Here is a 134,155-nt window from a genome sequence, read left to right on the forward strand (position 1 = left end):
TGTTAACTCGATTTCCCCTATCAGTAGTAATGATATTATTAGTATTAATATTTTTAAATTATAAAATGATAATCTACTATTTTCTTTTAAATTATTATAATACTAAAGATACAGTTAACATCTCCTTCGACCACCACAGCTGCCCAGTACTCTTCATTCCCTGTCTTTAAGGTAGAGACCATTATCAGTTTAGTATCTATTCTTATGGACTCTTTTTTATTTTTTTTTTATTTATTACTATTCTGGACTCGTTTATATGCATTTAAATGTGTAGAATGTGTACCCTTGTAAGACTTAAAGAACATCATTCACCTTATATGCTACATAATATTTTGCAAATCTGTTTATACAGTTTATATGATGAAAGACATTGAAATTATTTTCACTTTTTCCACTATTACAAAAAAGCTGCAATAAACGTCTCATTCATGCCCGTGTGAGCATTCTCCATGGGAGGCACAGAAAAAATGCAATTGCTAGGTCATGTGGTAAGCATATTTAAACTTTTAATAGCTACTGCTAATTAATTCCTCAAAGCAACTGCACTAGTTTCCACTCCCACAAACAGTTTATGAGAGTAGCAGATTCACCACATTTTCTTGAAAAAATTTAGACAACCTGGCAGGGCGCAGTGGCTCACACCTCTAATCCCAGCACTTTGGGAGGCCGAGGTGGGCAGATCATCTGAGGTCAGGAGTTCAAGACCAGCCTGGCCAACATGGTGAAACCCCATCTCTACTAAAAAAAAAATTAGCCAGATATGGTGGTGCATGACTGTAATTCCAGCTACTTGGGAAGCTGAGACATGAGAATCACTTGTACCTGGAAGGCGGAGATTGCAGTGAGCCGATACCATGCCACTGCACTCCTGTCTGGGCAATAGAGTGAAGCTCTATCTCAAAACAAAACAAAACAAAATTTTGACAACCTTAAGGGATAAAAATAGATCTGGTTGTAGTTTTGACTTCCCTAGTTACTAAGATGGTTGGGTATCTTTACATATTTTCACTGTCAATGTGAACTTTTATTTTAGTGACTTACCTGTTCATTATGACATTTTTTTCTATTTTATATATATATATTTTGCAATATGTGTTGTTGGGGTTTCCTCTCTCTGATTTCTAATCCTTTGGTTTTGTTCACACAGTGAAATATTATTTATCTCACATATCACTGTCCGGGATATTCAGCTGTGTGGGCACTTTTATTGTCTCCAAGGAGGTAAAATCTTACCATAGCCCTAATTGCAGTACCACATAAAGGGTCTGAACACACACATGTATGGATTCTAATGTTAAGACTCTTGCTATTCTTCAAACCCTTAGATCCCTGTGTTGGGTTGGCTGTTATTAACTTGGCATCACCAACAACCCCTTCTAACAACTTGTCTGTATTGAAGAAGAAAAGCAAGCATCTACCCTTTTCCCAGGATCTCCTTCCCAAGATGGTTTTACATTACAGGCAGCAATGGAGGAGACTGTTATATAACATTTAGCATGTGGAAGACAATGAGAAGAAAAGACCCAACTTAAAATGGGCAAAGAATTTCAATAGGTAGTCCTCCAAAGAAGTGTCCAGTACACACAAATGGCTAATGTAGAGTCCTCCAGTCACCCTCTTTTTCTGTGTCCTGATCAAAAATCACAGAGTGCTTTGACCACTCTGTGACCCAACCAGCTGCACATTTTTCCAGCAGGCTTGAACCCAAACCGGGGCCTTAAACATTTCCAGACATTGACAAAGACTTTATCTCTCCTTCATATTTGAAGGATAACTTTGCTAGATACAGTATTCTTGGACGATAGTTTTGTTTTGTTTTGTTTTTTCCAGCACTTTGAAAATGTCTCTCCACTTCCTCCTGGCCTGTATGGCTTCTGTTAAGAAGTCTTTTGCCAGATGAATTGGAGCTCCTTTATATATGATTTGCTTGTTTTTTTCTTGCTGCTTTTAGAATTCTTTCTCCTTGACCTATGAGAGTTTATTATATGCCTTGGGGTAGTCTTAGTTGGGTCAAATCTGTTTGCTGTTCTATTACTTCCCTGTACCTGCATATTCATCTCTTTCTTAAATTTTGGAAAGTTTTCTGTTATTTTGTTGAATACACTTTCTATTCCTTGCTCTTGCTCAACTCCCTCCTGAACATCGATAATTCTTAGTTTTGGTCATTTGAGGTATTTTCTGTATCTTTCAGGCAATGTTTGCTCTTTTTCCTTCTTTGTTCTCTTCTGTGTATTTACAAATAGCCTGTATTTGAGCTCACTGATTCTTTCTTCTGCTTGATACATTCTGCTATTGAGAGCCTCTAATGCATGTTTCAGTTCAGCAAACATATTTCTCAGTTCCAAGACTTCTGATTTTAAAAAATTATTTTATTCTCTGTTCAGGTTCTCTGATATACTTCTGAATTGCTTCTCTGTGCTATCTTGGAGATTACTGAGTTTCCTTAAAACAGCTCTTCTGTAGTCTTGGTCAGAGTTCACATATTGTCTTCCTGTTAGGATCCGTCACTGGTTCCTTGCTTTGTCCATTTGTGGGACACCATGGCTCCCTGTTTGCTGTTGTTGCTTGTGAATGTGTGTCTGTCTTTGCATCGAATGATTACATATTCCAGTTTTCTCTGTCTGGCTGGTTTTGTTTTTTATTGGATATGGCTCCCTAGAGATTCTTTTTATTTTACCTGTTGATTTTCTTCTTTCCTGCTAGGTTACTGACTTCTTTTTGGTACTAGATGGCACATTAACTCCAGGCTTGCCCCCGTTCTAGTAAATAATCATAGTGCCACCCATCCCAAAAGGGGTAGGTCCCACAGAGGATATCCTAGTTGTAAGAAAGCTGGCTAGTGGTTCATGATTGGGGACCTACAGTGTAGTGATGCTGAACAGCCACTCTGATTTTTGTCTCCTTTGGCTGAGTTGCAGAATAGAGTTTCCATGACGGGGGCAGTATTCCCACCTCCCTCCTTTGTCTCTGGCTGTCCTCAGGGATATTTCTCTCTTCAGTTACTCCTGATGCTCTCTGTAGGTTGAGTCAGGGACGTCTCCTGCCAGGGAACCCAAGATGGTGAGGAGGCTGGTTGTCCACCTTAACATTTTCCAGCGTAGAAACTGTGAGACGGGGAAAATTTTCCACAGTCTTGGTGCCAGGCAGATTAGGGGGAAGCGCATGTGGATAGGAAAGTCCAATTCTCTTACCATCTGCTCAGTTTTTTTCACTTATTTGTATCCTCAGGAACTGTCTCCTTCTATTTGAGTTCTGGGATATTGCTGGTGATAATCTTGGTGCTGTATATTTGTCTTTAGTTTTCTATTGAAAGGAGTGAAGCCAGCTTGCTTCTACATTGCTATTTTTGGAACCAGAATTTAATCTCTACTGCTGACTTATGAGTTGTACTTTAAAAAATTCTTAAATGGTTACTCTAGGGCTTAAAATATATTCCTATATTTTTTCACAGTCTATCTTCAAATCATATTATGCCAATTAATGTATGGAGTACCAACATATACCTCTAATTTCTGCTGGTATATTTCTAATTTCTGTCTTCCCTGTTTTGCAGTGTTCTTACAAAACATCTTACTTTTATATATCCTCTAAATTAATAAAACCTCATTCCTAATTTTGCTTTACTGAATTATATTTTGGAGTAATAAATTATTTTACACTTAAAATGATTGAAATAACTATTTTCATAGTTATGTCTTTTGGTAGATCCAAGTCTATTTCTGGTATGCTAAATATCTCTTACAGTGCAGGTCTGCTAACAGTGAATTCTATCAGCTTCCATTCATCTGAAAATGTCTTTATTTCGCATACCTTCTGAAAGATTTTTTTCCACCAGGCTTAGATTTTTGATTGATCATATTTTTTGTTGTTGTTTCTAAATGTTAAAGATATAACTCCATTGTCTTTTGCTTGCATGGTTTGTGATAAGTCTGATGTTTTTCTCATTCTGCTTCTTACATGTAATGTGTCCCTTTCCTCTGTCTGCCATTAATATTTTCTTTGCACTGTCTATCCATTTTTAGCTACTTGACAATAATCTAGTTTTGTTCTTTTTTAAAAAAAATACTGCTTTGGTATTCTGAGGTTCTTGAATCTGGGTGAAGTCTTATTATTTTTGGAAAATTCTCAGTCATTATCTCTTTAAATATCTTTTCTTCCCATTCTCTCCCCCTGCCCCTGGGTTTCCAAGTATGCAAATATTAGATTTCTATTGTTTTCTTCACACTTTTTCTTTTTGTGTTTTACTTTCTGTGATTTCTATTGACCTATATTCAAGTTCTGACACTTTTCTTAACTATGTTGAGCCTACTCATAAGTCCTTCAAAAGCGTTCTGATAAAAGTAAAAGCAGTAGCATAAATTTTCTTTTCCTAGCATTTCCCATTTGACTATTAAATTTTACTGAAATCCCTATCAACTCATGCATATTATCTGCCCTTTTCACTGGAGTCTTTAGTACATCAATCAGTTATGTAAAATTCCCCAATATTTCCAAAATATGGTTATCTATAAGTGTGGTTTTATTAATTGGTCTGCTATCTATTGGCAGAAGATTGTTCTCAACTTTTGATCTTGTATTTTTAAAACAAAATGCCAGAAAACATATACAGAACAGTAGAGACTGAAGAAAACATTATTTTTTGCCTAAAACTGGGCACACATGTTCTGCTAGGATGTCAGAGTGGAGTGCTGAATTAATCTTTTCAGGAATTAAGCTGGAATTGGGTTTTATTGTTGCAATATATATCTTAGTTGTACCATTGGCTTCAAATTTCTCTAGTGCTATCTTGTGCTTAGGGTGAGAACTGGAGTGCTAAAGTTTTCTCAGTGTTCCTGTTGCCCCATCCTCAGCTTTTGGTCATCCCTTTGCACTGGGGCCACAGAAGGATTCTCCAGGTTCTTGCCTTTCCTCATGGTAGCCTGCTGTTGCCTCTCACTAGGAGTAGGCTGGGGACCAGCAGTGTCCTTTGTTGTCTTGGTTAGTCTCAGTTGTTAGTGGGAATCGGAGTGTGACAGATTCTATGCATTTTGCATTTTAGGGAGCCAGAACCACACAGGACTAAAATGGTACAGAATATCTCTTCCTTCGGCTGTGAAATAAGAAAGCAGGTGAGGCTGCTATACTGTGAATAATGTGAAGACAAGAATTCACAAGAAAAGAGAGGTGAGAGAATTAAAGGAAAGCAATATAAAATCCCCCTACCTTACCCAGACCCTAGCCTTACACTATCTGTAACTTTTCATTTATATGAACTAAGAAATAGTTTTGGTTTAGGCAACTCTAAATTTTCTGTTACTTAGAACTAAAAGCATTCCAACTGATAAAACCACCATGAGCTCTCCCCTGTAAGTGATGATATCAAAGACATGCTTTAGAAGCCCTGGATTTCTGATGACACTGTGCAACTTGAACCAGCACCTTGAAAGCCAAGTTATGCCAGTACTTTGGTCACCATATTCATCCAGCAAGGGGAAATCTGATGGAAAAGCTGTGAGCATCAATTTATAAAACTGGATTGCACTAGGACATCCTAGGCAACATGGATTTTGAGACATAAGGAAATTTCACAGAAATATAAAGTTACTGGATACCTAATTTATCTGTATTCTCAAAAATCCAGGAAATTTAAAAAATTAACTTCAGGGGGTTTATTCTTTACTGTTGGTCCTAATGTCATACAATGAAATCGAGTAATCATATCATGAGTTCTTAAGTATAAGGGATAATATCAATAGCTGTTCACTGCTTTGGTATAATTGGTAAATGTCCATTACAAATATTTTTAAATAAAGCACAAAAAAAAAACACTAAGCCAAAAATTTTGCTTTCCAGAGAAAGCTACTGTATATATAATAATGAGTAATCTTTCACACATTATCTATAAGCATATATTTGAACATACATGTAAAACAGACTTAAATTAGCTGGTTATTATGAATGTACAATCCAGGTTTTTACCAAATAATATGCATGACCTATTCTTGTCATTTTAGAGCTAAATCATACTTTCTGTAGATCTACAGTATAGAACATATAGAAACTTACCCAAATTCATATTGATTGACATTTACTTCCAGCTTAAAACATTACTATCATTGTAAAATCCTTCCTTCCTGCTAAAATTGCTTAATTATAAATTACTGTTCTATGATTTCCAGATCGGCATGCACATTTTACATTTTGATACATATGGGCGGCTTAATAAATATTTTTATATATATTAAATGACAAGCTTGTATTTTTCACTTTCACCAACAAAATGCATCTCTTTTTTTTTTTTTTTTTTTTTGAGACGGAGTCTCACTCTGTCACCCAGGCTGGAGTGCAGTGGCCGGATCTCAGCTCACTGCAAGCTCCGCCTCCCGGGTTCGGGCCATTCTCCTGCCTCAGCCTCCCGAGTAGCTGGGACTGCAGGCGCCCGCCACCTCGCCCGGCTAGTTTTTTGTATTTTTTAGTAGAGACGGGATTTCACCGTGTTAGCCAGGATGGTCTCGATCTCCTGACCTCGTGATCCGCCCATCTCGGCCTCCCAAAGTGCTAGGATTACAGGCTTGAGCCACCGCACCGGGCCAAAATGCATCATTCTTTAAGACAGACACTAGCAAGTAAATGGCAACTCTATCCTACTAGTCAATACATTGATAAATATGCTTAGAAAAATTCAAGATTTTTCCCCTTTTTTGTGTGTCAGTGGGAGAAGTATGGGAATGGAAAACTTGACAAAATTAAAATCCTTCAAACTTGACCCTGCTTAAGGAGGTGTGGATTGGAAAAGGCCACAACATTTACAAATCAGTCAGATCAAATGGACTTTGAGAGAAATATGGAGAATAAAAAAAAACAAGTATTGTGATTTTGACATTTATTAAAAAGTATTTGTCATCAGTAACCATTTTGGATACTTGCAAATATTACAGTAAAACTCTGCTTTAACTCACAGGGCAGGAGTAGAAAATCAATTATGTAAAATACAGTGTTCCATTTTTGCAATATTAACCAGAAACATTGTTTATCAGTTTGTACTGATATTTAAAGTGCACACATGTGTACATATACACACACACAAAGCTAAACTTCAACAGATGGTATAATGTATAGAGACCAAACGTTAAGAAGTGCAGTACATCTCTGCTCAAGATGGAACAAAGGATAGGAACTAACCCCAATAGGGTTACAACCAAATTAATGTTATTTCAGATCATAATAATGCATATTGTTCTACATTTCAAATATTTACTTGAAATGATTTTATTAAGATTACTTGCAAGATTCCTCTTTCAAATACATTTTAAGTGAAGTTTTAAAAAATGAGCTTAAAAGTTTTCAAACATTTTACCTTTATATACTTTTACTTATTTAGCAAAAAGTACTGAGCACCTACATTGAGTTATGAAATGTCATAGTTTTGTAGACTAGCAATGAACAAAGTCCCTTCTCTCACCAAGCTTACATTCTAGAGAACATGGATTTAGGTATGCTCATCACTGTACTTTGATTAAATTCCTGACCATACTCATATTTTATAAGCCTTAGCTCCTGTGCAATGACTGATGTTAAAGTTCTAACAAAATCCCTCATGAAACCCCTCTCATTAAATGTCTCTGTTGTGTGGTCTCCTGGCCATTATGAATGTTGAAGTTGGGCAGAAAATTACATTTTAATTTTTAAAAATTCTTTTTCTACTGAAAGAACTCTAGTGACTGGAACATTTCAGCTCCCATTTGAGGACTTCAAAACAAAACAGAATCTTCATTTCTGTGTAGATTCTCTGATGAAGGGTAGTCCTTACCAAAGTCTTCGCTTCTATAGAATTTATCACTAGTATGGACCCTCTGATGAATCAGAAGACCTGAGCTCCAACGGAAACCCTTACCACATGCATCACATTTGTATGGTTTCTCTCCTGTGTGGACTCTCTGATGAGCCTGAAGATTTGATCTCTGACTGAAGCCCTTTCCACATACCTCACATTTGTATGGTTTCTCCCCAGTGTGGACTCTGTGATGGGCTTGAAGACTTGAATACCCACTGAAACCCTTACCACACTGTTCACATTTATAGGGTCTCCCTTCTGCATGAACCCTTTGGTGTGCTTGAAGGCGTGAACTCTCACTGAAACCCTTTGTACACACCTCACATTTGTATGGTTTCCCTCCTGTGTGAACCCTCCGATGTGCTTCAAGACGCGAACTCTGACTAAAGCCCTTCCCACACATCTCACACTTATACGGTTTCACTCTAGTGTGGACTCTCTGATGACCCTGAAGATATGCTCTCTGACTGAAGCCCTTTCCACATACCTCACATATATATGGTCTTTCTCCAGAATGGACACTCTGATGACTTTGAAGGTATGATCTCTGACTGAAACTCTTACCACACTCATCACATTGGTATGGCTTCTCTCCCGTGTGGACCCTCTGATGGGCCAAAAGTGTTGAGGCCTTACTGAAGCCTTTACCACATTCTTCACATTTATAGGGTTTTTCCCCTGTGTGAACCCTCTGATGAATTTGAAGATTAAAGCTCCAACTGAACCCCTTCCCACACTCCTCACATTTGAATGGTTTTTCTCCAGTGTGGACTCTCTGATGGCCTTGAAGGTGTGAACTCCGACTGAAGCCCTTCCCACACTCCTCACACTTGTATGGTTTTTCTCCAGTGTGAACTCTCTGATGGCCTTGAAGGTATGAATTTCGACTGAACCCCTTCCCACATTCCTCACATTTATAAGGTTTTTCTCCAGTGTGTACTCTCTGATGGGCTTGAAGATATGAACTCCGACTGAATCCCTTATCACATTCCTCACATTTATAAGGTTTCTCTCCTGTGTGGACTCTCTGATGAACGTTTAGAACTGATCTATGATTGAAACCTTTGCCGCATATATTGCATTTGTATGGCTTCTGTCCAGTGTGGACTCTCTGATGATCTTTAAGTTTTGAGCTCCAGTTGAAGCCATTCCCACACTCCTTATGTGGTTTCTCTCCAATGTGAATTTTTGGATGACCTTGAAGATACAAATTATGGCTGAAGCTGTTACCACACACATAGCGTTTATATGGTTGTTCCTTGGTGTGGACTATCTGAAGGTCTTGAAAATGTGAGGCCAGACTGAAGTCATTACCACACTCCTCAGAATTGTAGGAATTCTCTTCCATATGAACCCTATGCTGAATGTCAAGATTTGAACTACAAATGAAACTCTTTCCATACTCTACATCTGTGTATAGTTTCTCTTCAGTGTGGATTTTTTGATGGACTTGAAGACATGAACTCTGATTAAAGACATTCTCATTTTCCTCATATTCATGGGGTTCATCCCTAGTATGGACCCTAAAAATACTATTAAGGTCTAAGCTATGACTGAAGGCTTTCTCATAAATGTTGCGCCTATAGGACCTCTCACCTGTGTGGATAAGTTCATAAGTGTTAAGAGGGGAATAGTGATTGAAATTCCCACCATACTCACTACATTTGCATGGTTTCTCCTCTGTATGCACTCTCTGATAGGATTTCAGATGTGAATTCTCAATATCATCTTCTCTCTGAATATTTTGATGAATGTGAAGAAGTGAACTATAACTACAGCCCTTTCCATGTGAACTGTATGTATAGGGCTTCCCTTTCAAATGGAACTGCTGATGAACTTCAGAGCTGGAGTCATTATTGAAGGCTTTTCTATACCCAGTACATGGATAGGGCTTCTCCTCTGTTTGAATTGAATCCTGATTGAATAATGATACCTTCACGATATCTTCCCCACAGTCATGGCAGCTGTAGTTTTCTTTTCTGTGTACTTCCAGTTTATCATTGTGATGTGAGATCCAACTGACGCTGTCACACTTACAGAAATTATTTTTCATGGAAATTTGCTGACATCTACACTGATAATTACATGACTCTTTCAGATACATTTTTCTCCAAGAATGATGTGCCCTCCAAGATGGATACTCTTGACTTTTTATATAATTGGAGCCATTCCCTATATGAGTCAATATATAGTTCTCATCTTCAGAAATCTGAACTGGTATTCCTGCCCAAACCTGGCAGAGGGAATCACCTTGTTCTTGCAACTGAGAATTCTTCCCTTGAAAAACTTTCAGGAAATCTTGACACCTGATTAACCCACCTGCACTTTGTTGCCAGGTCTGACAGGAGGAAAGCTCTTTGGGGGAAAGGTAGCTTACTGTTACTTCCTGAATACTCTCCATCTTTTGTTGATTCTTCCTTCCTATACGGATAAAGAGAATTCAGACGTGCATGAGTAAATGCTTTATTCGAGAGATTTGAAGATTTTACACTTAGGTCATAACATGAAACTTGAATGAACCAGAGGAAAATTAATGCCACCATTTCTAAGAATACTTACAAAATGCCTCTTCTTTGGCTATACCAGTTACAGGTTGAGTATTCTCAATCCAAAGATCTGAAATCTGAAATGCTCCAAAATCCAAAACTTTTTGAATGTTCTACACGATGTTCAAAGGAAATGCTCATTGAAACATTTCAGATTTCTGATTAGGGATGTTCAACTGGTAAGTATAATGCAAATACTCTAAAATCTGAAAATATTTGAAATACAAAACACTTCTGGTCCCAAGCATTTTGGAGAAGGAATATTCAACCTACATACAAATAGCATTTACATAATTCAGGATATTTGTATGCCTCAAAATCATGACGTTGCAGCACAACTTGGACAGCGAACATGATAGCTATGTTCAAAAGGCCTAGTAAAATCATAAACATGGCTGGGTGCAGTGGCTCAAGCCTGTAATCTCAGCACTTTGGGAGGCTGAGTCAGGTGGCTCACCTGAAGTCAGGAATTTGAGACCAGCCTGGCCAACATGGTGAAACCCCATCTCTACTAAAAATACAAAAATTAGCCAGCCATGGTGGCGCACACCTGTAGTCCCAGCTACTGGGGAGGCTGAGGCAGGAGAATCGCTTGAACCCGTGAGGTGGAGGTTGCAGTGAGCTGAGATCACGCCACTGCACTCCAGCCTGGGCAACAGAATGAGACCCTGTTTCACAAACACAAAATGCAACAACACAACCATAAACATGTTATCATGGATTTATCATGGGTTTCCAGGAAATCTGAAGGGGAAAAGATGATGTTCTTAAATTCAAAAAAATGTAGTTGCAAATGGACAAACACCTTTTGTCCTAATAACTTTTTCTTTTTTGTCTGACACATGAACATGATAATGTTGTTCATTTGTAAGGGTATTGTATGCGTTAAATGATATGCTGAAGAAGGTAAACACAGACCTTTACTTTATGCTTGAGGCATCACATATCCTGTCACAAATGAGCTATTTATCCTCATGAGAATAATAAGCTCTTCTAAGTCCCTGTAGGCCATTATAAATTTTAACTCTTTTCAAAAGATATTTCACAATTATCAATGGCCATGGCATAGGTCAAAATGTGAAAGACTGTGACAGAATTCAACTAAAAAAAATCAGAAAACAATTATGGCACCTGTAGGTGTCCTCTGAGGTGCTCATGAGCCATGAACAAAACTCAATGAATACTGACTTTGGCTTGTGCCATTTTACTGGAAAATTATGTTAATGTTTAGGAAATTTGAGGCAGAAGGGGTTGAAGATAGGATATTTGAGTAGAAATATTTTATTACCAAGTTATTAAAGTTCAGATTATAAGCAGACAGCAGATCTTCATATACTAGTGACAAATATCCTCCCTAAGGACAACTGGTTAAACAGGGTTGAATTAATAACATGCACTCTTCTAACACTTAGAAGTAGATTAAGTCTCTATAATATCCGGAAGAAAAGCAGTAAAAGGAATGTTTTTTCATGAATATTACCCTCAAACATAATCCTGCCTTATTTCTTTGTGTTTGTCTGCCTCTCCACACTGGAATGTATTGTCCATGAAAACAAACACTGTTTTGTGCACTGCATTCCTTTCACTGCCAAGTGAACAGTAGTTGCTCAATAAACATTGATGAATAAATCATAGTTTGAGTTGCTCTCACTCATAGAACTAAAAGGGCATGTAACGTAGCTTTTTAAATGGGAAAGGAACTGGTGATGGTGACAACTCTGCTGGAAAGCTGAAAGGCTATAGGAGAGGTAGGGTGACAATTCAGAGTGATACTGCTGATGAGAAAAGCAAAGGTCACAAGAGTCTACTGTGGATGAAATAAAAATGTAAGATCAAAAAGACCAATAGGCAGGGCCTGTGGATTGAGTCTTTCTCATTTTTAAAGTAACTTTTTAAATGGTATAACTTTGAGCCAGGCATGGTAGTGCAATCCTGTAGACCCAGCTACTCAGAAAGCTGAGGCAGGAGAAATGCTTGAGCCCAGGCATCTGAGGATGTAGTGACCTATTAATATAATCACACCTGTGAACAGCCACTGCACTCCAGCCTGGGCAGCATGGCAAGACTCTCTCAAAAAAACCCAAAATGGTGTAATTTTTCTTGAACAAAATCTTCCCTGTGAGCCCTACCCTATCCCAACTTTTAAAAAAGGAAAAAAGAAAAGGCCACACTGATGACTCTGTGTCACTAGGCTCTGGGGCAGCACATTGATTGTGGGACAACACTTCAAGGTATGTCCATAGGTATGCATCTTGGTACTTTAAAAGCACATTTACTGATGTCTTTGCCTTCTCAAAAGCAAAGCTTTCAGTTATTATAATGATATTTTATCATATAATGATGAAATGAAGGCATATATTATAGGAGGCATATCAGATAAAGTATATAGCTTATATGTGAGAAGTTTGAGCTTCCAGCTTGGGTTAATCATAATCCTTGTAGTTTTGTTTTACTATTATAAAAAACACTCAATATATACCCATAAAGATACAGTGGAGTATGTCCTGTCTTTTGGGACTGATATAGTGGTTTGAGAACATGAAAGCAGCTTGTTAGTCTAAACCCAATTTCTTACAAAGCAACTGCTTCAATGCAAATTAGTACATAATTCATGATATAAAAATATCTCAAATATATAAGAGATTAAAGTTTCTCTCTGACCAGTGGGTTTTGCAATGTTAAGGACATAGAAGAAGAAAAAAAACAAAAGGTCATTTCACTTTGTTTCAAATTCTTCTACAAAGGACCACACACGTTAACAACATTAATTTCCTTTAGTCAATGGTACAGACTGAAGCACCTTGTTACTTTATTTAAATATCTCAACATTTAAGTTATATTTCAATATCAATGGTAGAGTGGTAATAAGAAATCATGTTAAGCTTATAAATGAACTTTATTTGATGGAGAAAATAAGCATGACAAAAGATGACAAAGACCTCATTTGAGGTAAGAAGGTTGAGAATTTATTACGTCTTCATAGCAATCCTGCTTTAGCACTTAGAGGTTGAGAAAGTCAATCATTCAAGCATCCCAAATCGATCAATTCAATAAGAAAGGTGCTATATTTGTCATAAAAACAAATAATTCCTTTGAATTTAATACTTAGCTATAAGGAACTCAGAGAAAAAAAATCTTTATGTCTTCTTCTTTTTCTTCTCCTTTAACAAAAGCTAAGTGAGAACATCAGCTCAGGTAACCCAGCTGAGATCACCTTCCATTCTTACTTTGCTTTTAGATAGAGAAACTAAGGCATTTTTGTGGGCACTACAAGGTATAGTGGTGACAATGTTTAGATCACAAATATTTAAGCTGCAAAAATATTTTGACTCCTTTCTTAACCACTGATATGGTTTTGCTCTGCATCCCCACCCAAATCTCATGTTGAATTGTAATTCACAATGTTGGAGTTGAGGCCTGTGGGAGGTGATGAATCATGGGGGTGCTTTCTAATGGTTTAGCACCATCCCCTAAGTGCTGTCTCATGAGATCTGGTTGTTTGAAAGTGTGTAGCACTCCCCACCCTCTTTCTCTTCCTCTTTCTCTGCCATGTAAAACATGCCTCCTTCCCCTTCACCATCCACCATAATTGTAAGTTTCCTGAGGCCTCCCCAGCCATGCTTCCTGTATAGCCTATGGAACTGTGAGTCAAGTAAACCTCTTTTCTTTATAAATTACCCAGTCTCAGGTAGTTCTTTACAGCAATGGGAGAATGGATGAATAAAGAAAATTGGTACCAGAAAAGTGGGGCATTGCTATAAAGATATCTGAAAATGTGGAAGTCAATTTGGAAATAGGTAATGGGTAGAGGTTGTAATAATTTGGAGGGTTCAGAAGAAGACAGGAATATGAGGGAAAGTTTGGAACCTCCTAGAGAATTGTTACGTGGTTTTAAACAAAATACTGATAATGATATGGACAATGAAGTCCAGGCTGAGGTGGTCTCAGATGGAGATGAGAAAGTTATTGGGAACTGGTACTGGTGATATATTTAGATATATTTAGGTTTGTAAATGCATTTATACATTTTCCCAACACTGGTGCTATGCTTTAGCAAAAAGACTGGCAGCATTATGCCCCTGCTCCAAAGATCTGTGGAACTTTGAACTTGATAGAGATGATTTAGGCTATCTGGTGGAAGAAATTTCTAAGCAGCAAAGCATTCAAGATGTGGTCTGGCTGCTTCTAACAGCATATGTTCATATTCATGGGCAAAAAGATTATCTGAAACTGGAACTTGTATTTGAAAAAGAAGCAGAGCATAAAAGTTTGGAAAATTTGCAGCCTGACCCTGTGATAGAAAAGAAAAATCCATTTTCTGGGGAGAAATATAAGGCTTCAGAAATTTGCCTAAGTAAAGAGGAGCTGAATGTTAATAGCCAAGACAATGGGGAAAATGCCTCCAGGGCATTTCAGAGCCAGTCATGGCAGTCCCTCCTATCACAGACCTGAAGGCCCAGGAGGGAAAAATAGTTCTGTGGGCTAGACCCAGGGCCTTGCTGTTTTCTACAGCTTAAGGACATGGCACCCTGCATTGTAGCTGCTCCAGTTCCAGCCATGGCTAAAAGGGGCCAAGGTATAGCTCAAGCTATTGCTTCAGAAGTTGCAAACCCCAAGCCTTGGCAGCTTCCACGTGCTGTTGGGCCTGTGGGTATGCAGATAGCAAGAGCTGAGGCTTGGGAACCTCTGCCCAGATTTCAGAGGATTTATAGAAACACTTGGATGTTCAGGCAGAAGTCTGCTGCAGGGGTGGAGCCCTCATGGAGAACCTCTACTAGGTCAATGGAGAGGGGAAATGTGGGGTGAAGCCCCCAGAATCCCCACTGAGGCACTGCTTAGTAGAGCTGTGAGAAGAGGGCCACTGTCCTCCAGACCCTAGACCCACCAACAGCTTGCACAATGTGCCTGGAAAAGATGCAGGCACTCAATGCCAGCTCATGAAAATAGCCAAGTGGGCTATACGCTACAGAGCCACAGGGGCAAGGCCTTGGGAGTTCATCCCTTGCATCAGCATGGCCTGGATGTGAGACATGGAGTCAAAGGAGATTTTGGAGCTTTGAGATTTAATGACTGCCCTGCTGGGTTTCAGACTGGCATGGGGCCTGTAGTCCCTTTGTTTTGGCTGATTTCTCCCTTTTGGAATGGGGGCATTTACCCGGAGGCTGTACCCCCATTGTATCTTGGAAGTAACTAGCTTGTTTACTAGAATATTATGCATCCCTTACAAAAACAAGTTATAATCTTAGACTGGGAGGGATTTAACCAAGGTAATGGCAAAGAAGAAAAATTAGTATATTAAAAATAAGAATATATATATCAAATTTTTACATTACTATGAGGTATATGATCATATTAGTATATGTAAAAAAAATTGAGGTATTTTAAAAGGTGACATTATGTTCCAGCTGACAGTATCAGGAAGGTAGATTGGCACGGCATGGCCTCAGCCTGTTTTTGTACAACCCAGGAGCCAAGAGTGCTTTCTACATTTTCAAAGTGGTGTAAGAAAAACAAAGACTATGTGACAAAGAGCACATACAGCCAGGAAAACCTAAAGTATTTAATACTGGGACCTTTAGAGAAAAAGTTTAACTCCTACTCTCAAGGGTCATGTAGGACCCTGAATCTTGACCAAGATGGAAACAAACAATTATAGAAGTAAGTTAATTTGTTTTGAATTTTTTGTTGACTCTTCTTACCCAGCAGCATTCTTAGCTACACAGTTGTGACAGTGGCTTTTGATGTCAGTCTTGAGGACTCAAGAAACTATCAAAATGTTTCAATTCACACAAATGTCCAACTTGAAAATTCTACTTTAAGACTGTGGCTATGTCAAGAGACTATTTCGGGCGAGAGTATGGGACAGAATGGGAAGATAAGAAGCTGGACATAAGAATACAAGCGTGTCTCACTTGAAAATGCTGCATGAGGAAGACCAGTTATAATGTTGGCATTGGTCATTTTTGATACTTACTTCAGCTGATTGGCTATTCTTATCTTTTAGGATTAATGGCTATCCATCTATGAATACCCAAGGACAGCTAAGCAGTCAGAACAGGTATCCATCAGATGAGAAACAGTATTCTAGAATATCCTTCAATTACACAGATTTATTCTACACCTATTAGCTGCCTCAAGGTGAATGGAAGAGAGCAAAGATCATGCATCTATTACCCAATTCATTCAGAGAGAAAAGCAAGTCAAGGAAACTGACACAGAAGCATAATTGAGAGGTCTGAGGGGCAATCATGGGGCAGTGCCTCTGAAACAGACTGAATGAGCAAAAACAAACAATAGTAGGTGAATATGGAAAGTGAGAGCAGGTTGAGGGGACAAATACCTTAGGACCTAATAGGCCACTTTAAGTACTTTAAACTTACTATGTGTGAAATGGGGAACCACAGGAAAGTTTAAACAGAGAAGTGATGTGTTCTGACTCGTTCTAGAAGGGGCTCCATGGCTGTTGTGTTCCTGCAGCACAGTTCTTACCTGAACACCCATCTTTTGGGGTTTCCGTCTCCACCATCAAAAGCTTTTCTTCTCTCTCCAACTGGGATATTAGGTCTGGCTTGAAGGGCTGATGTGCTGTAAAGAAGGCAAGGAGAGCAAAAGCTTTTAAGTTTGATGACATTCAGTTGGTCAAAACTAGACAAAAAGGTATACACAGACAAGTGTGACTCCCCCACATCCCTTCCACCCTGTTACCTTCCACTCACTCTAAGAAACTAACTTCATGATTTTCTTTTTTTGAAATAGGCTCTTACTCTTCTGCCCATGCCAGCATGCAGTGGCATGATCATGGCTTACAACAACTGCAGCCTCAACCTCCTGAGCTCAAGCAATCCTCCCACCTAAGCCTCCAGAGTAGCTGGGACCATGGGTGTGCATCATTATGCCCAGCTAAATTTTTTGTAGAGACAGGGTCTCCCTATGTTGCCCAGGCTGGTCTTGAACTCCTGGGTTCAAGCAATCCTCTTGTCTCGGCCTCCCAAAGTGCTGAGATTACAGGTGTGAGCCAACTGTGCCCGGCCATTATTTTGGTTAAACCTTCCTTCTTGTGTTTCTTCTTATAAAAATAAGTATATATATATATGTCTGTACCCACACACTGTCTATTTACTTATTTTACCTTCTTTCTTAAATGAATTGTAGTATACTATTAATATTCTTTTGGACTTGGCTATTTTTAGGGAAAATTCCTAGAAATGGGTTGCTGGGGAAGGGGAAATACCTGGCTTTGTTAGATACTGTCATCTTGCCCTCCCTAAGGGTTGTATCAATTTGCATTCTTCCTTTCAATGCATGAGAGTTCCTCATTCCCCACAGCTTTGCCAAAAAATGTACATTGTTACGTTTTTTAATTTTTGCCCATTTCATGGGTGAGAAATGGCATTTCAGTATAACTGTAATGAACATTTCTTTTGCAATAAACTGAACATCTATTCATATGCATACATATTTATATGTGTGTATATTTGTATGTATATATACACATACACACACACACACACACATCCTAGCTCCATGTTCTGAGACAAAGAAACATAGATATTACAATGACCATACCTAGCATCCAGACTTTGGCATTAAATACCATTCCCCAGTAAAAAAACAAAAACAAAATATGGATAATTGCAGAGCCAAGGCAAAGTACAGATGAGCACAAAATATCGTGCTCTACCAATAAAGTAAGAAAGTGTTCAAAAAAAAAAAATTGTGGACATGTTACAAGGTCACAGGAGCCAGCTTAAAGAGGCCAAACTTGGGACAATTTTAACATCTAAAAAATTACAGTAATAAACTATAAACCTTTAAAAAATTTCACAAATCCCTACAAATAACAAATGAATTGATGCTTAAGAAGTGGGGGACTCTTGTTGACTGCAAGTTTATGCAGGTCCTGGCTGCTAAATGTGGAGGTGAAGTTAGAAAAATCGTCATTTTGTAACCGTCATGATAAGGACCAGATAAGGCAAGATCATCACCGGGTGCTAAATCTACAGGAAAATACTTGTGTTACCCTATGATTACAAATGGGGGGAAAAAAAAAAAAGCAGTAATTATATAGTGGGGAAACTGCATAACATCGTGACTGAGTAAGGAAAGTTAACACCACCTTTGAGGGACAAATGACTTCATGTGCCTCCAGATGTGATTCCCTCAAAAGTGCACACTCTACCTACGTAGAGTTCCTGCTGCATGGATCATGTGAATCTAATTTTGTGGAATCATTAGGAATGTTCTATTAAAAATAAGGGAAGAGGTGATAATGTTCTTCAAAAATGTTACTGTCATGAAAGACGAAGAAATGCTGTGGAAATGTTCTAAATTAAAGAAGGCTAAAGAGACAGAACAACTATACTAGACTGTAGACTAGATCCTGTTCTGGAGTGAGAAAAACAAGCTTTAAAGAATAAAATTAGGCCGGGCGCGGTGGCTCATGCCTGTAATCCCAGCACTTTGGGAGGCCGAGGCGGGCAGATCACCTGAGGCCAGGAGTTTGAGACCAGCGTGGCCAACATGGTGAAACTTCATCTCTACTAAAAATATAAAAATTAGCTGGGCGTGGTAGTAGATGCCTGTAATCTCAGCTATAGGCGGCTGAGACACAAAAATCACTTGAACCTGGGAGGCAGAGGTTTCAGTGAGCTGAGATTGCACTACTGCACTCCACCCTGGGCAACAGAGTGAGACTCTTGTCTCAATAGAAAAAAAAAATTGATATATATATATATATATAATATATATATATAATTGGCTTTATGGATAACATTACAGCGTAAATGATAAATAAGATAAAAGCATTATATCTATCCTGAGAATAGGTAAGAGAATATTCCTCTTTTTCTAAAACAGACTGTGCAGTAAAGGAAAGAATTAATCTTGTCCAAAGAGAGATTTGGATTTAGCCTTTGGCTTCTGGAAGGTAATCTCTAAGTCCCTGGAATATTCTGCCCAATTAGAGTGTCTTTTGTTTACCCAGAAGCCTTGGGCTACACACCAGATAATTAAACAACTGATATACAGTGGGGGCTTTGAGCCACGTGGTATTAGCTTAATCTCTGGAGAAACTGGAATCTAAGAGCAGCCACCCAGGTGGCCAATCATATCTAGGGAACTAAGCTCCAACAAAAACTCTGGACACTAAGGCTCGAATGAGCCTCTCTGGCTGCCAATGCTCCTTGTGTATCGTCACACATCACTGCTGGGAAGAGTCAGTGCTGTCCACAACTCCACTGAAGATGACAAGTGGAAGCCGACACCTGGAACACTCATGGACTCTGCTCCCTGGGCCTCTTCCCTAAGCTGACTTTAATCTGATTCCTTTCCCTGTAATGAATCATTAACCATGAGGACAACTGCTTTCAGTGAGTTCTGTGAGTCCTTCTAGCGAATTATTGAGCCTGAGTGTGGGGCTCAATACTCTTGGGTCTTGGGGACTCCTAATCTTGCAACTGGTATCAGAGGTAAGAGGGAACTTGGGGACTCCTGAACTCTGCATATACACTGAAGTATTTAGAGAAAAACAGTCATGGTATATTCACTACCCTCAAGTGGTTCAGAAAAAGATAACGACTATATATATTTTTTCATATACATACATAAGTATGTATGGAGAGAGAAAGAACATGAACATAAATGATAGAGCAAATAGGGTAAAATGTTATTAGAGGTGAATCTAGGTAGAATCTCGGTGAATCTATATGGGTATTCTTGTCCTTTTGTAAGTTTTCAGTGAGTTTAAAGTTATTTACAAATACATTATTTTTTTTAAAAAAACCCTCTAAAAAGTCAAGTTCATCAACAGTTACTGGTGCCCTGAAAAAAAAACTTACTTATCTGAAACAACTTACTAAACTGTTAGATGGCAAATCAATGAAGCAGGACCATATTTACTATTCCAAGGATAGACTGGAGAGAGCCGTCAGAAACATCTTGTCTGTGCTGCACAGGGATTATTAGGACTCTCAGGCACCCAATCTCAGAGAATAATTTCAGGGGCTTCAGAGTTTCTAACAATTGAGCACACAAAGACACCCCAGGAGACTGCCGTTGAGTTACCAAGAGCACCCATCCTCACCTACTAAGAGCAGGTTCCTGAAGTTCTCCAGCATCACATCTCGGTACAGTTTCCTCTGGACAGAGTCCAGCAGCCCCAGCTCCTCCTCGGTGAAGACCACAGCAACATCCTTGAATGTCACCATCTCCTACCATACCAAACACACGCACACTAAGTTTACAGAAGAAGGGCAGTGCTGAGAAGGTGTAAAGGATGGGAAGCTGTTCTGGAGTCTGGGCAACTTGAATCAAATTTGCAGTTCTCTTCTGTTTGCCTTCTTTAATGCTAACACCATTCACCAAAAGGGCTGCAAGAAAAGAAATCCTTACACTTTAAAATTACTTCCTTTGGTTAGCACTTATAAGTAAGCCTCTGGAACTCTGTTGCACCCTAGGTTACCAATATTTTAAATTGTATTAATAATGTCATTTGCTCCACAAAAGCTTTAGTTCTAACAGTGACTGATGCTACCTGTTTCTCCTCATTTACACACACACATCACTTATTTAATTTGCCAGATTTACAGGGTATCAGTCATCCTTACTGCTCAAATATATAGCTCATCCTCTGTGCTCATCTGGAGACTGTTGCAGTGATAGGCACAGCTCTGGAGCCTGACTGCCTGTGTCTGGATCTGGGCGCTCTGCCCAATGCTAGCTCTATGATCTTGGACAAGTTTCCTTCCTTCTCATTTGTATGGTGAAACTTATCCCATAAAGTCCTAGTAATAAAATGAATGACCACATGTAAAGCATTGAAAAGCAGTGCCTGGCACACAGTAAGTACCCAACAAATGTTAGCTACATTATTAATATTTTCATCATATCTTCTATCCCATTTCTGGGCTGCAAAGTAATTCAGAAAACTAATGGTCTAGAATATAATGATTTGATCCAACTAATGCATACTTAGTTTGAGGTTACCTATACGAACAATGTTGCAAAAACAACCTTTTGCATTGATGTTAGCCTCTGGAATTCTGTTGATTATCTCCTCAAAATAAATAGCAAAAAGTAAAAATGGCAATGCTGAAGAATAATGACCTTTAAAGTTCTGAAATCATAATGGCAGGTGTTTTCCCAAGACAGATTTTTGCCTTCCATCTTAGCCTTCTTCCAAGAAAGTATAAATCCTAGTCAACGCTGGATACAAAAGCTTTAAAAAAAAACCTTTCATAATCTCACGAGTAAATTTGGGAAGTAAAAACCAGTTATTAAAAAAATTCTCACAAACTTATTAGTAATAAAGTTCATTCTCTTTGCACACATTTGCTGTTCATCTCTATTTCTTGTTTTGTAATAATAATTCATTTGGGGGACAATGAGGTCTTTTCTTCCATGGACATTGTAAATATTCTTCATTCTACTTTGCTGTCTTGCAACTTTTTGCTGTAGGATAATTTTAAATTTTTAAATGAACAACTGTTCATTCCCATATTTCTTCTGGCTGCAGTTCTGAGCATAACAACTTCAGCTCTAAATGCAGAACTCTGCTTTGGTTTGATTTGCTTTGCTTTTTTGTCAGTCTTTCCACCCCAGTGATACGCCTGAAACTCTTGACCCAGAAGGCAAAGGCTTTAGAGTTGGCCAGATGCTTATCTTCCTGTATGAACATGAACCTCTTATCTTCAAGGTAACAGTGCAAATGACTCTACGGTCCCCCTCTAACAGTCATCTGGGGCCATGAATAGTGTGACAGATGCAAAGTGCCTATACATCCTATGGTATGACTAAAAACTTTAAGTGCCTGTATTACTCTAATAAAATTAATAATGAAACACACACAGACATACAAACATATATAAACACATAGCTACAGGTACTAAGAAGAATCCAGCTCTTCTTGTACAAAAACATCTATTTTTTCCCCCAACTTTAGCTTCAATATAATCTTGTTAGACAAAACCATATTTTGTGTATTCCACCTGAGACATCACTTTGGAGAAAATATTTTTAGTTTTGAGTCCCTAGAACATTATGGACAAATAATATCAAAATTCTCTCAGATTGCTTTTTGAGTCAAGATTATTTGTAGGAAAACTGATAACTGCAATGTAAAACTGCAAGAATCCTCAGGAACTTAAAAGCTTGTGAGTTGGAAATAATTTAAAGAAAAGAGCCGGGCACGGTGGCTTAAGTCTGTAATCCCAGCACTTTGGGAGGCCAAGGTGTATGGATCACAAGGTCAGGAGTTCAAGACCAGCCTGACCAAGACAGTGAAACCCCGTCTCTACTAAAAATACAAAAAATTAGCTGGGTGTAGTGGCGGGCGCCTGTAATCCCAGCTACTTGGGAGGCTGAGGCAGGGAACTGCTTGAATCCAGGAGATGGAGGTTGCAGTGAGCCAAGATCACGCTACTGCATTCCAGCCTGGACCACAGAGCGAGACTCCATCTCAACTGAAGAAAAAAAAAAAAAAAAAAGAAAGAAAAAGAAAAAGAAAAGGGGGGGAGAGGGATAACAACAGTTTACTTCAATAATATTAGATGATAAAAATTAACTGCTATTATTTTATGCAGATAAAAAGCCTAATTCAAAATTGTTATATATTACTGCAAGACTAGTTATATTTTAAAAAATGACCACGGACAAAAACAGATTTGTAAGCAGGGTAATAAGGTGTAGGATTTTAAAATTTCTATTCTTTTTTTGTACTATTATTTATGAAATAAATAATAAAACCCATTTACAACTAAAAGGAAATTTTAGAAAAGGACAAAAGCAAAAGCAAGAGCCTGATACATAAATGATACTACATGCCTGCTGTCATTCTTTACCCTTGGCAAAGAAGGGGGAAAAAGATGTGTCCACTCACTGCAAAATGAGGTCACATGTAAAATGGCAGAAATGAAAACCAGCTCACCTGGAATTTGGTCATTTTTCTCTTTCTTGTTCTAGAGAAAGGCAGAGACCTGAGAAGGGAGAACAGGGTAATACGAAAGAAGCCACGATTAAAAGGGAAATGTATCTTTGTGCAAATTAGAAAAAGGTGTCCCCTCCCCCAGCAGATGTGGTGGCCACACACCTGCGTTAAGGAGCAGGTAGCATGGGCTGGATTCCAGCTACCACTTGGACCTCCTGGCAGGGTGCCCTCATGCATGGGGCAACGTGCACAGCTGTACCCAATAGCCTCACATGCCTTACAGCTCCCAGCATGCTCATTCTGATCCTGGGAGAGGTGGGAAAGGAGAGGCAGTGGCATGTCACGTACCGGTTAAAAGTGGACTCTGGGGACAAAATGTCTATGTTGAAAACCCGGTGCTACTCTACACTTTCTGAGTAACCATGGTTAAATTCATGAACCTTTCTAATGTTTCAGTTCTGTCATCTGCAAAATCCAGACCATACAGTGCCAACAATACATGATTGTTATTAGGATTATCTGTATGCACAGAGGAAACCTATTATAACTACACCAGAGATCTCTATTTCCTTGCAACTATAGAGATGCAGATAGTATTCTGTATGACAAAATTGCCCTGGCAAATGTATTTTGTAAGACATCTGGACAGCAGAGATTACTGCTCTGTCCCGGGAAAGTCACCCCTAACTTCTGGAATGTCTGTAGCTCTGGCTTCTTACTTTTATTTGTTGCCACGGTATATACTATATACATCGAAAATGAAAAATACAGCGGCTAGTAAATATTCCTCCTGAGCTCAGGGGAAGTTCAGTGGTACATCCCTCTTCCCACAGGGTACAACAAAAGACTAATGAAACCTGTGAGACGACTACATTTCTTAAACAACAATGTGATCCTCTGTCTAGCTATGACAAAATCTCATTGGTGATGAGAACACGTAGCCTGCAGGGTTGTTTGCGGGGCTGTGTGTGCTCCTCTGTGAAAAGCAGCTCAGTGCTTGACCCTGGGGAGGACTGGACATCAGGAGTTTAATTTCATGGTTCTTCCTCAAGGTTTGTTACTTTACTTACTGTTCTCGGGCAACTTTAAGGCTATCTGTGCAAGAGAAAGAACTGAAAAAAATAAAAAAGGAACTGAACATGAACTGTGAGTAAGGCAGAGCCTTCTAGCACCACCTCAAAGAGAGGTCCACTACTCCAGTAGGCACCTGCTCCCTCCTCCTCCACCTGGCCTCTGCTGTAGAATCCACAGGATGTCAGCACAACTACCAAGGACAAGTATGAACTTGGCTGCGTAATCAGCAGTAAAAGAGCTGAGGTTTCTTTCACTTATCCAGTATTTATGGATCACCTTCTAAAAGGAATATAGTGCCCAGATAGATGCCAGGGTAGAGGGTGCATGGAGTCCTTTGAGAGAGCATGGAAGGGCCCTCAAACCCATACATGATGAGGGAGGATGGATGAGGATGGAGAAAATGAGGGCTATCTTAGTGTTGGAAGCTGACCGACCTATATTTGCCGCTCAAAGAGAAAGGAGTCATCAGACTATTGAAACAGAATGAGAGTTAGTGGGTATCTAGGGCAAGAGAGGAGGCAGAAAATATGGTGAGAAGACCAACGCATATGCTTTAGAGGAACTCCCTCAGTTAATCCCACAACCACCCAAGAAGTTGGGACAATTTGTAACTCCTTTTACAGTTGAGAATACTGAGGAATCAATATTTTAAGCGGCTTTGTCATTTTAGCTAGCAGAACAGCCAGGACTATTAGCCCAGGGTCTGTGTTCTCAATTACTAGGACAGTGGCTCTTAAGCTGCCAGCTAACCGGTATCAATGGGGAGGTTTAAAAAAGAATACCAACGCCCAGACCCAAGTCCAGGATCCATAAATGAGGATCTGTGGAAGAAGAGTTTTTATGAAATTCCCCAGATGACTACAGTGTGCAGAGAGGATTGTAAACCACAGACCAGGACATAAATAGAGGCAGTTTGCAGGATAAGCCCATGCAATTAACCACTAGGCCATTTGGCCTCTCAAGAAAATTGTCAGAGAACATTCAAGCCAGGAACAGAGAAGGGCCTGGGAGCCAGGCCTCTTGATTCCCAGATCCCCATTTCTCTCTTTTAAAAGATACTCTTGGAGCTGTCGCTAAGAGGAAGGAGCAGTAACATGCGCTGTAGATGTCTGCAGGCACGCACTCCATGTGAAGATAGCCTTCCAGTTTAGACCTCTCTTATCACCTTTATCAAGCACGGGGTCACTAATCAGCCAAGGGACTTTGAGAATTCAAAAGAAAAGGGAATTCTTGTTAAATATGAAGTCACACAGTGGCCATCCTACAGACTATTGTTGCTTCTTCATGTTTGATAGAATTAAAGCCTGATTATGTTCCTTTCTTGGTTAAAACATGTGCATAGCTGCCTTTGGGATAAAGTCTAGATTCTTAGCAAGCCATACAGGAATCTTTCATGTCTGTCTGCTCATGTTCTCTGCAAATCTTCTCTCCCCTTTGATCTCCAGCCGTGTAAATCACTTGATCTCATAAAAACGTCTCCAGGCCCTCGCATGTGCCATCCCTCCTGTACTCCTCTTTTCACTTAGAGCAGGGGTTGGAAAGCTTTCGTAAAATGGACAGATAGTGAGTATTTCAGGCTTTGTGGGTCACATACTGTCTCTGCACAATATTGTTCTTTCTTTTCACAACCCTTCAAATGTAAAAACCATTCTTAGCTGAAGGGGAGACACACAAAAACAAGCCACAGGCAATTTGCCCACCTGCATCACAGATCCTCTTAGCTTTTAACACTGAGCTCGTATGTGCTCTGCTCTATGATACCTTTAAGAAGGTTTTGCTGCAGGCTTATTAGCTCCTAAAGCCCATTTCGCCAGCCTAATGAAAGCAGAATGCTTTGGCCAAGAGCCCAGGCTACAGAATCAAGCTGCCAAGCTTTAATCCTGACTCTACCACTTACTGGCAGCATAAACTGACATACATTAATCAACCTCTCAATGCCTCTGTTCTTCATCTGTAAAATGGAGATAAAAGTTGGGTTGTTATGTGAAATAAATGAGTTCAATACATCATAATACATCATACTATTCATCATACATCATAATATTAGAAAGTCAGTGTGAGTGGTAATAAAATCTGATCAACGTTAGCCATTGTTACTACCATCCTCATTGTTATCACTATGAAATAAATCATTTGGTGGGTGGCTTCAGAATCCCACCAAAACTGATCAGAGATAAGGGACAGGGAATATTCACATCTTTTATTTCTCCTACATCTATTTTCAAAAAATTTGAATACACTCTCACTGAGTTGAAGGTCCCTACTTCCTGCTGCCTGCTGGAAAGCTGCACAACCACAGACAGGTACCAAATAATTCCTCTCTGCCAATCCCTATGTTTGGTTATAAGCAAATGGAGAATTTGACACAGTTCCCACCACACAGAAATCTGTAGCCAAGTGGGAAAGACAGATCAGAAATAAGCAGCAGAAGCATCGGCGAGCTCAAAGACAGGTCAGCAAAACAATCAAACCTGAAGCACATGAAAACAGTGTGCATTCTGTTGGTGATAGAGTGCTCTACAAATGTCAATGAGGTCAAGATGTTAATAGCATTATTCAGGTCTTTTGAATCCTTCCTGGTTTTCAGTCTTCTTGTTCTGATTATTGATAAAAGAGTGTTGAGATTTCTACATAGAACTGTGGGTTTCTCTATTTTTTCTTTTAATTCTGTCAGTTTTTCTTCATGTAACTGTTGTTTTGGGGGTACACATTTAGGATTGTTATGTCTACTTGGGGAACTGACCCTTGGCATAGTGTCCCTCGGCATCCCTGGCCGTGGTCTGAAGTCTTTGATATTAATATAGCCACTCCATAGTATAGCTCCTTTTCTCTTTTTAACTTTCAAACTATTTATGCCCTTGTATTTAAATGGAGTTCTTTCAGACCGCATATACTTGGTTCTTGCTTTTTATCCAATCTTACAATCTCTTTTAATTGATGTATTCAGGCCATTAGCATTTCCTATAATTACTGATATAGCTGGATTTCTGTATACCATTATCTTTTTTCCTGTTTGTCTTCCCTGATTTTGTCCCTCTATTACTCCTTTTTCTGCCTTCTTTTGGGTATTTGATTTTTTTTGTTTTGTTTTGTTTTCTATTCCATTCATTTTATCTATTAGCTTTTGGCTACATGTCCTTTTTTTTTTTTCCAGTGGTTGCTCCAGGGTTGTAATATACATATCTAATCTTTCACAGTGTATTTAGCATTACTGTTTTACTACTTTTTGTAAAATGCAGATGCCTTACCAACAAATAGTTCCCTTTACCTCCCCACTTTGTTTCATTTGTATATACTACTCTATATAACATAAACCTCTAGTCAAGAAAGTTATAATTTCTATTTAAACAGTCCTGCATATTTTAAAGAGTAGAAAAACAGTATTTTATATTTGCCAAAAAACTTACTATTTCTGGTGCTCTTTCATCATTTCTGAAGTTCCTAGTTTCCATTTAGTATCATTTCTATTCAGCCTAAAGAACTTCCTTTAGTGCTCCTTTTAGCACAGGTGTGGCATTTTTTCCCTTCATTCCTGAAGGACATTTTCCTTGGATATAGAATTTTGTACCGACAACTCCTTTAAGAATCTTAAAGATGATGTTCCAAAGTTTTCTGGCCTCCATGGCTTCCCATGAGAAATCTACATATATCTGAATCATTGTTCTACCAGATATATAATGTGTCATTTTCTCTAGCTGTATTCAAGAATTTTTGTTTATTTTTAATTTTCAGAAGTTTGATTATGATGTATCCAGAAGTGATTTTCTCTGAGTTTATCGTATTTGGTATTCAATGAGTTTCTGGAATCTGTAAATTTATGTCTCTCACCAAATCTGGGCAATTTTCAGCTAGTACTTCCCAATAAACATTTCTCTCCTCTCCTCCTGAGACTCCAAAGACAGGAGTATTCGACTTCTGATATCGTCCCACAGGTTCCAAAGGCTCTGCTCGTTTTTTTTTTTTCAATGTTTTTTTCTCTCTGTTGCTTAAATAGCATTTTTATACTAATCTGTCTTCAAGTTCACTGATTCTTTCTTCTGTCATCTCCAGTCTGCTACTGAGCCCATTGAATAATTTTTTTTTTACCTCAGATGTTATCTTTTTCATAAAACAAATCTTAATTTCCTAAGAATTCAAATCAGACAAAGTGTTTTCTCTAACTATAATAGATTTAAAGTAGAAATGAACAAGAAAAGGATATCTGGACAATCTCCAAATGTTTGGAAATTAAGCAGCATACTTCTAAGCAACCAATGAAATTAGTTACAAAAGATATTAGATGCAGTGAAGTGGAAATACTTTTTAGAAAATAAATTAGAGCATATTTTAAATGGAATCAAGACTGAAATGCAACATATCAAAATGTAAGAGATACAGCTAAAGCAGGTATTATAAAGAAATGTGTAGCAATGATGCATATATTAGAAAAGAGGTCTTAAAGGCAAACAGAAAAAAGAATATAATAAACCTAAGACAGAAATCAATGACATTGAAAACACAAAAACACTAGACAAATCAAGCCTAGCAAAATACGGCTGGGCCAAATCCAGCCCACTGCTTGTTTTTGTACAGGATGTAAGCTAAGAATTTTACTTTTTAACGGTTGAAAAAAATCCTAAAAAGATTATTTTGTGATGTGACAATTACATGAAACTCAAATTTCAGTGTCCATAAAGTTTTACTGTAACACAGCCATGCTCCTTTGTTTATGTACAGCCTATGACTGCTTTTGCATTACAGCAGCAGGGCTATGTAGTTATAACAGAGACCATAGGTAGCACTCTCATTTCTTCATATTGTTGCTAAGCATAATTTAAACCACAGTGACTCAGCATTAGGTTAACTCAATTGGGTTAAATGCCATTAATTGAACAGCATTTCAAGTACCATATGTATTGCTGTACCACTACACTTTAATTTCTGTATTACTAGTACACACTTATCAAGCCAAACAAGGAAAAAAAAAAAAAAAAACCAGAAAAACAGATTTTGTTACACTTTGAAGGCACAATGGAGGTGAAATATTTTGCTAATGAATTAGATGACAAAGCTTATCATGCTTATTGTGCTTCCTATGCAGTGACAACATATCTATGCTAAAATAATCAGACATATGTCAACACTGTCACACTAAGCACTCATCACAATAGTCTCAATTCACAATAAATGGTCAGAAAAAGTAGAAAATTTTAAATAAAATGTCTCATCAGAGCAGAATTTTTTCACACACCAAAAAAATGAAAATGGGGTAGCAACTACAGCACATTTCGATATTCAGATATTCAGTTTCTTTTCTTTTTTCCCGTTTTAATTAACCACAATCCCAAACTATGTAAGATATTTTCTAATGAGCGAGTACAGAAAATGGTATCAAGAGTGCAACACATTTAAGGCAGATTTGAAAGTCTTTCCATTTCTAATGCAGATCTGCTCAATATGTTTCACATGTAAGTAAACCAGTGGCTTTTATTTGCATTTTAATTGCTAGCACTGGCCATTTTAAAAGACAAACTATTTTTGGATAAAACCAATTTTTCAGACACTAAAATAAATTACACTGAAGCATGCAACCTTTTGAAATCTATTTTTTCATTGTCAATTTAGCGCATCCCATTATTTCAGATCTTAAACATAATTAAATGTCAGAAAATGTCAGTGAGTTATCTTTCAGTAATGATTTGCTAATTATTCCACTTGGGTACTTTAAAAATCTTTAGATACTACAGTCTTTTGTTTTAAGATCTTCAAGTTTGGTAAGTTTAATCGATATTCAGCTTCTATTTCTGCCCCAAGCAAGGAAAGTAATTTACCAGTGATGAGTTAATTAAATCATGTTTGATTGTAGAAGGAAAAAAATGTGTCCAGATAAAATAAATTTGTTTACGATTATTAGACTCTGGGCAAGACCAACTGCTCTAAGAGTTGAGGACAATGGGAACAACATTACGGACCATTAAAATACAAGGGAAATGATTCTGATAAATTTTATTTGGCTCTTGATTTCACAGATGTTACTAATGTTGCTCAGATGTTGTGTATTTAAGGAATCAATGCCAAGTTTGAGGGGTTGAATAATTAGCCTCTAGGAACAGTCTATATGGAACAACCACAGGTGAAAATATTACCGAAGAAGGTGCAAATATTAATTCAGTAAACCTGAGGCAGTTTTAAATGATGTGTTAAAATTGATAGTGGTAAAAGATATGTTGGAGCAGAAAAAGGCAGAGGTTGGATTTACAAAAACGTGTATTTAAAGCCTATGGTTACTCATTGTATTATTCATCAGCAGGTACTCTGCAGAGAATATTTTAATCTATCATGTGCTATTGAACCAGTAATGGCAACAGTGAACTTCATTCAAACTCAAAGATTTAACCATCATCAGTTTCATGAATTTCATGAGAAGTAGAAAAATCCTGACTTGCCCTACCACATGAGAGTTCAATGTCTGAGCAGCAATAAAGTTTTATTGTGATTTTTTTAAAATCTCAAGGCTGAGACTGAAATATTTCTGAGTAAGAACTTCCCTCAAGCGTGAATGACATTGGAAATTAGCTTTAGCTGCAGACTTGATAATGTTTCTTAATGAATTCAACCTAAAATTAGAAGGCAAAACAGTACTTATTTGTGAAGCGTATAGTGTAGGAGAATTATTTCAAAGACAAATTAATGTCTGAATCACAGGTAATGCTAAGCTACTTTACAAATTTCCAGTGCTGTCAAAAGTTGTTATCTCAATTCTCACATAAATTTGTAGCATATATATTATCTGAGCCCAAACTTCAGAATTGTAACAGTGTTTTCAGACCTTGATGCAAGTGCAAAGGACCTTTCCACATTTCAAAGTCCATTTCATTGCACACTGCATAATTCTCCCAACCTTCCACTGGAAGTGATTATTCTGAAATGTAGTGACATACTAAAAGGTAAATATCAAGAGTCTACAAGAATTCTTTAAATGTCTTCTGTATTAGTTTCTATTGCTGCTATAATAAATTACCACAAACTTGGTGACTTAAAATAATGCAATTTATTCTTTATTAGTTATGGAGATCAGAAGTCTAAAATCAGTTTCCTTGGGTTAAAGTCAAGGTGTCAGCAGGACTGGTTGCTTCTCACTAGAATCCATTTCCTTGCCTTTTCTTTTCTTTTCTTTTCTTTTTTTTTTAATTATTATAATACTTTAAGTTCTAGGGTACATGTGCATAATGTGCAGGTTTGTTACATATGTATACTTGTGCCATGTTGCTGTGCTGCACCCATCAACTCGTCAGCACCCATCAACTCGTCATTTACATCAGGTATAACTCCCAATGCAATCCCTCCCCCCTCCCTCTTCCCCATGATAGGCCCCGGTGTGTGATGTCCCCCTTCCCGAGTCCAAGTGATCTCATTGTTCAGTTCCCACCTATGAGTGAGAACATGCGGTGTTTGGTTTTCTGTTCTTGTGATAGTTTGCTAAGAATGATGGTTTCCAGCTGCATCCATGTCCCTACAAAGGACACAAACTCATCCTTTTTTATGGCTGCATACTATTCCATGGTGTATATGTGCCACATTTTCTTAATCCAGTCTGTCACTGATGGACATTTGGGTTGATTCCAAGTCTTTGCTATTGTGAAGAGTGCTGCAATAAACATACGTGTGCATGTGTCTTTAGAGCAGCATGATTTATAATCCTTTGGGTATATACCCAGTAATGGGATGGCTGGGTCATATGGTACATCTAGTTCTAGATCCTTGAGGAATCGCCATACTGTTTTCCATAATGGTTGAACTAGTTTACAATCCCACCAACAGTGTAAAAGTGTTCCTATTTCTCCACATCCTCTCCAGCACCTGAGGCTGCTGGAATTCCTTGGCTTATGGCTGCAGCACTCCAATTTCTGCTTCTGTTAATCATGTCACTTTCTTCTAACTGTGATCCTTCTGCTTTTCTCTTATAAGAATCCTTGTAATTACACTGGGCCCAACCAGATAATCCAGGATAACCTACGCATCTTAAAATCCATAAGTTTAATCACACCAGTAAATCTCTCATACCATGTGAAGTAACATTCACAAGCTCTGGAAATTAGGATATGAATATATTTAGGGAGTTATTATTCAGTTTACCACATCTTTCAACTCATTAATATTCACAATTGAAATCATTTGCTTGTGGATTAGTATCAGTACTTGGTAGGACCTATTTGTTTAAAAAAGTTCTTTTCAAAGATAAAATACATAAAATCTCATTACAAATCAGCATTAACAGATGAACATTTACAGTCAATTTTGATGACAGGGAATAGCAACCTTGAACTTCAATTAAGTTGTACTCAATCATTATATCTTAAATTTTGTCAATTAAAGTTTCCTTTCATTATATAAATACCTAAATAATGGTACTGATATTTCTAGTTAACTGGAAAAACGGAAATATGTACAGTCTGGGCCTAAAAAAACAGGTTTGCTGGCTCCTGGACAAAATTAATTCAACCCACAGGGGGTTCTTTGCAAAGACTAGTAAAAATTAAACTCCAGATGAAGAACAAAAAAGACACAAATTACCAAAATCGAGAATGAAAGAAGAGATATCACTACAGACTTAACAGGCATTAGAAACATAAATGAATTCACATTAATGAATTCAAAGTGATAGATGAAATGGTTTAATTCCTTCAAAGACACAAACACAAAATACTGATGAGAGAAATCAAAGAGAAAAGTGGAAAAAATCACTCACAATTCTACATACTGCATTGATTCGTTCATGTGATGTTACAGAAAAGGCAATGGGGTTGGGGAGTAAACCAGGGGTTTCCAGGGGTTAAGAGTTGGGGAAGAGTTTGACTACAAAAAGGTACCACAAGGGCATGTTTCTGGGCAATGGAACTCTAGTGAATCTTGATTGTGGTGGTGAAGTCTACATGACAATGCAATTGCCAAAACTCAGAAATGTACACCAAAAAGAATAAATTCTCCATAAGTAGATAAGTTAAACAACAAATGTTAAAAAATTAAATAAGGCTGTTCTACAGGTAGTTGTCAAACTTTTAAGTGCACAACAATCACCAGCTCCAGTAAAAGTGAAGCAGAAAAAGCATTTGACAAAATACAACATCCACTCATGACAGAACTTTCGCAGACTAAAAATATAATGGAACTTATAAAAATGCTTTCCCCTATGATCAGAAACAAGGCAGAGATGTGTACTCTTGACATACCTATTCAACACTGTACTGAAAATCAGCCAGTGTAGTGAGGCAAGGAAAAGATTAGATTAGAAAGGAATACAGATTAGAAAGGAAGAAGTCAAACTGACCCTATTAATAATACACAACATGTGTCTCTACGGAAAATCCCAAGGAATCTACCAAAAAACAAAAATTTCTAGTGAGTATAGCAACGCCAGAGAATACAAGGTCAATGCATAAAAATCAGGTGTATTTCTATACACTAACAATGTACAACTGGAAACCAAAATTTTTATTTTTTTATTATTACTATTATTATTATTATTATTTTTTTTTTTTTGAGACGGAGTCTCGCTGTGTCTCCCAGACTGGAGTGCAGTGGCGTGATCTCGGCTCACTGCAAGCTCCGCCTCCCGGGTTCACGCCATTCTCCCGCCTCAGCCTCCCAAGTAGCTGAGACTACAGGCGCCCGCCACCACGCCCGGCTAGTTTTTTGTATTTTTAGTAGAGACGGGGTTTCAACATGTTAGCCAGGATAGTCTCGATCTTCTGACCTCGTGATCCACCCGCCTCGGCCTCCCAAAGTGCTGGGATTACAGGCTTGAGCCACCGCGCCCGGCCTACTATTATTTTTGAAACGGAGTCTTGCTCTGTTGCCCAGGCTGGAGTGCAGTGGCCCAATCTCGGCTCACTGCAAGCTCCGCCTCCCGGGTTCACGCCATTCTCCCGCCTCAGCCTCCCGAGTAGCTGGGACTACAGGCGACCATCACCAGTACCAGCTAATTTTTTTGTATTTTTTAGTGGAGATGGGGTTTCACCATGTTAGCCAGGATGGTCTCGATCTCCTGACCTCGTGATCCACCTGCCTCAGCCTCCCAAAGTGCTGGGATTACAGGCGTGAGCCACTGCACCCGGCCGGAAACCAAAATTTTAAAACAATATGATTTAAAATAGCTCTAGAAGAATAAATTATATATTATGTAATGTAACATATGTCTAAACAAAACGTGTAGATCTGTATTCAGAAAATCATGAAACACTAATGCAAGAAATTAAAGAACACTTAAATGAAGGGACATGTTATATTCATGAACTGGAAAACTCAATGTGATAAACACAGATCTACTGATTTAACACAATGTCAATGAAAATCCCAGCTAAATATTTGGTAGATGTAAATAAGCCAATTCTAAAATGCATATGGAAAGGCAAAGGAACCAGAATCGCTAAAAACAATTTTGGAAAAAAAGAATAAATTGGGAGGAATCAAACTATCCAGTCTTAAGATTTACTATCAAGCTACAGTAAATATGATATCTTGGTACTGGTGAAGAGATATACACATAGATCAATTTAGCAGAACACGGTACAGAAATAAACCCGAACAAGTGGTGTTGGGGTGGTTGGTCATTCATATGTAAAGAAATATACCCCAACTTAACCATCACGTATTATAAAAAAGTTAACTCAAAATGGATCACAGATTTAAGTGTGAAACCGTAAAACTTCTAGAACAAGAGAAAATCTTCATGACCTGCGGCTAGGCAGGCTTCTTAGAGATGACATCAAAAGCACAATCCAAAAAAGATAACATTGATAAATCAGATGTCATTAAAATTAGAAACTTTTGTAAAGACACTATTAAGAGAATGAAAAGACAAGCTACAGGCTGAGAAGAAATATTTGCAAATCACACATCCAACAAAGGACTTACATCCAGAATATATAAATAGCTCTCAAAAATCAACAATAGGAAAAATATAACCCAATGTAAAACTGGGCAAAGCATGCATACAGACACTACAGCAAAGAAGATATAAGGATGGCAGAGAAACAACAACAACAAAAAGAAATATCTGCTGAACACCATTAGCCATTAGGGAAAAGTAAATTAAAGTCACAATGCTTAGAATGGCTAAAATTTTTTAAAAAATAAGAAAAATACTAAGTGCTGATGAAGATGTAAATAAACTGGAACTTTACATCATTAGTGGGAATGCAAAATGGTACAGATACTACAGTTTGGCAGTTTCTTAAACATACATTTCCCATATGACTCAGTAACCCCACTCCTGGCTTCATACCCTACAGAAATAAGCACAAAAAACTGTACATGAATGTTTATATCAGCTCTCTTCATAAATGCCAAAAAGTAGGGGAAAAAGTCTATCAACCAGTGAATAGATAAACTGTGATATATGCATAAAGTGGATACTTCTGTTAAACAGAAGTAAACAGAAATGAAGTATTGATACAACAACTTGGATGAATGTCAAGAGCAATTTGCTAAGTAAAAGAATCAGGTCTCAAATTTTACATACAGCATCAGTTCATTTACATGACATTCTCAGACAAAAATAGAGTTTTAGTGGTGATGGTAGTTGCCAGTGGTTACAGATATGGTGAGGGGTGATTATGAGGGAAGACATGAGGGGAGTTTTTGGGGTGATGGAACTGTTCTTTTTCTGACTATGGTAGTTGTTATACAAACTATACCTGTGTTGTAATAGAATTGTACACCAAAAATAACAAAATAGCCAATTTTACTGTAGAAACATTTTTTAAAAACTTGTTTTAAAAACCTGGAAACACGACCTCAGTTATAAGGCATGGCCTATAAATGTTATCATTTCTAACAACTGGTTTCTTAGGAAATTTTTTTTAGATTATCAAAACATAACCAATCATTGTTCTTCAACTCTTCAATACTCTGAAATAGTTGGTGGATTCTATAACCTACCAATATTCAGTGAGATTAAGGAATATCTCCAGAGGTTATTCCTATTCTATTTTGATACCTAAGTCCAATTCTACACTGCAAATCCTTGATGCCAGCTGTCTGTTGAGTAGCTACTCTAACCATAAACCTTTAACAACCTTGTACGGTGTACTGGGCACACAAAGAAAAATATGACATGGTCCCAGAAATAGAAGAACTTTCAGTGTATAGATATAGATACAGAGAAATAAGAAACAAAGAGCTACAAGACTTAGGCAAGGCAAACTCTATACTGGAACACAAAATTCATCACCATCCTTCTCCAAGATACAACTCTCTTGCATCCCCTAGCTTTCCCAAGTAAGGACCATTCTGTAAGCTGCAACGAATGAAAACCTTAGAGTAGCTGCTGGCATTTCCCTTTCACGGTCTTGGATATAAGCAATTTATGATCCTCAATGTTTGACAATTATGACAATCAATCAAACAATATTATACTAAGTCGATGTTAGAGATTTGCTTTAAAATACTGAAACAAAAAAATAGGGACGGGGCGTTGATACAAGATTGGCAAATGTTAACAAGGGTTGAAGCTGGGTGATGCTTCCACAGAATTATTTTAGTCATATTACATTTGGCTATGCTTATAAATTTCCGTAGTAAAAACTTAAGGGAAAATTAAAGCTATGAAGCTTATTTGGTTAAACATGGGTAAAAATTCAAAAAGAAGTCTACCGAAGAGGAAAATATTGAAATATTAATATTGTTATTGTTATAGCCTGTGGTTAGCATAATTTTTTCTTTTACACTTTCTATACTTTCTTAATCTTTTACAATATGCAATCATTTATATAATTAGAATGTGAACCATAAATATTTCAAGTAAAATTAAATTACAGATAACTAAAACAACATCAAAAATTCAAAGCTCATTAACCTTGCTTTCAGGGTCCTCTAGAAAAATCCAAACATGGCCGGGCGCGGTGGCTCACGCCTGTAATCCCAGCACTTTGGGAGGCCGAGGCGGGCGGATCACAAGGTCAGGAGATCGAGACCACGGTGAAACCCCGTCTCTACTAAAAATACAAAAATTTAGCCGGGCGTGGTGGCGGGCGCCTGTAGTCCCAGCTACTCCGGAGGCTGAGGCAGGAGAATGGTATAAACCCGGGAGGCGGAGCTTGCAGTGAGCCGAGATCATGCCACTGCACTCCAACCTGGGGAACAGAGCGAGACTCCGTCTCAAAAAAAAGAAAAAAGAAAAAGAAAAAAGAAAAATCCAAACATGTCTTCTGAAGCTGATACTAAACACATCAAGAACTAAAGCAATGGATGGAAACTATTTGAATTCAAATCCCAGCTCAGGCTCTTACCACCTGGGTGACCTAAACCAGCCTATGCTCTGTGTCTGCTTATCTTTAAGATGAAAATGGTAGTACCCAACCCAGCCTCAAAGGGCTCTTGTGAGGATTAAATACGTTAATTCATATCAAACTCTTAGAATAATCAACACTAAATGTTTAAATACTGTCTTTATTACTCATACCCAAGTACTCCCTCATCCGTTTCTGCATTTATTGAACAAATATCAGGGCATCTTCGAGCAGAATTTCCCAAGGAATGAAGGAAATATCGTCTCCCCTGGAAAGAAAGGATGATAAGTACTACTCAGGTGAGACTCCGCTGCCAAGTGCCAAAGGATCATTCCCTCCTTCTCCCTGCAGCCTTTTTCAAGAAGTCAAGGCTAAAGAAAGAAAGGAGGATGGGAGAAATCAGCACTCCTGCATGAATTACAGCGGACTACCCAGACAGCCGGGAGTGAACCTCTCCTAAAGAAAAATCTCTCACTGATCAGAAAAGGGCCAGGGATACTCTGCAGCTGGAGCTCTGACCCCATCCTGGGTTCACAGACGCTTTCGGGGAACTGAGTGCTTCTCAGAAAATGAAAAAGTGCTAATAACAAGAGACCCATCTTTTACCATCTGTCAGGCTCTGTTCTCTTTTTATTTAACTCTCAAAAGAACTCCATTAGATAGATATTAGTACCATTTTTAAGAAAAAGAAACATAGGCAGAGAGATTAAGATATGCGCCTGTTATTACACTGCTATTAAGTGGCAGAGCTGGCTGATGGCCAGGGGAAAGGGCTGGGGGAGTACAGAACCCAGGAGATCCCCAGTCCCTGCGATGTAGGATCCTGGACTCCCAGCGCTAAGTGGGGATGCGCCAGCCGCCCCACACTGGAGAAGGCTCATTCAAAGAAAACACAAATCCCGCCCTTCGCCGCAAGTGGATTCTCCTCCCCTAGAGCGACTGCCCGGTTGCTACGGGCCCCCAGCAAAAGGAACATCAGTATGGACAGAAGGAGCAGGACGCAGGGCGGGGAGGGCTCACCTTTCTGGGAGGAACGAAGGCCGCGGCCTAGCGTACCTGGGGCGGAAGTGGCTCTGCCTGCAGAGACCTCCTGGACTACGCTTCCCAGAATTCCCGACGGGATCAGGGAGCCGGCCTCAGCCTCCTAGAGCGGAAGTTACCCGACTACACGGGGCTCCCAAACTACACTTCCCAGAATTCCTAGAATAACTCTCCACCTCTCTGCCTGCCTGGGACGCAAGTGCAGGCTGCCAAGCTGACAGCCTGGATCATATTTCGCATGTGCGGGTCCCAAAGGAATTCCTTAACTCCCCCTTCCCGGAACCGAAATGCTTCCAAAGACAGAGAGCTCGAATATATGTTTCTCTATTTTCCCCAGCGGATCGTGCATGAAAGGCGCCTTTCCTGGCGCGTGTGTCTCTGACCCTGTGGATCTTATGGACAATTCCCGGAATTTCTTGCAGGGCAGCACTTCCCCTTAAGTCGTCTCTTTCTCGTTTGGATAGTCAGTATTTGTATAGTTACTATTCTCTTTTGGTTAGCCGTCTAATTTTCTACTGCTAGTCCAGCTCTACTGCCTTCCCCCTAGAGTTTGAATTTATTTTTTCTTCAAACGCGACACAAACCCAAATAAACTCAACCAAATCGGACTTTATCTACCTACCTACCAACCAAGAAAATATCCCATAAAGGAGAGAACGGAGAAGCTTGCAATACAGGAAGAAAAAAAAAAGAATTACAGAATGGAAGCGATGTGTGCGCTAAAAATGCAGGTACTGAAAGGAAATTGGGCTGACTTGTACTGGACACCGAATTTAAGGAATACAGGATCTCAACCTTTCTTTGGATTACTTTTTTATTCCATTTTGGTGTGGACGCGTCTGAAACTGATAGTGCTGTTGCTACCTACCATACTGTGTTTGTTGATCCACAAGAACGTAGATGCCAAGAATCCACAAAAAACAGATGCAGCCGTTGATGAGGCCGTAAGCAGAAACAGCAAATGGTTCCCACGTTTCCTCTGCTTTAACTACTGATGATGAAACGCGAGTCATCATAAGGCAAATGGAAGGGCTGTAGTGATACAGATAAAATGTTATTATTATGAGAAGGGATAAGTCCCTTGTAAAATCTTGAAATTTTTTTCTTCTTTGAGAAAAATCTATCGCCTATTTTCACCCTGCTGTTGATCTAGCCAACACTGTAAGTTGTCTCATGGAGGACAGGATGATTTAGGGAGGACCGTAAAGGGGTTGACTCAATCAAGAAAAGGAAGGTGAAAATAAAAAGACGTAACGACCAATCTTTGAAAATGCTCAGTGGCTTAAAAGACACTATTAAGAGATGAGACTATTTGATTCTTAACAACTCCTTTCCAAGGAAATGTTTTTGAAAATACATATGGTTTACCTATTAAAGAGGATCAATCTGATAATAGGTGAGGTGTTTTTTTTTTTTTTTTTTTGATAAAATGAAAGGGAAATTTAAAAATACAAGGGACAGAATAATACTTTGTGTACTTCCACTTCCAGTAATAATAAAACTAGTGATTTGGAACAAACATCTGGCAGATGAAAAGTTAGCAAACTCTTTAAATGTCAAAAGGCATCAAAAGACAAGATAATGGAGAAATGGTGGGTCAAAATTCAGAAACAGTTGGGACAGTCATGCATTGGGGGCTACTTTTCTCCTGGGAATGAATGGTCTAGTCTAGGATCTGAAAAGCCTAGAAGCTTTGCAGCAATTTTGACACCTATGTGAAGCTGGGGGAACAAAAGATTCCAGCAAAAACTAAAATGCACATCTTTTCAAGCACGCATAAGATTTGTACAAATGAGTAAAATGATACGGGATTTCAAAATACTGAAATACTAAATGTGTTTTTGAATACAATGAAATTTGGCTAGAAATCAATAAAAACACAACTAAATGATTCATGTGTGCATTTAATAAATATTGTCTCATCTCCAAACCCACCATTTTTCACTCTGCTTTACAGGGCTGGAATGGCGGAATCTGCAGCCAATCTTTCCCTACCTCCACACCCCCCATCTAGTTCTGTGTTCGGCAACTATTAGCAGAAGAGTATAGGGGTGGTGGGGGCAGGGAGATATACTATATCCTGTGCCTGCCAGTCAACAGTACTTTTTCTTGTAGCAGCTGCCTAATTTGCAGTTTTTCTAACACTTGAATAACCAATTTCATCATGGCTCCTTGTAAACATTATTAAACAACTTCCCAAAGACTGATCCTTAGTTGTCTAAGTCCTGAAACTGCAGGGCCCTGCTTCTGAGCTCAGAGACAGCAGAACCAGCCGAACACTGGCCTCTCCTCAGAGGCCTGAGTTTCAGAAGAGCATGACCTTCCTCTAGACTTCTAAGTTTTAGTAATTCCTGTCTCTTCACTTTGTTTCCGCAGACCTCAGGTGGTTGCTGCTTGCTGCAGGTGCTACTTCCAGCAGTTGCTACTTGTATCATATATTAGAGTTCTTTTTCTGCTCTTTCAGAAATCTAGCTACCAACTCTGTAATACATGAATTTTTCTTTTCAAATAATTGGTAAGGTTTCTATCTCCTCAGTGGACCCTAAATTATAAACTGTGTTTGGAAATTAATTAAAGCACTTTTAAGTAAGCCACAGATAAAAGAGTATGGCATTGAAATCTGGTGTCATCGGTGAATTCTACCAAATATTTAAAGAAGAAATCATGTTCATCTTAAAATTATTCCTGAGAATAACAAAATAGGAAACACTTTCCAACTAACTTTATGAGGCCACTATAATAACACTGACACAATTTGTGAGAGGCTTCATTAGAATAGAAAAATGACAGGTCTGGCTGGGCGCGGTGACTCATGCCTGTAATCCCAGCACTTTGGGAGACAGAGGCAGGCAGATCACGAGGTCAGATCAAGACCATCCTAATACAGTGAAACCCCGTCTCTACTAAAAACGCAAAAAAAAAAAAAAAAAAAAAAAATTTGGGGGGCGTGGTGGCACGCACCTGTAGTCCCAGCTACTCCGGAGGCTGAGGCAGGAGAATCGCTTGAACCCGGGAGGCGGAGATTGCAGTAAGCTGAAATGGTGCCACTGCACTCTAGCACTCTAGCCTGGGTGATAGAGCGAGACTCCATCTCAAGAAAAAAAGAAAAAAGAAAGAGATAAAAAGAAAATGACAGGTCTATCTCATCATAAATACTAACTTGCAAAAATCCTGAACAAAATGTCTCCAACAATATATAACAGGGTAACACATCATGACCTAGGTATCAAAAACTGAAAAAAAGAGTTTGATTAAATTCATCACCCATTCATCACGAGAAAATTTAGGCAACTAAGCAATAATAAAGATCTACAAAAATGGCAACAAATATCAAAAGGAACAGTGAAATATTGAAAACATTTCCTCTACGACGGGGAAGAAAATAATGACGTTCACCCCAACCATTTCTACTAAATACCACATTTGCTTCTTTATCCTTCAATCTTGCCAACTAATCTAATTAATTTTAATAATTTATGCGTAGATCTTTTGAATTTTACATGCACTCTCATGTTGACTTCAGAACTGCAACAAATGTGGCACTGCAGCACCATGGGAACAGGGCAAATATTCAATACATGTTGCTGTTAAATTGAGTATTGTGAAATAAAACTGAAATTGACCTATACCTCCGACTATATGCAACAATCTAAGGCTGGTGGATTGTAGAGCCCTATTTGAAAAGCATTTCTTATGACACTTTAAATCTACTCAGTGTATAAACCCATAAGAAATGTGTACCAAAATACACATATAAGAATGTTCATACAGCATCATTCATCACAATGACTTGCTGAGAATACTCCAGATGTCTATCGATGATAGTATGGATAAATATTTTTGTTATTTACACAAGGTAAGAGCAAGGACATTGAACAAACTTTAGCTGTACATGCAACACCATGATTACTCCCATAAATATGTTGAGCAAAATAACTAGACAAACCCAGTAGATGCAGTGTGATTCCATTGGTACAAAGTTCACTAGACATGCAAAATTCATCTGTAGGATGATTTTGGACATTTAAATAGTAAAAATATAAAGAAAAGCAAGGGAATCTTAAAACTTAGGGTAGTGGTTTCTTTTCATGGGGAAGAAAGCATCATGATGCTTTGAGAGTGGGGTTTTTGCAATTCTACCATGCTTCATTTTTTGTTGTGGGGGGTGATTATACAGCTTTGTTCATTTTATGTTCATGCTTTCACATGTATATTTATGATTTTAGACACTTTTCTGAATGTGAGTGACATTTAAATCTGTAAAAAAAAAAAAATGATATATGACCAACAAACTGTGGTACATCAATACAATCAAGTATTATTCAGCCATAACAAGAAATCAGATATGAAGTTATGAAAACACATGGAATAACCTTAAATGCATATTGTTAATGGAAAGAAGCTAATCTGTCAAAGCTACATACTGTAATTCAATTATATGATAATCTGGAAAAGGCAAAACTAAAGGTCAGTAAAGTTATCAGTGGTTGTTAGAGGTTCAGGGGTGGGAGATTGATTGGTAGAGCACAAGGTATTTTTAAGCAGTGACACTATTCTGTATGATATGGTATGGTGGATACAGGACATTATGCTTTGTCAAAACCCATGGAATGTACAACACAAAGAGTAAGCCCTAATGTAAACCACAGACTTTAGTTAGTAATAATGTATCGATATTGGTTCATTAGTTGTAATAAATATGTCACACACACGCAAGATGCAAATAATGGAAGAAACTGGGCAGGGGAAAGGAGAGTATATGGGAAATATTAATACTTTCTCTGCAATTTTTCTGTAAACCTAAAACTGCTCTTAAAATAAAGTCTATTTTTAAAAATCAATGATATGCTTCAAAGGAAACTGAATACATGGCATAGAACTTTTTTCAGAACTTAGAGGCAAGGGCTAAAAATAATGAGAAACTCTATAATGAATATAAGCATATTGATCAGGTGTATCTTATAAGCTAATGAGAAAAAATGAGGATTAGAGAAGGAAGCAGATGGTAACAAATAAATCATTAAGAGAGAATAAACAATTTATCCTCATGGGCAAAATCACATATTGGAAGGAGGAGAAGAAGCTGGAGGAGAAAGGGGAGGAAGGCGAGGGTGTGTAGGAGAAGGAGAAGTAGAAGGAGGAAGAGTAAGAGTAAAAGGAGGAAGAGACTTGTAGAGATGCACTTGTACACATTGAGAAATTTTTTAACGGCAAGGCTGAAGAATAAAGAATTGAGTCAATTCAAAGGAATGAAAAAATAAGCTTTGCATTTTAATTATTGTCTGCAACATTAAAAGTAGTAATATAAAAATAATCTATGGAATTTTGAGAAGAAAAGATTGATCCACGGTCAGAGAATGTTTTGTTCATGTGCTGTATTCTTGGCATACAAGATTCAATTGTGAATCACTTCTAAATTATTTCTGGAAAATATTCTTCAAGAAATATTACAAGCCTTTGGCAACAACACAGATAAAACTTCCACAGACTGTCTTCCTAGTTTGTTTACATAGAACTGCTGAATAAAATGTGAACATAAAAATATTTATTTGAGTAGGAGAATGTTTGAGGGCATACATATTAAAAATAAAGGCCGGGTGCGGTGGCTCACGCCTGTAATCCCAGCACTGTGGGAGGCCGAGGTGGGTGGATCATGAGGTCAGGAGATCGAGACCATCCTGTCTAACACGGTGAAACCCGGTCTTTACTAAAAATACAAAAAAATTAGCCGGACATTGTGGCGGGCGCCTGTAGTCCCAGCTACTCAGGAGGCTGAGGCAGAAGAATGGCATAAACCCAGGAGGCAGAGTCTGCAGTGAGCCAAGATGGCACCACTGCACTCCAGCCTGGGTGATAGAGCGAGACTCTGTCTCAAAATAAATAAATAAATAATACATAAAATAAAAGAAAAAGAAAAAAACAAACCATATCATTTATTTATTCCATTATATCCCCCACTACCCACTCTCATTTTCTCCCCTGCTGCATCAGTAGCCAGGTGGATCTGTTTAAGGTGTGTCTGTTGCTGGTATGTCTTTTTGGCAAAATGTATGGAATTTTGGAGATATATATATATATATATATATATATATATATATATAGTGTTATAAAACTCTTTTAAAATTTTTCACTCAAAATTATGTTTTTCTCAATAGTTTACTACAAAAAAATTTTTTTTGAGACAGGGTCTCAGCTTGTCACCTAGGCTAGAGTGCATTGGCATGATCACAGTTCACTGTGGCCTTGACCACCTGGGCTCAAGCCATCTTCCCATCTCAGCTTCCAAAGTAGCTGGGAGTATAGGTGTGCCCAACCACACCTGGCTAATTTTTTTTTTTTTTTTTTTTTGCAAAGATGGGGTCCCACTATGTTGCCCAGCTGGTCTCAAGCTCCTGGCCTCAAGTGATCCTCCCACCTTGGCCTCCCAAAGTGCTGGCATTACAGGCAGAAGCCACTGTGCCTAGCCCTGAAATTGTATAACATAAAGAAGAGTTGGAAGAATTATACAGTAGTCACCCATATATTCTCAGCTTAGATTCTAAAATTGGCAACATTTATGTCTTAGCCATCCATCTAGCTATTTTACTTATCACTTATCCATCAGAACATTAACATTACCCCTACAAATTCCCTCATGACACTTCCCAGTCAGTCTCTAACTCCTTCCCCCAGTGGCAACCACCGTTCTACTTTTCCACCATAAATTTTACCAATTTTAGAATATGAAATATATGGAACCATACAGTAAGTACTCTTCTGCATTACAATTCTTTGAGCATAGTGTTTTTAAGATCCATCCATGTTGATGCACATATCAGTCATTTGATCCTTTTTATTACTGAGTGATGTTCTATTGCATGAATATATGTCTTTGGAAACTTACTTACATTTTAATTGTTTAAATATTTTTATGAATAAAGATCCTGCAGCATACTTATAAAAGTCTTTTTGCAGGCATATGCCTTCTTTTCTCTGGAATAAATATCTATGATTAGAATTGCCTGATGTGTTTAACTGCTTAAGAAACCACCAGATCATCTCCCAAAAGATTAATTTTACACTGCCTCCCAAAATATATGCAATTTCTGATTGTTTTGAATCCTAACAAGCATTTGCTGTTATCTGTAAATTTCTTTTTTTTTTTTTTTTTTTTTGAGACGGAGTTTCACTCTTGTCATGCAGGCTGAAGTGCAGTGGCATGATCTTGGCTCACTGCAACCACTGCCTCCTGGGTTCAAGTGATGCCTCAGCCTCCCGAGTAGCTGGGATTACAGGCACCTGCCACCATGCCTAGCTAATTTTTGTATATTTAGTAGAGATGGGGTTTCTCCATGTTGGCCAGGCTAGTCTTGAACTCCTGACCTTGGATGATCTGCCCACCTTGGCCTCCCAACGTGCTGTGATTACAGGTGTGAGCCACTGCGCCTGGCCTGTTATCAGTATTTTTAATATCTGCCATTCTGGTGGTTGTGTAGTTGTATCTCTCTGAAGTTTTCATTTGCTTTTTCCTGGTGATCAATAATGTCATACTTCTTCACGGGCTATATTAACAATTTGTATGTCTTCCTTTGTAAAGTAACTGTTCAAGCCCATTATAATTGAGATGTTGGGCTCTTTAATATTGTATTGTACAAGTCTTTATATATTCTGGGTGTCAGTCAGTCTGAAATTTGGGCCGAGTTTAATGTAGAATAAGGGGCAATTCTTTGCTTGACATCTTTTTCCCTGGATTTCTTTCCTCACTTTCCAGGTCCCGTGGTCACCTCAATCTCTGTCATCGAGATCTTCAAGCCATTGGAGACTACAGAATCATCCACAGATTCAATGAAACAGGGATCAAAAATATTAAGAAAAAAAAACAATAAAAATTAGTAACACGACAATAAAAATAACACAAATAAAAAACCCAATACAGTATAACAACTATTTACATGGCATTTTTATTGTATAGAGATAGAAATAATTTGAAGTATACAAATAATTTGAAGTATACAGGATGATATGAAAACATTACGTGAGAATACTATGGCCATTTTACATAACAGACTTGAGAATCCATGGATTTTGATATCCATAAGTGTCCCTGAACCAATTCCCCACTGATACCAAGGGACTACTGTATTCAGGATTTTTCACTTAGTTCATGAAGGATATTCATCTGTAGTTTTCTTTCCTTATAATTTTTGTCTGGTTTGGTATTGTCAGCTTAATGCTGGCCTCATGAGACAAGCTGGGGGTGGGTGGGCGTTCCCTTCTCTTTTCGTTTCTGGGTTTATTTACGATTCACATCTTTACTGTTTAGTAGAATCCACCAATGAATTAATCTCAATATTGGTTTTTCTTTTTTTTTTTTTTTTTAAGACGGAGTCTCACTCTGTCGCCTAAGCTGGAGTGCAGTGGCGCAATCTCCGCTCACTGCAAGCTCTGCCTCCCGGGTTCACACCATTCTCCTGCCTCAGCCTCCCAAGTAGCTGGGACTACAGGTACCTGCTGCCACGCCCGGCTAATTTTTTGCATTTTTACTAGAGATGGGGTTTCACCATGTTAGCCAGGATGGTCTCGATCTCCTGACCTCATGATCCGCCCGCCTCGGCCTCCCAAAGTGTTGGGATTACAGGCGTGAGCCACCGTGCCCGGCCTTCTAGTTAATTTTTAATCGCATTTTAAGGTGTGAGCTGACAAACTTATTCAGCATCCCACATTATAGAGTTTCTCTATTGTATGAGATTTCTTATGACTGTGGGTTGTACTTTTCTGTAAAGTTTTACCACAGCTATATCATCTGGCACATTTCTCTTTGGTGGACACACCAATGAATGAAGTTATCACGGAAGAAGTCGCATCCATACCATTTTAGATGGCTGCACTGCCACATCAAGCCTTAAAGATTTAAAAGTTTTGAACTCTGAATTATATTGTTACTTCTGTATATGTACTCCAATGACAATGAAACATATTGCTATAAAATCCCTCCATGCTAGTCAAGATAGCCTAGGAAATGTTGCAGTAACAAAATAAACCACCAAAAATCTCAGTGGTGAGACACAATGAATTTTTATTTCTTACTCTAAAAAGAAATCCAACACAGATCAGATAGTGACCTTCTATCAACCCAGTCTGGAATAAGCAGCCTCCAAGGTCACCTTGGCAGGGATAGAGAAGCCTGAGGATATGTGTAAAGGCTAGACCAGAAAGTGGCTTCTATCACTTTTGCTCACACTCTATTGGCTAGAACTCAATCACATGGGCACATTCTTAACTGCAGGGGTTACTGGGAAACAGAGCCTTATTTGCAAGGAAATGATAAACACAGCACTGCCTCTGCCATATCCTTCAAATACCACTTCTTTAGAGCTTCTCACCTGTGTACAGAATCTCATGGAAAACCTGAGTACTAATGTTCTTTCATAGTAAGAGCATGGGTTTCATTTCTGAGCACACTTTTGAATGTTCTTCATATAGAGAGTATTTTTCTAGTGGGGACTAAAAAATATCTAAAGACTTTGGCTGAACTGAAGACCTTACCATAATCATCCCAATTAGAATTTCCTTCCTGGATACACCCTTTAAAGGAAATTTGACCTTTAACTACAACCACTACCAAAAACCACCCATTTGTCGAGAGTCACCTACTTTGCCATTGCAGCATACAGCAGTCGATGGGAACTTCACAGAAGTTCTTGAAATCCACAATCCTTGCCTGGCACACTCCAGTGCTGCAGGCTGACATCATTGATGAGAGTGTTGCTGTCTTTTGCTCCCCCAGCCCTCCCACAGGCTGAGTAAGCGCCTATCATCTGGAATACAGTGTGGCTTCTGTTTTCCTAATTTAACCCTGACTTACTATGTTTATAATGTTTCTCTCTGCTCACATAGTCTTTGATGAGTCAGAAGGTCCTTGCCATGCTCACAATGTGTGTACTGTGTCTCATCTATATGCACTCTCTGATGGGCAAGGAGGTACGAATTACGACTGAAGCCCTTACCACATGCCTTACACTTATAGGGCCTCTCTCCTGTGTGGACTCTGAGATGAACATGAAGATCTGAATTCCGACTGAAGCCTTTACCACACTCATCACATTTATATGGTTTCTCTCTGTTGTGATCTCTTTGATGTAAGTGAAAATATGAGCTGTAACTAAAGCACTTTCCACACACTTCGCATTTATATGGTTTTTCTCCAGTGTGAACTCTCTGATGAGTGTGAAGAACAGAGCTATATGCAAAATCCTTTCCACACACATTGCATTTGTATGGTTTCTCCCCTGTGTGGACTCTCTGGTGAATGTGAAGGTGTGTACTTTGGCTGAAGCCCTTTCCACACTCACCACACCTATAAGGTTTCTCCCCTGTGTGAAACCTCCAGTGGACTTGAAGAACGGAGCTTGAACTAAAGCACTTGCCACACTCACTGCATTTGTAGGGCTTCTCTCCAGTGTGGACTCGCTGATGGACAAGAAGGTTCGAGCTCTGATCAAAGCCCTTCCCACACTCATCACATTTATAGGGCTTTTTCCCTGTGTGTACTCCCTGATGAATACAAAGAAGGGACCTAAATCCAAACCCTTTCCCACATACGTCGCATTTGTAGGGCATGTCTCCTGTGTGGACTCGATGATGGTTGTGAAGGGAGGAGTTGCGCCTGAAGCCCTTGCCACATTCTTTACATTTGTAGGGTTTGTCTCCCGGGGGGACTTTCTGATATCTGGGAAAGTGTGAGCTCTGTTTGCAGCCCGTAGGCCATTCATGGAACTCATAGGGAGTCTCGCTTGAGTGGGTTTTACAATGAACGATAAGATCTTGGCTCTGAATAAAGTTATTTCCATACTGGTCACATTTATAAGATTTTTCTCCTAGGTGAGCGCTGTGATGGACACAAGGATCTGTATCATCTGCAAAGGCCACCCCACAGTTATTACATGTGAAAGGCTGTGGTACTACACGGGCCGCACTATGTTGTTCAACTGTTGATTTCATACCCAAGTTTTTCCCACAGTCGGGGTGTCTACCAGGGTCCTCTCCTTTACATTCTTGGGACTCATGATGATCACGTGCGGTCCAATTGAGGCTGCCATCATGCCGAGCATGTCTATACAATTTCTCTTCCATGTAAATTCCCTTATATCTTCCCTGAGAGTTCTGGGGCTCAGTCATTATGTTGGCTTTCCTCCACGATTCTGGGGTAAGAACCTGTGTCAGGCCTTGCCATGCTGTGATATCTTGATTTTTGATAATGGCATTTACTACATAGTTTTCATTTTTAGAAATCTGAAGAGACACGCCTGCCCACTCTTCACAGAGGGAAACATCTTCTAAATGTGGGGAAGACTCTTCTTGAAGGTTCATGACATAATCCTGACTCACAGTTAAATCCCGGATCCTTTGTTTCCAAATCTGCCAGCAACGAAGCACTTCTTGCGAAAGGTAACTTAACCCCTTTTCCTGAAGATTCAAAATGTTGTTTTTAATCCCATCTCCTATGAGAAGAAAGAGAATGTGGCTAAGAGAACAAGTCAATCATCTGTCCAGAGGTTTTGAGAAAATGAAATACGATGGGGTGGGAAGTTGTCCCTGTTCTAATTGTGAAACAATTAGAGCCATGGTAATTCTAACCTGTGAGCTGCCAATTAGAAATCAAGTGTTGTAGGGAAATTAAGAGAAATCTTGGCCAGGTGCAGTGGCTCATGCCTGTAGTAGCAACACTTTGAGAGGCTGAGGTGGGAGAATCACTCAAGCCCAGGAGATCAAGACCAGGCTGGACAATATGGTGAGATCCCATCTCTACAAAAAAATTAAAAATTGGGTCAGTTTTGCCTATGATCCCAGCCACTTGGAAATCTGAGGTTGGAGGATTGTTTAATCCTGGGAGGCAGAGGCTGCAGTGAGCCAAGATTGTGCCACTGCACTCCAGCCTGGGTGACAGAGCAAGATCTTTCCACCCCCACGCCACAAAAAAAGAAAAAAAGGAAGTCTTAGGAAAAATTTATGAAGGAAGAAATTCACCTCCCTGCTATAAGAGTAGTCAATAAAAAGCTTTCAATAATCTTGCTACAAAAGGTATGGGAAAGGCTCCCATTTTATGTAGTGTATGTGTGTATGTAAATAATACATATTGATGGAGTGTTTTCTATATGTTGGGCAGAGTGAGGGACCCAAAGGGTCACAAGAGGTTTCAGAAACAAGCAACAAGTCCTATCTCCTGATAGCTTCCCTTCCTTCACATCACTGTCGTATGGAGGACTATCATGTATCTTTGTGTACAACCTGCACAACTGTACATGGTGAGCCTAAAGGGGATGGGGATGAAAAGGCAATGGGGATGAAAATGGGGATAAACATTGTGAAATATGGTCCTGGCATTGTGCGGGGATGCATATGTTAAACTTCTGAGATGAGCTTTAAGATACATCCTTTTTATTTTCCCCAAGGTTCTTTGTCTTCATGAAAAGATAGAAACCACTCAGATCCTACAATCCATTTCCTTAAGTTCTACCCTTTTAAGTTACTGCAGAATCTCAAACAGCCATGACTATGAGAATGGGGAACAGATACTGTGGCACTGTCAATGGCCTGGCACCCAGGGAAGCAAGACTGTGGTATATAACAAACAGGGGCCTGAGGCAGAAGAGGATGATCATATTCTTGGGACCCTAAGATGGGTTTCAAAATGGCATGAATATCATAGTCAAGTCCCACTGAATACCGCTTTGGTTCAAGCTCCTTTCTGGGTTAATTGAAAGTGACTTTAAGTTTATAAAATAGTATCAGGGAAAGGGAGACCATGAGCTGCTCCGAATGGGCTTAAGCAGTGGTTTCCCAATTGTTTTGATTGTAACCCACAGTAAAATCGGCATTGTGACTCAGTAGGAATAGGCACAAGCATCAACACAGACTGGTCACTGAAACAGAAGTTTTATCAGCTGATACTTACATACTATGTGCAATGCACTTTGATAAATTCTTTTGTTTTCTGTTCTATTAATCTACTTTGCTTTTTAAAAATTGCTAGTTATGACACAGTAATTTGATTTCAGGACTCGCCAAGAGGGTTTTATCCTGCAGTTTGAGAAACAACTGCAAGGATATGTAGATTTATGCAAAAGGCCCTGTGTCTACAGTTTACACTTTGGTTTCATGAGGTTATTTATTACAAACATAGGACCTAGGGCCAGATTAGGAGGGCTCAAATCCTAGTTCTTACAAGCAGTTGTGATCGTGGGGAAGTTATTAATTCTGTGACTCAGTTGTTTCATTCATTGATATGGTTTGGCTGTGTCCCCACCCAAATCTCTTCTTGAATTGTAACTCCCATAATTCCCACGTGTCGTGTCCCATAATTCCCACATGTCAGAGCCCCCACACAGAGTCCTTACCAGGGCACTGCCTAGTGGAGCTGTGAGAAGAGGGCCACTGTCCTTCAGACCCCAGAATGCTAGATGCACTGACAGCTTGCACCGTGTGCCTGGAAAAGCCACAAACACACAACACCAGCCCATGAAAGCAGCCAGAAGGGAGACTATACTCTGCAGAGCCACAGGGGCAGAGCTGCCCAAGACCATGGAAACCCACCTTTTACATCAGTGTGACCAGGATGCAAGACATAGAGTCAAAGGAGATCACATTTGAGCTTTAAGATTTGACAGCCCTGTTGGATTTCAGACTTGCATGGGGCCTGTAGCCCCTTTGATTTGGCCAATTTCTCCCATTTGGAACAGCTGTATTTACACAATGCCTGTACCTGCACTGTACCTAGGAAGTAAATAACTTGTTTTTGATTTTACAGGCTCATAGACGGATTAGACTTGGCTTGTCTCAGATGAGACACTGGACTGTGGACTTTTGAGTTAATGCTGAAATGAGTTAAGACTTTGGGGGACTGTTGGGAGGCATGATTGGTTTTCAAATGTAAGGACATAAGATTTGGGAGGGGCCAGGGGTGGGATAATATGGTTTGGCTGTGTCCCCACCCAAATCTCATCTTGAATTGTAACTCCCACAATTCCCATGTGTCATGGGAGGAACCCAGTGGGAGGTGATTGAATTATGGGGGCGGGTTTTTCCTGTGTTGTTCTCATGATAGTGAATGAGTCTCATGAGATCTGATGGCTTTAAAGAGGGGAGTTTCCAGCTGGATGCGGCGCCTCATGCCTGTAATCCCAGCACTTTGGGACGCCAAGGCGGGCGGATCTCGAGGTCAAGAGATTGAGACCATCCTGGCCAACATGGTGAAACCCCGTCTCTACTAAAAATACAAAAATTAGCTGGGCATGGTGGCACATGCCTGTAGTCCCAGCTACCCAGGAGACTGAGGCAGGAGAATTGCTTGAACCCGGGAGGTGGAGGTTGCAGTGAGCCAAGATAGCACCACTGCACTCCAGCCTGGCTACAGAGCCAGACTCTGTCAAAAAAAAAAAAAAAAAAAAAAAAAAGGGGGCAGGGGGCGGTTCCCTGAAGAAGCGCTCTTCTCTTGTCTGCCACCATGTGAGACGTGCCTTTCACCTTCCACCATGATTGTGAGGCCTCCCTAGGCATGTGGAACTGTAAGTCCAATACACCTCTATCTTGTAAATTGCCCAGTCTTGGGTATGTCTTTATCAGCAGTGTGAAAACAGAGTAATACATCATAAAAGGGGGCTAATAACAGTAACTATCTGTATTAGTCCATTCTCACGTTGTTAATAAAGACATACCCCAAACTGGGTAATTTATAAAGGAAAGAGGTTTAATTGACTCATAGTTCCATATGGCTGGGGTGGCCTCACAATCATGGCAGAAGGTGAAGGAAGAGCAAACGGACGTCCTACATGGCGGCAGGCAAAGAGAAAGCCTGTGCAGGAGAACACCCATTTATAAAACCATCAGCTCTCATGAGACTTATTCACTCTCATGAGAACAGCATGAGAAAGACCCCTGCCCCATGACTCAGTTGCCTCCTACCAGGTCCCTCCCACAACATGTGGGAATTATGGGAGCTACAATTCAAGATGAGACTTGGGTAGGGACATAGCCAAACCATATCTCTATCTCATAAACTAAACTTAGGTAACACATAACTGTATATGAACCTCTGAGAAATAAAAATGAGGTTAGATATTTATCAAAAAGTAATCAAATAAACCAACACTTAGATTACACTTACTACATACCAGTAAGTGTTGGCTATTGTAACTGCCAATGAAATCAAAGTTCTCCCTTGGTTCCTTTAACACTGGTTTATCCAAAACATTGGATAAACATTGATTTTTCTCCAGAAGCAACCAATAGATCAAGGCCGTTGGTGATGTGTGAATTTTATCAGTCTCATTCTGAGAAATATGAGGAAAGAATGAGAGCCTAAATGTGTGAGTAGGGAGGGAGGGGTTACTACCTGCACTGAATGCCCACAGGCCAGGGGTATGAGATTTGGGGAGAGCTCCCTCACATCACAAGGGGCCACATCCTCACATTGATCTGTAAAAGCTCATTAACTGCAGAGTTCTAACCTGCACATGAATCTCTTAGGATTTTTCTTTCCAGTGGCCAATGCATCTTTTTGTGATCTAACTGGAATATTCTATCTGGTTTGAAATGATGATTTGAAGAAACAGGTTCAGTGGTCTGATGCTCAGTTACTCACCCACTGAGATAAGGTTCCTGAAGTTTTCCAGCATCACATCTTGGTACAGGTTTATCTGGGCTTTATCCAATAGTGCCAGCTCTTCCTTGGTGAAGACAACAGCCACATCCTTGAATGTCACCCTTTCCTAAAACATCAACCACACGCCACATCAATCATCCACACAAATGACTGGTCTTAGTCTGTTTGGGCTGCCTTAATAAAATACCACAGTCTGACTAGATTAAACAAAATAAACTTATTTCTTCCTGTTCTGGAGGTTGGAAAGTCTAAGATCAAGTACCACCAAGATAGGTTTCATTCAGGTTTCTTCTCTTGGCTTGTAGACAGCTGTCCTCTCACTGTGTCCTTACGTGGCATAGGGAGAATGACAGCAAGCTGTGTTGAGTCTCTCTCATAAGGACACCAATCCTGTTGGATCAGGGATTCCCAAAGGACAATATTAATCAAATTATAAAATATGGCCCAGGAAACAGGCGCAGATAAATCTACACTAAGGTGTTGTGCCAATACATAAGTCTAGTAGTGTTCCATGAGTTCATTTCTCATCACACACCAAGATTTGGTATTTTCACTTTTTCATGGCAGATTAATCTATTTTTATCATGTTAAAAGGAACTAAGAAGACAGGGTAACTAAAAGTATTGGCCCCTAGATTCAAAAAACACAAAAGAGAAAAGGGAGATTAGGATAAATAAGAACACTTCGATATCAACTAGGTATTAAAAAATAGTGGTATCAATGTGAAATTTCTTGAGTATGTTAGCAGTAATGTGGAAATGTAGGAGAATGCTCTTATTCTTAGGAGCTATAAGCTGAAATATTTAGGGATGAATTATAATGATGCCTGCAATTTATCCCCAAGTGGGTCATCAAAATAAAATATAGATATGTGTGTGTATATACGTATATTATGCATATGTTTGTGGGTGATTCTGAACAACTGGTGAATCAAGGTGAAGATTACACATTATGCTATTCTTTCATCTTCCTGATAAATTGAAATTTCTCAAAATAAAAGGATGTGGGGAATAAGCTGATATTAATAACCATCTCCTAATCAAGAAACCAATTTTTACATAAAATATTTCTATCGCTGCATATATCACACTGCTCAGAGTTAAGTATTTACAGATATGTTCTCTCAATAGACGCTGCATCTCTAAATAAAGCAGAGCTTTCAAACAAAAGTTGTAAGCAGTTACAAAGGACTTCACAAGGAATATGTTACTAACAATTGTCCAACTACCAAAATCTGACAATGATTAAAACCAAAATCTAGGGGAGTCAGCACTGTTGTCCTAATAGCACCACTCTCTCAGTAGCACTACTGTTAGAGGCAACAAAATTGAATTGGAGTTAACCATTCAGGAAATACAGATACCCTGAAGCCTGCTTGGGGTGTTCCAACGTAGGGAGAAGGGGTTAGGAATAGAGGTTCACCCAGCATACTCCCCATTCTCCATTCTCTGCCTCAACTATAGAGCCTGGGAAAATAAAACACTCATTTCTCCACCACCCTTGTAGCTGGATGGATCCCTTGTAGGAATCCTAGGCAGCGATTGTCACAGGATACAGGTACAAGGACAACCCCAAAATATTAAGAAACCAAATTTTATAAACTAATAAACACATGCAAAAATCTTTAAATCTTTTCTTCTATGAAGTATTCTTGTAAAACCATCTATGAAGTATTCTTGTAAAACCTTAAACCTAAATCTATTCAAGCATCTGGTGCTTCCACTTACAAGAAATACTGTGGATAGAATAACACATTGAAAGACACCAAAAGGAAGCAAACAAATGCATTCCAAATGTAGGAAAGAACACAGGACACCAAACTTGGTTTCTACAACAAGTTAATAGCAGGAGAGAATAAAGTAGAGGGGCAGATTTCTCTGGATTAAAAGAGATTATGAGATGTAACAACCAACTATATGATAGTATAGACCTTGTTAAGATCCCATTTGAACAAACTAACTGTTAAAAAAAATTTTTTTTAGATAATCAGGGAAATTTGATTATTGTCTGGGTATTAGATAATACCAAATAATTATTGATTATCTCATTAGTCCATTTTTAAGGAAATATATACTGAAATACATAGAGAGTGTGGTAAATTAGGTTGCTGTTTAGAAATATCCTCTTCCATGCTCTCCAGTCCCACTAAAGGACCAGAGTGTGTCTCCTTACCCCTTTAGTTTGGACTTGGAATGGAACTTGCTCTGGCTACCAAAATGAAGCAGAAGTGATAACGTGCCAGTTCTAAACCTGGGCCTCGAGAGATCTCACGTGTCCACTTGCTCTCTTGCCCCTCTTCTTCACTATGAGGACACACCCAAGCTAATCAAAACCAGCAGAGTGCTACCAAATATTCATGGCATTGGTTTTAGGTCCAGGAGATAACCATTGAGGACGCTGTTATAGGAGGCTGGAAAAATGGTGACCTGGGTGATGTAGTGGTGAATATTTGGTAAACTGTTGCTGTAAGTCAGAAGATAGAAAATGGACATAATGAATCTTGGACTTGGGCAAGATGGTTTCTAGGCAGAAGGATAAAAGTGTGAGCTCATTCATTTTAGTTGCATATATAATAAGGTACTATACAAGAGTGAGGTACTCAGAGAAAAACCAATACAGTGTGAAATAACATGCCTCTTTAAAATACTTTGGGAAAGAAAAAACGGAAAAAGAGATTAAGCAAATCTCTTTGGCAAAAAGTTAATTGTTGAAACTGCATGATGGGTACTGCAAATGGAGGATCATAATACCATTTGCTCTTTTTGTGTATTTTCATAATTAATTTTTTCATGATTAAAAGAAAATCCTTCCTCCACACTGTGATGGTCTTTTTAATGTGTCAACTTGGCTAAGCTACAGTCCTCAGTTATTGAATCAAACACTAATCCAGGTATTGCTGTGAAGATAATTTATAGATGTGATTAAAGTCCATAATCAGTTGACTTTAAGGGAGATTATTCTAACTAATCTGAGTATGTCTGATTCAATAAACTGAAAGGTCTTATGAGCAGAACTGAGGCTTCCCTGGGAGGGGGAGAAATTCCCCCCACAGACAGTAGCTTCAGTCTGTCCAAGAGTTCTGGCCTACCCTTCCTGATGGGCTGCCCGGTAGATTTTGGACTTGCCTAGTTAGCCCCCATAATCATATAAGTCAATTCCTTACAATAAATCTCTTAATATATATCTCTTACTGGTTCTGCCTTGCTGGTTGAACTCTGACCAATACATACCCATTCAAATATTGCTACTTATTCAACTAGACCAGTGACATTTAGAGTATGGTCATGTATATGCTGCCCATGCACTCGGATGCTGTGGCAACACCAAACTGCTATAAAAGTTTCTGAACTTACTCTTAATTCTTTTTCCCTCATGGGGCAGTGACAAGCAGTTCATGGACTGGTACTGGTACTGGTACTGGTACATGAACCACACTTAGAGTAGCACCAAAGCAGACATCTTGAAATCTGTGAGTTATTTCTTCACTTCTATAAAGGGAGTCAAACCGCCTGCCTCACAAAGTCATTATGAGCAAGATAAAGTACCTAATACATAGCAGTCACTCAAAAAATGCTGACCTCCTTTCAGAAAACAGAAGTGTCTGGTTCCTCACAATGAACAGTATATTTAAAGAGAAAGAAACCCTTAACTTACCTGGAACTTCATCATATCGTCTTCCTTTTGGAAAGGGCAGGATTCTGGAAAAGCAGAACTGCAAAGAAGAAAGAATCCATGAGATCATGGATTCAACAAGTTATGAATGAACATTTGTTCCTTCCTTATCTGTAAAAGTTTCTCACAATTTCTCCACTCCCTAGATGTCATCTCTTCTCACTCTGAACAGACTGAACTCTCACCTTCTCAAGACTTCCCTCAATTTGGCCCCAGTCCCTCAATCTCAAACCACTGTGTAACTCCTCTCTCTCTCCTCAAGGTTTTGGGTCAAAACCTGCACATTCTTTTCCTTTGCTCAGACTTGTGAATGAACTGACATAATCTACATCTGAATTTCGCAGGAAAAGAGGCCCCAGAATTGCTGATTAAGGGAGCAATCTCAGGGCTGGGCACACTGGCTCACGCCTGAAATCCCAGCACTTTAGGAACCCAAGATGGGTGGATCGCTTGAGGCCAGGAGTTCGAGACCAGCCTGGCTAACATGGTGAAACCCTGTCTCTACTAAAAATACAAAATTAGCTGCCTGTGGTGGCGGGCGCCTATAATCCCAGCTACTCAGGAGGCTGAGGCAGGACAATCACTTGAACCTGTGAGGCGGAGGCTTCAGTGAGCCGTGATCGCACCACTGCACTCCAGCCTGGGCAACAGAGACAGAGTTGTCTCAAAAAAAAGAAGAGAGAGAGGAGAGAGCAATCTCAGGATGACAGGGACCTTCTGCTATTTCCACTTTTCACATGCAAGACTTGATTTTGTATGGCTAGGCCTGTGGTCTAAAAAACTTGAGGTTAGCCAAGATATACAAATTAAATCTCAATTTCTATTATTATGTTAATCAATAATACAAATTTTTAAACATCTACACCTTGACTCTTGGCTTCCTAAACTATCTCTCCAGCACCCATTCTATCCCCTGCTTTTGCAAATATTGATGACACACCTATGACATAAAAGACACATCCTCTGCTCTGGAAATGCTCACAGTATACTGAACTATAAATGTTCTCAGACTGCAGGTAGTCCAAAGTAGGTAGACACAGACCTTCTAAGCTTGCCACTTCATATACACTAAAGCCCCTTCCTGTTCTGCTTTTATCAGTGGATTCCCTTGCCAATTAGCTTCCAGTTGGGTTCAGCCAATGGGGAAAGCCAGCAAGAGATCCAGAGAAGGGACAAGAGTGAAGTCAGGATATTTACCCCCCCAGGTAAGCTGTGGAATGGCTGTGTTCCATATCCATTTACCAAAGGTCATGGTCTCCATCAGGCAGCTGTCATCCCATAAATCTTTCTTCAGGTTTTAGTGACTGCCTCCTCACTTAGCCCTTCAGTCCTAAAGGCAGTAAGTTATCCTGCTATCACTAGTTCTGAAATATTGCAATATCCTTTGTTGATTACCACAGCCTGCCTATAACTTTATAGATTGTGCCTTTATTAAGCTCTTCTCAAATTACCCAATTTGAGTGTTCTATTTATTTTTTATTGGGATTCCATCTGATAAACCCTGTAAACACAATTGTCTCTGGCCTTTGTGGAGAAACTTAGTGTATAAAATTGCCACTTTAGGTACTGTGGAAACTGCAAAGATTAAAAAATAAAAGCCCAAAACCACGTTTCTGCCTTCTCAGATAGTGCTTTTCAGACTATCTGTGATAAAGTGATAAAGTCTGTCACAGACTGATATTTTGGTAAGATACAGTAAAAAGAAATTACTGGAAAAAGGAAATTAAGAAGGTATGCAATTTAAAGCCCAATTGTTATTATTATTAATAACAATAATAATTGTTAATCGATAAGACAAAATTTTAAACATTTGCACTCAAGTTCTCAAATTATCTGGTCACAGACCAACATCATTTATTGGCACTGGTCTGTTGGCTACCCTTTGAATTGCAGCTCACAGGGTTATAAAATCAGATTAAAAGACTATGAAATGTCTTTTTGGTAAATCCTTGGACTCCTTTTCTCTCCTTTCCTACCTTTAAGAGACATCATTAATCACATCTTATTTGGGGTTCCAACAAAGGGCAAAATAAGGAGTATTCAACTCATCAGTACAGCATGAATTACATCGTTTTACAATAATTAAAACCTACCAAGAAAACACTCCTCCTTTCCCCTGTCAAAAAACTACAAATCCTAAAAACAAAAATAGCCAAGCTATAGTCTTTTATCCACTGCACTTGGTAAGGATCTTATCATTTAACAAGCACTCAATGTTTCTCGATATTAACAAATGCAGAGATAGAATTGGCTTGGATATTATACATTAGATGCATTTGCAAAGACATAAACTCACCTTCTACTTCCAGTACCTGTTCTCACTTAAGAGCCAAAAATGGGACAGGTTTATTTTCAAGCACACATCTACACACATGCACTCACACATATATGGTTGGGGGTTTGGTTTCCTGAATTTCTGGCTTCAGACACTACCTGCCTGTATCAAGTCAGGGCCATGGCAGGAACCAGAATGGCATATTCAAATTTGAGGGGAATTTAATAAACAGATGGCTTACAATGGTGTTGGCTGGGGGTAAGGAAATCACAGTGGATAAGGCTCTATCCTGGGAAGTGACAGAGAGGTGCTATTATAATACCTGGGCCTTAAGAGGTAAGGGGAGGGAGCAGTCCCTGGAGCCAGGAACTGAGAGGACCATGTGGCCAGGGCCACCCAAACCATGATCTGTTGTTAGAAGGGCAGCTAATCTGTGACAATCCTGCAGAGAGAGAACTGGGGGACAAGATACTCCAAATCACAATTCTTCCTCTCTCCAAACTTTTCTGTTGAGACTTCCCATTGGCCAAAGACAAGCAAGGCCAGAAGGCAATTGTGGCCTTTCAGGGCAGACAGCAGGGGAAAAGGTGGGGCAGCCAAAGACATGGGGCACATGGCACCTCAAGACTCTTGTTTTTTCCCTACCTACCAAAGTCCACACAGCTCTCGCACACAAATGCCTTTCTCATCCTTCAACCTGACAACTACTCTGATCTGAGGAATGCATCAGGAATGAGACCAGAAGCCCATATCAACCTCTTCAGGGAATGAGGACCTAGAGGAAAAGTGCAGCTGAATCTGGAACTGCAATCGCCCAGAAACACAATCAGAAATGTAATAAATCCTGCATTACACCTAAAATAATTAACACAAATTCTCTAACTTTATCAAATATACAGAGAGCGTTCAAACTTCAAATTTGTTGAGTGCAATTTAACAACTTATATTTGCTCATCTGCTTTATAATCCTCAAAGTCCCTACTCCCTGGCTCACAGCATGTGAGGTGAGAATGGAGTTAATAATTTGGGGCAGTTCTTTTCTTTTCTTTTCTTTTTGTTTTTTTTTTTTTTAGACGGAGTCTCGCTCTGTCGCCGAGACCCGGAGTGCAGTGGCGCGATCTAGGCTAACTGCAAGCTCCGCCTTCCGGGTTCACGCCATTCTCCTGCCTCAGCCTCCCGAGTAGCTGGGACTACAGGCGCCCGCCACCACGCCCGGCTGATTTTTTGTATCTTTTTTAGTAGAGACGGGGCTTCACCGTGTTAGCCAGGATGGTCTCGATCTCCTGACCTCGTGATCCGCCCACCTCGGCCTCCCAAAGTGCTGGGATTACAGGCGTGAGCCACCGCACCCGGCCTGGGGCAGTTCTTTTCAAAATAAATTCGGTGACATTAAACTCCAGAGTTATTACGGTCTGAGTTGTTTCTTTATTGCCAGAAGCCAGAACCTCTGCCCTGACGTTAGAAATGCCCCGCTGGAGTCAGAGCTGCCAAAATCCAGAGTTCAGACCCAAGACAACTCCCCCTCCAAGAACCTAGGGGTGCTGAGCCAGAATCGCCCCCACCAAACTGAGCGAGAACAGCCCAAACCATCCTCTATACCCACAGACACGCTGATTAGGCAAATCCCTTATCCCATTCAGGGACGCACAGACCCAGCCATTACTCCTGAACCCTGAGCCAGCGCCCCCCTGCCCTCATCCAGAGATGCACATCCCAAGACTGACACTAAGCTTCGACCCGAGGACGCACAGCGCGAGTCGCTGTCACGAAACATGAAGAAGATGCACTGTTTTCTCAAACCCAGGGCTGCTCCCCAAACCGAGCCCAAGCTCTCCCCATCCCATCCCAGGTGGGTCGCGCCGCTGAACTTCCCCAGCCTACCCCACCCACGAGGCCTTATCATTGGTCACCAGTCCCCTCTTCCACTTCTCCTACTTCAGTCCACAGGGACGGGTCACAGCTGCACATCCGACACCCCTACTCCTGGCTACGCCTCCAAGAGGGGCGCGGTCCAGGCGGGACTCACCCCAACATCCCAAACAATGTCGCCTGCAGCGTGCGTCCGGTACCACGGCGCATGCGCTAGGAGGCCTATGGACCACAATCCCCAGAAAGCCCGGCGCGCCGCTGTGACCATTCGCAAGGCTACCCGGGTGAAGTCAGGGGTTGGCCGGAAGTCCTTTGACTTCCGTGCATTCGTCTAAAATAATGGCAATCATAATAACGATAAAATAATGAAATGTAAAATAAATCACTAATGAAATGTTAAATAAATCACTATCAACGATGAAAAGAAAAAGTTTCAATATTTTACTACTTGGAAATGAGCACTTTACCATTCTACTGAAGACTTTTATGGTGAAGACTTTTATAGGCATGCCCTTCAATGTTATAACCACGAAACTTTTCAATTAAAATTCATTTAAATATTTTCCCTCCCCGCCCCTCACCATGATTTGTTTCTGTTGATGAAGACTCTGGATAATCTACACTTGCGATATAACATAGCCCTGTAATTTGTTTCCTAGTCTCAGGAGAAGCAGAAAGAATTAACAACCACTGTCTGAATCCTTAACAGCGGAATTGCAGGAGTACTGAGAGCCTCCTAGAAGAGATACAACACAGCATAACAAGAAAACGGGAAGTTTTCAGATTCTTTTTTGAAAATTTCCCCTTGTTTGGCCTTAGGCTTTATTTTGCTGTATGTTATTGCATTTAAGATTTAAGATTTCTATTAAAGAAAAATTTGGGTACCCTAATGGGGTAAGAAAATTGAATAAGAATTCCATTAGAGGCCCACAGTTTTAGCCTGGACGAAAGCCCTAATAACGGGTGAGAACAATCTCTCCTAGGAATAGTCGCCTGGTCCTGCTGGCAGAGGCTCTGTTTGGAATATCTGGCTGGCATTCTCTTTTCCACACACCCTCAAGCTGTAGGGATTGTGAGGCAGTTCCAGTCCTGGACTAGACAGGTAAGTGAAGACCCCCACCTCTAGGCAATGGGCAGGAAATGGTTGAATAGTATCCAACTATAGCTTGACATTGCAACTTAGGGCACATAAAGGGACAGTGAAATTCTTTTGGCTTATCTGTGTCTTTTGATGTTTACATGTTTGATGTTCTTATACGTTGCTCTAAGTTAAAGGATTACTTGATTTAATCTGACATACTTGAATTTTAACGAGTTCAGGAATATTTTTATTTTTGGCCTAATACAAGGTTAATTTTTGTGACATCTGTGTCTATTGGAAAACCATGTGTGTCCTCTATCAGATGGATATGCATACATTTATGTTTTCACCAAACTTGCTGACTGTGCTATTTAAATTTGCTACATGCTTATTTGTGTGCTTGCTTAGATTTTTTCATTATGCATCTGTCAATTATTGAAAAGTGCATGTCAAAAAGGCTCCCAGGCTGGGGGTGGTGGTTCACACCTGTAATCCCAGCACTTTGGGAGGCTTCTTAACTTACTACATTAGTAGTACAAATCCTAGTATAATCTTGATAACCAAATTATACCATAAGAGAACAACAACAACAAAAGCCAGAAAACTAAAGGAAAATGTCTCAATGAATAGAACTGCAAAATTTTATGAAAAGCAGCAAACAAAATTCATCAATATATTAAAATTATTACAGTACAACAGTGATGCATGGAAATTCATCATTATAACTTTTAGCAATATAATTCATCTTATTAAGAAATATTGGCCGGGCGCGGTGGCTCACGCCTGTAATCCCAGCACTTTGGGAGGCCGAGGCGGGCGGATCACAAGGTCAGGAGATCGAGACCACGGTGAAACCCCGTCTCTACTAAAAATACAAAAAATTAGCCGGGCGCGGTGGCGGGCGCCTGTAGTCCCAGCTACTCAGGAGGCTGAGGCAGGAGAATGGCGTAAACCCAGGAGGCGGAGCTTGCAGTGAGCCGAGATCGCGCCACTGCACTCCAGCCTGGGCGACAGAGCGAGACTCCGTCTCAAAAAAAACAAAACAAAACAAGAAATATTACTTTATAAAACATATCACCATGAAAATAAATGTCAATCAACAGGTTGAAAGTAATTTTCTTGTTAATGCATATAACAGAAGAAAAAGCATCAAAACCTATAAAAATACACAAAAAGTTCATAAATAAGAGAAATACCTAAACAGAAAGAAACAAGGAGTAAATAGCAAGGGAAATACAAAAGAATAAGCTTATAAGAGGATGAAGAGGCAGGGAGAGGTGGCTCACACCTCAAATCCCAGCACTTTGGAAGACCAAGGCAGGAGGATCGCTTGAGACCAGGAGTTTGAGACAAGCCTGGGCAACATAGTGAGACCTTGACTGTACAAAAAAATTTAAAAGGAAATTAGCCAGGTGCAGTGGTGCACACCTGTAGTTCCAGCTGCTCAAGAGGCTGAGGATCGCTTGAGGCTCTGATCCCACCATTGCAGTAAAGCCTGGGTGACAGGGTGAGATCCTAACTGGAAAAAAAAACAGCATTGATGGCCAATATCTTCTACCTGGAAAAATTCACAGTAATATAATGCCATAATTGTTCACCTGATGGGAAAAAAAATAAAAATTAAAAGGATTAATAAGAGCCAGTTTTTGGGGTTTTTTTCGAGCTGGAGTCTTGCTCTGTCACGAAGTCTGGAGTGCAGTGGCATGTGATCTTGGCTCACTGCAACCTCTGCCTCCCAGGTTCAGGTGATTATCCTGCCTCAGTCTCCCAAGTAGCTGGAATTACAGGTATCTGCCACCATGCTCCACTAATTGTTGTATTTTTAGTAGAAACAGGGTTTCACCATGTTGGCCATGGTGAAAACTCCTGACCTCAAGTGATCTTCCTGCCTTGGCCTCCCAAAGTAACAGCCAGATTTATTGTGTGCTTGAGGAGATGAACATCTCATCTACTCTGGTTAGAGTATAAGTTGGTTCAGCCTTTTACAAGAAAATTCCTAGACCAGGCACAGCGGCTCATACCTGTAATCCCAGCACTTTGGGAGGCCGAGGCGGGTGAATCACCCAAGATCAGGAGTTCGAGACCACCCTGACCAACATGGAGAAACCCCATCTCTGCTAAAAATACAAAATTAGCCAGGTGTGGTGGCGCATGCCTGTAATCCCAGCTACTCAGGAGGCTGAGACAGGAGAATTGCTTGAACCTGGGAGGCAGAGGTTGCAGTGAGCCAAGATCATGCCACTGCACACCAGCTGGGGCAACAAGAGCGAAACTCTGTCTCAAAAAATAATAATAATAATAAATAAATAAATAAATTTTTAAAAGTAAAAATAAAAAATAAAAGAAAATTCCTTTTTAATTATTAAATTTACGATTTCTAGGGAACGATCCTACAGAAATACACATTTATAGGAATATGTAAAAAAGCAGTTCACTGCAGAATTATTAAGAGAAAAAAGTGGATGTTCACCAATAGCAGTTTATTAACCTAAGATACCCATTGTATGAAATGTTATGCACAGTGAAAAACATTAAGGTAATGTATATGTATGAACATGGAAAGATCTCCGAGGCAATGTAAAAAACCAAACCAAAACAAGATGCAGAATAGATAGTCAATATGGCAGCACTTAAGTAAAAACAGACACACAAACCCCAAACTCTGTTCCTAACTATACACAAATATGGGTGTAAATATTTAGAAACCGATCTGAAACAACTAAGGTGAAATCGTTAATACTGGTAATTTGGGGAGACAAATGAAAGTAACAAGAGAGAGGAGATTGATATAGCAATGGGACTTTCATTTTAACTTAAAAAAATTAAAACATAAGGAAATATTATCTTCAACATACATGTAATTTGCAATAGCAAAAAGAGAAATGAAGTCCTAGAAATATGCAGACATTTAAAAAAAGACTAGTGATGTGAAGTCATTATCCTCAGCAGACTAACCCAGGAACAGAAAACCAAACACCACACATTCTCACTCATAGTGGGAGCTGAAAAATGAGAACACATGGACACAGGAAGGGGAAAAACACACATTGGGGCCTGTCATGGGGTGGGGTTGGGGGAGGGAGAGCATTAAGAAAAATAGCTAATGCATCCTGGGCTTAATACCTAGGTGATGGGGTGATAGGTGCAGCAAACCTCCATGGCACACGTTTACCTGTGTAACAAATCTGCACATATACCCCAGAACTTAAAAACAAAACAAACAAACAACAACAAAAAAAACAAAAACGAAACAATAGTGGCAAAATAAACAAAGTCTCAAACTGAAAAAGTGAGAGACCAATTTCTGGTTCAAATTCTGGTTCTCAACCCAGGTGCCATAAAGTAAAGACAAAGAATTTGATTACATATTGCAATTAAGACATACAGCAAATAACTAGAAAAATTATTCTCAACACAAATGACGGTTAGTAGCTAATTTCGTGAAGAGGAAGTGGTCACAATACAATGAAGGGGGGGAAATGAACACTTGAAAAATGGGTGAACAGCTAAACCTGGTGCTGTGTGCCTGTGGTCCCAGCTACTCAAGAGGCTGATGCAGGGGAATTGTTTGAGCCCAGGGATTGGAGATTGCAGTGAGCTATGATTAGGCCACTACAGTTCAGCCTGGGTGACACTGCAAGACCTTGTCTCTATACTTTTTTTTTTTTTTTTTGAGATGGAGTCTAGCTCTGTTATCAGGCTGGAGTGCAATGGTGCCATCACGGCTCACTGCAACCTCTGCCTTCCGGCTTCAAGCAGTTCTTCTGCCTCAGCCTCCTGAGTTGCTAGGATTATCAGGCACGTGCCACCACGCCTGGCTAAATTTTACATTTTTAGTAGAAACAGGGTTTTACCATGTTGGCCAGGTTGGTCTCGATCTCCTGACCTCATGATCTGCCTGCCTCGGCCTCCCAAAGTGCTGTGATTACAGACGTGAGCCACTGTGCTCGGCCTAAAATTTTTTTAAATTAAAAATTAAATAATTAAAAATGGGTGAAAGGCTTGACAAGTCAGTGAAATGAAAAATGTCAAAAAGACACCTTGATTGTTAGCAATGAAATGAAAACCAACATCTTTTTTATATATCAAGTTGACAAAGATTAAACATGTTTATTATAAATCACGTGAACCTCAATAGTGTGAGAAAATAGACACTTTTACATTTTAGGTTCAGCGAAAAAAGAAAAATGGTTTTTCCGCTGCTCTCACATCACAAGAATCAACACAGAAGATTTCTGTGACCATATGTATGGGGATTTCTCCCGGTCAGTCAAGCACACAATCCATTCTGCTGGGGACACCAGCTGGGTATATTCTAATTCATTTATGACACTATGTACCTGGACATAGTATTAGATTACACAGGGCTCCGTTCCGCAAGACTGGCCTCCAACTCTCATAACAATGGCAAATCGTACGTTGTTTTACCTGTGCTTCTGACCGACTGGCTACATATCAGGTTTCCACCACTCCCTGTTTTAGTTGCATTAATTTGCTAGAACAGCTAACAGTACGCAGGGAAACACATTTACCATTTTACTATAAAGGATATTGCAAAAAATTTGGAACAACGATTCATGGGGCCCTGCATGGGTGGAGGGGTACCCTACTTTCCAGGAAGTTTTATCCAGAAGCTCTCCAAAACCAGTCCTTTTGGGTTTTTATGGAGGCTTCATTTACATAGGCATGATGGGTTAAACCATAGGCTATTGGTGATCAACTCAACCTCAGGCTCTCAATCCTCCTGGAAATTGGGGTTAGGGCATTGCCATTCTCAGTCTGAGTAATAGGATTTACACAAACGGAATTTTAAAACAGATTAGCATAACTGAAAACTTAATTAGATGATTGAATTATCTGGAACCACACCTTGATATTCCTAACCCAATCACCCTCATCCAATGAATGCTCCACTCAACTGGCCCCGAAGTCTCTAGATGGTTCCAGAGCAGCAGAATGTTTATACAACGCATACTCCACTTTTTCTTAAAAGTCTTTTCGCTTACATGGGTAATTCTTAAACTGCCGTGCATCACGGTCAAGGGGAGGGCTTGTTACAAAACAGATCTGTGGATCTCCGGGGTTTGAGGGTTGCAAGGATGCTGCTGGTCTCAAAACCACAATGTCAGAACCACAGCACAGGATGGTTTTCAGTGTTTAAGTACATTTAATTCATACTATATTTGGCCAATGAAACTTGAAGTTCTTAGATTGTATCAAATGCGTGACATGACATCAAATCAGGAGAGCAATTTCCTATGAGGTGGAGCCTGGGAAAGTTGAGGGAGACTCCTGGAAAGAAGGAGTGAAGCTCCGCCCTTTCCGCTGACAGGCTGCGCCCAAGGCTACTTAAACCCGCCCTGGCGAGCCTCTGCTCAGATCTTCGCAGAGGAGAGCAGCGTCCGGAGCGTTTTGCGGTCTCTGCGTGGACTTGGAGCTTACAGCGTCTTGCGACTTGGAAGCGGATTCAGACGACAGGACAGAATACTTGGGTAAGTGAATCTCTGTCTGTCTGTCTTATTGGTTTGTTTATTTCCATTTTCTTAAGGAGCACATACCTCACAACACACACACATACACACACACACACATACCCACACACTCCTTTATTCTGGGGGTCAGAAAATTGGTAGGGGGCCCCGGGAGCTGCAGGTTTCCTAATCATGTCTGCCTCTAAGAACAGTGGGGTCTTGTCTGGCTCTTCCTATGAGCGGTCCCCCAGCCCGGACTCTCCGAGATCCATGCTAACCTCACCCAGCTTGTCCCTCTCCCCTCCCAGAAACTCAGACTTAAGAGAAAGCTCCTCACCAGGGATCTGGAGCTACCATTCACCATCCTCTAGGGCTTCACCACACTCACCTCCGTCATCACCAGAAACCCACAAGCTCCCATTTCCCTTTCCTAACCGTGATGGGCAATCAGTGAAGCCACTGGGCTCTCCCGTGTCCTCCTCTGGGGATTCTTTAGCTTCACCACGTTCATCGATAATATACCACATGTTCTTACTGCCATCACCCAGCAGCTCACCCCCAGCTCTAGGGGAGTCTCCTGTGTCTCCCAGCTACTCTCCAAACAACCCCAGATTTCAGCTGGAGTCAGCCCCCCACACCCAGGAATCACATACAGACTCAGAAGCCTCAGGGCGCTCCTCCCCTATGTCTTTCATCTCTTCACCCCCAGCCCTCAGGGACTCCCCTGTGTCTCCCAGTTACTCTCCAACCATCCCCAGGTTTCTGCGGGAGTCAGCCCCATGCAGCCAGGAGTCCCCCAGAAACTCACAGGTCTCAGGAGATTATGAGCGGTCCCCCAGCCCTGACTCCTCAAGATTCATGCCTGCCTCTCCCAGCTTCTCCCTCTCCCCTCCCAGAAACTCAGACCCAAGGGGCAGCTCCTCACCAGGGATGTGGAAGTACCTTTCCTCATCCCTCAGGACTTCACCACGCGCACATCCATCATCAGCGGAATTTCACAACTTTACATTTCCCCCGGCTAACCAAGCAGGACAGTCACTGATGTCATTGTGCTCTCCCGTGTCCTCCTCTGGAGATTCTTCACAGTCACCCCGTTCCTCAATAATATACCATATGTTCTTACTGCCATCATCCAGCAGCTCACCCCCAGCCCTCAGTGACTCTCCTGTCTGCACTCAGGACTCACAACCAAATTCACCAGTTTCACTGAGTTACTCCACAATCTCTCTCATGTCTTTATCCCCAGACCACAGGGACTCTTCTGTCTCTCTCAGCTGCTCGCCAGCCACGCCCAGGTTTCAGCTGGAGTCAGTTCCAGGCAGCCAGGGATCACCTACAAACTCACCCATTTCACTCAGTTACTCCACAATCTCTCTCACATCTTCATCCCCAGGCCACAGGGACTCTTCTGTCTCTCTCAGCTGCTCTCCAACCACACCCAGATTTCAGCTGGACTCAGTTCCAGGTAGCCAGGGATCCCCTACAAACTCACAGACCTCACTGAGATATTCCCCAGTCTCTCTCTTGTCTTCACCCCCAGCCCACAGGGACTCTCCTGTCTGTCCCAGCTACTCTCCAACCACACCCAGATTTCAGCGGGAGTCAGTTCCAGGCACCCAGGAATCACCACCAAACTCACCAATTTCATTGAGTTACTCCCCAGTCTCTCTCATGTCTTTATCACCAGGCCACAGGGACTCTCCTGTCTGTCCCAGCTACTCTCTAAACACGCCCAGATTTCAGCTGGAGTCTGTTCCAGACACCCAGGAATCCCCTACAAACTCACACACCTCACTGAGATATTCCCCAGTCTCTCTCATGTCTTCACCGCCAGCCCATAAGGACTGTCCTGTCTGTCCCAGCTACTCTCCAAACACGCCCAGATTTCAGCGGGAGTCAGTTCCAGGCACCCAGGAATCAGCTACAAACTCACGAATTTCACTGAGCTACTCCCCGGTCTCTCTCATGCCTTCACCCCCAGCCCTCAGGGACTCTCCTGTCTGTCCCAGCTACTCTCCAACCACACCCAGATTTCAGCAGGAGTCGGCCTCCTACACCGAGGAAACACCTACAGACTCACAGACCTTACTGCAGCCCTCCCCCATTTCTTTCACCTCTTCACCCCCAGGCTTCAGGGACTCTCCGGTGTCTCCCACCTTCCCTCCCGCCTTCCCCAGATTTCTGCAGCAGTCAGCCCCAGGCACCCAGGAGAACCCTAGAAACTCACAGGCCTCACGAGATTATTTCCCTGTGACCTGTGTCTATACAGGGATGGCTCCCACGTATCCCTCAGTGACCCCGAACCCATCTCCATTTACACTCAGGCACTCCCAGGGCCTCACAGCTATTCCCTGTTATTGTCCTTCAGTTCGAAGGCCTGGCCAATCTACTAGCCAACATGACGCAGTTACCTGGCCATTTCTCCACATTTCTGGTGAGGGCCCCACACCCAGCCGCAGAAGAGCCCCTCCTGCATTCCGTCCTCACACGCAGGCCTGTCCATCTACTTGCTACTGTCACACTCTTGCCAGCAGAAGAGGCTCCTCTAACGGCCGATATCACCACCCAGACTATCATCGCCCCACAGCTGTGCAGCGGGACCCTCCTGCTTGCCGACGTGGCTGCCAGCGCCCATACTGACACCGACCTCCAGCATGTCGGCGTCCCTGCGGGTGACAATACCGCTGACATGGCTAGCATGACTGTCCTACATGGCAGTGACACTGTTGATGTAAGCCTCCCACATAGCTGGGACCACAAGTGCTTACCTCCACTACTGGCCTTTTTTTTTTTTTTAATTTTAGAGTTGGGATTTCACCATGTCACCCAGGCTGGTCTAAATCTGCTGGGTTCAAGTGATCTTCCTGCCTCAACCTTCCAGGGTGCTGAGATTACTGGCATAAGCCTCCATAAGCCTTTTATTCTTTTTGATGCTATTGTTAATAGAATTATTTGCTACATTTCATTTTCAAATTGTTCATTGTGATTGTATGGAAATTTAATGGATTTTTGAATATTAAGCTTGTATCCTGAAACCTTGCTGGACTCATGTATTAGTTCGAATAGATCATTTAATGCATTCCTTAAGATTTTCTATATTCAGGATAATGTCTTTGAGAAACGGAATCTTTTTTTTTTTTAGTTAATCCTTTGTTATCTGGATGCTTTCTATTGCCTAATTTTCCTGGTTAGAAATTCTGGTAAAATCTTGACTAAATATGGCAAGAGTAGACATCTTTGTCTTTTTTTAAAACTAATTTTTCATAATTGTCATTTATCCTGGAGACTGGCTCTCATTTGTTGCCTCGGCTGGTCTCAACCTCCTTGGCTCAAGCGATTCTCCCAAGTAGTGGGATTATGGGCATGACCCACTGCACCCGGCCCTTTGTGTTGTTTGTGATGTCAGGTGGAAAGCATTTAACATTTTGCCATTAAACATGATGTTTGCTGTGGGTTTCTGGTGGATGTTCTTTACCAGGTTAAAGACGTTTTCTTTTTTCTTTTTTTTTTTTTTTTGAGACGGAGTCTCGCTCTATAGCCCAGGCTAGACTGCAGTGGCCGGATCTCAGCTCACTGCAAGCTCCGCCTCCCGGGTTTATGCCATTCTCCTGCCTCAGCCTCCCGAGCAGCTGGGACTACAGGCGCCCGCCACCTCGCCCGGCTAGTTTTTTTTTTTTGTATTTTTTAGTAGAGACAGGGTTTCACCGTGTTAGCCAGGATGGTCTCGATCTCTTGACCTCGTGATCCGCCCGTCTCGGCCTCCCAAAGTGCTGGGATTACAGGCTTGAGCCACCGCGCCCGGCCTAAAGACGTTTTCTTAGTTTGTAGAGTCTTTCTATCATGAATGATGTTGGATTTGGTCAAATGCTCTTTTGTGTCTATTGAAATCATCATGTGGTTTTTGTGTTTTAATAATCTAGTATATGTATTTTACATTGAGGTCTCCAAAACTCTCTTTCAGGATTAATTATTTTTAGTCATGATGGAAATGTTTGTGTTTTTACTGTTTACAGATATTCTTTTTATTTGACCTCGCAGTCCACACATAATTGAAATATGCAAACATTTAGTTTTCCCCTTGTATTTCAAATATTTAAATGTGAGAAGCCATTTTTTGTTTCAGTAACACCAGTTTTCCCCTTCCCCTTCCTTCCTTCTCTTCTTCCTTCCTTCCTTCCTTCTTTCCTTTCTTCCTTCCTTCCTTCCTTCTTTCCTTTCTTCCTTCCTTCCTTCCTTCCTTCCTTCCTTCCATTTCTCTCTTGCTTCTTCTGCCCTCTCTCTTTTATATTCATTGTGTGCATCCTACTTCCTCTGTTTTGTTCAGAAATCCTTGACAGTTGCAGGAAAATTGTGTTATTGTTTTTATTTACCGGTATGTCTCTTCCATGATTCTCGAATTGTAAACATCTATTGCTTTCTCTGAAGTCACTAAGTATTTATTACTTCGGTACACCTGTTTTTCTTTTTACAGCTATTTCTGGAGTATAGGGTTACATACTGATAAACCCAGTGTACTCGAAAATCTATTTAATATCCCAATAAACCCATCATAAAGTTTAATCATAAATCAAACCATCATAAGTCATGGTTTGTCCATGGATATGGGTTTCATCAATTCCATTGTATTCAATAATGCTGTACACCTTTAACAATGGCAAACTGATACAATTTATAGCATTTAAAAAATCCGTTATTAGAGGGATCCTACATAATATTTTGTCATTTATGAGGGAGGATGAGGGCTGAAAGTTCATCTTGCGTCTTTGAACAGATTCACGGGCCCACATTTTATAGGGATTGGTCCTCAGTTCTCCATGATTCCATGGAGAAAGTGATATTCAATTTGGGTCATGAATTCTGAGTAATAGTTCAAAAACAAAGGAGAGGATAGACAGAAGAACAATAGCGGCAAAGTCAGAGACTTGTGAAAATGGAAGATGGCTGGAAACTAGGACAGTTCATATCCAAGCAAAAAGAGGTAGGTTTGTAGCCAAATGCCTGGAGGCTTTGGATGCCATGGAGCCCTTGACAGTTTTTGAGAATGTATCAAAACAATTAAATAGTCTATTTGGAAGAGAGAGTCCTGGAACTTCTACGATGTAATTTTTGAACAATAATGAGAATGGAGAAATAAGGAAATGTGTTATCACTCTACTTGAAACCTCTTGTCATGGCACAGAAAAAGACATGTCTATTTTTAGACATGTCTGTTCTATCTTGGGAACAGAATTGTATCCCAGAATATACGTAATTATGTAGAATAATGTAGTAAGTGATCAAAATAGCATTTCATTCTACAGGGAAAGAATACATTTTTCAGGAAATAATGTTGACAAAACTCGACAAACATTTGGAGAATTAGAAAACATGATCTTCCTTTCATACCACACACAGGGATTAAAAACAATAGATGCATTAGAAATGAATATAGACATGAGTTTACTGGGAGTCAGGGTAAGGAAAGTCTTTATGATCCTACAGGAATATACAGAATCTAGAATAAAAAGATACAAATTTGGACAAATCAAGGTGTTTTTAATTTAAAGTTCTTTAAAGTTCTTTACAAAGGATAGAAAAGGAAAATTCACCACCATTGATATATCGACGCCTGTTCAACATTTCCATGATCAAGGAAATGCAGTCAATAATAAGTCAGCATGTTTAGTCTATCACGTAGTGATAAAATTAAGAAAATGATGATTTCTGGTTTACACTGAAATTGTAAGTATAAGTTTCCTGGAGGATAAGGTAGTATGGAATCTAAAAACTAAATGATCCTAGGCAACCATTACAAATGATTTCAGTATGCAGTGAAAAACCATCTACAATATATGATCTGTGAATGAAAAAAATGGTTACAAGCTATTATGGGCCATTTGGGAGAGGGGATTTAAAAAGAAAATGTATATAAACTCACAAACATCAGAAAATAAATAAGCCAAGATATTAATAGTGTGTTCCCGCGTGCTAGGATTACAGAAGTCTTTAAATTAGTTAGAATTTTCTTCTTTCTTTATATTGAGTATGCATACCTTTTGAAATAAACCTTTAAACATAATTTACACCAACACAACCAGTAATACTGCATATCCAATGGTGATGGATATGGATTTTTTGAGAATATTGTAAGGTTTTCTTCAACACGAATATGTCAGGAGTGAGGAAAGACGTTCTAAAAATAGAAAAAATTAGCCGCGTGCATGTAATCCCAGCTACTTGGGAGGCCAAGGCAGGAGAGTCGCTTGAACCCGGGAGGCGGAGGTTGCAGTGAGCCGAGATCGAGCCACTGCACTGTAGCCTGGGCGACAGAGCGAGACTGCATCTGAAAAAAAAAAGAAAGAAAGAAGGGTGGGGTGGTGCTGAAACCCAACCATAGGACACCATGCAGGGACAGCTCTCCTTGCTGGGCAGTGGGCAGAACTCGAGGGGGCGGGCATTTATGGCCCTATCTTGACCCTAACTCAGACCGCCCCCCCAAACCCCCACCACTGAGGGTTCTGGGAAATGTCCGACAGTCTGGAGTCACTCACTTCCGTTGGCCATCCCACTGAGCTCCTCTCAGACAACGGTTAGGTGTATGAGGAGGTGGGTCTCAGTGGGGGGTCTTCTCTCTGTCCTCAATTATGGTTGATTCTCTAGGCCCTGCAGGAAGGGGCGGCCTGTGGTGCAGAATCAGAGCCAGAGAATTTCCAGAAGCTTGGCCTGGCCAAGAAGGGGTTTCAGGAGGCCGAGGCACTGAGCATCCTGGCCTGGGGCATTGGGCGGGGCCCGGTTGGGCAGCTGTGGCTTTGAGATGACATCTCTCAGCGTGGGAGACTCCAGTCACGCAGTCACGGCAGTCTCAGATCCATGATCAATTCTCTCAGGGTAGCCGCCCGCCCATTTCTGTACTAATTTAAGAGTTTTGGGTCTGTGAAGTCATTTTTGTAAAGAGCTGCAGAAGTTGATTCCTTGTGTTCTCTTTTTATTCTTTTGAAATTTACTAAGCATTGTGTAAGTTGTGAGAGATGGTTTTCTTTTTTAATTTCTTTCTTTTTTTTTTTTTTTGAGACAGAATCTCACTCTGTTGCCCAGACTGGAGTGCAGTGGCATGATCTTGGGTTACTGCAACCTTCCACCTCCTGGGTTCAAGCAATTCTCCTGCCTTAGCCTCTTGAGTAGCTGGGATTACAAGCACACGCCACCACATCCAGCTAATTGTTCGTATATTTTTGTTTTTTTTGTATATTTTGTATACTTAGTAGAGATGGGGTTTCACCATATTGGTCAGGCTGGTCTGGAACTCCTGACCTTGTGATCCACCCACCTCAGCCTCCCAAAGTGCTGAGATTACAGGCGTGAGCCACCACCCCCGGCCGAGAGATGGTTTTCTGTATTGTTGCTGGCTCTGCTTTTGTAGCTATCTAGGCACACACAAGCAGAATTCCACTCTTAAGTGCCACACAGCACAAGAGAGTCACGGCTGAGTTCACATTTTGAGTTCGTGTGTTAATTCTCATTGTCGCCTGAAAGGTGTTGCATTGGACAGCAACAATGGCGTGGCCCTTTGTCCCGAGAGTCCTGTAGGGAGGCAGGTCACTTTCCTAGAATCCCGAAGCCAGTAGGGGGGTAGATTACAGGATCAGGTAGATTACAGCCAGCTGACACTGAGAGATCTCACCCTGTGGTGTGTTGGGAACTGTGATTAAATCATGTTATCTCACTGCTCAGTTTTCTTTCACAGCCTTGCCTTACTGGGACTGTTTCCTCTCAGAGAGAGCTGTATGGAAGAGGGAGAAACAACCCCTGGTTTCTTGGCACTAGACCTCCAGTTGAGTGATCTTTGGTTTATTGCTTTTTGTGGCAATGCCAGCTCTCGTCATGACCTCATTCTTTATCCCATGGTTTACAGATGTCCACCCAGTCTGCTTCACTGCGGCTGCCTTGCCCCAGAAATGGGTTTCTTCTAAGGGGTGAGGAATTTTGCAGTTCCTTTATTTAGTGTATCTCCTCCTTGTCTCCTAGTAGTGGGTCATTGGGTTGGTAAATCACTCAGGTTTATAGCATTTCAGGGCCGTGTTAGGATGAAACACGGGGAAGAAATAATTACAGTAACTGTGATGGTGTGTATAACTGACTGCTTAATATATACCAAGTATCATGATTATCATGATGACGCTTTCATTACTGTGTACCTGTTGCCTGGACCAATGCCTGGCATAAAGTACCCTGTGAATAAATATTTGGATGAATAAATATCATGCTATTGTATTTTGTGAGCAATGCTGTTCGTTTTTATTAGCCTCATGTCACAGATGAGAATGCTGAAGCTTAAAAAGGTAAAGAAACTTAACAAGTAAGATTTGTTTAGGGCCTTTGTAGTAGAAGTAGAAGTCAGGGCCTTTGCAATTGGACTTCCTTCTCAACTCTTTTCATCTCAGATCTTTGCACAGCTGATTATTTCCATGCAGCTTTTAGAGACTGTCCCTGACCACCTGCTTAATGCTGCCCCTCCCACTGCTGGTGCGTATATTTCACGTGTTACATTCTCCCTGAAACACCGGAATCTGTCATATTTGCTTCATTTTCTTCATAGTCCTTTTTTCAATGAAAGGTCACCTCATCTGTAGACTGGTTTACCCACCAGAACACAAGCACCATAAGAAAAAGCCCTTGTACTTATTTACTGCTGTATCCCTACTGTTTCTTGTAGTGTCTAAGATGTCGATAGACCCTGAAAATGTATTTATTAAATGAATGAGTTTCTACATTCCTGGGTTACTGCTGGGATGGATGAATGATTGTAATGATAGTAGTTTATTGGAAATGTTCTACATGCCATGTTGTAGAGTCCGGCCCCACAGCGTCGGAGGGTTTCTCTCCCCATGTGCAGAGACGAGAGATTGTAGAAATAAAGACACGAGACAAAGAGATAAAAGAAAAGGCAGCTGGGCCTGGGGGACCACTACCACCAAGACACAGAGACTGGGAGTGGCCCCGAATGCTGGGCTGCGCTGATATTTATTGGATACAAGGCAAAGTGGCAGGGTAAGCAGTGTGAGCCATCTCCAATGATAGGTAAGGTCACGTGGGTCACGTATCCTTTGGACAGGGGGCCCTTCCCGGCCTGGCAGCGGAGGCAGAGAGAGAGAGAGAGGAGAGAGAGATAGCTTACACCATTATTTCTGCATATCAGAGACTTTTAGTACTTTCAGTAATTTGCTACTGCTATCTAGAAGGCAGAGCCAGGTGTACAGGATGGAACATGAAGGCACACTAGGAGCATGACCACTGAAGCACAGCATCACAGGGATACGGTTAGGCCTCCGGATAACTGCGGGTGGGCCTGACTGATGTCAGGTCTTCCACAAGAGGTGGAGTAGAGTCTTCTCTAAACTCCCCCTGGGGAAAGGGAGACGCCCTTTCCCGGTCTGCTAAGTAGCGGGTGTGTTTACTTGACACTGACGCTACCGCTAGACCACAGTCCGCTTGGCAACGGGCGTCTTCCCAGACACTGGCATTACCGCTTGACTAAGGAGCCCTCTGGTGGTCCTGTCTGGGCATAGCAGAAGGCTCGCACTCTTGTCTTCTGGTCACTTCTCACTATGTCCCCTCAGCCCCTATCTCTGTATGGCCTGGTGTTTCCTAGGTTATAATTGTAGAGCGAGGATTATTATAATACTAGAATAAAGAGTAATTGCTACAAACTAATGATTAATGATATTCATATATAATCACATCTATTATCTATATCTAGTATACATATTCTTATTTTATATATTGTATTATAGTGGAACAGCTCATGCCCTCAGTCTCTTGCCTCGGCACCTGGGTGGCTTGCCGCCCACACCATGCAATGGGCTGTGAGCTTTATTCAAATAGCTATGTCTGTGTCAAAGAAAGAAGGCTTATTTCTTTCAGCTTTTCGAATAAGAATTATCCTTATTTAATAGAAATACAGACTGTGGAAAATACTGTGGTCCAATGAAATGATAGGAAGCACTAGGCTAGGGACCAGAGCACCGGGATCACAGGGAAGAGTGGCCAAAATGATGCTGGAAACATCACTGTGGGCCCAATGCTGAAGAATCTTGCAGGTCATGCTAAAGGTGTTGTTGTTGTTATTGTTATCCTCAGGTCTCTGGTTAGATATTTTCTCCAAGAAGCCTTCTTTGATATCCCCCACTATATTAGGTCCTCACTGTGTCTGGCACCTCTCTTATCATCGCACTATACTGTGGTTTCTCATCTTCAGACCCAGCTACAAGCTTAGAGGGGAGGGACTGCATAGCTTCTTCAACACGTATTTGTTAGGTGACTACTGTGTGTTGTTAGGCTTGCATGACAGAGTGAGTGAGAGCAGCAGGAGATGAAGTCAGGTAAATGGGAGGCAGATGATACACCATCTCGTAAACCAATGGAAGGACTCTGGCTTTTAGTCTTTTTTTTTTTTTTGAAATTTATTTTGCTTTAAATTCGGGGATACATATGCAGAATGTGCAGGTTTGTTACATAGGTATACATGTGCCATGGTGATTTGCTGCAAGCATCAACCCATTATCTACATTAGATATTTCTACTAATGCTATCCCTCTCCTTGCCCTCCACCCACCAACAGGCCCCGATGTGTGATGTTCCCTTCCCAGTGCCCATATGTTCTCATTGTTCAACTCCCACTTATGAGTGAGAAGATGCGGTGTTTGGTTTTCTGTTCCTGTGTTAGTTTGCTGAGATTGATGGTTTTGAGCTTTATCAATGTCCCTGCAAAGGATATGAACTCATTCTTTTTTATAGCTGCTTAGTATTCCATGGTGTATATACGCCATATTTTCTTTATCCAGTCTATGATTGATGGACATTTGGCTTGGTTCCAAGTCTTTGCTATTGTGAATAGTGCTGCAGTAAACATACATGTGCATGCGTCTTTATCGTAGAGTGATTTATAATCCTTTGAGTATGTACCCAGTAATGGGATTGCTGAGTCAAACGGTATTTCTGGTTCTAGATCCTTGTGAAATTGCCACACTGTCTTCCACAGTGGTTGAACTAAACTACACTCCCACCAAGAGTGTAAAAGCGTTTCTATTTCTCCACATTCTCTCCAGCATCTGTTGTTTCCTGACTTTTTAATGATTGCCATTCTAACTGTCATCAGATTGTATCTAATTGTGGTTTTGATTTGCATTTCTCTAATGACAAGTGATGAGCTTTCTTTCATATGTTTGCTGGCTGCATAAATGTCTTCTTTTGAGAAGTGTTTGTTCGTATCTTTTGCCCACTTTTTGATGGGCTTGTTTTTTCTTGTAAGTTTAAGTTCCTTGAAGATTCTGGATATTAGACCCTTGTCAGATGGGTAGCTTGCAACAATTTTCTCCCATTCTGTAGTTTGCCTGATCACTCTGTTGATAGTTTCTTCTGCTGTGCAGAAGCTCTTTGATTTGATTAGATCCCACCTGTCAGTTTTGGCTTTTGTTGCAATTGCTGTCGGTGTTTTAGTCATGAAGTCTTTGCCCATGCCTGTGTCCTGAATGGTACTGCCTAGGTTTATTTCTAGGGTTTTTATGGTTTGGGGTTTTACATTTAAGTCTTTAACCAATCTTGAGTTAATTTTTGTATAAGGTGTAAGGAAGGGTTTCAGTTTCTATTTTCTGCACATGGCTAGCCCGTTTTCCCAGCATCATTTATTAAATAGGGATCTTTTCCCCATTGTTTGTTTTTGGCAGGTTTGTCAAAGATCAGATGGTTGTAGATGTGTAGTGTTATTTTTGAGGTCTCTGTTCTGTCCCATTGGTCTATATATCTGTTTTGGTGTCAATACCATGCTGTTTTGGTTACTGTAGCCTTGTAGTATAGTTTGAAGTCAGGTAGCGTGATGCCTCCTCTAGCTTTGGTTTTTTTTTTTTGCTTAGGATTATCTTGGCTCTACGGGCTCTTTTTTGGTTCCATATGAAATTTAAAGTAGTTTTTCTAATTCTGCGAAGAAAGTCACTGGTAGCTTGATGGGAATAGCATTGAATCTATAAATTACTTTAGGCAGTATGGTGGCCATTTTCATGATACTAATTCTTCCTATCCATGAGCATGGAGTGTTTTTCCATTTGTTTATGTTCTCATTTCCTTGGGCAGCTGTTTGTAGTTCTTGAAGAGGTCCTTCACATCCCTTGTAAGTGTTATTCCTAGGTATTTTATTCTCTTTGTAGCAATTGTGAATGGGAGTTCACTTATGATTTGGCTCTCTGCTTGTCTATTGTTGGTGTATAAGAATGCTTGTGAATTTTGCACATTGATTTTGTATCCTGAGGAGACTGCTGAAGTTGCTTATCAGCTTAAGGAGTTTTTGGGCTGAGATGATGGGGTTTCCTAAATATACAATTATGTTGTATGCAAACGGGAACAATTTGACTTCCTCTCTTCCTATTTGAATATGCTTTCTTTCTTTCTCTTGCCTGGTTGCCCCAGCCAGAACTTCCAATACTGTGTTGAATAGGAGTGGTGAGAGAGGGCATCCTTGTCTTGTTCTGGTTTTCAAAGGGAATGCTTCCAGCTTTTGCTCATTTCATATGATATTGGCTATGGGTTTGTCATAAATATCTCTCATTATTTTGACGTATGTTCCATCAATACCTAGTTTATTGATAGTTTTTTTTAGCATAAGGGAGACTGAATTTTATCAAGGACCTCTTCTGCATCTATTGAAATAATCATGTGGTTTTTGTCATTGGTTCTGTTTATGTGATGGATGATGTTTATTGATTTGCATATGTTGAACCAGCCTTGCATCCTAGGGATGAAGCCAACTTGATCGTGGTTGATAAACTTTTTGATGTGCTGCTGATTTTGGTTTGCCAGTATTTTATTGAGAATTTCCGTATTGATGTTCATCAGGGATATTGGCCTGAAATGTTATTTTCTTGTTGTATCTCTGCCAGGTTTTGGTATGAGGATGATGCTGGCCTCATAACATGAGTTAGGAAGGAATCCCTCTTTTTCTATTGTTTGGAATAGTTTCAGAAGGAATGGTACTAGCTCTTCTTTGTAGAATTCAGTAGAATTCAGCTGTGAATCCACCTGGTCCTGGGCATTTTTGTTGGTAGACTATTAATTACTGCCTTAATTTCAGAAATTGTTATTGATCTACTCGGGGATTCAACTTCTTCCTGGTTTAGTCTTGGGAGGGTGTATGTGTCCAGGAATTTATCCATTTCTTCTAGATTTTCTAGTTTATTTGTGTAGAGGTATTTATAATATTCTCTGATGATAGTTTGTATTTCTGTGGGATCAGTGGTGATACCCTGTTTATAGCAGTTTATTAACTTGATAGACCCCTAGTATGGAATACTATGCCCAAAAAAAATAAGGTAACTAATATATATGAACATGGAAATAACTCTGAGACAATGTAAACAAAACTAAGGTGCAGAATATCTAGTCAATATGGCACCATCTAAGTGAAAGCAAACAAAAACTGTCACACTCTGTGCTCTATCTGTACACAAATATGCATGTGAATATATAGAAGCTGATCTGAAACAACAGAGGTGAAACTGATGGTTATTTTGGGAGAGAAATGAAATTAAGGGAGAGGTGGTTGATGTAGGAAGGGGGCTTGCATTTTAACATAAGCCAATTATTATCTTAAACATATGGGTAATTTGCATTAGGAAAAAGAGAAATTAAGTCCTAGAAATATGCATATTTACAAGACACTAGGAGTGAAATAAAGTCTCAAACCAAAGAAGTGACAGACCAAGTTTTGGTTCCAAAGGAAGAAATAAAGTCCTAGCAACATGCAGACATTCTTAAGGAAACAAGTGGTGAAATAAAGTCTCAAACCGAAAAAGGGAAGGACCAATTTTTGGTTGAAATCGTGCTTCTCAACCTACATGCCCTGAGGTCAGGTCTATGAATTTGATCATATATTAAAGGAAGAACAGAGATCAAATTATTGGAGAAAATTATCCTGAACACATGACAGACAGTAGCTACACAACACAAAATGGGGGAAAAATGAATAATGGAAAAATGGGTGAACAGTCAGGCATGGTGGTGTGCCCCTGTGGTCCTGGCTACTCAGGGGGTCGATTCAGGACGATTGCACAGAGACCCTGTGTCTAAAACGACTTTTCAAAATGAAAACATTGAAAACAGTGGCATGCCCCTGGTTGTTTGACCTGTGCTTCTGACAGGCCGGCTAGAAATCAGAATTCCACCACCATTTCCTTTTTGAATTCCATTAATCTGCCTAGAGCAGCTGACAGGACTCAGGGAAACACTTATGTTTAGCAGTTGATTCTGAAGGAAATTGCAGAACGGTACAGGTGAAGAGATGCATGGGACCAAGTTTTGGGGGAGGGGTGCACTGCCTTCCCAAGTGTTCCATCCAGAAGGAACCAAGTCTTTTTGGGACTAGATGGAGGCTTCATTCAACAGGCCTGAAGGAAGCAAACAAACCTACCCCGTTGGTAAAAGGAAAAAGAGTGAAAAATGTATTGGGTGAATATATCACATTTCTATGTGAAGCAGAGAGTGTGATTCTGTTTTAGAGATGAAGAAAGGAATGGCGGATCTCAGACTTAAACCCAGGTCAGTACGACTTCATGATCTGCCTTTCTGCTCTGCATGCTGCCTGCCTGTGACAGCTGCATGCAGGGCCCCATGCCCAGATTATGGAGAAGCATGATTCTTAATGGCTGAACTCTTAGTGGTTAAAATAGGGTCTGACATAGTATCTATTGACTGGCCAAATGTCAATAATAGCCATTTGAGAGGCTGAATGTGACATGCAGTCACTCCTGATGGCCAGATTGCACAATCCCATGTTATGCTGTGACTCCAGGGTTCAGTGCAACAGGCTGAGGTGTTTTCGGTATTCTTAGCAACACATCTGGATGCACGAGATCGCTCAAGTATAGCTAAGCTGAATTTAAGTTCTGACCTCCCGTCAAACTGTCTCATCCTAATGGTTGCTGGGAGATTCCCTTGCTAACTTGGCATGCTTCATTTTGAAGGCATACTGTTACTTCACAACGCCCTTATTATACTTGAGATATGTGTATTCAGGCTGACGACTGTCCTGAAGTATAGTTGCAACTTGTTTAGATCCACAAATGCTTCTGGGATATTGGTGTCCTTTGTATCTGAACCCACCTTACCAAACAAGTAATGCCAACAAGTCCACATCATCAACTTGTTGGCAGGATACAATGTTACTATCAGCATGAACCTTAGATTCTGACCAGACCCATCTCCCCTACCAACCCACTCCAGTTAGCGAAAACTTGCTTAATATCTATGTACTACCAGATTTTATTTCCAATGTTGTCCCCGCAGACAGGCTGCTTTTACAACTGCAAATTCCCTTAAACTTGTATTAACCTTTCTACCATAGAGCATTAAAAAAAATGACACCAGAGTAACGCCTCATTTTATCTCATAGAAAGCACTGAATTCCTACCCCCACAGCAACCCACTGCACAACAGTTGCAGCTTTCTCTCCTTAACTGTCTGTATACCTTATTGCCACTGAAATCCTAGCAGCTGGTTGGCACCTGAGTAAACTTTAGGCAACCCAGTGAGACCTCAAGGACTGCAGACCCCGAAGTAGAAAAGAGACATCACAAGTGCACAAGGCAGACCCACTGTTGGCGTGACCATTCCATCCACATTAGTCTCCCATGATTACACAGGTGCTGTGGTTTTAAGATGTGACCCCTCCCCGTACGTGTAGCCTAGACTTAGTGACTCCTCATGAATATAGCGGAAGTGATGATGACTTAAGAAATTGGGTCATAAAAGGCACCCTGGCTTCCAGCTTGCTCTCTCCTCTCTGATTACTTACTCTGGGGGATGTCACTTGCTGCATGATGAAGGCCTTTAGCCCTGGGAAGCCCACAAGGTGAGAAACAGACTTCTGTTAACAGCCAGCAAGGAACTGAGAGGCTCCTGCCTGAAGTGATCTTGGGAGCAGAACTTGCAGGCCCCAGTCCAGCATTCAGATGACTGCAGCTCCTGCCAACATTTGACAGCTGCCTCTAGAACATTGGGGGAGATACTGCCTAGAATTTGAGGAGTCTGCTGACAACCTCAGGGAATACAGAATGAGTTAAACTTTTCAGCCACAAACTTTGAGGTAGGAGGGATGGGGATGGTGTCTGCATTTGTTCTATTGGCCATGAAATCCTACATCCCGAGTGACCCTGCTGCAGTTCCATAAATTACTTTTTATCCCTGCCCCTTGCCCTCTTCCGAAACCTTATTTCCCACAGTAAATACTTTGGTTATGTTCTTTATTTAGATATAAAGTGCCTGTTCCCCACCTCCTGACACGTCTTCTCTCTTTGGCAGCTCCAGGCAGCAGAGGGCTCAGACCAGAGCAGACCCAGGTTTCCTGAGTCACCAAGACAGAGAGGTTATCCTGGAGGAACACATGATGATGTGCTGCCCTCTACAAAACCAGGCTCGTGAGCTCACTAGTCCAAGAAGGCAGGACTGCAAAATGGATACACCGTGGCTCCTAATTATCTAGATGGCCTCATCTCCTACCAGTCAGCAAAAATGATGTACCCTCTGAGAGTATTCACATCACTCATTTGTATGCCTTATCTTTGGTACAGGGAGTTGGGTGAACAGGAGAAAAAGCCAAAAAAGTTGTAGAGGTTACAACATGAATCTTTAATCATAACGGATTGTTCCATCAGGATAATTTTTTAAAAATAGCTTTACTGTTATTATAAAACTGAAAGATACTTTGTTACAAAGTAAAATACACAAAAGTACAATGTATGTATTATACATTCAGAATCCCACCACTAGAGATTAGTTATGATAGTGACCTCTCATAAGTATTTTTTTCTCTGTTGCTCTAAACATACAAATAGAAAAACATATTAACAAAATGGGGTCATGCTATAATTGTTCTAAACCTCTCCTGGTTCACTAAACAGTTCACGAGCAACCTTCATCGTCATTATCTGTGTGCCTGGAGATTTCTAATGGCTTTCCGTTGCATACATATGCCTGAACTTATTTTAAAAAATTTCCTACCAATGGAAACTGGAAATATTAACATTTGCTATTAAAAAAAAAAAAAACCTTTAAAAAACTCCACCTATTTACTGCCACTTCAAAGGTTATAGAAATTGAACTGATATGTTAACGAATTCTTTCAAAAACAGTGCACCCATTTTCTCTCTTACCAATAAGTACATAAGACTTATCATGTCCATTTTTGCAAAAATAAGTCCATTTTTGCAATGCTATAAAGAACTACCTGAGACTGGGTAATTTATAAAGGAAAGAGGTTTAATTGACTCACAGTTCCACATGGCTGGGGAGGCCTCCAAAAACTTACAGTCACAGCTGAATGCAAAGGAGAAATAAGGACCTTCTTCACAAGGGGGGCAGGAAGGAGACAGCGAGGAGGGGCTACACCTTAAAACCATGGGTCTCATGAGAACTCACTATCATGAGAACAGCAAGGGAGACATCTGCCTTTGTGATTCAATCATCTCTGACCAAGGCCCTCCTCTGACACATGGGGATTAAAATTTGAGATGAGATCTGGGTGGGGCACAGAGCCAAACCATATCAGACTGCATGTTTCCACAACCCCCCCCCCCACTGATGGGGGATTTGATGACTCTATTTTACTACTGCTAATTTTACTACTTTAGGGTGAAATGGCATTTGTGATTTTTAAGATATCTAATATTTGATACATTAAACTATGAAATGAACTGGAGCAAAACCATTATATTCATGACAGCAATAAAACAAATTCCTAGAAATATGCTTAAGATGACTCAGAACCTATTTTTAACCATCTCTAAGAAATATTACTAAGGGACCATATAAAATACTATCAGTGGGAAAAAGTCATTTTTTTAAGTGAAAAAAAAAAAATCAGCATTTCAAAGATGCCACGTTCTTTCAAAATTAACCTATAAATTCAATGCAATGCCAATAAATAAATAAATGTAATTAATAACTCAATGCAATGCCAGATTTTGTTTTTTAAACCTGGAAAGTAGGCCGGGCGTGGTGGCTCAAGCCTGTAATCCCAGCACTTTGGGAGGCCGAGGCGGGTGGATCACGAGGTCAGGAGATCGAGACTATCCTGGCTAACATGGTGAAACCCCGTCTCTACTAAAAATCCAAAAAAAAAAACTAGCCGGGCGTGGTGGCGGGCGCCTGTAGTCTCAGCTACTTGGGAGGCTGAGGCGGGAGAATGGCGTGAACCCGGGAGGCGGAGCTTGCAGTGAGCCGAGATCACGCCACTGCACTCCAGCCTGGGAGACACAGCGAGACTCCGTCTCAAAAAAAAAAAAAAAAAAAAAAAAAAAAAAAAAAAAACAATAAACCTGGAAAGTAAACTATTTCTGCAGTTTACTACAACTCCTCTGAGAGCTGTAAAGCTTACCTACGAGATAAAATACAGTCACAAAAACATAATAAAAATGTGAGACACACACAGATCTGCTAAGAGGACTCTTCCTGGTCTTCTCAGAGTGACTTGTTTCAATAACTGTTAATGTTACCTTTTTGTTTTTATAAAGTGATCTTTATAAGGTATGTACCACACTGGTTTTAGGAAGGTGAAAACTTGTTCCTACACTGTCCTATTGATATAGCTATACAACCCACACAAAGACTCTGTCCATAATTGACACCTTGGATACATTCTCACCACTTGTACATTGTAAAAGCTCCCTCCCAGGCAGATTCTGATGAAAGTGAGGATTTTTAGTGAAACCACTGCTGCATTATTTCTTTAAAGCCTGCTCTGCTGCACAACAGACTCTTAAAGACTGAAATTTGTAACTGAAGTGCTTACTTATCACACTTCCAGGTCTTCCCTTCCTATGCAGACTATGAGATAAATGTAAAATCATCAGTTTCTCCTATAGCCCTCCTACATGTCACTTTCCTATGGTTTTTCTCCTGTGTTGGCTCTCAGATGGACAGAAAGCCCCAGGTCCCAGATGGAATCCTCTATGTACATCTATTTATAAGGGTTCTCATCTAAATGCACTCTCTGGTGGTTCCGCAGCCCTGAGGTGTACCTGAAGCCTTTCCCACACACATCACATGTATAGGGCTTCTCTCCAGTGTGGACTCTCTGATGAACATGAAGACAGGAGCTGCGGCCAAAGCCCTTCCCACACTCCTCACATTTATAGGGTTTCTCACCAGTGTGGACCCTCTGATGACCTTGAAGATGTGAGCGCTGACTATAGCACTTCCCACAAACGTGACATCTGTATGGCTTCTCACCAGTGTGAACTCTCTTGTGACTAATGAGACCTGAGCCGTAACTGAAACCCTTCCCACATTCATAACAAGTGTAGGGTTTCTCTCCCGTGTGCAACCTCTGGTGGGTGCGAAGATTAGAGCCATAACTGAATCCCTTGCCACACCAATCACACGTATAGGGCTTTTTCCCCGTGTGGACTCGCTGATGTTTGTGAAGGCTTGACGTGCACCTAAAGCCCTTTCCGCACTCTTGGCATCTGAAAGGTTTCTCACTAGTGTGGACTCTGTGGTGAATGAGAAGCCCTGAGCTATAACTGAAGCCTTTGCCACACTCAGCACATTTATAGGGCTTCTCTCCAGTGTGGGCTCTCTGATGGTTAAGGAGGTCGGAGCTGTAGATGAAACCCCTCCCACACACATCACATACGTAGGGCCTCTCTCCCGTGTGGACCCACTGGTGGTTGTGAACGTCCGAATTCCGCCGGAAGCCCTTCCCACACTCACCACATTTATAGGGTTTCTCTCCTGTGTGGACCCTCTGATGGATGTAGAGGTCGGAGCGCCGGCCAAAGCCCTTCCCGCATTCGCATTTGTAGGGTTTCTCTCCTGTGTGCAGTCTCTGATGGGTGAGAAGCCCTGAATGGTAAATGAAACTCTTACCACACACATTGCATTCGTACAGATGCTGCCCCATGTGAACTCTCTGGTGAGCTTGAAGGTACGAGTTGTGACGGAAACTTTTGCCACACTTGTCACACTGGTAGGGCCGCTCACCAGTGTGCGTCTTCTGATGACTGCTGAGGTTGGAGCTGCAGCTGAATCCCTTTCCACACTCGACACAGGTGTAGGGCTTTTCTCCAGAGTGAACGTGCTGGTGCTTGAGGAGTGCAGACTTCACACAGAAGCCTTTGCCACACTCGCTGCAGATGTAGGGCTTCTCCCCTCTGTGCAGCCTTTGATGGACCTGAAGCACTGAGCTGTAACTGAAGCCCTTCCCACACTCGCTGCATTTATACGGTTTCTCTCCAGTGTGGACCCTCTGATGGACAAGCAGGTTTGAACTTCGACCAAACGCCTTCCCACACTCCTCACATTTATAAGGTCTCCTTCCTGTGTGCACCCCTTGATGAATAAGAAGAACCGATTTATACCTGAAATCCTTTCCACAGACATCACATCTATAGAGCATGTCTCCCACAGGGGCTCTGGGGTGGTTGTGTATGTGCCTGTTCTCAAGACTCTTAACAGATTTCTCTCCTGTGGGAATTCTTTGATGTCTGTTAAGATAGGAACTCTGCCTCAAGTCCTTACCTTTCTTTTTCAAAGGTACCCTTGGATGGGGGGGAAGGTCTGAATCGTCCCTGAAGCCATTTCCATATTCGTTACTTTTCAAGCCATTCTCTCCAGGGTTATTGTGATGAAGTACAGAGTTTTTAATGCAGTCTTTTCTACATTTATTGCAATCACATGGCTTGTCTGTTTCAGGGAATCTGTGATCAACATGACAAGACATCCAGCAAAAGCTGTAATCATCCCAATTACATTTACATACAGTGTCTTCTGTGTTGAGATTTTCACATCTTTCTTGAACATCCCCTGACTGGTTCACAAATGCTTTTGCCCAAGATCCTTGAATGGGCATTGGTCTTATAGCATTCCAGGCTGGAAACTGTTGATTTTCTAAAGCGGTAAGCCCATACCCTTGTAGACTGTCCAGGAAATTCTCAATTGGAAAACACTGTGTAGATGCTCCTTCCCACGCTTGATGGGAAGCAGCATCTCCTGAGAACTGGAAGTCTTTTCCTTGCAGATTTACTCTACAGTCTTGACTCCCAGGTAATTCACCCACCACCTCTTCCCAGATTTTGCAGGAGGAGAGCTCTTTGTGTGAAAATAACCTTAATTCTTCATCTTGAATATATTCCATATCCCTTCCATTCTTGTCTCCTATGAGGTTAAAGACAATTCAGAGATGAGAACTAGTAAAAGACTGGCTCAGGGACATCAGACTTTCAGACTTGAAGTAATAATAGCCTAGAGAAAAATTACGCTTTATGTATCATAACTATTAGAGCACTTATGTTTATGACAGGAAGAGGCTCCTATTAAGAAGTTTTGAAGCTAAATGCTAGTATGATCCTGTATCTGACACTGTATATAAATAATATCTGACACAATTGTAACACTTCCTATCTGCCAATGATGTACACATATTAACTGACTTAAACCTCAGAATAATATCGAAGTAGAAATCATTATATTATCTTCATTTTCTAATGATGAAACCAAGTCAGAAAGAGGGTAGGTAACCTAGCACATTATTCCACCATACTGTGAGGCAGTGGTGGAGTTGGCATTTAAATGCAGGAAGCCCACACGGCCTTCTCCCTGCACTGTGTCTCAGAGCGACTGTACTCTGGGTATGTGTAAGGCATACTTCAGGAGGGTGCCAAATTTTCCACAGTGCACCACCTGTGTCATCTCGTGTGAGCAGATTCAATAGGAATCCAGAAAACACTGTTAAGGCAGGAAGACACACACATATTTGACTTACAATCATTACTTATGCCTTGACATCCTCTGGATCCCAGGCTGCAAAGGATCAAACTGGCATATTGACCATAGTTCTGGATGATTTAAAAATTGTGTCCATGTTTTCTGATATTCTTTATTGGCTATTTTTATCTTTTAGGGCTCGAGTAACAAGAACCTGTTTATAACCAGGGACTAGTATAATACTAGAAGAAAGTGAGAAATTCATTTGAGGACTCTCAATATTCTGGGACAGTCTCTCTGCCACTGGCTTGCCTTCTACTGCCTGGCTGTTTCTATTAGAGGGACGGAAGTCCAGAGGTCCCTCACTCATTCTGGGTATGATATTCTGTGAAAGACACACAGAAACCATGAGAAGGTAGGAACTGAACGGAAGAAATGAAGTGGCAGAACAATCATCTACGATGCTGCCAACAGTACCCACAGGCAACACAAGGGGTGATGAATGGGACCTCTTGTGTGGCAAGCTCACTCCTCACTGCCCAGCCAGGCTCTTGTCTCCAAGACCTCTAGGCCCCATGGTTCTCACCTGGAGATGCATCTCTTGGAGTTTCTCCACCTGTTACCCCAGTCTTCAAAAATTCCTATGTTGAAATCCTAAATCCCAATGTGATACCATTAGGAGGTGGTGGGTCTTTGGGAGGTAATTAAGTCATGAAGGTGGAGCCCCCAGAACAGAAATTAGTGTCCTTAGAAAAGAGATCCCCAGAGAGCTCTTCTCTGCCATGTGAGGACACAAAAGGAAGTCAGCTATCTGCACCCTGGCAGAGGGCTCGCACCAGAACCCAACCATGCTGGCACCCTGATCTCGGACCAGGCCTTCCAGACTCTGAGAAATAAACTTCTGTTGTTTATATGCTACCCAGTCTGACAATTTTTTATAGCAGCCGGAGCTACGAGTTCTATAAAAATAAGATTTAACCTGTGTAAAAAAGTCAAAAATATCTTCTCTCCAGGAACAAGAACACTCCAAGAAGTTCAGTTCCAATTACCCGGAGGATTCCTCTCACCCACTGAGAGCAGGTTCCTGAAATTCTCCAGCATCACATCTCGGTACAGCTGTCTCTGGGTAGAGTCCAGCAGCCCCAGCTCCTCCTCAGTGAAGACCACAGCCACGTCCTTGAAGCTTAATGGCTCCTACAATGAAAAACCATTAACACAAACATCTACTAGATGAAGACAAATTGGTGTCCACAGAGGAGGTTTATAGAAACAAAAGAATTTAAAAATCTAAAGATAAACTGCACATCTCTAAAAAAAAAGAAGACAAGACAGCAGGAACTTGTTCAGCCGGATGTGTCAACTTCAGTTTATTAATGTTTAGTGCCAATAATTTCAATTCTAAGCAACTGAACTACCCCAGACATGCAGCGTCAAGCAACAAACACATCGTATCCTGTGCTCACTTAGGGCACTTTTTTTTTTTGGACGCAGGGTCTCTTACTTTGTGGCTCAGGCTGGCGTGCACTGGTGCAATCATAGCTCACTGCAGCCTCAATCTCCAGGGTTCAAGCAATCCCCATGCCTCACTCAGCCTCCCAAGTAGCTAGGACTACAGGCTTGCAACACCACATCCAGCTAATTTTTTTTTTTTTGTAGAGATGGGACCTTGCTATACTGCTCTGGCTGGTCTCAAACTCATGGCTTCAAGCGATTCTACCATCTTAGCCTCCAAAGTGTCGGGATTAACAGGGGTGAGCCACTGATATTTGGAAATTTGTCCACTGATACAGTTTGGATATTTGTCCCTGACCAAATCTCATGTTGAAATGTAATCCCCAGTACTAGGAAGCGAGGGTGGGAGGTGTTTGGATCATGTGGGCAGATCCCTCATGACTGGGTGCTGTCTTCATGATAGTGAGTTCTTGTGAGATCTAGTCATTTAAAATTGTATGGCACCTCCACTTCCCCTCCCCCAACCACACTTCTTGCTTTCAGTATGTAAAGTTCCTGCTCTCCCTTCACCTTCTGTTATGACTATAAGCTTTCTGAGGCTTCCCTAGAAGCCCAGCAAATGCCAGCAGCATGCTTCCTGTTTAGCCTGCAGAACTGTGAGCCAATTAAACCTCTTTTCTTTATAAATCACCCAGTCTTGGGGTTTTTTATTTTTTGAGACAGAGTCTTGCTCTCTCACCCAGGCTAGAGTGCAGTGGTGCGATCTCGGCTCACTGCAACCTCTGCTTCCCAGGTTCAAGTGATTCTCCTGTCTCAGCCTCCTGAGTAGCTGGGACTGCAGGTGCGTGCCACCATGCCCAGCTAATCTTTTTGTGTTTTTAATAGAGACAGGGTTTCACCGTGTTAGCCAGGATGGTCTCAATCGCCTGATCTCCTGATCCACCCAGGTATTTCTTTGTAGCAATGCCAGAATGGCCTAACACACCCAGCCTACTGTGAGCACTTCTTGGAGAAATTTCTCTGAACTAGATCACGTGAATCACTTGTCTGCACATTTTATAATCTGACTGTGACTTGCAGATTGCCAATTTTTTCTCCAAGAAGGCTGTTACAATTTACAGTTCCAACAGTGCCTAATTTACTGTGCCCATGCCTGCATGTACCCTGAAATCATTTTCTCTGCCAGAATGATGGTTCTTTCCCAATCATTCGCTATTCTTTCATCACCAGGTGCGCAAATCCTGTTCTCTGCGACCACAGCCCCTCTTCCATTCCACACCCTTTTTAAGGGACTTCCATGTCAACCACTGACAGAAATCAGCTAATGTATGTCATGCAACCATCTCCTCAACCAGGTGAGACCTCAAAAGTAGCATTTCGAACCAAGGAATTTCAAACTATGCTGTGTCCCCTTCAGCTCTGAATGGTGACCTGTGTTTTTAAAGCTAATTGTTCCAGTCCAGTGAGAACAGATGGCAGTCGCGTATTCTGCAATACAGTGATCATCAAAATATTACTGTAATATCATTGCTGTTTTCGCTTGGACAGTGGCAAGCTTTCTTGAGAACTGCATATGGGAGCTCTCAGAATTATACTTTGCCTTGGCTGGGCATAGTGGCTCACATCTGTAATCCCAGCACTTTGGGAGGCTGAGGCGGGTGGATCACAAGGTCAGGAGTTCCAGACCAGCCCATCTCTACTAAAAATACCAAAAAAAAAAAAAAAAAAAAAAAAAAAAAAAAATAGCTGGGAGTGGTGGCGGGTGCCTGTAGTCCCAGCGACTCGGGAGGCTGAGGCAGGAGAATGGCCCTGGGAGGCGGAGCTTGCAGTGAGCCGAGATCGCGCCACTGCACTCCAGCCTGGGTGACAGAGCAAGACTCTGTCTCAAAAAAGATAAAAAAAAGAAGAATTATACTTTGCCTTCAGCATGTCCCTGGAGTACCTGCAACAAGGTATTACAAGTCAAGAATGAGTGACTACTTTTACTTGACTTTGTTGTTTAAGTCATGCATATATTTTTGATATGAAGGCATGGTAGCTATAGAAAGTTTTAGTGCATGTTATATGGTTTGTCTCTGTCCCCAACCAAATCTCATCTTAAATTGTAGCTCCCATAATTCCCACATGTTATGAAAGTGACCTGACGGGAGATAACTGAATCATGGGGGTGGGTCTTTCCCATGCTGTTCTCATGATGGTGAATAAGTCCCACGAGATCTGATGGCTTTATAAATAGGAGTTCCCCTCCACAGCCTATCTTGCCTGCCGCCATGTAAGACGGCTCTTCCACCATGAGTGTGAGGCCTCCCCAGCCATGTGGAACTGTGACTGAAGCCTCTTTCCTTTATAAATTACTCAGTCTCGAGTATGTCTTTATTAGTAGCATGAGAACAGACTAATACAGAATGCATGCCATATTACTTTTTCAAGAAATATTCAGTACCTATAAAATAAGGTTAGTCACCAGGAATTACAGAGATGAGCCAAAAAGCTAGAGCTTCATGGAGCTAGTATTGGCAGTTCCTAAAACCAGATCCAGGTTGTATGATGGGCCATGAGAACTCACAGGACCTGATATACAATGACACTCATGGCTAAGACTTACTACAGTGAAAGAAAATAAAATACAATTAGCAAGGGGAAAAGACACATGGGGTGAACTTGGAAAGAAACCAAGTGCAAGCTTCCAAGAGTCCTTTCCTACTGGAGTCACACAGGTATGCTTAATTCCTCCAAAAATCAATTGCAACAAGGCCTGTGAAATGCTATCTATCAGAGAAGCTCAGTGGAGACTTGGTGTCCAGGATTTTCACTGGGGGCTAGTCACCTCCTGACTAGCACATACCAAAGTTTCAGACTTCCAGAAAAGCAGGTTTTCAGTAGAAACCATATTGTTTGCACAAACAGTCCAGGTACTGTATGCCATTCTTATCAGAAGCAATGTTTACAGAGGCAAATGCTTTGCTTGAGAAAGCAAAACTGGATCTCAATTCTGAAGCACAAGTAGAAATTAACTGAGGGAAAACAGAGGAGAGAAAATTCCAGACAGTGGGAACAGTTGGTGAAAACCTGGAAGTGGTAAGAAGCAGGGCACACGTATCTCAGCCTCAGGCAATGCCGCTGTGAAGCAGGCGGCGGCCAGATCACTCCAGGTCTCTTAGGCTACATTGATGATTTTGGTCTTTCCTCAAAGCAGGAAACAAACACTGAAGGGTGGTTTACAGTGGGTAGTGATAAAATTAGATGAGCTGTCTTAAAATTATGAACCCGACACAGCATGGAAAAACACAGGAATGGATCAAGTATAGACACAAGGAGACCACATAGGAGAGGCCACTGCAATAGTTACAGGGAGACATGTTAGCCCGGACTTGGACATGGCTTGGGAAATGGAAAGAAGCAGACAGATTGTATTATTAAGAGGGACTGACTGCATGGAGGCATAAGAGAACTTTCTGAAGTGTTGCAAATGCTCTGTATCTTGGATATGGTGGTGAATATATGTCTTAAAATTTACTGAACACTTTCAATAAGTATATTTTATTGTGTGTAAATTCTCTCTCAATAAAGTTGATTTTAAAAGTTCCTTGGGGTGGATAATTTCTTTACAGAGGAAACTGAGGCACAGGGAGATGGGCAGAAAAGGGTTAACTTAGCAGGCCCAAGACTGGTATCTCCATAAAGGCTTCCAGGGTTGGATGGCCCTTGGCTGGGGTCTGAGAACTCGGCTTTTTAAATGTTCCCCTCACACACAGGGTTGGGGCACGGAACCCTGGTATACCAGCTGTTTGTGGTTTATGGAACAATGTGACTTATGATGAATGCCTACTCTTCTTCCAGGAGTCTGAATTTTGGTACATGGAAGGTAGAGGGTGCCAATGTGTCCAGTTCCCAACAAAAATCTGGTTGCTGAGCCTGTACTGGGCTCCTCTGGGCAGAAACACTGTACACAAGTGGCTGCAATGCTGCGCTGGGGAGTGTGTGGTGGGAGACCTTTCATGTGAGGGAGAGCACAGGAAGCCTGCACGTGAATTCCACCAGTCTCCGCCTGTGTCTATCTCCCTTCCTAATCCAGATGTGTATTCTTACTGTGCCACTATAATAAATTTTAGCCATAAGGAAAACTACACACTAGGCCCAGGAGTCCAGGCAAAGCACCAAATATGAAGGTGACCCCGGGGACCCCTGCACCAGAAGGTCAAGTAACTTGGCCAAAGTCACAGAGCTAGGAAGATACACAACTAGAACTTGAACACATAGAGCTTAGTTCCAGAGCCGCTATGCTTTAACAACTGTCCTATAAAAGCCAAGATGTGTGTTAGCAGGAGACCAGAAAATAAGATTTAAAGCAGATAATATCAATCCCTTACACTTACATCAAACTTATTATAAGGTAGGTAGGTACTAGGCTAAGAATTTTTATAGGACCTATCTCATTTAATCCTCACAGAACTTGCAAGATAGTTACCATTGCTATCCTCATTTCACAGATGAGAAAAATGGGGTCTCAGAAAATTGAGTATTATTTGTCCAAAAATATACACCTAATAAATGTTGAGTGACGAGTGGACTAAGGCAGAAACACCAACAGAGCCCTCTTCCCGGCAGAATCCTGAACTAAACCATCAATCCCAAGACTAGAGGTGTTGTGGAAGGGAGAAAGCTCAGGCCAGAAGAGGTCAGTTAGGCAATTAATTAAACAGCTGTTGACTAGACACCAACTCTCATTTTTTAATATCCAGCCCTGCCTTCTCCACTGAGTCCTGGAATATCCAGCTATTACTTGGGCATCTAAAGGAATCTTGAACCTAAAAGAGCCCAATCAGAATGGAGCTGTTACTCTCAAGTTATTGTCTACTAATCTCCCCTACATGGATAAACTGAGGTGCTCCCAAACCTGTTTTTCAGGCCAAAAACCTTGCAGCCACCCATTCACCCTGGCTATGTCCCTTAAAATACTCAAGGGTACTTGTCTACTTTTTAATTGATTTGCTACCCATCTTCCCCTTCTGGAATGTCAGCCCCATGAGGTGGGGATGTTATCCATTTTCTTCTCTAATATATTACAAGTGCTTAATGTTTGGCCCATAGTTGGGTATTCAACAAATATTTGCTGAATGAATAAGTGAAAGAAAATGTGAACAGACCAATGCCACAAAAGTAACTGAAAAAAAGTAGCTCGAGATCTACCATGGGCTCGGTGAGGTAGCTCCAAGTTATAGTCCCAGCACTCTGGGAGGCCAAGGTGGGAGGATTCCTTCAGCCTAGGAGTTTTAGACCAGCCTGGGCAACATGGCAAGACTCCGTATCTACAAAAAATAGAAACATTAGTGGGACGTGATGGTGCGCACCTGTAGGCCCAGCTGTTCAGGAGGCTGAGGTGGAAGCCTGGGAGTTCAAGGCTGCAGTGAACTGAGATTGTACCACTGCACTCCAGCCTGGGTGACAGACAGACCCTGTCTCAAACAACAACAACAACAAAAAAAACCAACACCACCAACCCAAAAACTACCATAAAACAAAGGGCACCATTACTAAGTTCTAGCCAAACTTTAATTCCAACATCATTTTTTTTTCCAAATTTCTAAATTTCAAAAGTAGGTGTTTAAGCCAGGCACAGTGGCTCCTGCCTGTCATCCCAGCACTCTGTGAGACCGGGGTGGGAGGATCATTTGATTCCAGGAGTTTGAGACCAGCTTCGGCAACACAGGGAGACCTACATCCCTACAAAAAATAAAATAAGCTAGGTGTGATGGTGCCCCTTAGTCCCAGCTACTTGGGAGGCTAAAGTGGAAGTATCACTTGAGCCTGGGAGGTCAAGGCTGCAGTGAGCTGTGGCTGCACCACTGCACTCCAGCCTGAGTGACACAGCGAGACTGTGTCTTTAAAAAAATAAGTTGGTATTCAATGCAGGTGTTCAAGTAATTCAGTGAACCAGAGTACAGAATGCAGAGCAGTCAGGTCCATGTGAAATAGCAATCAATTGCTGTATTTCCTTCTGTCTTTGTATATGATATGTACACATACATACATATGTGTGTGTATATTTATATGTACAAACATATATATATATTTACACACACACAAATGAGTGTGGTATTTTGGTTGACTTGAAAAAGAATGATTGATGTAAAAATAACATTTTCATAACTGGGTATCCATCTTGAAGAAATGAACTTAAATGTCAACCTCATGTCATTTACAAAAATAAATTACAGTTATACTAGAGATAAAACATTTTTTCAGACCTTGCTGATGAGAAAAACATTTTTAATATAAATGTTAAACAGCCATTTAGATGACTTTTTGATTAGTCTCAGAATGGATAAGGTCTTTTGAAATTATATGAAACCAAATTTTCAAAAAGGAACTAATAAATCATTTAACTATATAAGAACTTTAAACTTCTTTACAGTCACCATTAAGAAAGTAAAATTTAAGAAGACATATATGCAGCCAACAAGCATATTTAAAAATGCTCAACATGACTACAGAAATGAAAATCAAAACCACAAGATACCACCTCACCCCAGTCAGAATGGCTATTACTAAGAAGTCAAAAAATAAACACTGGCAAGTGGAGAAAAAAGAACACTTATACACTGCTGGTGGAAATATAAATTAGTTTAGACATTATTCAAAGCAGTGTGGTGATTCATAAAAGAACTTAAAACATAACTACCATTCAACCCAGCAATCCCATTATTGGGTATATACCCAAAGAAATATAAATTATTCTACCATAAACACGCATGCACACGCATGTTCACTGCAGCACTACTCACAACAGAAAAGACATGAAATCAAACTAAATGTCCATCAATAGTAGACTAGATAAATAAAACATGGAACATATATACCATGGAATACTATACAGTCATAAAACAGAATGAGATCATGTCCTCTGCAGCAACATGGAAGGAGCTGGAGGCCATTATCTTAAGCAAAGTAATGCAGGAACCGAAAATCAAATACTGCATGTTGTCACTTATAAGTGGGAGGTAAATGATGAGAACACTTGGACACACAAGAGGGAACGACAGACACATGGGCCTACTTGAGAGTGGACAGTGGGAGGAGGGAGAAGATCAGAAAAAATAACTAATGGACATTAGGCTTATTACCTGGGTGACAAAATAATCTGTACAACAAACCCTCATGACATGCAATTCACCTATATAACAAACCTATGTACCCTGAACCTGAAATTTTTAAAAAAGTAAAGATTGAGAAAAAATAATTACTACACTTTTGATAGGTGTTCAGAAGGGCTTCTAAAAACATGGTAAAAAATGAATTAATGAGAAAATAGGCAAAAGTATTTTCTAAGCAATTTACTGATAAAATACAAATATAGCCAATATACATATGAAAAAGTGCTTATCATGTTTACAATGCAGGAAACTGCAAAATAAAATGGGGGTATCTTTGCCATATATCCTCCGTCAGATGAGCAAAAGTAGTACTAATAATTCTTGGAATTGCATGTGTGCAGAAGAGCAAAAATTGCTACGATTTCTTCTCAAATACTGTGGCAATAATATATTAACAGTTTACAATGAAGTGTGTGACACTGTGAAATGGGTATTTGGTCTCTGTGGCATACAATTTCAAATGCCCTTAGAAACTCTACCGTGCTGCACCCATTAACTTGTCATTTACATTAGGTATATCTCTTACTGCTATCCCTCCCCTCTTCCCCGTCCCCACAATAGGTCCCCGTGTGTGATGTTCCCCTTCCTGTGTCCTAGTGATCTCTATTGTTCAATTCCCACCTATGAGCAAGAACATGCAGTGTTTGGTTTTCTGTTCTTGCGACAGTTTGCTGAGAATGATGGTTTCCAGCTGCATCCATGTCCCTACAAAGGACACGAACTCATCCTTTTTTATGGCTGCATACTATTCCCTGGTGTATATGTGACACATTTTCTTAATCCAGTCTGTCACTGATGGACATCTGGGTTGATTCCAAGTCTTCGCTGTTGTGAATAGTGCCGCAATAAACATACGTGTGCATGTGTCTTTATAGCAGCATGATTTATAATCCTTTGCGTATATACCCAGTAATGGGATGGCTGGGTCATATGGTACATCTAGTTCTAGATCCTTGCCCAACATGGCACATGTATACATATGTAACAAACCTGCACATTGTACACATGTACCCTAGAACTTAAAGTATAATTTAAAAAAAAAAAAAAAAAAAAAAGAACCGTGATGTCTTTTTCTATGCTAATGAGTTGACCGGTAGCTGGCAGCCGGTAGGTAACTTCAGGACGGGGCTGTTTACTGGAAAGACCAAGGCAGGATTAGAGGATTAGACTTATAGTACCGCCCCCTCAACCTCCAGTGAGGGGAGAGGAACTGAGGGTGAAGTTGATCACCACTGGCCAATGGTTTTAATCACTGGTGCCTACCTAATGAAACTTTCATAAAAACCTAAGAGGACCAGGTTCAGAGAACTTCTGGGAAGGTGGCATGCCCAGAAAGGGCATGGAAGCTCCATGCCCCTTCCCCCGTACCTTGCCCCATGCATCTCTTCATCTGTATCCTTTTGTAAAATCCTTTATAATAAACCAGTAAACATAAGTGTTTCCCTGAGTTCTGTGAGCTGCTCTAGCAAATTAATCAAACCCAAAGAGTGGGTTGCGGGAACCCCAACTTGCAGCTGGTTGGTTACAAGTTCTGGAGGCCTAAACTTGCAACTGGTGGGAGGGAGGAGCAGTCTCTTGTGGGACCGAATCCTCAACCTGTGGGATGTGACACTACCTCCAGGTAAACAGTGTCAGAACTGAACTGAAGGGAACCCAGCAAAACTGTCACAAAACCGATTGCTTACTTGGTGTTTGAGAAGAAACCCACACGGTTGACCACAGAAGTCTTCTGCCTGTGATTATTGTTGCTGAGTGTCAGAATACAGAAAGCACTTAGAGTTTGAGTGGTTTTTTCCCACACAAAGTATACCCCATTGGGCCAGCAATATTTAGACATCTACATCATAGAATTTACAGATTAAAGCACAGGATGCGAAAATCACATGTGTTTGTACTGTCTGTAGCGCTAAAACTGGTAGTAATCAGAACTGAGTATCTTATAGTAGTAAAATACTTACTACACGGAAAGCATACATGTTTCCATTTCCTTTTCTGTGAGATGGAGTCTCACTCTGTCACCCAGGCTGGAGTGCCCTGGCATGATCTCAGCTCACTGCAGCCTCCGCCTCCCAGGTTCAAGTGATTCTTCTGCCTTAGCCTCCCGAGTACCTGGGATTACAGGCATGCGCCACCATGCTCAGCTAATTTTTTTATTTTTGGTAGAGACGGGGTTTCAGCATGTTGGCCAGGATGGTCTTGAACTTCTGGCCTCAGGTGATCCGCCCACCTAGGCCTTCCAAAGTGCTGGGATTAGAGGCGTAAGCCACCGTGCCTGGCCCCATTTCTTTTTTAAAGAGGGTAACATATATTTTCACACGACAAAGATATTGATGGATGGACACCTCTTTGTTAATGCTGGGCACATTAGCAAGGACAGAATTTCAATTAGGGGAAACCTAATTTATTTCATTATAGACTTTGGTATGGTCTGTCTTCTACTAAATCTTTATTTTAAAAGTTATAATGAAATATATATAAACTAGTATTATTAACATGACTGAGCTACAGAGGTTTAATATTATGAGTGAGCTAATTTTTTTAGTATTTTTGTAGAGATGAGATTTCACCATGTTGCCCAGGCTGGTCTCGAATTCCCGAGCTCAAGTGATCCGCATGCCTCAGCCTCTCAAAGTGCTAAGATTACGAGCCACTTCACCTGGCCCACAACATTCTTAAACTTGGAAAAATGCAGAGAATACTGCAGGCAAGTCTTTAGCATGGGGGAACAAAAAGACTGCATCCAAAGTTTTTGTAGATGAAATTGAGGCAATCAACAAATAAATTCAAGTAAGAAAGTCGTGGTAAAAGGAGAGGTGGTGAGCAATTACCTAAATACACAGAAGTGAGTCTCAACTGGGGGAACTGACGGTTATGAATCAGAAGGTAACAATGACAATAACAATATAGTAACAATCAGAAGATGGTGGGAAGTAAAAACGTGCTAATTGCTTCAACTTTCACAGCAGGAAGTAATCAATAATATTTAAAATTAAGGTATACAATAAAAGACGTGAATCAAATCTTCAAAACTCTTTCACAATCTCTTTTCATAAAAGAAAGGTTTAGAAAATAATGTTTTATGTGTTGAAAAAACATAATCTTAAAATTCTGCAATGGCTATGATTTTTTTCAATTTAAAAGAAAATTAAGAAATATGTATATACTAAAGGATAGCCTATTTCCATATCCTTATTTTTTCATTTACTTTATCTCACTTGATAGCAGCTTAGAATCCAGACAAAAGAATGAATGAAACCACAATTCACTAAGAGATGAACACGGAATCCTTCTATGTGTTTGGATGTATATATACAGATACATGTGTGTGTATATGTATATGTGTATACACATGTGTATATATATGTGTATATGTGTGTGTATATATGTATACATATGTATATATACGTGTGTTTACATGTATGCGTGTGTATATATATTTGGCTGTTATGCACGAGGCCGCAATTATCATTCTTTGCACATTTGTTCTCATTTAGAAAAAATTCTTAGAGTGGGAAATGCTCGACCAGAATAAGGAGAACTTCTAGAAAGGCTGAAATACTCCTGCAGCTATGTGGATGTACCCATTTCTCCATATCTCAGCTAACAGTGAATGCTGACCTTTCAAATCTTTGGCTGTCTGCTGGAAGAATCATAAATCTTATTCTAAAGTGAATCCTTTTGATTAATAAAGGCTCATTATCTTTTCATATGATTAGTGGGCATTAGTTTTTCTCTGCTCCCTTCCTGAACAAGAATCCTCAGGTCTTTATGCATAGCCCTCTTCTGAAAATAAGGATATTAAAATTTTTTCACAGATGAAACTTTTCTCCCCTAATATGTTGTTTTTAAACTTTGTGCATGGTATACTTTTTGGTAGGGTCTACTACATGGAGAATATTACATCTATAAATCAATACATGTTCCACAGAAGAGAACAACCCAGGCAGAAATGATTCAGTATTTGGAGAGTCATCTCTCTGCTCATCTAGGCTTGGGCCTCTGCATGAAGCTACTGTGGTGGCAGAAAGGCAGACCAGAAAGGTAGATTATCGAATCCAATTGGCCTGAGTTCAAATCCTGAATCTCCCATTCATTTCTTCATCTCTAAAACAGAATCATACTATCTGTCTCACATCACTATTCTATGGATAAATGCAATGAAAAATGTAATGTATTCACCCAATACATTTTTCACTCTTTTTCCTTTTACCAAGAAGGGATGTATGTTTTCTCTCTGATGCCTAAGGTGGTATTTCGGGAGAGAAAAGAAAACAACCCACCTGAAACATGGTCTTGTCCTTCCTATCTTGGGAAAGGGCTGAGGCTTGAGAATGAAGAGCTGTAGGAGGAGAAAGAGGCCATGAGGAGGAGTTGGTGCTGCCCGGAGCTCTAGATCATCTATCTGGTAGGAAAGTGCCCAGCTTTACAGACTGGTTTCTTCTCACTTGAGGAAATTCCTCAACACCCAACTTTTTCTGCTCCACATTAAGTTCGGATTCTCCCTCTGCCCACCCCCTCTATTAACCGTCACCTTTTTTCTCATGCCTTGAGGTCAAAGTCTCCATGGTCTCTTCTGCTAAGATTTCTGAGAGCAGCAGCAATTGTGTTTATTGTCTGGTCTTCCTAAGCTGGAGACACAGAAGATCCAGGCCTTCTTCATTCTAGAGACTCTCCAAGCTCTGACAAGTCGCTGTCTTCACCTTTACTGTCCAGAGCGTGACTGCTTCCCATGGTCGGAGGACCTATAGGTTCAGGAGGGAACTTTACTTAGTCCTTTCTTCTGGGCCCCAAGGCTGTGGTTCGTATCCTCTGGATACTATTCACTCAGTAGTTTATCGGACATCTACTCAGTACTAGTCAGGTTTAGTCCCCTACACTGAAGGGGCTCATAGTCCAGAAAGCCAAGAATGTTGCAGATGGGTAAGGACAGTCACAGAAGAGTCTGTGAGAAGGGCCCTGCAGCTAAATTCTCAGTGAGGCACAGGGCTCCTCAGAAGGGCAGGGAGACTCCACAAACATATGGGACCTGTGCCCTGTGAAGAAACACCTGGAGAGAAAAAGCTTTATTAATGCAGTAATGTTGGACTTGCAAAAAATAAAATAAACTAAATCCCCATACTTAGGGATTACAGAAATCAGGATAAAGATTAGAGCCATCTCCTGGCTAACACGGTGAAACCCCGTCTCTACTGAAAATACAAAAAATTAGCCGGGCATGGTGGCGGGCCTCTGTAGTCCCAGCTACTCGGGAGGCTGAGGCAGAATGGCGTGAACCCGGAAGGCAGAGCTTGCAGTGAGTTCAGATCGCACCACTGCACTCCAGACTGGGCAACAGAGCGAGACTCCGTCTCAAAAAAAAAAAAAAAAAAAAGATTAGAGCCATCTTTAAGTCAGCGTTTTTAACTTTTTTTGTGCCATGACCCCCCTTCACTAATCTGATGATATCTAAAGACCTCTACTCAGAATAAAGTTTTAAATGCATAGAAAGAAATGCAAAGAATTATACTGAAATACAAACTTCAAAACTATTACAACTCCGCATGGCTCACTGTGCAAGTACAGTGTTACTTTATTAACATATTCAATATAAACAACAAATTTACTACAATTTCAAAAGAGTAATGAGCATAAACAATACTCTGAAATATCTGTGCAAACCAGAATATGACATAAAAATATCTATGATGTATATGGATGACAAAGTCACAACTACTGCTAATATTGTGGCTTAGCACCTATGTTCACAGTGAAACGCTACCTGTGACTTAGACTAGTATAAAATTTTTTCCCACTCAAATTCATGGAACTCCTGAGTTATGCTCAAGGAACCCAGGGCAAGAATTCCTTTTTGAAATTAAGTCTCTTCTGCCCCGTCGCTCCCCAGACTGAATTAATTACTCTGGGATCCAGCAACACATGGTGTAAATTGCTGGTTACCACCTTTCACACTGCCTCCATGGTCAGATCTGTAAGTCATCAAAATAATTGAGACTTCTTTTTCTTTATTTACCTTTCATGGCTCTGGCACGTGGGAAGCACTTAAGCAATTCTATCAGCAGGAAGCAATGCACAGAGATTGAACAAAACTCTTGCAATCTGCTCAGAGCTACTCAGGAGGTAGTGCAAAGACAGCAGGCATAAGTTCCCACCCTTCCCCACCTTGCCTGAACTCTTTCCTCTTGAAATTCAAGTCTCAATGAGGTCAAGTTCAGACAAACAGATACACATACTTGGGCTGTCTACTCTAGGACACTCACTGAATTTTACTGCTTCAGGAACTCAAATCTCCTTCTTTCCTCTAACCATCAGTACCAGCCCTCTGCATGGCCCACAGTGACAAGCATCTTTCTCTCTCCCTCCCTTCATGTACTGCCCTGAACTTGGGATGGCCCTTTGACCCAGGTGTGGACAACCAGGCAACACGTTACCCTCCTACACAAAGGACAAAGGGGAAGAGTAGAGGTCAGATCTGAAACAAGGCCTCCACCCCAATGCCACTTAAACCCAAACTTCAGGATCCTCTAGGACGGCACTTTGCAGACTTCAGTATGTTTACAAATCACCAGGAGCAATGATGAAAACAGACTGCTAGATTCCAACTCCAAAGATTCTGATTCTGTATCTCTGCAGTAGAGCCCAGGAGTCTGTGTTTTAAACAAGTTTCCAGGGGATGGTGACAAAGTGGGTCCAGGGGCCACATTTGAAGCAAACTTGCTAAGTTACCCTCACTTCCTCCGACTGGCTGATTTTCAGGGTTTCCAGAAACTTCCAGTGGGTACAAATTTTCCTTGTGCTTCCTCCTGTCCCTGAACTCTTCTGGTCAGGAAGCCTCAAGAGTCAGCACATGAAGTTCTTCTCTATCCTCCTACACTCCCTTAGTGAAGACATCCAGCCTCAGGCCTTCAGTAGAATCTACACACTGATGACTCCATGGCAACCTGGCAACTCCACTCTTATGTCTAAAAAGCAACTTAAAAAACATGTCCAAAAGCAAACTCTAGATTTGCCCCAGAGGTACTTCTCTCCTTTGAAATGAAGAGGAAATATTCTAGAGTCATTCTTGATTTCTTCCTTGTACTCTACATCCAATCCATCAGCAAATACGTACAAATCAGAACCAGAATCAGATCAAATATTCTTGCTGCCACCGTCCACACCACCATCATGTCTCACCTGAATTAATGTGACAGCTCCCTAAATCGCCTCTGTGTTCCTACTCCTGTTCACTTCAGTCTACTTCCTACATGGCAGCTGGAGTGATCTTTTATATAAACTCATATTCTTCTCTGACCAAAACCATCACTTTGCTCAAAACCTTGCACCAAGGTCCTTTCAATGGCCCAAAGACCTTACACTATCTTCCTTCCCAATATTCAGTTTCTCAATTATCCCTCCCTCTTTCTCATTCTGCTCAGCTGAGCAGAATGAGAAAACTGCTTTTCCTCAGATGCCTGCAGGCCCCTCACCTGCTTTGGGTCCCTATTCAAGCACCATTTTCTCAGTGAAATTCATCCCTCATTATCCTTCTCAAATTGGCAAACCAGCACTTCCTACACCCTAATCTGCTTCATTTTTCTCCATGAAACTGACACCTTACCTACAGTCTATTTTTCTTGTTGACCATCTTTCTCCACCCACAAGAATGTGAACTCTATGAGGGCTAGGATTTCAGTTGGCACCTGGCACACAGCAGGTACTCAACAAATATTTAAATAGGAGAATGGAAGTAATCTGAACTCAGCTTACTGATATGGATCCTTGGGTCCTCTTGATGTCATCTTCAGAGCAGAAGTGATTTTGTTCTCCAGTTCATGGACTGTAATTTGGGTGCTAAGGACTATGCTGGCTGTGTTGGGATCCAAGAGTGAACAGGGAAGACAAGGACTCTGTGCTCATGCAGCTGCTAACAATCTAGGTGGAAATCAGCAGCCATAATGAACTTCTACTGTGTTCCAGGTGCTTAGGATACAGTAAAAGATACATTTCTGGACTGCATGGAGCTCACACTGGGAGAAAAGGAGGGTGACAGAAAGAGTTCGTACAAAGGCAGTGGGATAATGAAGTAGTGGGAATAAGAGATACTGCAGAGGTAGAAATAACAAAACTAAAAGAATAATTCCACGTAGGGATGAATAGGAGGAGAAATAAATATGATTCTGAGGTTGAAGTCTGAGGAAAAACCAGGTAAATGATGAAGTTATGATAAGATAGCAAAAGGAAGAGTCGGGTTTTGAAAATTGCAGTTCTAGTTTCTCAAAACTAGAGTTGTCAAAAGGTTTAGGTTCGAATTCTGGTTCAGCTACTTTGTAGTTACATTAACACCACAGGAATGACTTAACCTTTTGAATGAGTCTGTACTTGTCAAATAAAGATAATCCTTACTTGCAAAACTAACAGACTCTTTCACACACACATGCCTATGTGAATAAACTTCATAGCCCAGTACCTGGTACACAGAAAATCATCAATAAACTATTACCATTGACCCAACCCAGTATTAACCTAGGAATACAGGAACTCATGCATTTAGTAAATGTACATTCAGAGTCTAACACAACATCTTAGAAGAATAAACACTAGAGATACATGTCAGGCCCCTGAGCCCAAGCCAAGCCATCGCATCCCCTGTGATTTGCACGTATACGCCCAGATGGCCTGAAGTAACAGAAGAATCACAAAAGAAGTGCAAATGCCCGGCCTCACCTTAAGCGATGGCATTCCAACACAAAAGAAGTGAAAAATGGCCGGTCCTTGCCTTAAGCGATGATATTATCTTGCAAAATTCCTTTTCCTGGCTCATCCTGGCTCAAAAAGCTCCCCCACTGAGCACCTTGTGACCCCCACTCCTGCCCGCCAAAGAACTCCCCTTTGACTGTAATTTTCCTTTACCTATCCAAATCCTATAAAACGACCCCACCCTTATCTCCCTTCGCTCTCTTTTCGGACTCAGCCCGCCTGCACCCAGGCGAAATAAACAGCCATGTTGCTCACACAAAGCCTGTTTGGTGGTCTCTTCACAGGAGGCGCATGACAATACAGCAGTAAATTAAGATGGAAAAAGTAATTGTTCCCATGGTGCCTACATTCGGGTGGGTTAATCTCTCTACAAATGAGGTGACTTTTGATTGCAAAAAGGGCTATGAAGAAAGTAAAGCAAACATGGTAAGATTCCTGTTTTCCAACAAATGTAGGTTCTATCAGGTGAAACATACGTGGTAACTGTGGAAAGAGCAACATTAAATCAAGTGATCAGGGACAGTCTCTAAGAGCTGCTAGAAAAATAAATCAGCTGTGAAAAAAGCTGGGATGAGACAAGCCCAGAAGGAAGCATAAGTGTAAAGACCCTGGTTCTGGTTAGAAGGTCTCCTGGCCAGGTCTTACTTTTTAAGTTTTTTAAACTTTTTAAACCTCAGCAACTCATCTGTGACATGGGGATAACAGCTGACATACAAACTTGCTCAGAAAATTCAATAGAAATACATTCATTTATTTAAATATTTACTAGCAAGCCTGGCACTGTCCTAGACACCATGGGTAGAGCGTAATACCTGGCATACAGTAAGCACTTAGTTCATATACACCATCACAGTTACTCCAATTATTTCTACCCCGCGTTTCTTCCCTAGCACAGCGCTGAAACGGCGTAAGCCTTTACTGACTCAGCGGCCCACTACTAGGAGCCAAGATAATACACTAAATAAAGACCCTGGGAAATTCCTCAACCTTTCCCCATTTCTAAGGGAAGGCAGCTGCGGCTAAGGGGCCTGGATGAACATTTGTGAAATCAATGGGATGAAGAATGAGGTCACCAAGAGACTGGGCATTGCCACAAAAGAGAAACCAAAGTTCCCTCACCTGGAGCTCTAGTGTCAAGAGATGTGGGGTTATTTCTCCCTCTTTTATACAATTCTCTCCGAGAAAGGTACAATCCCAAGAAGGAAGCCTGTGAAAGAAAAATGAGCACCGGGCTAACATGATTTAATCCCAATTCCCACTATGCCACAGGGGGAATCTCTCAGTGCCAGCTGAATGTAATCTACCCCGCTACTTGCTTGAGGAGTCGAAGAAAAGAACCTCTTTTCCTACAGGACTCAGAGTAAAAGGTCCACGCCATTCCAAAGCAGCCGTCTACAAGCCTACTCTCACTGCCCCTTTCAGGAGACAAAGAGAATCAAGACAAAACCTCAAGATTTGAATTCAGAGCTGTCTGACACCGATAGTGAAATTCTGCCTGTGCGTGCTTAGGCGGCTACGAAAAGCAGAGCCAGCAACGATACAGCAAACCAACTCTTAGGACTTGCACAGCCCTTAATACATTTCAAAGGATAAAACCAGAACACAGGGAATCAACTTTCTGTTTACAGAAATGACTTCGCAGAAAACTCTGAAATTACTCCACAAGTGGGTGGGCGGCTACCCTGAGAAAATTTATGTCATCGATCCGCCACTGCCCGCAGTGGACGCTCTCGCACTGCAGATCTCATCTCAAAGCCAGAGCTGGCCTCAAACTGCTTTTCCAAGCCTGGACTGCGAGGGCTGCCGACCCGGGCCCACCCCGCCCAGGCGCTCAGAAAGTTCGATACATGCGCCTCCTCACACCCCTGCCTCACCAGGACGAGCTCATGGAAATTCGTGGGCTTCGACACTCCGCCGCACGTTGTCCCTTCACGTTGGTTCTATAGAGCTAATCCTAAATCCCGTGGCCGGACACTACACCCACATGGAGACGCACGCCTCTAACACGCCTCACCACTGCCTAAGAAGCAACCAAGATGGCCCGCCCAACGGAAACGGAAGTGGTCGACTCGACGTGTGGGACTACCTTTCCCAGAACCCTCCGCGGCGCAGTCCGCCCCTAGGTGCGATGGTGACGTAAATGCGCGTCCACCTCGAGTCCCGCCCACTGCGAGGCGGCAGGAGGTGGCATGCAAGGTGTTCCTGAGTTGAAGTTTTGGGCGCCGCAGAGCCTTTTGAAATGTTTATTTCAAAAGTAGTTCACATTACATGTAAAGAATGGTAAAATAATAATATAATAATAATAAATTCTTACTTAATCCCTGGTTTATGTGAGTAAATATGATTTCTTAAAAATCCCATTCTCCCAAATGGCATCATAATATTTCGTAATCATTTCTTGCCCACAGGTCATATATCATGGATAGTTCTCTGTCACTACAGACGTAGAGATACGTAGAGATAATAATTAAAAAAAAATTTGCAATGCTTGCCTAGGATTCTTTAGCTTTTAGGGAAGTTACCCCCTTGTCCTCCATTGAACTTACGCTTCTAATTTTAGCATATCAAAACTAGACACAATCACTTTCTTTAATATTTTCCCAGTTTGATGGACAAAATATCCTGTCTCATTTTCCCAATTTGACAGACTAAATATGCTGTCTTATTGCCTATTGCATTTCATTGTCATCTTTTATTTAAGTACTCTCTGTGAATTAATGATATCGCTTCTGTTATGAGTGAACTGCTCCCCCAGTTTCAACATTTATAAAGTAGTTTAGGAAAAAAAAAAAACCTTCATCTGACAAGGTATATCAGTCTTTTCATTTGTGGCTTTTTTTTTTTTCCTCCAGTATGATCAAAAAGACATTTCTTAGCCTGATTCCCAATAAGTGCATCTCTATAGTCATTTCAGATGCTTTCATTGTTCTTTTGAATCACCGTGTGATTCGTTTAAGTGTATGATATGAAAGAAGATGGAGTTTCCTGTTTCACCAAAGGATTGCCTACTTTTCTTAACAAAATTTACATAAAAAGTAATTATTTCCTTTCTGATTTAAATGGCATCCTAATCACTTACATTGCTATATATATAAAATGAAATATTTTCTGGGATAGAAGTGTGTTCCGAAGATAGAGATGTCTTTTTCTGTGCCGTGATGAAAGGTTTCAGTTACAGTGAGAACTCATTTCCTTATCTCTCCCTCCTTGTTGTGTTTCAAAAATTTCATCCTGGAAGTTCTAGAACTCTCCCTTATAAACAGAGTATCGAATTGTTTTGATAAATTCTAAAAAATTGTCAATGACTCCAAAGCATCCAAGCCCGTCAGGCATTTGGTTCCAAACCACTCCTCTTTGCTTGGGTAGACACAGTCCTACTTCTCAGCCCGTGTCCTCCAGTTTTACAAATGTCTGAATTTGCTGCTATTGTTCTTCCTTCTGTAAGTCCATCCTTTCCTGTGCTATTGAAATCTTACTCAATATTTAAGACACAACTTGAATATCATTTCCTCTATTGAGTGTTTTTGAACTCTATATCTATAATTCAATGAGCAGATCAGTCTGTGATTGGGAGAATTTCATGTGAGTGTGGTGGATGTTAAATATCACTCTCGGAACTTTCTCATTTCCCCGAGAAATCAATAAATTATATTACTCTGGGATCCAGCAACAAATGGTTTAAATCACTGGTTACCACGTTTCACACGTGCTCCATGGTCAGATCTCTAAGTCATCAAAATAATTGAGTCTTCTTTTTCTTTATTTTCTTCATTTACTTTTCATGGCTCTGGCACATGGGAAGCACTTAAGCAATTCTATCAAGTGTCTTGGCCGGGCACGGTGGCTCACGCCTGTAATCCCAGCACTTTGGGAAGCTGAGACGGGCAGATCACGAGGTCAGGAGACTGAGACCATCCTGGCTAACACGGTGAAACCCCTTCTCTACTTAAAAAAAAAAAGAACAAAAATAGCCAGGTGTGGTGGCAGGTGCCTGTAGTCACAGCTAGTCAGGAGGCTGAGGCAGGAGAATGGCGTGAACCTGGGAGGCAAAGCTTGCAGTGAGCCAAGATCGAACCGCTGCACTCCAGCCTGGGCGACAGAGCAAGACTCCGTCTCAAAAAAATAATAATAAAATTTAAAAAATAATAAATTTTTTTAAAAAGTGTCCTGACTTGGAAGCTGAGAGCCAACCTGGACAAGGTGTGGGTAGATGAATCCATTCCAAGGCCCAAGATGAACATTCAGCCCTCATCCTACCTCAAACAAGCTGCAAAAGATTGTAGAAACTGTGTGTCAACTGAATTTGAAACTGCTGTAATTTCCCACTCCCTAACAGTTTTGTTATTGCTGAGAAAAAATAACCAAATTTTAAGTAGGCAAGGGATTTCAGTAGACATATCTTAAATGAAAATAAACAAACAAGCAAGAGACACATGAAATGACTCTCCACATCCTCAGTCATTAGAGAAATGGAAGTCAAAACAATGGTGCCGCTTCACACTCACTAGAATGGCAAGGATTGAAAAGCAGAAAATAGGCTGGGTGCAGTGGCTCACGCCTGTATCCCAGAACTTTGGGAGGCCAAGGCGGTCGGATCACTTGAGGTCAGGAGTTTGAGACCAGTGTGGCTAACATGGTGAAGCCCCGTTTCTCCTAAAAATACAAAAAATTAGCCAGGTGTGGTGGCATGCAGCCGTAATCCCAGGTATTTGGGAGGCGGAGGTTGCAGTGAGCTGAGATCACATCATTGCACACCAGCTTGGCAACAAGAGAGAAATTCTATCTCGAAAAAACAAAAACAAAAACAAAAAAGCAGAAAATAACAAATGCTGGCGATTATATAAAGAAGCTGTAACATTCCTGCACTGCTGGTAGGAATTTCAAAATCTACAGCCATATTGGAAAATAATCTGGAAGTTCCTAAACATGTTAAACATAATAGAAGTTTCCAAATGACCCAGAAATTCCACACCTAGGTATGCACCAAGAGAAAACATTTGTCCAAACTGAATATTGAGGAAGGAAGATCACTTGAATCCAGCAGATTTAGACCAGCCTGGATGACATGGTGAAACCCTAACTCTAAAATAAAATTTTAAAAAAAAAAAGCCAGTAGTGGAGGTAAGCACCTGTGATCCCAGCAATGTGGGAGGCTTACATCAACGGTGTCACCGCCAGGTAGGAGGGTCATGCTAGCCATGTCACCAGTATTGTCACCCAAAGGGACGCTGACATGCTGGAGGTCGGTGTCAGTACGGGTGCTGGCAACCACGTTGGCAAGCAGGAGGGTCCCGCTGCACAGCTGCGGGGCGATGATAGTCTGGGTGGTGATATCGGCTGTTAGAGGAGCCTCTTCTGCTGGCAAGAGTGTGACAGTAGCAAGCAGATGGACAGGCCTGCGTGTGAGGACGGAATGCAGGAGGGGCTCTTCTGCGGCTGGATGTGGGGCCCTCACCAGAAAGGTGGAGAAATGGCCAGGTAACTGCGTCATGTTGGCTAGTAGATTGGCCAGGGCTTCGAACTGAAGGACAATAACAGGGAGTAGCTGTCAGGCCTTGGAAGTGTCTGAGTGTAAATGGAGATGGGTTCGGGGTCACTGAGGGATACGTGGGAGCCATCCCTGTAGAGACACAGGTCATAGGGAAATAATCTCGTGAGGCCTGTGAGTTTCTAGGGTTCTCCTGGGTGCCTGGGGCTGACTGCTGCAGAAATCTGGGGAAGGCGGGAGGGAAGGTGGGAGACACCGGAGAGTCCCTGAAGCCTGGGGGTGAAGAGGTGAAAGAAATGGGGGAGGGTTGCAGTAAGGTCTGTGAGTTTGTAAGTGATTCTTGGGTGTGGGAAACTGACTCTAGCTGAAATCTGGAGATGGTTGGAGAGTAGCTGAGAGAGACAGAAGAGTCCCTGAGGGCTGGGGGTGAAAACATGAGAGAGACTGGGGAGGAATTCAGTGAAATTGGTGAGTTTGGTGGTGTGTCCCGGGTGCCTGGAATGGACTCCAGCTGGAATCTAGGGATGGTTTGAGAGTAGCTGAAAGAGACAGAAGATTCCCTGTAGGCTGAGGGCAAAGACCTGAGAGAGACTGGGGAGGATCTCACTGAAGTCTGTGAGTCTGTAGGTGATTCCTGGGTGTAGGAGGCTGACTCCTGCTGAAATCTGGGCGTGGTTGGAGAGTAACTGGGACAGACAGGAGAGTGCCTGAGGTCTGGGTGTGAAGACATGAGAGAGACCGGGGAGTAGCTCAGTGAAATTGGTGAGTTTGTAGCTGATTCCTGGGTGCCTGGAACTGAGTCCCACTGAAATCTGGGTGTGGTTGGAGAGTAGCTGGGACAGACAGGAGAGTCCCTGAAGCCTGGGGGTGAAGACATGAGAGAGACTGGGGAGTAACTCAGTGAAATTGGTGAGTTTGGTGGTGATTCCTGGGTGCCTGGAACTGACTCCAGCTGAAATTTAGAAATGGTTGGACAGCAGCTCAGAGAGACAGAAGAGTCCCTGTGGCCTGGGGATAAAGACGGGAAAGAGATTGTGGAGTAACTCAGTGAAATGGGTGAGTTTGTAGGTGATCCCTGGCTGCCTGGAACTGACTCCAGCTGAAACCTGGGCGTGGCTGGAGAGCAGCTGAGAGAGACAGAAGAGTCCCTGATGGCTGAGGGTGAAGACATGAGAGAGACTGGGGAGTAACTCAGTGAAATTGGTGAATTTGGTGGTGATTCCTGAGTGCCTGGAACTGACTCCAGCTGAAATCTAGAGAGGTTTGGAGAGTAGCTGGGACAGACAGAAGAGTGCCTGAGCACTGTGGAGGAAGACATGAGAGAGACTGGGGAGGATCTCACTGAGCTCTGTGAGTTTGTAGGTGATTCTGGGGTGTGGGAGGCTGACTCCCCCTGAAATCTGGGTGTAGTTGGAGAGGAGCTGGAACAGACAGGAGAGTCACTGAGGGCTGGGGGTGAGCTGCTGGATGATGGCAGTAAGAACATATGGTATATTATTGAGGAACGGGGTGACTGTGAAGAATCTCCAGAGGAGGACACGGGAGAGCACAATGACATCAGTGACTGTCCTGCTTGGTTAGTCGGGGGAAATGTAAAGTTGTGAAATTCCGCTGATGATGGATGTGCGCGTGGTGAAGTCCTGAGGGATGATGAAAGGTACTTCCACATCCCTGGTGAGGAGCTGCCCCTTGGGTCTGAGTTTCTGGGAGGGGAGAGGGAGAAGCTGGGAGAGGCAGGCATGAATCTTGAGGAGTCAGGGCTGGGGGACCGCTCATAATCTCCTGAGACCTGTGAGTTTCTGGGGGACTCCTGGCTGCATGGGGCTGACTCCCGCAGAAACCTGGGGATGGTTGGAGAGTAACTGGGAGACACAGGGGAGTCCCTGAGGGCTGGGGGTGAAGAGATGAAAGACATAGGGGAGGAGCGCCCTGAGGCTTCTGAGTCTGTATGTGATTCCTGGGTGTGGGGGGCTGACTCCAGCTGAAATCTGGGGTTGTTTGGAGAGTAGCTGGGAGACACAGGAGACTCCCCTAGAGCTGGGGGTGAGCTGCTGGGTGATGGCAGTAAGAACATGTGGTATATTATCGATGAACGTGGTGAAGCTAAAGAATCCCCAGAGGAGGACACGGGAGAGCCCAGTGGCTTCACTGATTGCCCATCACGGTTAGGAAAGGGAAATGGGAGCTTGTGGGTTTCTGGTGATGAAGGAGGTGAGTGGGGTGAAGCCCTAGAGGATGGTGAATGGTAGCTCCAGATCCCTGGTGAGGAGCTTTCTCTTAAGTCTGAGTTTCTGGGAGGGGAGAGGGACAAGCTGGGTGAGGTTAGCATGGATCTCGGAGAGTCCGGGCTGGGGGACCGCTCATAGGAAGAGCCAGACAAGACCCCACTGTTCTTAGACGCAGACATGATTAGGAAACCTGCAGCTCCCGGGGCCCCCTACCAATTTTCTGACCCCCAGAATAAAGGAGTGTGTGGGTATGTGTGTGTGTGTGTATGTGTGTGTGTTGTGAGGTATGTGCTCCTTAAGAAAATGGAAATAAATGGCCGGGCACGGTGGCTCAAGCCTGTAATCCCAGCACTTTGGGAGGCCGAGACGGGTGGATCACGAGGTCAGCAGATCGAGACCATCCTGGCTAACACGGTGAAACCCCGTCTCTACTAAAAAATACAAAAAACTAGCCGGGAGAGATGGCGGGCGCCTGTAGTCCCAGATACTCGGGAGGATGAGGCAGGAGAATGGCGTAAACCCCGGAGGCGGAGCGTGCAGTGAGCTGAGATCCGGCCACTGCACTCCAGCCCGGGCGACAAGCGAGACGCCGTCTCAAAAAAAAAAAAAAAGAAAAGAAAATGGAAATAAACAAACCAATGAGACAGACAGACAGAGGTTCACTTACCCAAGTGTTCCGTCCTGTCGTCTGAATCCGCTTCCAAGTCGCAAGACGCTGTAAGCGCCAAGTCCACGCAGAGACCGCAAAACGCTCCGGAGGCTGCTCTCCTCTGCGAAGATCTGAGCACAGGCCCGCCAGGGCGGGTTTAAATAGCCTTGGGCGCAGCCTGTCAGCGGAAAGGGCGGAGCTTCACGCCTCCTTTCCAGGAGTCTCCCCCAACTTTCCCAGGCTCCACCTCGTAGGAAACTGCTCTCGTAGGAAAATGCGTGATGTTATGTCACGCATTTGGGACAATCTAAGAACTTTCAAGTTTTATTGGTCAAATATAGTATGAATTAAATGTACTTAAACACTGAAAACCATCTAGTACTGTGGTTCTGACATTGTGGTTTTGAGACCAGCAGCATCCTTGCAACCCTCAAACCCCGGAGACCCGCAGATCTGTTGTAACAAGCCCTCCCCCGACCATGAAGCATGGCAATTTAAGAATTACCCGTGTTTAAGCGAAAAGACTTTTAAGAAAAAGTAGAGTATGCGTTGTATAAACAGTCTTCTGCTCTGGAACCATCTAGAGACTTCGGGGACAGTTGGGTGGAGCATTCATCGGATGATGGTGAATGGGTTAAGAATATCAAGGTGTGGTTCCAGATAATTCAATCATCTAATTAAGTTTTCAGTTATGCTAATTTGTTTTAAAATTCCGTTTGTGTAAATCCTATTACTCAGACTGAGAATGCCAGTGCCCCAACCCCATTTTCCAGGAGGATTGAGAGCCTGAGGTTGAGTTGATCACCAATAGCCTATGGTTTAACCCATCATGCCTATGTAATGAAGCCTCCATAAAAACCCAAAAGGACTGGGTTTAGAGAGCTTCTGGATAAAACTTCCTGGAAAGTAGGGTGCACCTCCCCCCTTGCCGGGTCCCATGAATCGTTTTTCTGAATTTTTTGCAATATCCTTTATAGTAAAATGGTAAATGTAATTGTTTCCCTGCGTACCGTGAGCTGTTCTAGCAAATTAATGCAACTAAAACAGGGAGTGATGGGAACCTGATATGTAGCCAGTCGGTCAGAAGCACAGGTAAACAACGTAGGGCTTGCCATTGTTATGAGAGTGGGAGGCCGGTCTTGCGGAACTGAGCCCTGTGGAATCTAATGCTATGTCCAGGTACAAAGTGTCATAATCGAATTAGAAGACACCCAGCTGGTGTCCACAGCAGAATCGATTGTGTGCTTGACTGACCGAGAGAAATCCCCAGACATGTGGTCACAGAAATCTTCTGTGTTGATTGTTGTGATGTGAGAGCGGAGAAAAAACAGTTTTTGTTTTTTCCACTCAGCCTAAAATGTAAACGGGTCTATTTTCTCACACTATGGAGGATCACGTGATTTACAATAAACATGTTTAATCTTTGTCAACTTGATACGTAAAAAGAATGTTGGTTTTCATTTTATTGCTAACAATCAAGGTGGTCATAGTTGATGTCTTTTTGTCATTTTTCTTTTCACTGCCTTGTCATATCTTTCATCCACTTTTTAATTATTTAATATTTAATTTAAAAAACTTTTAGGCCGGGCGCAGTGGCTCACTCCTGTAATCCCAACACTTTGGGAGGCCGAGGTGGGGGTATCACGATGTCTAGAGATGGAACCATCATGGCCGATATGTTGGAACCCCGTCCCTTCTAAAAACACAAAAATTAGCCGTGTGGTTGGCGGGCGCCTGTAGTCCCAGCTACTTAGCAGGCTGAGGCGGAAGAATCGCTTGAACCCGGGAGGCAGAGGTTGGAGGGAGCCGAGATGGCGCCCTTGCACTCCAGCGTGCCGACAGAGGTGGATTCCGTCTCAAAAAAAAAAAAAAAAAAAAAAAAAAAAAAAAAAAAATGTAGAGACAAGGTCTTGCTGTGTCACCCAGGCTGAAATGTAGTGGGCCAATCATAGCTCACTGCAGCCTCCAATCCCTGGGCTCAAACAATTCTCCTGCATCAGCCTCTTGAGTAGCTGGGACCACAGGCACACACCACCAGGCCTAGCTGTTCACCCATTTTTCAAGTGTTCATTTTCCCCCCTTCATTGTTTTGTGACCATTTCCTCTTAAGGAAATTGGCTACTAACCGTCACATGTGTTGAGAATAATTTTTCTAGTCATTTGCTGTATGTCTTAATTGCAATATGGAATCAAATTCTTTGTCTTTACCTTATGGCACCTGGGTTGAGAACCATTATTTGAACCAAAAATTGGTCTGTCCCTTTTTCAGTTTAAGACTTTATTTTGCCGCTAGTGTTTTGTTTTTGTTTTTTGTTTCGTTTGTTTTGAAGTTCTGGGGTATATGTGCAGGATGTGCAGATTTGTTACACAGGTAAACGTGTGCCATGGTGGTTTGCTGGGATCTCTGCTCCACTTGGTCTTTTTTTTTTTTTTTTTTTTTTTGAGACAGAGTCATGCTCTGTTAGGCTGCAATGCAGCCGCAGGATCTTGGCTCACTGCAACCTGTGCCTCCTGGGTTCGAGTGATTCTCCAGTCTCAGCCTCCTGAGTGGTTGGGATTACAGGCATGCGCCAGCACGCCCAGCTAATTTTCTTTGTTTTTTTTTTTTTGAGACGGAGTCTCGCTCTGTCGCCCAGGCTGGAGTGCAGTGGCCGGATCTCAGCTCACTGCAAGCTCCGCCTCCCGGGTTCACGCCATTCTCCTGCCTCAGCCTCCCGAGTAGCTGGGACTACAGGCACCGGCCACCTCGCCCGGCTAGTTTGTTTTTGTATTTTTTTAGTAGAGACGGGGTTTCACCGTGTTAGCCAGGATGGTCTCGATCTCCTGACCTCGTGATCCACCCGTCTCGGCCTCCCAAAGTGCTGGGATTACAGGCTTGAGCCACCGCGCCCGGCCTAATTTTCTATTTTTAATAGAGACAGGGTTCGTCTATGTTGGCCTGGCTGGCCTCGAACTCCTGATATCAGGTGATCCACCTGCCTCGGCCTCCCAAAGTGCTGGGATTATAGGCGTGAGCCACCACACCCGGCCTCCACTTGCTTTTATACCCCAGCAGGTCACAGGCTCACAAGGTCATAGCAGTCACAATGGTCTGAGAAACTGAACAGATGTGTGCATTCTGTCAGCTAAAACAAGTCTCAATGCCAGCATAGATTCAAGAAATGGGGAAATAGGCCTCAGTTCTTGAAGAAATAAGGCGCTACAACATCACATTGTCAAGAGTGAAGGATTTGGTCACTTCTGCAATCTCCCACAGAAAGTAATTCTTGAGCTGTCATATGTAGTCTATACTTTCTTCTTCATTTTACTTTCTCAATGCTTTTTAATGTGTGATTGAAAACTGTATTAGTTTCCTCGGGCTGCTGTAACAATGTACCAGAAACTGAGTGGCCTCAAACAACAGACATTAATTATCTCACAGTTCTGGAGAATAGAAATCTGAAATCAAGCTGTCAGCAGGGCCATGCTCTCTCAAAAGTTCTAAAGAAGAACTCTTTCTTTCCTCTTCCTACCCTTGGTTTCCAGCAATCTTTGGCATTCCCTGGCTTGTATCACTCCCGTTTTCATCTCCATCTTCACATGGCAGTCTTCCTTCTGGGTGTGTCTGTGCCCAAATTTTCTCCTCCTTTTTAGGATACGAATCATTGCATTAAGGTCCACCCTAATCTAGTGTGGTCTCATCTTAACTTGATTATATCTGCAAAGATCCTGTTGGTCAATAAAGTCATGTTCATAGATACTGGGGGTGAGGACTTGAACATATTTTTGGGATGGGGGCACAAATTCAAACCAAAACAAAAGCCATGAGTTTTTTCTGGACTTCGTGATATAACAATTATGTATATATGTATGTTTATAGCATTTTATGTTTCATGACCTTTGTATCTTTTCATTTAATGTCACCGACTCTGTCACTTTTGGAACGCAAATGATGTTCTTCATCACACTTGGTCTCTGATTTGCGTGAGTGCATGTCCATTCTTAAAAATCCCATCCCCCTAAATGCCATACTATTTGGTATCCGTTTCTTTCCCCACGGCTCATATATCAGGGATAGTTCTCCACATCATTAGGTAACCAAATTCTTTGCAATGCCTGCCTGGGATCCTTCCATTTTTAGGGACGTTACCACCTTGTCCCCCAGTGAACTTAACGCTTTCCATTTCAGCGTATCCAATTTAGACCTGCTGACATTCTTTCATTTTTCTAAGTTTCATAGACTAAATTTGCCCAGGCTCGCATGTTATATTATTCTGCTTATAAAAACTATCCGGAGATGAGAGAGTATAGAAATAAAGACACAAGACAAAGAGATTAAAAAAAGACAGTTAGGCCCAGGGGACCACTACCACCAAGACTCAGAGACTAGTAGTGGCCCCGAATGCCAGGCTGCGCCGATATTTATTGGATACAAGACAAAGGGGCAGGGTAAGGAGTGTGAGCCATCTCCAATGATAGGTAAGGTCACATGAGTCACGTGTCCACTGGACAGGGGGCCCCTCCTTGCCTGGCAGTCGAGGCAGAGAGAGAGAGAGGAGAGAGAGACAGCTTATGCCATTATTTCTGCATATCAGAGACTTTTAGTACTTTCAATAATTTGCTACTGCTATCTAGAAGGCAGAGCCAGGTGTACAGGATGGAACATGAAGGCGGACTAGGAGTGTGACCACTGAAACGCAGTATCACAGGGAGACGGTTAGGCCTCCGGATAACTGTGGACGGGCCTGACTGATGTCACGTCTTTCACAAGAGGTGGAGGAGTAGAGTCTTCTCTAAACTCCCCCCAGGGAAAGGGAGACTCGCTAGACTGCGGTCCGCTTGGCAACGGGTGTCTTCCCAGACTCTGGCGTTACCGCTAGACTAAGGAGCCCTCTGGTGGCCCTGTCTGGGCATAGCAGAAGGCTCACACTCTTGTCTTCTGATCACTTCTCACTATGTCCCCTCAGTTCCTGTCTCTGTATGGCCTGGGTTTTCCTAGGTTATGATTGTAGAGTGAGGATTATCATATTAGAATAAAGAGTAATTGCCATAAACTAATGATTAATGATATTCATATATAGTCATATCTATGATCTATATCTAATATAACTATTATTTTATATATTTTATTATACCGGAACAGCTCATGCCCTCAGTCTCGAGGCAACTGGGTGGCTTGCAATCCACAATAACAAAATTTGCCCAAGCTCGCATGTTGCATTATTCTGTATATAAAAACTATCCAGACTGGGCAAATCTGTGGAGACAGAGCAGAGCTCTCTATGGAGCTGTGACCTAGGGCTGTGGTTGTGGTTGTAGGTTGGGGTTGGGGCCCAGAGATAGAATAAGGAATGACAAATGTTTACAGGGATCTCCTCAGTGCTGGGGGCTGACTCTTGCAGAAAACTGGGGATGGTTGGAGAGTAGCTGGGAGACATGGAAGAGACCCTAAGGAATGGTGATAGAAAGGTCAGAGAGTTGGGGGAGGAGCCCAGGGAGGTCTGTGAGATTCCAGGTGACTCCTGTGTGTTAGGGGTTGGCCTGGGGAGAAATCTGGGGATGGCTGGAGAGGAGCGGGGGGACACTGGAGAGTCTCTGAGGGATGGGGTTACAGAGATGGGAGACATGGGTGAGGAGCACAGGGAGGTCTGGGTGTTGCTAGGTGATTCCTGGGCATGAGAGGCTGACTCCAAGAGAAATCTGCGGATGACTGGAGGGGAGCTGGGAGACACAGGAGAGTCCCCGAGGGCCGCAGGTGAGGAAATGGGAGACATGATGGAGGAGGGCCCTGAGATTTCTGAGTTTGTCAGTGACCCCCGGGTGTGGGGGGCTGAGTGTTGCAGAAATCTTGGGATGATTTCTGCATCCCAAGTAGCTGGGACACACACAAGAGTAGCTGAGGGCCTACTGAACTAAAGAGTTGGAGGACATGGGGATGGAGCCGTGTGAAGACCCTGAGTTTCCAGGTGTTTCCTGGGTGTGGGAGACTGACGGGTGGAGAAACGTGGGGAGTTCTGGAGAGTAACTGGGAGATGTGGGAGTGTCCCCGTGGGCAGGGGGTGAAGAGATGGGACACACAGGGGAGGAGTGCAGTGAGGACTCTGAATTTCTGGGTGTTGCCTGGGTGTGGGAGTTTGACTGTTGTAGAAACCTGGGGCTGGTTGGAGTGGAGCTGGGAGAAACCAGAGAATCTCTGGGGAATGGGGATGAAGAGATGGGAGACACGTGGGAGGAGCACAGGGAGGTCTCTGACCTGAGGGGCTGACCCCGATAGAAATCTGGCGACGGTGGGAGAGGAGCTGGGAGACACAGGAGAGTCCCTGAGGGTTGCAGGTGAAGAGATGGGAGACATGATGGAAGAGAGGCCTGAGATGTGTGAGTCTGTAGGTGATTCTTAGATTTGGGGAGTTGAGGGCTGCAGTAAGCTTGGGATGATAGGAGAGTAGCTGGGAGACACAGAAGCATACCCGAGGGCCGGGAGTAAAGAGTTAGGACACATGGGGCCAGAGCCCTGTGAGACCCCTGAGTTTCTGGTTGTAACAGTCTGGTCGGGGCGTGACTGTTGCAGGAATCTAGGGATGGTTGGAGAGTAACTGGGAGACATGGGAGAGTCCCTGGGGGCTGGGGGTGATGAGGTGGGAGACATAGGGCAGGATCCCAGTGAGGTCTGTGAGTGTCTCTGTACTTCCTGGGTATGGCAGGCTGACTGGGTCAGAAATCTGGGGTTGTCTGGGGAATACCTGGGAGGCACAGGAGACTCCCCATGAACTGGGGGTGAGCTGCTGGGCGATGGCAGTAAGAACATATGGTATATTATTGATGAATGTGGCGACCCTGAAGAATTCCCAGGGGAGGACATGGGAGAGAACAATGGCTTCAGTGACTGTGCATCACGGTTAGGAAAGGGAAATGGGAAAGTGTGGCATTCTGGTGATGATGGAGGTGAGCTTGGTGAAGCTCCGCGGGATGATGAAAAGTGGCCCCGGGTCTTTGGTGAGGAGGCTGCTCTTGCGCCTACATTTCTGAGAGGGGAGAGGGATAAGCTGGGTGGGGCTGGCATGGATCTTGAGGAGGCCAGGCTTGGAGACGGCTCATAGGAGGAGCCATTAGAGGCAGACATGATTAGAAAACCCGCAGTTCCCAGTGTCACCTACCCCTTTCCTGACCCCCAGTATATGAAGGGCACTGTGTGTGTGTGTGTGTGGGGGGGGGGGGACGTAACTTGATTTGTGTCTTCCTTAAGAAAATGGGAATAAACACACAAATCAGACAGACAGACACAGATTCACTTAGCCAAGGGTTCTGTTCTTCTGTCCTCTGAATCTGCTTCTAGATCACAAGATGCTGTAAGCTTCAGGTGCTGGCAGAACCAGCGAAACTCTCCTGCCGCTGCTGTCCTCTGTGAGGATCTGAGCACAGGCCGGATAGGGTGGGTTTAAGTCGCCTCGGACAGGGCCTGAGAGTGGAAAGGGCTGAGCTTCCTGTGTCCTCTGGCTGCCACGTGGTGGCTTCACGAGGGGTCTGGGGCCCCTCACCGGAAAGACCAAGCCAACACTTGAGGGGTGGAATTTTCAGCCCCATACCCAGTTTCCGGGGATGGGAGAGAGGATGAAGTTCAACATATGTGTGTATGGTTAGAAATAGACTTTGGGGGTTTGTGTGTTTGTTTTCTCTCAAGTGGTACCACATCGAATGTCTATTCTGCACTTCGTTTATATTCACACTGTAGGTAACCTGCCCATATTCTCAAATAAACAAGTCTATCACCACTTCACCAGGGATATAGAGCATTACTGGTGTTTCATTATAAATGGCCTTCACATGTTTATTTCAATAGCGGTGCATATTCCATATATAAAAAGACACATCAGAAAAAGTGAAACTCACACTTGATCCCTGATTTATGTGAGTGTGTGTCCAATCTTAAAGATCCCTGCCCCCCAAATGGCATAGTATCCGTTTCTTTCCCCGCGGGTCATATATCATGCATAGTTTGCCATATCATTACATAACCAAATTATTTGCGTTTCTTTCCCCGCGGGTCATATATCATGCATAGTTTGCCATATCATTACATAACCAAATTATTTGCAGTGCCTGCCTGTGATCCTTCAGTTTTGGGGGACATTACCCCCTTGTCACCCAGTGAACTTAACACTTTCCATTTCCGCATATCCAATGTAGACTTGCTCAGGTTCTTTAATTTTTCTAAGTTTGATAGACTAAATTTGCCCAGGTTCGCGTGTTGTATTATTTTGTTCATAAAAACTATCCAGACTGGCAAATCTTTGGTGATAAAGTGGAGCTCTCTATGGAGCTGTGACCTAGGGCTGCAGTTGCTGGTTGGGGTTGGGGCCCAGAGATAGAAAGAGGAATGACTAATGTTTACAGAGATTTTATTCGGGGGGGGTTGACGAAAATGTCGTAAATTGTTATTGCAATTTAAAATGGACTGTGCACAATTATGAATATACTAAAAGCCATACACAAGACTGTCATGACTGGAGTCTCCTACACTGAGAGATGTCACCTCAAAGCCACAGCTGCAAGCCCGGGCCCCGCCCCATGCCCCAAGCCAGGATGCTCAGTGCCTCTGAGCCTGAAGCCACTTCTTGGCCAGGCAGAGCTTGCGGAAATTCCCTGGCTCCGACCCTGCACTACAGGCCACCCCTTCCTGCAGGTCCTGGAGAATCAACTGTAATTCCTGAGGACGGACAGAAGACCCCCACTGAGACCCACCTCCTCATACACTTCCCCGTTGTCTGAGACGAGCTCAGTGGGGTGCCCGACAGAAGTGGAAGTGAGTGACCCCAGACGGTCGGACATTTCCCAGAACCTCCGGCGGGGAGTTCTGAATGAGGGTCAAGATAGGGCCATAAACGCGCACCCCTTCGAGTTCTGCCCACTGCTCAGCAAGAAGAGGTGGCCCTGCGTGGTATCCCATGGTCAGATTTCAGCATCACCACTGCTTGCTTCCTTCCTTCCTTCCTTCTTTTTTTTCTTTCTTTCTTTTTGCGATGCAGTCTCGCTCTGTCACCCAGGCTAGAGTGCAGTGGCCTGATCTCAGCTCACTGCAACCTCCATCTCCTGGGTTCAAGTCATTCTCCTGCCTTGGCCTCCCAAGTAGCTGGGATTACAGGCGCCCGCCACCGCGCCCGGCTAATTTTTTGTGTTTTTAGAACGTCTTTACTCATTCCTGACATATTCGTGAAGAAAACCTTACAATATTCTCAAAAAAGTCCATATCTATCACCGTTGGATATGAAGTATTACTGGTTGTTTTGGTGTAAATTATGTTTAAAGGTTTATTTCAAAAGGTGTGCATATTCAATACAAAGAAAGAAAAAAAGTCTAACAAATTTAAAGTCTTCTGTAATCCTAGCACACGTGAACACACTATTAATATGTTGGCTTATTTATTTTCTGATGTTTGTGAGTCTACATACATTTTTTTTAAATCCCCTCTCCCAAATGGCCCATAAAACCTTGTAACCATTTTTTTTTCAATCACAGATAATATACTGTAGATGGTTTCTCACTACATAATGAAATCATTTGTAATGATTGCCTAGGATAGTTCAACTTTTAGATCCCATACTACCTTGTCCTCCAGTAAGCTTATACTTCCAACTTCAGTGTGGCTAAACTAGAAATAATCATTTTCTTAATTTTATCACTACTTGATAGACTAAACATGCTGACTTATTATTGACTGCATTTCCTTCATCATGGTAATGTTGAACAGGCGTCGATATATCAATCACGCTGAATTTTCTGTTTATATCCTTTGCCCACTTTCTTCATTCATTTATTTTAAATTCCGTCTAAACTAATGGTATTGACTCTCATAAATTACTAATTATCTCCCAGTTGGAAATATTATATAGTAAAGAAGTTTAAATTAAAAACACTTTGATTTGTCCAAATTTATGTGTCTTTTAATTCTGGATTCTGTATTTTCCTGTAGGATCATGAAGACTTTCCATACCGTGACTCCCAATAAACTCATGTCTATATTCACATCCAATGCTCCTATTGTTTTTAATCCCTGTGTGTGACATGAAAGGAACATCATGTTTTCTAATTCTCCAAAGGTTTGTCGAGTTTTGTCAACATTATTTCCTGAAAAATTTATGCTTTCCCTATAGATTGAAATACTGTTTTCATCGCTTACTACATTATTCTATATAATTAGATATTATCTGGGATACAGTTCTGTTCCCAAGACAGACATGTCTTTTTCTGTGCCATGGCAAGAGGTTTCAATTAGAGTGATAACATATTTCCTTATTTCTCCATTCTCATTATTGTTCAAAAATTACATCCTAGAAGTGCCAGGACTCTGTCTTCCAAATAGACTATTTAATTGTTTTGATATATTCTCAAAAACTGTCAAGGGCTCCATGGCATCCAAAGCCTCCAGGCATTTGGTCACAGACCCGCCCCTTTTTGCTTGGATATGAACTGTCCTAGTTTCCAGCCATCTTCCATTTTCACAAGTCGCTGACTTTGCCGTTATTGTTCTTCTGTCTATCCTCTCCTTTATTTTTGAACTATTACTCAGATTTCATGACCCAACTTGAATATCACTTTGTCCATGGAATCTTTATGAGTTCTCTATCATAATTCAATGACTAGATCAGTTTCTGATCCAGAAGAGCATTTGCTGTGAGTGTGGTGGATGTTATATATCACTCAGAGAATTTTCTCATTACCCTGGAAAATCAATAAATTGGAGTTTCTTAACCTGCAGAACTGAGGACCAGTCCCTATAAAATGTGGGCCCATGAATCTGTTCCAAGACGCAAGATGAACTTTCAGCCCTCATCCTCTCTCATATAAATGACAAAATATTATGTGGGATGCCTCTAATAACTGATTTTTAAAATGCTATAAATACCCACTCCCTATCAGTTTGCCATTGTTAAAGGTGTACAGCATTATGGAATACAACGGAATTGATGAAACCCATATCCACGGACAAACCGTGACTTATGATGGTTTGGTTTATGATTTTTTAACTTTATGATGGGTTTATTGGGATATTAAATATATTTTTGAGTGCACTGGGTTTATCAGTATGTAACCCTATACTCCAGAAATAGCTGTATAAAGAAAAACAGGTGTACTGAAGGGAAAAATACTTACTGACTTGGGGGAAACCAACAGATGTTTACAATTGATGGAGAACCATGAAAGACAGATACCACTAAATAAAAACAATAACACAATTTCCTGCAACTGTCGAGGATTTCCGAACAAAACACAAGAAATAGGATGCACACAATGAATATAAAAGAGAGAGGGCAGAAGCAGCAAGAGAGGGAAGGAAGGAAGGAAGCAAGAGAGGGAGGGAGGGAGGGAAGGGGAAAACTCCTGGTGTTACTGAAACAAAAAAATGGTTTCTCACATTTAAATATTTGAAATAGAAGGGGAAAACTAAATTTTTGCATGTTTCAAATATGTGTGGACTGCGAGGTCACATTAAAAGAATATCTGTAAACAGTAAAAACACAAACATTTCCATCATGACTAAAAATATGAATCCTGAAAGAAAGTTTTTGGAGACATCAATGTAAAATACATATACTAGATTATTAAAACACAAAAACCACATGATGATTTCAATAGACACAAAAGAGCATTTGACAGAATCCAACATGATTCATGATAAAAAGACTCTAGAAACTAAACAACGTCTTTAACCTGGTAAAGAACATCCACCAAAACCCCACAGCAAACATCATGTTTACTGGCAAAATATTAAACACTTTCCACCTGAATCACAAACAAGACAAAAGGCCAGGGGCAGTGCTCATGCCTATAATCCCACTACTGGGAGGATCACTTGAGCCGAGGAAGCTGAGACCAGCCCAGGCAACACAGTGAGAGCCAATCTCTATAATAAATGACAATTATGAACAATTAGTTTAAAAAAAAAACAAAGACCTCAACTCTTGTCATATTTATTCAAGATTTTGCCAGAATTTCTAATCAGGAAAATTAGGCAATAAAAAGCATCCAGAAAACAGAGGACTAAGTAAAAAAAAGATTGTTTCTCAGAGATATTATCCTGAATATAGAAAATCTTAAGGAATGCATTAAATGATCTATTAGGACTAATACATGAATCCAGCAAAGTTTCAGGATACAAACTTAACATTCAAAAATCCATTAAATTTCCATAAAATCACAATGAACAATTTGAAAATGAAATATAGCAAATAATTCTATTAATAATGGCATCAAAAACAATAATAGGCTGAATATGGTGGCTTATGCCAGTAATCTCAGCACCCTGGGAGGTTGAGGCAGGAAGATCACTTGAACCCAGCAGACTTAGACCAGCCTGGGTGACATGGTGAAACCCCAACTCTAAAATTAAAAAAAAAAAAAAAAAAAAAACGGCCAGTAGTGGAGGTAAGCACCTGTGGTCCCAACAATGTGGGAGGCTTACATCAACAGTGTCACTGCCAGGTAGGACGGTCATGCTAGCCATGTCAGCGGTATTGTCACCCGCAGGGACGCCGACATGCTGGAGGTCGGTGTCAGTATGGGCGCTGGCAGCCACGTCGGCAAGCAGGAGGGTCCCGCTGCACAGCTGTGGGGCGATGATAGTCTGGGTGGTGATATCGGCCATTAGAGGAGCCTCTTCTGCTGGCAAGAGTGTGACAGTAGCAAGCAGATGGACAGGCCTGGGTGTGAGGACGGAATGCAGGAGGGGCTCTTCTGCGGCTGGGTGTGGGGCCCTCACCAGAAATGTGGAGAAATGGCCAGGTAACTGCGTCATGTTGGCTATTAGATTGGCCAGGCCTTCGAACTGAAGGACAATAACAGGGAGTAGCTGTCAGGCCCTGGGAGTGTCTGAGTGTAAATGGAGATGGGTTTGGTGTCACTGAGGGATACGTGGGAGCCATCGCTGTATAGACACAAGTCATAGGGAAATAATCTCGTGAGGCCTGTGAGCTTCTAGGGTTCTCCTTGGTGCCTGGGGCTGACTGCTGCAGAAATCTGGGGAAGGCGGGAGGGAAGCTGGGAGACACCGGAGAGTCCCTGAAGCCTGGGGGTGAAGAGGTGAAAGAAATGGCGGAGGGCTGCAGTAAGGTCTGTGAGTTTGTAGGTGATTCCTGGGTGTGGGAAGCTGACCCCAGCTGAAATCTGGAGACGGCTGGAGAGTAGCTGAGAGAGACAGAAGAGTCCCTGAGGGCTGGGGGTGAAAACATGAGAGAGACTGGGGAGGAACTCGGTGAAATTGGTGAGTTTGGTGGTGTGTCCTGGGTGTCCGGAACTGACTCCAGCAGGAATCTAGAGATGGCTTGAGAGTAGCTGAAACTGATAGAAGAGTCCCTGTGGGACCTGAGAGAGCCTGGGGAGGATCTCAGTGAGGTCTGTGAGTCTGTAGGTGTTTCCTGGGTGTAGGAGGCTGACTCCTGCTGAAATCTGGGTGTGGTTGGAGAGTAACTGGGACAGACAGGAGAGTCCCTGATAGCTGGGGGTGAAGACATGAGAGAGACTGGGGAGTAACTCAGTGAAATTGGTGAGTTTGTAGGTGATTCCTGGGTGCCTGGAACTGAGTCCCACTGAAATCTGGGTGTGGTTGGAGAGTAGCTGGGACAGACAGAAGAGTCCCTGTGGTCTGGTGATAAAGACATGAGAGAGACTGGGGAGTAACTCAATGAAATTGGTGAGTTTGGTGGTGATTCCTGGGTGCCTGGAACTGAGTCCCGCTGAAATCTGGGTGTGGTTGGAGAGTAGCTGGGACAGACAGGAGAGTCCCTGTGGGCTGGGGGTGAAGACAAGAGAGAGACTGGGGAATATCTCAGTGAGGTCTGTGAGTTTGTAGGGGATCCCTGGCTACCTGGAACTGAGTCCAGCTGAAATCTGGGTGTGGTTGGAGAGCAGCTGAGAGAGACAGGAGAGTCCCTGTGGCCTGGGGATGAAGATGTGAGAGAGATTGTGGAGTAACTCAGTGAAATGGGTGAGTTTGTAGGGGATCCCTGGCTGCCTGGAACTGACTCCAGCTGAAACCTGGGCGTGGCTGGAGAGCAGCTGAGAGAGACAGAAGAGTCCCTGATGGCTGAGGGTGAAGACATGAGAGAGACTGGGGAGTAACTCAGTGAAACTGGTGAATTTGGTGGTGAGTCCTGGGTGCCTGGAACTGACTCCAACTGAAATCTAGAGAGGGTTGGAGAGTAGCTGACAGAGACAGAAGAGTGCCCGAGCGCTGTGGAGGAAGACATGAGAGAGACTGGGGAGGATCTCACTGAGCTCTGTGAGTTTGTAGGTGATTCTGGGGTGTGGGAGGCTGACTCCCCCTGAAATCTGGGTGTAGTTGGAGAGGAGCTGGAACAGACAGGAGAGTCACTGAGGGCTGGGGGTGAGCTGCTGGATGATGGCAGTAAGAACATATGGTATATTATTGAGGAACGGGGTGACTGTGAAGAATCTCCAGAGGAGGACACGGGAGAGCACAATGACATCAGTGACTGTCCTGCTTGGTTAGCCGGGGGAAATGTAAAGTTGTGAAATTCCGCTGATGATGGATGTGCGCGTGGTGAAGTCCTGAGGGATGATGAAAGGTACTTCCACAACCCTGGTGAGGAGCTGTCCCTTGGGTCTGAGTTTCTGGGAGGGGAGAGGGAGAAGCTGGGAGAGGCAGGCATGAATCTTGAGGAGTCAGGGCTGGGGGACCGCTCATAATCTCCTGAGACCTGTGAGTTTCTGGGGGACTCCTGGCTGCATGGGCCTGACTCCCGCAGAAAGCTGGGGATGGTTGGAGAGTAACTGGGAGACACAGGGGAGTCCCTGAGGGCTGGGGGTGAAGAGATGAAAGACATAGGGGAGGAGCGCCCTGAGGCTTCTGAGTCTGTATGTGATTCCTGGGTGTGGGGGGCTGACTCCAGCTGAAATCTGGGGTTGTTTGGAGAGTAGCTGGGAGACACAGGAGACTCCCCTAGAGCTGGGGGTGAGCTGCTGGATGATGGCAGTAAGAACATGTGGTATATTATCGATGAACGTGGTGAAGCTAAAGAATCCCCAGAGGAAGACACGGGAGAGCCCAGTGGCTTCACTGATTGCCCATCACGGTTAGGAAAGGGAAATGGGAGCTTGTGGGTTTCTGGTGATGACGGAGGTGAGTGGGGTGAAGCCCTAGAGGATGGTGAATGGTAGCTCCAGATCCCTGGTGAGGAGCTTTCTCCTAGGTCTGAGTTTCTGGGAGGGGAGAGGGACAAGCCGGGCGAGGCTAGCGTGACTCTCGGGGAGTCCCGGCTGGGGGACCGCTCATAGGAAGAGCCAGACAAGACCCCACTGTTCTTAGACGTAGACATGATTAGGAAACCTGCAGCTCCCAGGGCCCCCTACCAATTTTCTGACCCCCAGAATAAAGGAGTGTGTGTGTGTGTGTGTGTGTGTGTGTGTGTGTGTGGTGTGAGGTATGTGCTCCTTAAGAAAATGGAAATAAACAAACCAATGAGACGACAGACAGAGGTTCACTTACCCAAGTGTTCTGTCCTGTCGTCTGAATCCGCTTCCAAGTCGCAAGACGCTGTAAGCTCCAAGTCCACGCAGAGACCGCAAAACGCTCTGGACGCTGCTCTCCTCTGCGAAGATCTGAGCACAGGCCCGCCAGGGCGGGCTTAAGTAGCCTTGGGCGCAGCCAGTCAGCGGAAAGGGCGGAGCTTCACTCCTCCTTTCCAGGAGTCTCCCCCAACTTTCCCAAGCTCCACCTCGTAGGAAACTGCTCTCCTGTTTTGATGTTGTGTCACGCATTTGGGACAATCTAAGAACTTACAAGTTTTATTGGTCAAATATAGTATGAATTAAATGCACTTAAACACTGAAAACCATCCTGTGCTGTGGTTCTGACATTGTGGTTTTGAGACCAGCAGCATCCTTCCAACCCTCAAACCCCGGAGACCCACAGATCTGTGTTGTAACAAGCCCTCCCCCGACCATGAAGCATGGCAGTTTAAGAATTACCCGTGTTTAAGCGAAAAGACTTTTAAGAAAAAGTGGAGTATGCGTTGTATAAACATTCTTCTGCTCTGGAACCATCTAGAGACTTCGGGGCCAGTTGAGTGGAGCATTCATTGGATGAGGGTGATTGGGTTAAGAATATCAAGGTGTGGTTCCAGATAATTCAATCATCTAATTAAGTTTTCAGTTATGCTAATTTGTTTTAAAATTCCGTTTGTGTAAATCCTATTACTCAGACTGAGAATGGCAATGCCCCAACCCCAATTTCCAGGGAGGGTTGAGAGCCTGAGGTTGAGTTGATCACCAATAGCCTATGGTTTAACCCATCATGCCTATGTAATGAAGCCTCCATAAAAACCCAAAAGGACTGGGTTTAGAGAGCTTCTGGATAAAACTTCCTGGGAAGTAGGGTGCACCTCCCCCCTTGCCGGGTCCCATGAATCGTTTTTCTGAATTTTTTGCAATATCCTTTATAGTAAAATGGTAAATGTAATTGTTTCCCTGCGTACCGTGAGCTGTTCTAGCAAATTAATGCAACTAAAACAGGGAGTGATGGAAACTTGATATGTAGCCAGTCGGTCAGAAGCACAGGTAAACAACGTAGGGCTTGCCATTGTTATGAGAGTGGGAGGCCGGTCTTGCGGAACTGAGCCCTGTGGAATCTAATGCTATGTCCAGGTAGACAGTGTCATAATTGAATTAGAAGACACCCAGCTGGTGTCCACAGCAGAATGGATTGTGTGCTTGACTGACCGAGAGAAATCCCCAGACATGTGGTCACAGAAATCTTCTGTGTTGATTGTTGTGACGTGAGAGCGGAGAAAAAACAGTTTTTGTTTTTTCCACTCAGCCTAAAATGTAAACGGGTCTATTTTCTCACACTATGGAGGATCACGTGATTTACAATAAACATGTTTAATCTTTGTCAACTTGATACGTAAAAAGAATGTTGGTTTTCATTTTATTGCTAACAATCAAGGTGGTCATAGTTGATGTCTTTTTGTCATTTTTCTTTTCACTGCCTTGTCATATCTTTCATCCACTTTTTAATTATTTAATATTTAATTTAAAAAACTTTTAGGCCGGGCGCAGTGGCTCACTCCTGTAATCCCAACACTTTGGGAGGCCGAGGTGGGGGTATCACGATGTCTAGAGATGGAACCATCATGGCCGATATGTTGGAACCCCGTCCCTTCTAAAAATACAAAAATTAGCCGTGTGGTTGGCGGGCGCCTGTAGTCCCAGCTACTTAGCAGGCTGAGGCGGAAGAATCGCTTGAACCCGGGAGGCAGAGGTTGGAGGGAGCCGAGATGGCGCCCTTGCACTCCAGCGTGCCGACAGAGGTGGATTCCGTCTCAAAAAAAAAAAAAAAAAAAAAAAAAAAAAAAAAAAAAAATGTAGAGACAAGGTCTTGCTGTGTCACCCAGGCTGAAATGTAGTGGGCCAATCATAGCTCACTGCAGGCTCCAATCCCTGGGCTCAAACAATTCCCCTGCATCAGCCTCTTGAGTAGCTGGGACCACAGGCACACACCACCAGGCCTAGCTGTTCACCCATTTTTCAAGTGTTCATTTTCCCCCCTTCATTGTTTTGTGACCATTTCCTCTTAAGGAAATTGGCTACTAACCGTCACATGTGTTGAGAATAATTTTTCTAGTCATTTGCTGTATGTCTTAATTGCAATATGGAATCAAATTCTTTGTCTTTACCTTATGGCACCTGGGTTGAGAACCATTATTTGAACCAAAAATTGGTCTGTCCCTTTTTCAGTTTGAGACTTTATTTTGCCGCTAGTGTTTTGTTTTTGTTTTTTGTTTCGTTTGTTTTGAAGTTCTGGGGTATATGTGCAGGATGTGCAGATTTGTTACACAGGTAAACGTGTGCCATGGTGGTTTGCTGGGATCTCTGCTCCACTTGGTCTTTTTTTTTTTTTTTGAGACAGAGTCATGCTCTGTTAGGCTGCAATGCAGCCGCAGGATCTTGGCTCACTGCAACCTGTGCCTCCTGGGTTCGAGTGATTCTCCAGTCTCAGCCTCCTGAGTGGTTGGGATTACAGGCATGCGCCAGCACGCCCAGCTAATTTTCTTTTTTTT

The 134,155-nt window shown here is 41.8% G+C and overlaps 3 protein-coding genes across 22 annotated transcripts; all 3 read right to left on the minus strand.

Annotated features, from left to right (window-relative positions):
- Positions 1 to 6,847: 6,847 nt before the first annotated feature.
- Positions 6,848 to 41,686, minus strand: LOC105463819 (zinc finger protein 112). 4 transcript variants are annotated; one of them, XM_071087069.1, is made up of 6 exons: positions 41,626 to 41,686; positions 39,533 to 39,696; positions 23,282 to 23,330; positions 20,441 to 20,567; positions 16,849 to 16,944; positions 6,848 to 10,234 (listed from the first exon to the last, which is right to left on the minus strand). In XM_071087069.1, the coding sequence occupies exons 3-6, from the start codon at positions 23,294 to 23,296 to the stop codon at positions 7,731 to 7,733; spliced, it is 2,742 nt and encodes a 913-aa protein (XP_070943170.1). In that variant the 5' UTR covers positions 23,297 to 23,330; positions 39,533 to 39,696; positions 41,626 to 41,686; the 3' UTR covers positions 6,848 to 7,730. The 4 variants fall into 4 exon arrangements, with proteins under 4 accessions (XP_070943170.1, XP_011709459.2, XP_011709460.2 ...); XM_011711157.2 differs by lacking the exons at positions 39,533 to 39,696; positions 41,626 to 41,686 and adding an exon at positions 38,644 to 38,704; XM_011711158.3 differs by lacking the exons at positions 39,533 to 39,696; positions 41,626 to 41,686 and adding an exon at positions 38,644 to 38,676 and having other exon boundaries at positions 20,441 to 20,726.
- A 5,313-nt stretch (positions 41,687 to 46,999) lies between these two features.
- On the minus strand, positions 47,000 to 62,337 carry LOC105463820 (zinc finger protein 285). Of its 5 annotated transcripts, none has more exons than XM_011711160.2 (4): positions 62,278 to 62,337; positions 57,959 to 58,016; positions 54,284 to 54,410; positions 47,000 to 50,144 (listed from the first exon to the last, which is right to left on the minus strand). In XM_011711160.2, exons 1-4 carry the CDS (start codon positions 62,328 to 62,330, stop codon positions 48,514 to 48,516), a joined length of 1,869 nt encoding a protein of 622 aa, XP_011709462.2. In that variant the 5' UTR covers positions 62,331 to 62,337; the 3' UTR covers positions 47,000 to 48,513. The 5 variants fall into 5 exon arrangements, with proteins under 5 accessions (XP_011709462.2, XP_011709465.2, XP_011709464.2 ...); XM_011711163.2 differs by lacking the exon at positions 62,278 to 62,337 and adding an exon at positions 62,187 to 62,271; XM_011711162.3 differs by lacking the exon at positions 62,278 to 62,337 and adding an exon at positions 62,133 to 62,222.
- An 18,200-nt stretch (positions 62,338 to 80,537) lies between these two features.
- On the minus strand, positions 80,538 to 131,782 carry LOC105463817 (zinc finger protein 229). Of its 13 annotated transcripts, none has more exons than XM_011711154.3 (7): positions 109,615 to 109,980; positions 106,751 to 106,915; positions 103,536 to 103,746; positions 103,285 to 103,343; positions 91,448 to 91,592; positions 88,677 to 89,849; positions 80,538 to 88,538 (listed from the first exon to the last, which is right to left on the minus strand). In XM_011711154.3, exons 3-7 carry the CDS (start codon positions 103,567 to 103,569, stop codon positions 87,652 to 87,654), a joined length of 2,298 nt encoding a protein of 765 aa, XP_011709456.2. In that variant the 5' UTR covers positions 103,570 to 103,746; positions 106,751 to 106,915; positions 109,615 to 109,980; the 3' UTR covers positions 80,538 to 87,651. The 13 variants fall into 13 exon arrangements, with proteins under 13 accessions (XP_011709456.2, XP_011709448.2, XP_070943184.1 ...); XM_011711146.3 differs by adding an exon at positions 108,860 to 108,947 and having other exon boundaries at positions 80,538 to 89,849; positions 109,615 to 109,977; XM_071087083.1 differs by lacking the exons at positions 106,751 to 106,915; positions 109,615 to 109,980 and adding exons at positions 116,124 to 116,283; positions 131,584 to 131,782 and having other exon boundaries at positions 80,538 to 89,849.
- Between the last annotated feature and the right edge of the window lie 2,373 nt (positions 131,783 to 134,155).

This window comes from Macaca nemestrina, chromosome 20, assembly GCF_043159975.1.
Source record: "Macaca nemestrina isolate mMacNem1 chromosome 20, mMacNem.hap1, whole genome shotgun sequence".
NCBI lineage: Eukaryota > Metazoa > Chordata > Mammalia > Primates > Cercopithecidae > Macaca > Macaca nemestrina.

Bases quoted from the DNA above. Each gene is read 5' to 3' on its own strand.
- LOC105463817 (XM_011711151.3), bottom strand. From the start codon at position 103,569: ATGGAGACTTTGACCTCAAGGCATGAGAAAAAAG. The intron at 103,344-103,535 runs GTGACGGTTAAT...CTCCTCCTACAG, and splicing joins CTCAAGGCATGAGAAAAAAG to CTCTTCATTCTCAAGCCTCA. The intron at 91,593-103,284 runs GTGGGTTGTTTT...TTTTCATTGTAG, and splicing joins AGGACAAGACCATGTTTCAG to GAGCCATTAAGCTTCAAGGA.
- LOC105463819 (XM_071087069.1), bottom strand. The intron at 16,945-20,440 runs GTGAGGATGGGT...CCTTCTTTACAG, and splicing joins CAGGAACCTGCTCTTAGTAG to CACATCAGCCCTTCAAGCCA. The intron at 10,235-16,848 runs GTAAGAACTGTG...TTATCCGTATAG, and splicing joins CCCAAAAGATGGGTGTTCAG to GAAGGAAGAATCAACAAAAG.
- LOC105463820 (XM_011711160.2), bottom strand. From the start codon at position 62,330: ATGCGCCGTGGTACCGGACGCACGCTGCAGGCGACATTGTTTGGGATG. The intron at 58,017-62,277 runs GTGAGTCCCGCC...TCTTCTTTGCAG, and splicing joins ACATTGTTTGGGATGTTGGG to TTCTGCTTTTCCAGAATCCT. The intron at 50,145-54,283 runs GTGAGTAACTGA...TTCTTCTCATAG, and splicing joins CAGGAACCTTATCTCAGTGG to GAGATGGGATTAAAAACAAC.